The following is a 144,179-nucleotide window of genomic DNA, read 5'->3' on the forward strand; positions in this document are numbered from 1 at the left end:
GGGCCAGTAGCAGGATTCCTAAGGGAGCTCTAAGCACCCCTAAAGATGACAGAGCTGTAAACATTTTTTTTTAAATTTAAAGAGTCATAATTTTTGTAATTTAAACAATTAATTAGTATACTGACTTGGTGTCCCTGAGAAAAAGGTTCAAAATTTCTCTCTCAATCCTTAGAGCAAGCATATATCTTCTAAGAGGTCCTCTCCCCCCACCCCCCGGCCGCCCAATCAGATTAACCAAAACAAGTCGTTTTGCTACAGTTTAAGACAAATGCAATTTTGCTTTGTATTCTTTTGGGGATTACATTTTACTGTGTTATTTTTCATAGCTGCACCCCGATGCTGCAAACTCGTGAACGTGTGAGTAGCTTAATGCATAAGAGGAGCCCCACAGAGCTCACCAGGACAATTCACGAGCATCCGCATAAAATGTTTCCAAGAGTAGGGCCTAACACATTAAAGACAAGGGGGATAAGTAAACCAGAGACCATTTGTCTGTTCCTGCAGAACAGTCAGCACAGTACCTGTGGCTGCTGACTTTTGGCAGTTAAGGAGGTTTTTGCTTTTTTCCCTGTAAATCTATAAGAATTTTTCTCATTCTTTGTGGCCTATCATTCAGACCTTCCATCTTCAGGAGCTGAAAGCTTCTGGGCTGAGCAACGGGGAATTTGGTGGCTGGTGCAGATTTCTTCTTTTAGGTTGAGGTTCACATGCATGTAAAAGAACACAAAAACTCAAAACATAGCTTTTGGGTAAAAGCCCACTTAGTTTTGTATATTCTCTGCCATAATTCAAGCCCAGTTCACTCAGAACTCAATCCCAGGCTCACAAGAAAAAAAGTGTGTAAACCTGGTCCAAGTTTTGGCTGTGTAACAAATCCCAAATCAGGAGAGTGTCACGTGGCCTGGATTTTGCTGATGAAGGTTTTGCACAAACCTTCTTTATGAGCACATTTGTACAGCTAACATTGAAACTCAACATGAGCTTGTAGAATGCTTTCCCCACCCCCAGTTATATGAGCTGCTGTTGGAGACTTACTTGTTTACAAAAGCCACAGTGTCCCCTACTTAATTGTAGTTAAAAACAAAAACAAAACAAAAAAACCCTCAGAATAAACTATGAAAATTGAGCTGCCAAGTGTGACCTGGTCACATGACACTTGGTCACACCAAGTCTTATTATTCTATGTACTGGTTAGTAATGTAGTAGTACAGTGTGGTGTTGTCAGCTGGCATGGTAGGAACTCTTCACGTCAGATGCCACAGGAGACTTTCTGACATGACAGAGCCTTCACAGCCCTCTGGCTGGACAGGTAAGTCAAAAAGGACCTTCCTGAACTTTCACAGTAAGCACAACTGGATCAGATAAGCACTTCCATGCAGGAGACTGATTCCATGATATCTTGCTATCCAGCCAGTTAACACTGCTGCTAAACAGTTAGCACAAGTTATTTAGGTCAGCCCTTTAACAATTCTCATTTCCAGCTGTCTAGCTTAGGCATTTCTAACACGCCCATCACCGTAATATAGAGGCACCAACTAGTTTAGTTGGTTTAAACACCAAATTTGTCAAACTTTTATATGTCCAAATCCTTATGCTGTCTGAATTATTCTTTAAGAGCTGTGGTGTTTCCATTCCTTTCTAAGAGCTGAGTGAAGCTAGCAGTACAGAGACATTCTGCTCCTACGCATGGCTTCACTGATCAGGTATGCAGGGCTCAGCTCTGGCTCTTCTGTCATGATTGCAATGTTCTGCCATTCCCCTAGTTGGTTTGACTTTTTAATGGTGTCCACTACACACAAGGCATACAGGCAGTCATCGAAAGTCGCAGCCATGGTGAGGGGCCTCCCATCCCAGGTTCTCCTGTCATCCTGGTCCTCAAACGCTTGCCGGATGGCCTGCACCATCTTAATAGTGCCCTGAAGGTATGGGGATGGGATATCACTGAAGGCCTTCTCAGGCAGTAAGGAGTTGCTGACTGGCATAGAGTCCTTTAGAAGGAGCTCTCTTTGAGGAGAGCTGTTTCTCTGCCCATACAGATCAGTGCCTATTACAATCAGTCGTCCAGTTGAACCTACCATAATAATATCCTGTTTGAATTCCCCAGGAACATTGAAGTTGAGGGTGACAGTGCAGCACACCCCTCCTTCCAGAACCATTTGAAACGTGCAAAAGTCATCACTGGTGATCTGACGTATTCCCTTGATGTGGTCGGTCTGTTTCACAAAGGTCTTGAGCAGCCCATGCACTTTCACAGCCTTCTGGCTGGTGAGGAAGGTCAAGAGGTCGATAATATAGGTACCAACCGAGTGCAAACCCCCGCCCCCCATCAGGTCATCACAGCTCCAGTTGTACTTCTTGCCCAGCAGACTTCCACTGTGCACCTGCACCTCGCACACCAGCAGCTCCCCCACATAGCCCTCCTGAATCAGCTGCTTCATCTTCACAAAGGCAGGCAGGAAGCGGAGAACGTTCCCCATGATGCTCATGAGCTTGGGGTAATAATGGGCTGCAGACATCATCCTAAAGGCATCCAGAGGAGTTGCTGTTCGGTCACAGATAACATTTTTTCCAATGCCTGCAAAACAGAAAAAAGAGTGAGCAAATTCAGGACGTTTTAATGGGCAAATATTGATCAAGACCAACAAGAGACATCCTGGAAAGAAGACAATATTTTGTGAACCAGTGGTACCATATGCACAAAAGTCCCGCATGTGTCAGCTGACTGAATACTGCAATGAAAACAAACCCCTTCCTGTTTTCAAAATTCATTCACGCCGAAAAGGGGGTATGAAAGTGAGCAGTTAATCCTAGCCTTCCCTCATTCTTACTTGCAGAAGTGCATGGTAGAGGAGATCTTATGCCCATAGTAGCCCACACTAGGACACTGAAAATCCTGGGATTTTCTTCTGAGGGGACTCATTTCTCCATCCCCACCCTTTCTGTTTGATGGATTTTGTAGGGGAGGGAAGTGTATTGGATTGATTGATTATTTTGGGTCGGGGAGCGGGAAATAGTATTTTACCCACAGAACATCACGTATCATTCTGGCTGAGGTGCAAAATATTTGAGGGAGCCCCATGTCAAGATGTTAATAACATATCTAGGATGTCAAAGAAGACCTGTGATGTCTCAAAAGAAGTCAAACATGCAAACATATAGCTGGGACGATCTGTCCTCCCACATTTCTCATATGTGCACATTGTTATATTGAACCTTTTATGAGGGTTCTGTTTTAACAAGCTACCTGCGTGTACTGAATGCAATTCAGGGTTTGATATCTAATAGTTGTTTTATTATTGACTTCTTCTTGATGGCTTCTTTCTTCCTGTATATATACAAATGCAGTGCTGGCAAGGTAAAGTTACACAAATAGACCTGCAGTAACTGCTTGCATGCAGAAATCAATTCAAAATGACAGCAGGGTAAATCACTTTATACCATTCCAATTTGAGTTACAAGTGACACCTGTTCCCAGACAAAAAAAGACTCAAATTGTTTTATATATTATGCCTGTACCTGGGCTTTTCACATGTAAAGGGGGGTGAAAAGAACTGACAGTTCTTGAAGTCTTAATTCCATTTATAACAGCACAGATGGATTTTTATGTCCAATGAGCAATGGCAGAACTCCTATCACCTATCCGGCCCTGCATTATGTCCTGCCTTCCTCTAAACAAAAGCCTGAGAGGAGGAAGGAAGGTCTTGTGGAGAAGGACTCAGGAGATGCAGGTTCAGTTCTTGTCTCAGACTAAATGTGTGATCTCAGGAAAGCCATTTAATCTCTGTGTGACTCAGTCCCTTATCTCTAAAACTGAGTATAGTACTTCCCTCCTTCATAGGGGTGTTTTGAGGATACGATCATAAATGTTTATGAGGTGCTCAGATGGAGGCGGGGGGGTCATAAGGCCAGACAACCCCTTGGGGTCAGACTGGGACCACTCACATAAGTAACTAACTGCTCGCCCATGGGGAGGAAGCAGGGTCACAATCTGTCCTTGACAATCAATTCATATGCACTTCCTATTCAGTCTTTGTCTGCTACATATTGGACCAATCAGAATTGGAGCTAGGGCTGTCACCACCGAAGAGGTAGTCAAAACTGGTAAATCATTTCCACAGGACTAAATGAACTGGACTGAATGAACTGTGTCCCTTGTCCCCTTTTATATGGCCACTGACAAATAGGCCTCGTTTACACTGGTGACAGCATGTAAGTTATGTGTAGCCACATATCACAGTGAAAAGCAGACTGTGTCCTCACTGCAGTGTGTAGCTACACGCATCAGTTAGAGCAGGGGTCGGCAACCTTTCAGAAGTGCTGTGCCAAGTCTTCATTTATTCACTCTGATTTAAGGGTTCGCGTGCCGGTAATACATTTTAACGTTTTTAGAAGGTCTCTTTCTATAAGTCTATAATATATAATTAAACTATTGTTGTATGTAAAGTAAATAAGGTTTTAAAAATGTTTAAGAAGCTTAATTTAAAATTAAATTAAAATGCAGAGCCCCCTGGACTGGTGGTCAGGACCCGGGCATGTGAGTGTCACTGAAAATCAGCTTGCGTGCCGCCTTTGGCCCACGTGCCATAGGTTGCCTACCCCGAGTTAGAGGCTCTGGCAGTGGGGAGGCCAGAGCCTTTCCCCACTGCTCGAGTCTTTCTCCATGGCAGGGATAGGCTCTGGCAGCAGTACACTATGCTGCTCAAAATACCACTGTAAACGTGGGAGGTACTGCTTGGGTGAGTAGAGAGCCATGTAAGGTGCATACCCTAGGGTTCTGGTGTGTCTTCACTCTATTCGCCTAAGCAGTGCCTCGCCACCTGCACTGCTATTTATACCCATGCTAGGGGGAGTGTGAAATGTATGTACTAGACATGCCGCTGTAAGTGTAGACATAGCTATAGACACATATAACCTTTTTCTAATTGTATTATGTTCTACTGGATTCCCTTTCAAACAGTCATGGTTTTCTTTTCTACATTTCCTTTCTCATCTTTACAGATTGCCTACAGACTGGTGTCTGAGCTTTCTCCTTCATAGTCAGCCTTCTCCTGCTCCTGTGTAATCCCTTCAGTGATGCCACAGTGCAGGATTTGTTTGCATTCATCTTCCTGACCTATATTCCTTTAACAGGTAATGTTCTGCTGTACCATTTGCTTCAGACACAGCTCAGTGATTATTTCGCGAGCCATTTTCTGTTACATGGATGCTTTACAGTGGGCCCTAGTTTGGACAATTAGCCATGAACACAGAGAAAATGTCAGGTGCAATTATATCCTAGGGGGTCATCATGTGATGTGAGAACATGAGACTAATAAGAAATTCTAACGATTATTCCTAGACAGACAGTATTTCAGAAGGATTACTTCTGCTTGCCACAGTTTTCTTTAAGTCTTTGCTGGAGGATAATAGGGGTGGGTCAAATGGTCCCAGATACAGTCAAATCCCTCAGTGAGGAATCCCCAGGGGCTCAATCGTGAGCTGATCTACACAATGGAAGAGAATCCCCTGAGTTCAGTTCCTGTTCCAGTTTGATTCTCATCCTCCTCTCCCTTCCCTCACCACATGCTGCTGGGTTTTTTCCTGTCCTCCACACAGTCATTGATTACGTAAGCTATGCAGCAATGTACACATGTGTACATGAGGGCAAGACTGCATTGTGTTTGTAAACTCTTTGGAGCTCTGGGACAATCTTTACGTGTGTAGAGTGCCTAGAACAACTGAGCCCTGATTGGGACCTCTTGGAGCTACCAATATACATACAAACCAAGATTGAGCACCCTATGGGCCCTGAGACACAGGGGAATTGCCTTTAGAATCAGTGGGAGTTAGGCCCTCACATGGAGGGATGAGCAGAACGGAGAGAGAAAGGGAGGGGGAATCTTGCAGTTTCTTTTAGCAGCATTTTGATCTGTTTTTTAAACCGGATTCTTTATTAATTAAAAAAGCCTCAAATGCAAACCTTGAGAGCCATTGTTTATTTATACATATCCTAATCCACGTGCTATAGTCTACTCTGGTGGGGATTTGGACAACTTTCTGCTTTGTGCCCAGATAGCTCTTATATTATCACCAGCACTGATCTTTCAGGAGGACGCTGTTCAGCATTTGATTCTATGCGATTACTAAACTCTGTCCTCTCCACAGCTGTAAATTTACAAGCAGCTATAATGGTTTTCTTGAAACAGGGAGAACATTAAAGGTTTGCACAAAACAGCTGATTTAGAACACTGACATGTTTGTGCAGACCAAATAAGAAACAGGGAGATCAAAATCCCCCCACCTGTCCCCCCACCCCTCGGGGTTTCCTTCTCCAAAGAAGAAATTAGCACCTTAGCTTTGAGCTGTGGGAATGAATCAGCTGCATGCTGACCAAAAGGCAGGGTTGAAGGAGAAACTCTTCTTTAAATATTGACAGTCTCAAGAAAACATGTGTGTCTGGCTGCAAGTTCCAAAATTGGATTCTTTAGGAATGAACCTAGATACAATATTTACCTCCTGCTGCCCAGGCCTAGGGTCAAGGTCTAGTCATGTCCACAGTTGAACAAGATACTTTTGAGAAACAGATTTGGCAAGGGAAAGAACGGTCATTCTACTGGTCATTTCATCACTGCCTTAAACTGAGCTAAGCGCAGCTTTTCCTACAAACATCTTTCACAAGAGCAGCTCACTGTTGCAGATAAAAAGAGCCACATTAATGACACAAAAGCTAAGAAAAACATAGCAAGCTTATTTCAGCAAAAATAGTAAGATATTTACCCACAGCGAGAAGCACCAATATGTATGTTGTGAATCTCAAAAGGACTGGCTCTTTTGCAGGTTCCTATCCTTGTCCTGGAGTTCTTAATTAAAATAATAATTTTATACAAGTACTGACCATCCAGAGTGCTCAATCCCGCCCCATTTCTGAGTGCTCTACTCACCCCCTATTGTTGTATTATCTTCAAAGGGGGAAACGTTCACACTTTTAATAAAATAAACTTAGTTTCCAGCACTTCCGTCACCATTTCTACCATCCTACCTTCAAAAGGCCCCCTCAGCTCATAGAGGCTCTCTCTTTGGCTGACACTGCTCCTCAAGTCAGAAGATGAGGCATAGCTAAAAAGGGTCACTCCATATAATGGGCCAAATTCTGCTGTCAGTGACACAGGCATGTATCTCTGTCATCACTCCAATGGTTTCATTCTGGAGTCACACCCGTGTAACTAAGCTCAGAATCTGGCCCAATTGTGAACAAGGTACTGGTCTGAACAGTAGAAATGGGGACTTCAGTTTCAGGTTGTTTTATAAGTATTGTAGCTTCTGCAATGCTCCTGTGCCTTGGCAAATTGGAGAGAGACACACACACACACAAGCAATGGAACCACCCCAGGATAGCACATGCAGCAGTGCAGTCAAGTATTCTGCTTGCCTTAAAAATGAGGTGGAGGGACTAGTTGATTCAGGAGATTGGCAAAATGACACAAGAGGCTTTGGTTTCTAGGTCACCAGTTTACATTCAGATATGGGCACTTGTCACTGAAAGCTGTTGGCATTCGTCAGCTTTTGAAATGAGCTGGTGGTTTTAGTCTAAGTCCAAGAGTCTACTTCACAAAACCATCACTAATATTAGCCCTCCTTGGTGTCCTTGTTAGCAAGTTCAGTAGAGGCCAAAAACTGAATGAGCTATGGAGACTGTACAAATTTTGAGAGTAAAATACACCCCTGAGCAAAACCCTATGCACACACACCCCCCCCCCCAGGGCCTACACACCACTTAGGTCCTATTCAATCCTTATTTTGAGCATGTAAGGTTTGTGATGGCCCTCTGTACAAGGATGAATTTCACCCTAACTCCCTGGAAGTGTTTGCTCCAGGCAAAGTGGGGCATCTGCCTGTTTTGTAGACAGGATTATCTGATACTTTACACAAGCCCAGAGATTTATAACATTTTAAAATCATGTGAGTTGATAGTATTTATCATCTATGTCATATAGATATCATTTATAATAGTTGGTGCTTTTCTTACAGCAACAGCTTGTGGAATCATGTGATTATATGTGAATCTCAGCTTTCATTAAAAAAAAAAAAAAAAAGTATCTAGCCCTCATGGTTGCAGAGAAAAGCTTGAAAACATGAACATAAAGGCTCAAAAACCACCAGGCAGTTAGAACACAAACTTTATGTATATTTAAAACTCTCATGAATTTTAAGCCAATCTCATGATTTTCTGGGGGCCCAACTCATGATAGTTCAATGCTTGGGACTGGCATATACTACATTTTATATAAAAGTCGCATAGCATTTTGGTTATCTGCTGTCCAGCAAGTCACTTTACCCACACACAATCCCTGTACTTGCCAGATGTCCTAAATAATTAGCAGAGAATATCAAGTTCCATGACTTGACCAATGCATGACAGTCCTAACTCACTTAGAGATTTTCCAATCTAATCAATTCTAAAACTCTGCAATGCCAGCTTTATTTTTCCATCTGCTCTGACTCCTTCAAATACACTGACAGCCCCATTTTCATTGGAAACAAAATTATATGTCCAACATCCAGCTGGAACGAGGCTGGCCCTGGACTTGTTCAGTCCAGGATGTGAACCTACAATCAAATATTTTCTCCTCCTCCTATTCACAAGGAAATCAAAAAGGCTTTTATTTGGAGTCTGGGCATCTAATCAAAAACTGCATTTACATCACAAAGATTCATTAGTCCAAAGCCTGCACTTATCACTGTTGCTCAGGGGGGTTTCAAGATCCTGAGATTTGGTAGAATGAGTTAAATTAGTCAGCAGAAAAAAGTATATTTTTGAAGAGAAAGGGCAGATTTAAACATTTCAAGGATAGTCTGAATGTTTAAATAGGGAATGGGGTCCTCAGAGTGTAGGCTGAACTCCCCGACCTGCGTGCCATGGTGGATAAAAATAAAATATTTTTTTAAAGTTATTTAAATCAGATTTTTTAAATTAAATACATTTTTCTTTTAAAATTAAATGTGAAATGATGACAACCTGTAATAAGATTTAAATGTACTATAATTATTAAAATCATTTAAGTAATTAAAGAGATGCTGCTTCATGAGTCCTCATCAGTTTGAATGAGCTTATTTAACTATATTCAGAATCAGGGAAAACACACCCTAAACTTTTGAAATCACCTCAAGCTTTCTAAATATATCACAATGTTCTGTACTGAATTATGTATCTATATTATGTTCAATCTTTACACCAGAGCCACTGCCGGTACTGTCATTTTTGCAAATCTAAGGAGTTTCAGTTCCTGTTGTGCAGAAAAGCTTTTGCCTTAATTCCTTTTGGGTTCAGTTGAGCCAGCAGGTGCAGAGAGGATATTTTCCTTCATGTAGATTAGTTCATTCAAAGTTTAGATATTTATTAGGAGTTAACAAAGCAAGAAAGCTTGTTTTCCTCTTCCAGACTATGAATACAAACCAGGTGGGAAAGGATGAGATCTACTAATTCTAAAAACAGGGAGGAAAAGGAGGAGCCAGATTTTCAAAGGTATTTAGGTATTAAGATTCGGAGAGGCACCTAGTGGGATTTTTAAAAGCACCTAGGCATGTTAGGCACCTAATTCCCATTGACTTCAACAGGACTTAGGCACCAAACCTGCTCAGGTACTTTTGAAAATCCCACAAGACACCTCTCCACATTTCTAGGCACCTAAATAACTTTGTTTCTTGTCACCGTGAGTCAGATTTTCAATCTGTCAATTTACTAACCAGAGTTAATGCTTTCTTTGTTTAATCAAGGACAGCATATTCCCGTTTATCTAAAACTCTATTATCCAAACCTCCACATTATCTTAATCCCCTCCTTGTCCCCCAGCATGAGACACCTGACCTCTGCAGCATGTACTTCATGCTGAAGGATGGGATTCAGATAGTAGTTGGGATAATAGAGCAAAGAATTGCTCCTGTGGCAGCACAGGGAGCCCTCTACAGCCCTACTGTCAGGGAAATGACACCTGATCCCTGCATGCACAAGGTGCAGGGAAGGTGTTGTCTTGGCAGGGCAGATCTCCTGGCTGGGGATCTCTGCTTTGCCCCACCAGGACTACTACATATTCCCCCCACCCCGATCGTGCAGCGAGCAAGTGTCACCAGCCCTGCAGCAACCAGGGAGCCCTCTGTAGCCCTGCTGTTACAGGAGTGAGTGAGCAGGGCAGAGCAGAGAGATCTCTGGCCAGAACTGCAAGGACTAGCAGCAGCCCCAGACCGCAGGGAAGACCACCTTGCTGCTGATTGGCTCCTGCCCTCTTGATTAACCAGACTCCCAGTTATCCAAATTAAATCTGTTCCCCCTGTGCTGTTCAGATAATTAGGAACATACTGTAGTTTTAAATGCAAAGCATGTTTTGATCAAGCTTTTTTCCTTATGTGGCCAGAATATTTAAGGTAGTTTTATTTAATTAATAAAAAAAACTATTCAAAAATGATGTGTTTGTGCATTTTTAATTGAATTCCAATTTCCATCAAATACAGCTGGAAACAAATCATGAGTAAATAAAAGTCATCCTAATAAGGAAATGCATCATTCACCATTTTCTAATATATTAAAAAATGTAAAACTGAAGAATATGAATAAATGTATGTTAAACAATATAATTTCTTAAATAAATATGCATAGATATAGTATATCCTCCTGGTTAGCCCAGAGAATATTGTCTAAAAGTGTAGGCAACTGATTGACTATACTTGCAGTTGAACATTAAGAATGTTCAAGAGACCAAATAACCCAGCTCAGCCAAATTTTTTATCTAAAGGCAAAGTAATGTGGTATGGGAAAGAAAAAAAGAAAGTACACCTCTACTCCGATATAACGCGACCCGATATAACACGAATTCGGATAGAATGCGGTAAAGCAGCGCTCTGGGGGTGGGTGGGGCGGGCTGCGCACTCTGGTGGATCAAAGCAAGTTTGATATAACGCGGTTTCACCTATAACACAGTAAGATTTTTTGGCTCCTGAGGGCACCATTATATTGGGGTAGGGGTGTACATCACCAATTCTTCCCAGGAAGCAAATTCTCACACATTGTTCAGTTTAACTTACATAGAATGCCCCCTTTATAAGTTACACAGCACTGTTCATGTCACTTAAGTTTAAGTTTAACTAACCAGCTTTGTCATTGGTGCCTTCCTGTATTTTCCCATCTTTTGTTTTGAATAGTAAATTCAAAATATTAAGGGGCAAGAAGATACTCCCTAATACAAAACATTCATACACCTTACATTATTTCCTTGTACCACATTGTACCTTTGTTTCATAAAACACTCATCCACCTAGCTTTTGACAGCTTCTGTATTTACCTCAGCCAAGTGCTGAGCTATAGCTCTCCTAGGGCATTATGGGATATATGCTTTAGCATAAGTGAGCAAGAATAAGCATACAACAAATTAGCATGATTACCCAACACACATATATAGATATATATACACTCTAATACCAGATGCTTAATACGTGTGTGTGTGTGTGTGTGTGTGACCTGTATAAGTACCAAATTTAGTGTAAAGACTATATTTAGTTGCAAGTAAACACATTTGAATGGTTACCAACCATTGAGAATCAGCCTCTCTTTAGCAAAATAACTAAAAATTATAAATACAAAGAAAGATTAAACTCAATTATTTAAATCAATCCACTCTACTATATTCATGCATACCTTCTGGTACAAAAGGTGATTGGGTGGGTGAGTGAGGAATATAAAAACCTCTGAAGCCAATTAATCCAAGCCCTCCCATCTCTGAGTCTGCAGAAGATGATGTGTGTTTATATATTTATTTTGGTCGCTATTCCACCATTACCTCAAAAATCTTCTCAACTATCTAAATGTATTAATTACAGGAAAACAAAACTTGAGTTTGGTAAAGCAAAGTTCTGTGGGCATAAAGCTGGAAGGAAAGGAGAAATACTGTTTATATAATTCGTATTTGGACGGAACTTTAAACTGTATGTCAGATTTATAGAACTGAAAGTATGTGTGTATCATACTAACGCACAAAAACAGTTTTCATTTTAAACCCACAGTCACATTCTGATTTATGTGAAGCTTGACTAACCATTTCAGTTTTACTACATATAACTAGCATACCAATGTGAAACTGGCAGACCAGGTCCCAGCTCTTGCCAAAACGGCCTGCATTAGCTAAGGACTGACAGACTCATAGCTGGAGACCAGACTGGTTCACCTGTATGTTAATTTTGCTCAAAACAAGTATTATTCTTATAAGAATGTATTTAGTGTTTAGACTCTATGAAGTGCTTGCAAGTTGCTGCATGCATTAATCTCCCTTGTAATGTCTGTATTCTATGCTATAAGAAAATGTAAGTTTTGCTTTGTAACTTTGAAAATGTTTGCTTTGAACTTGTGAACCCAGGCATGGGAATCACCCCCCTACCCATCCAAGAGGACTATGAAAATGGGCCATTTTAAGAAAAAAAGCTTTGTTAATTGCCCCATCCACCCATGGAGATGTATGTGCAGAAGGCCTCGTCCCATTGCTTTGAATGCTGGAAGAGAGAAATAAAAATAGTGGATGTGAAGATTCTTCATCTCTTTGCTGTTTGAATTCTCACAGGGCCAGAGAAATCAAACTGAAACCAGAGATCCTAAGGGGTTCTCTCTCCTGAGTCCATCCTGAAAGACACTTTGAATGGACAGATCACTTCAACTCTGTCACTCTTAGGATTTAGATGGTAACTCATTTGTGTGTGCGTTTCCTTGCTTTAACCTGTAAATAATACTCTCATTTCTCTTTCCTAGTTAATAAAAAGTTAAATAATTTATTACAGGATTGGCTACAGGTGTTGTCTTTGTTGTACAGATACCCATTGATCTGGAGTAGGCATCTGGTCTCTTGGGACTGGAAACAACCTATGCTGTGATATTTGGAGTAATCATTTATCACTAAGTCCAGCTTGCTTAGATGGCAAGATAGGAGACTGTGACTCCATAGTAATACTGTTATAGTGATCCAGGAGTTCACATTTGTCGCTGGCTAATTATAGAACACACCACCAGTTTGGGTTGTCTACCCTGTTTTCTGACTGTCTGCCCTGAGGTAGGCACTCTCAGTCGTGAGCCACTCCAGAGTGACAACACGTACAAGGTTGAGAGACTGCAACAGGTAATTCAAGACTGACATCTCAGAAATCATATGCAATTACAGAACTTGAAGGCACTAGCTCATACTGTCATTCTAATTTAAAATTTTGATCACAAGGATAGCTTTGGAAAATAGATGTTCTCATTGGTCTCTCAGGAGCACCATAATCATACAGTCATATCTCAGCATACTTCAGGCATCACAAGGTATACATCTTTGGCACCATAAATCAAGATTTTTCATTGTCACGTCAAACCCAGGCAACATACAGCGGGCAAGATTCCCACCTGTGCAAACTCACTGACTTCAATGCCATTGCTCCAAGGGGCTGCACTAATGATTGAGAGGCTCTCTTAGCTCATTAGCCTTTAGCTACAGAAAATTTTGCCACACAGTGTCAGTGTTTCCAAAAAAAGCAGCAAAGAATCCTGTGGCACCAGATCAATCAGGAGGATGAGGCCTGTCTGTTCTAGCAGTTGAAGAAAAAAAGGAGGAGGAGACTGGTTCTCTGTAATTGGCAGCCATTCAGTCTCTTTTTTTAGTCCTGAGCTGATGGTGTCAAATTTGCAGATGAACTGGAGCTCAGCAGTTTCTCTTTGAAGTCTGGTCCTAAAGTTTTCATTGCTGGCATATGATGGCATATATTACATTGGTGGGAAAGTGCTTCTGTTTTTTAGCTAACTCATCACTACACTGCTGTAAGGATTAGAGACACACTGTATACTAATAGCATTGTTACACTATATGCTATCTACTTAGGCATCAGGAGAACTCCCCACCCCCACCCCCAGCACCTTATCCAGGATTGCTCAAAGAAGAGCCAAGGCCCTCAATTTTCTTTTCCATGTCTAGTCCACGGGGGCACGGAATTAAACCAGGCGGGGCTAAGTAGCTGGTGGCCAAGGCAGTCTGTTGTGTCCCCCAGAAGCTCAGCCCATGAGAGCAGAGACAAGCAGCAGCAACAGGTATTGCGGTACCACTGGGGAAAGGGAGGAGCTGTGACCCAGGTGGCATTGCCCATCCCCCAGCACCCCTGAATCCAGAACTGCCAAGGGAAACGCCTCACTCTGGAGGCATCAGGACCCATGCAACCCCACTCCCTCCCCAGCTGTACGAGCTCAAAGACGAAAAACTTCTGGGAGGACCCATCCAGAATCTCAGCTGGCAGGAGCAGACAAGCAGCTGCCGCAGGGACCTACGGATGCTGAGGATGTCACTGGTGCACAAGTTTGGTACAGCTCTGAGTGTGGGCTCACTGGCTGTTTGCTTCATCTCCCTCCCTCTCAGTCTCTTCTCTCCATCCTCACTGTGCCTGCCCTCCACACTGCCTTTCTTCCCTCCTTGCTCCTGTCCTCCTTGCTCTCACTCCTTTCAATGCCCCTCCCCCTTCCTTTCTCTCTCTGTTTAGCCAATCCCCTCCCAGCAAAACCCTACCCAAAGCATTACAAAGAAACCCAACAAAAAGTCATGGCACTAACATGCTGTTTGCGACCATCCCTCTGCTTGTATATTCCATCCCTTCCCCCCAGCTCTCACCTGGCTTGTCGGTTTAGATTGTAAGCTCTTTGGGGCAGGGACTGCCTATTAGTCTGTGTTTGTACAATACTCAGCCCGCTGGGGCCCTGATTTCAGGTGGAGTCTTTAGGCACTATTATAATACAAATAATAAATAACAACAGCTGGGGACAGAGCTGACAGGGTAAAGGAAGAGCCTGTGACAAGCACATTGCAGCACTTTTATGCAAGATCAGTTGTAAAAACAAAATAAAACTTGCAACTACTTCATGTTTTGTCATGTCAGGGGAGTTGGAATTGCCTGCCGTAAGCAAAGGGTTAATGAGCTATGGAAAGATGGTGGTGGTGAAATGAAGCTTTCAAGGGAGTGTTTTGCTACCAGGACTAAAACATTCCGCTGCTCTGTTACACTAAACCTTTTACCCAAGCAACCCCCTTTGCGTGTTATTGCCCTTCATAAGTATATTCTAGAATTATACAGTCTTGGGAGAACTACTAGTGCCTCTCATTGCCCCACCGACTTCAGAGGGACCAGAATTTGGCCCTTTGTGTAAAAGTGATTACTATCCGTGAGATCTGGCTGTTGTAAAATGACATGCAGATATCAACTAGTTTGGAGACCACAGGTATTTCAACACTCACATGGGGCAACTGATAATTTAAATATAAAAAACAAAAACACTTTGGTGGTGGTAAAAATAATGATGGAGGAGCAAGAGATGACTTGCATGGGAGAAAGAAGGATTTTTCCTATTCAAAGACTTGGCAAGCACAGACCAGGAGAGAGAATCAAAGCTCAAAATGGGATGAAAGAGCGAGAGTGAGTGAGTGAGTGTTTTTTTTCTTTCAGGCTTGAGAACTATAATACTGAGCTAGCTTATTCAGTGGGGCCAGCATTTTCAGATGATGCATGAATCAGTTATTGAATTCTAATGCAAAGCTTTTGAATTGCTCTGAAATTGATCTAAATCAATATTAATATGAACGTTTCCAGCACTAGCAATGGAATAGTTCCGTAGGAGACAGATCTGGACATGGAAATGAAGAGCACACTTTGAAATGTCTTGTGGAGGAGGGTGCCGTTGAAAAGCAAAACTTACAAGGATTTCTTCAGACCCTTGAGCAGTATGTATAACAAGAAGCCTTTACTAAAATATATACTATATCATACTCTAACCATAATTCTCATGTATTTATCACACCCTAAGTATGATATGCTGTCAATTACTTCATTGGCTCGAAGACTAAAATTAGTTCAATAAATACATCCGTAATGGGAAAATATATGGCAATACTATGCTTCTTTGAGAAAACTATGCTAAATAAAATTCCTGACAAGGGAATAAATTTGGCAGAGATATACATAGCAAGGGTAGCATTAATCATGGCTGTACCCCTGACTAATATAATTTTTATTAAGGCCAGCATAATTTACAAAAGTAAATTGAATCTTTTCCCCTTGTCTGAATATTACAAAATACAAATGAATATAAATACTTTTTATTTTAAAGCCACTTGAGAGAAGATATACTTCACAAATATTGAAAGAAACAATGGATTGAATAAAATTCCCGTGTGTCAGATCAGTTTATATAGTATCACCAAGACCAAAATTTCAATTCATGAATCCCTGCTTCGACCAGATTCACCGTGTGACTCCGGTTTTATGCTGGTTGAACTCCACTGATTTCACTGGAGTTACATCAGCATAAAGCTAGAGTAACGCAACGGTGAATTGGGCCCTGAGTCTCTGAGGATCAGCAGTCTAAAGTGGTTTCAGAGAAGTCTCAGGTCAGTCACTGCCCAACAATTAATTCGCTTGTAACAAAATTTTAGGTCTCAAGCAGCTTGTTTAGATATGTGTATAAAGCATTCTACCAGCAACCAGCTTGCCCCAGAGTTATGTTTTAAAAAAACAACCACCACCCAACAACCCAGAGTCTGTGACTCTGTGACCAAGGCTTGACTATTATGGAACCTCAAGGTATCCCATAGTTCAGTGGTTCTCAACCTTTCCAGACTACTGTTCCCCTTTTGAGAGTCTGAAGCCCAACCCCACCTCCTGGAGCTCAAGAGCAAGCCCGCTGTCCAGAGCTTCACAGGGCCCCCTGTAGCATGGGGTTCTAGGCTATTGCTCTGCTTGCCACTCCTAACACCGGCCCTGCACTTACAAACCCCGCTAAACCCGTCCCAGGACCCCCCTGGGGGTCGTGACCCCGAGGTTGAAAAACACTGATCGAGGTGACAGCTTTCAGAGTGGTAGCCGTGTTAGTCTGTATCAGCAAAAACAACAAGGAGTCACTCAACAACAGACTTAAAAGTGGCGATTCTTCAACAAAAAAACCCTTCAAAAACAGACTCCAACAAGAAACTGCAGAACTGGAATTAATTTGAAAACTGGACACCATCAAATTAAGGCCTGAATAAAGACTGGGAGTGGATGGGTCACTACAAAAACTAGTTTCCCCCTGCTGATACTCACACATTCTTGTCAACTGTTTGAAATGAGTCACCTTGATTACATTGGCCTCATTAGTATTCACCCCTTCTTGTCAACTGTTGAGAATAGCTCACTTTCACCTTAATTGAATTGGCTTGTTAGCACTGACCCCCCCATACACTTGGTCAGGCAACTCCCATCTTTTCAAATGCTGTGTAGTTATACCTGCCTCTGTATTTTCCACTCCATGCGTCTGATGAAGGTTAGATCAAGTGTGAGCAGTCTCTTGGTCTATCCAAGGCCGTGATCAAGTGTCTTGATGTTTTTGGTCTCGAGATGAAAACCTTGTCTGTGTCTTTGGAACCTTGAGGTAAAAATATTATCTAAATTATACCTGCCTCTGTATTTTCCACTCCATGCATCTGATGAAGGTTAGCCCATGACAGCTTATGCCCAAATAAATTTGTTAGTCTCCAAGGTGCCACAAAGACTCCTCATTGTTTTTGCTGATCTAGATGAGTTGACATACCACCTGGAAGACATCTGCATACACCCATTAACCTCAGCATGTGGGTATTTTTAAAAAATATAATTCAGTCCTTAACTTCAATGGGAATTTACTGGGTAAGGACCTCTGTATTTGGTCCTTTATTTGCTCCAATTACTTCCAATTGCTCTACATTCCCCTAACAGTAAAATGCAGTCCATCAATGCAGTCTACATTATAATAATAAAAATCACATGGCTGTGACAACCTATGGTCAATCTCAGGTATTAGCATCTGCCTTTAATCAGGGCGGGTGCAAGGATGTTTCGCGCCCTAGGCGAAACTTCCACCTCACGCCTTCCTTCTCCCCCTCCCCCCGAGCTCTGTGGCAGCTCCCCCCCTCCATCCTGAGGCACCCCCCTGCGACAGCTCCCCCCCTCCGCCCTGAGGTGCCCCCCCGCAGCACCTCCCCCCAGACCGGGGAGCCATGCAGCAGCTCCCTGCCCCAGCTCACCTCTGCTCCGCCTCCTCCCCGAGCACACTGTCACCACTCCACTTCTCCTGCCCCCCAGGCTTGCGGCACCAAACAGCTGTTTGGAGCTGCAAGTCTGGGAGGGAGAGAAGCAGAGTGGGGTGGCGTGCTCAGGGGAGGAGGCGGAGCAGAGGTGAGCTGAGGCAGAGAACGGTTCCCCGGCATGCCGCGCCCCCCCTACTTGCTGCAGGCAGCCCTCCCCACACTCCACTGCCCCAGATCCCTCCGCCTAAATGCTGATGATGACTGGGGCGGCCGAAGATCCAGCCGCTGCGGTCGCTGCCGAAGGACCCGAAATGCTGCCCCCTGCAAATGCTAGTGCCCTAATGAGTTGCACCGCCCCTGCCTTTAATATGTTTATTTTTGTTAGTTGAAAACAACTAGATGCCCAGCTGTTGTAAAGGATTTGGGAAGATTAGGCAATCAGGCAGATTAATTTTCTTTAGGCTTTCCTGTCCTACACAGAATTGTTTATACAGATACGAATGGGTTACATTTACAGCTGTTAATCTGAGTCAATTCTCTTTATGTTATTCTCTCCTAACCCATTCCCCACCCCGCCCTAAACAAGCTAATTGTAGTCTGGCACTGAACCTGACTCTTTACAAAAAGAAACGTCAGACTGATGCTTTGGAGTAATTAATGCAGCCATTACATTGACAGTTTTGTTTGTATTCAGGCAGCCTTAAGAACATGGAGGAAATTACATCTTGTCTGCAGAGTGACAGGGAAAGTGATAGGAAATCCAAGTCTTCATTTAGAAAGAACTACAGGCTGCAGAGTCAGGTCAGTAAGTGTATTGCACACAACATAACAACAAACACAGCAAATCCTGCATTCTCCACACATTTTATGGTTTGGTTTGTTGTTTTTTTTATATAAACATTCCATTCTACCATCTGTCTGAGTGAGGTACACTGTAGCTTTATCACTATCTTTATTGTATGATGATGATGATGATATAGGAAGCGTGAGCATATTTTGTTATGAATAAGAGTTACTATAGTTTGGGAACTTTAGTATTGCAAACCTTTGCTCTTGTAAACATTCGGTCTTGTTTAATTTGGGAACAGCTATCTTTCTAGGGTAAAATGGGATTGGTAAATCAGTCTCTCTTTCTTTCAAAATGAATTTGAAAACAAACTGGTGTTCAGAACCTGAGACCTGTTTCCTTCCCCTCTTTCTCATCTCCTCCCCCTGCTTTCCCCTTCCCCCCAACCCCGCAAAAAAAAAAAAAAGTTTACAAAGGACTTGGCTTAAGCGCTTGTCATTAAAGAGCCTCTGGCATTTTTGTAAGAGATGAGAGGGCATTACTTCCAGTGTCCAGATCTAATTCCAAACTGGGTAATTACGTTTTTCCTAACCTTAATTTCCCCTGTAGTTTCAACTGGATAAAATATAGTTCTTATACTGAGAATCTAAGGGTGTGCCTACACAAGGAAACTGACCGGTATAGCAGAATAATTATAATATAGCAGAATTACATTTTTCTGGAATAAAATCACTTTGATTCCAGAACAGAGTGTCCATACTCTGTTATAGTTATATCAGAATCACCAATTTTATTCCTCTCCCTAAAACAAGCCCTAACTTGCCATCAAGTGGCTAGTGGAGTGACTTTAATAAATCCCCTCCAATTCTCTCCCGGTTTGGATTGTACAAAAATACAATAGGCAGCAGGCCTCCTCTTTACCCAATATTAAAAATCAGATTATGGCCCCTGTTTGGTTTCATTGTTTATTCAGGCAAACTCTGTCCCTATTCTATGTGGATAAACAGAGTTCTACTGTATCTATTATTTGGTCTGGTTCCAACCCGCCATAGGGCCCAGTTCCATTCTCCCCTTGACATCAATGGGAGTTCTGCCATGGACTTAAGTGGAAGCACAATCAGGCCTTACCAAGCTTCAGGCCAAATTCATCATAGATATAATTCTACTGACTAGCCAGAGTTACACCAGAAATGAATACAACAGTAATAAACAGACTATAAGTAATCCATGGTTTAAACTAACTGTTACATACATACATAGATGATTACCATTTCAGCTGAAATTACTCCACAATTAAATTAACATTGTTCTTCTTTGGGAAATTTGTTGAGTCTTTTTTTATCTTAAGATAGTAGCCTAATGTTTTTAGTTCATATTTTATTCCTGGCAGAACTAGCTCAATGCTATTAAACGAGCCATAAACCCATTTTGAAAAGTAGCAAATATAGCTTATCTTGTGAGGATCAAAGTGAATCAGCAGTTCTAAATACTCCACCTCTGGATCCATCGGAAAGATTGATGCTTGTTTAATTACTCCCCAGGCTGCAGAGCTTACACCAGGGCCAAGGTTTCAGCCTATGCCCGAGCAGCTGACTGAGACAGAAAGAATTCATCAGGTTCCAGCTGCCTGGATTCCAGCCTCCCCTATCCACAATCATTCTGTAGCTAAATCTTTCTGAAAGGGATTCTTGAAAAAATGCCATTCGGGCTCAAACTGGTTTAGCGTGACTTAGGCTGCCCCGCTACAAGACACAATTAAATTACACTGTGGTGAGCAATGGTGGCTTAGGCCAGGTTCACTATATTTTTCCGTTTGTTTGTTTTAATGGAGAATAAGTACCCTTTGCTCCAACTTAAAAAGTTTAAGGAACTCAACAAATCTCAGCATTCCTGGGTGGTGCCATGCATACAGAGTATGCGACGTTTGACATGCCCTTGGGCAACTTCTCTCACTGGGGCTCAGGAGAGCACCCGGCAGAATTTAAAGCAATTTTTCCCAGGTAAACTCCTAAGAGGAGGGTGTCCCTGAATTTGAACCCCACTCCAGTACAAGTGTTCCCATGGATGTAGGGGGTGCACTTTGCATCTATCTGTGCCTGTGGTGGAATGAATCTGGTTTACTAACTAATGCAATATCCCTGTGAGTTGGTAAATTGTATTATCCCCATTTAAAACCTGTTGCAATTCTTAAGTTTGCTCTAGAACCAACTAACATTTGATTGTGGGGGAGGAAATGATAGCTAGAAAGATAGACAGACAGACATTTAATTCACTTTTAAGTGAATTAAGCTAAAGCAAATTAAAACTACTTTTAGTTCTGAATGAAAGCATCCCCACAGGGGCTTACCATGCTTTTAAACTAGTGCACTTTAAAGTCATTTCTACTTAATTCAACTTAGCTTCCATGTAGATAAGCCCTAGAAAGGTTTTTCAACCTAATAACAACCCATGATCTAAATAACCAGCATTCCCAAACACATACTACATTCTACCTGTAATCCCTAGGAGGTTGAATGATTATGAACAATTCAAAAAAAGACAGTTTTTACTGTGGGGCCCTATTGCCATGTGAACTCAGTTTGATTTTTTTCACTGAACACCAAGTAGCCAATGTTATAACCCCACTATCAGTCGGAAGCCCAGGGTCTGGATGTTGGAAAGAAAACTAACCTAATCAATTGTATTTACTTTTCTGACTGCAGTGTTTACCTTCACAGTTGAATTCTGAGGAAAAGCAGTAGTGTCTGTGATTAAAACCCCCTACTATGAACTAACAGTAAAAACTGCAGGTTTCAGAAAACTAGATATATACCACAACAGATTTAATATAGGCAAAAAAATATATAAATGGCAACGTTACAAAGGGAGTTTGAAAATCGCTTTCCATACTGACAGCATGTATGTGAAATGGAAGTGACTCCGGCACAAACAGCAACTTCAATTTTACAATGGTATAGCTCCAGTATCTCCAATTGCTGCATAACAACATGAGCATAACTTCACAACACTTAATATAGTCCCAATTTCTAATAACCAGAGTAGTACCTTAATAAAGCAAACTTCAGTCTGGCCAAGGGCTCATAATTTCTAAGGCCTTATCCATACGTGAAAGTTGTACCACTGACTATACTGGTGGAAGTTAAAGCGGTACAGCCCCACTAGAATGGACACAGGTATACTGGTTAAAAGGTGCATCATACCAGTACAGTTCAATAAAATGCACTGGCATAAGGCATCTTTATACTGGTATAACTGCACCCACACTAGGGGTAGTACCAGTATAATTGGTTAAAAAAAAAAAAAAAAGTCACACCCCAAGTGACACAATTATACTGATACAAAAATTTCTAGTAAACCAAGCCTAATACTGGTTTCAGAGTAGCAGCCGTGTTAGTCTGTATCCATAAAAAGAACAGGAGTACTTGTGGCACCTTAAAGACTAACAAATTTATTTTAGCATGAGCTTTCGTGAGCTACAGCCCACTTCTTCGGATGCATAGAATGGAACACAGAGACAGGAGATATTTATACTAATAAATATAAAGCCTAATACTGGGAGATTTGTGTACTCTATGGAATAATCAAATAACAGAATTTCAGTGTGGATGAGATAGGTTTCCAGTTATAAAACCAAATGTAACCATGCATAGGTGGATTCAGACAGGAGCTTTGCTCATGACTCCAACACCAGAGGAGTGCTAGCATATCAGCACTTGGGACTGCTGCGTGGATGGAGAGAGGAACATGTCCATTCAAACTGTTCCCCTGGCTGATTATATCATGGAGCCACAATATTGTTCCTCGAGGGGCTGACTCACCAACCTTCTAAGAGACACCTGCCACACTTGATAATGTCTAGCAGCGGAGGGAAAATATGTTAAAAACAACAATTTTAAAAACAATCTTGCTGTTCCCTTTCTATACTGTTTGCTAAAATGACTCTACACTAATTGGACCTGCATGGATATCTACAGAGACTTCACATCAGCTACCTTCTTGAGGAAGTTTCATAGGCAGAGGGATTTGACCTTCCAGTGCCATTCCCAACTTCCACCTTAACACAGAGGTTGGATCTGCACCGGTCATGGGAACTTTTAGAGTAAACCATCCCTAATTCTGCCCATGTCACAGCTTCCAGGAACAAGGCTAGCTGGCAAGCAACCTAAATAAGACTTTGAAAATAATCAGAATCAGTATTTCTAGAGAATTGTTAATCCACAGATTTCAAAACACTTTACAAAGTTGGGTATCATAAACCCCATTTTAGAGACAGTGAAATTGAGGCACCATGAGGGAAAGGGATTTGCCCAAGGTCACATAGTGAGTTAGTGGCAGAGGCAGCAATCTATCCTAGTCTATTCCCAGTCTGGTGACCTTTCCACACCAGAGGGTATTAGAGGGTTTCACAGTTTTATTGTGAGCATTTCAGTATTTAGTCTTCTTGTTCAAGTCCCACCTGCTGAAGTCAAGAGATTGCAAGAAAATCTCAACTTTCATTAAAAAAAAAAAAAAGGATAAATTTATAGCTCTTATAGTTGCATAAAAAAAGATGGAAAACGTGAAGCAAGTTCACCTGCTAAGACTCAAAAATCAGAAGGCAAACAAACTCCCACCCCAACATTTTTTAATCTCATGATTTTGGGCCTGTCTCATGATTTTTTTAACATTTGAGGCTGGCAGTACTGCAGATGAGGCTCACAATTAAAATATTATCTTTTATATCTATGCTGCGTTAATGGAAAACACATTTTGCTAGCACAACATATTTTTAACAATGAAGTATTACCACTCACAGATGAGTACTGTAGACTGTTCCTTATTTAATCCATTATGCTCGTCCCCAATAAAAAAGTGTATTTTACATTACTCCATTCTGTGGTGTACTAGTCTCCTGCCACTGTGGACACTATCCACAGGCAAAAATGTAATGCAGACCAGGGTAACATACTTTAGAAAGAACAGAGAGCTGGTCACATGAACTAAAGCAGTAGTAGCAAACCTCCAAGGCACTGACCTTCAATTTCCCAACTGCTTCACATTTTAAAGGATTCCCTCCGATATGTTTTTTAAGATAAGGGAGCTCACGTTTTTATACCTTCCTGTACACAATTGCAGAAGATACATGCCGGTGGAAGGAAATGGTACTTTGGGTAGGACTGGGGTGATTCACCCCTGGTTATTGTGCCCTCTACCAATGTCAGCCAGGGCACCAGACTTGCAAAGCAAAGAGTCTAGTAGAGGGAAGGCTGGAGTTGTGGAATTGTGGAAAGCTGATGCAAATTCCCCTTCTGCTGGGAGTGGGGTGAGCGCTGGCTTGGAAACAGGTGTGACCAGGGCAGCTAAGATCTGAGCTGATGATTCAGTGCATCCTCTTTGTAGTCACCTTTCACCTGCAGAGCTGCTATAAAACTTCTGAGGAAACTAGTTAGTTGTCCTCCCTATTGTAAAACCTATCCTAAAGCTGGGTGGCAAACCCCCTCAAAACAGTGGAAACAACTGCCTGGACTCCCAGATGTGCAGCAGGCCTTGCTGGTACAAGTAGGTGTAATTTGTACCTCCCTGTGCTAGTCAGGTGAATCCAGACCCTTATCTTCAGTGTTTAAAAGGTGCTATAGGATAGTAAAGAATCCCATGTCTGTTTTCACTGTTGCTCCTTTTAGGTTCTGAAATAGCTGGAAAAGAAAGCCAAAGGCGAATTGACAGAGCAAAGCCTACCCACAGTGAAAAGCACATATGAGGCTTTAAAGAAACCTAACATGATGAGCTTAACTTCAGTGTGAAGTAACTCTTTTCAGCTTCCCAACATATTCACTGTGTTATCCCTGTGTTGGGCTCTTCGGATAAGCATGACCCAGGCAGTCTTCATATGCAAAGCTTTCAAAAGCCAGAACAATGGGCACAAAAAATTATTTGTAACACATCTTCAGTTTCCAGCTGAGCAGTTAATATTTGCCTTGATTAACTGAGAAGCTGGAAACAAACAGTAACAAAGGCAAAAGAGACTAGTTTCTGCATGGGGCTCTTGTAGCGGGCAGAACTTTGTCCCTAGGATTCAGTGCATCAAGAAGTAGCTGTCAAAAATGACTTTGCTCTTTCTAATTTGGTAAGTTTAGCCCAGAAAGAGGTCTTGTGGGGAACTGAGGAGCTCAGAGGAATTACGGTGGAGATATGGGACTTTTTACCTCTGTGGCTCAGGCCTCGATTCAGCTAGATCAGTACCAACTCAATGAACGTCATTAGATTTGATGAGCGTTTGGCAGCCTATGTGGAAATAGGCCTCAGGCCCAGTTCCCGGGGGACAGTTGTCCATACCACAAAAACTACCTTCACTGTTGGCACTAATTAGCCCTCACAGGGCAGTCCCAACAGAGAGGCAAGCAAAGAGATTCATGAGCCAGGGAGAGTGACCCATCCTCAGACAGTCATCCTCACACAGACTGAGAGCAGTGAATTGGAGGCTTTCACTACTACACCCCGGGTCAGACAGGTTCTTTTGATAAAGAGGAGTTCAGTGTCCCAGGGCTGGCAGCCCTTTTTGCTGTAGTGACGCAGACATTTTGATTATATCTTAACAGCAGCCATAACTGCCTCCCACTAACTTACTAATGTTGCTGTGCCTTTGCGACACACATGTTTCTGCTTTCCCCCCAGGGAACTGCCAGCTGAGATTCTACACACTAGAACAAGAAGTCAGGAGCATCCATGGCACAAACGGTTCCTCCTATTGGGCATGTGCTATGTTCTTTTTCTGAGAGCATCCCTGGCTTGCATATGGATGGCGACACCCTGGCCACAAATTAATTCCACTCAGACAAAGGGATATTGAAGCTGGTGTGATTGGTAAAGAAGTTGGGAGAGGTGGGTTTCAGAATCAAGAGATGTAGACAGGGCCTGAGCAATGGAGGGCCTTGGATAAATTTGAATCTGATTCACAGCTCAGTAAGGAGCCAGTGAAGCGACTCAAACACAGAGATAATATGGATGAAGAAATAAGTGTCTTCTACCTATTTTATTTTATTATTTTTTTTAAACTGGCATAATAACCTGTATGTAGGTCTGGGTTCCCATGCAAGATAATTTTAGAATATACCAGCAAAGACAGATGCTATAGAGCAATGATCATCTGCCACAGGAAACATTTTGTACAGTGTGGCCAATACAGTCAGAGTATTTGCACCAGTCTCTGCCAAGGCACTCGTGCCTTGAATGTTGTTTGCAGATACAAGATATGTATTTGTGCCCTGGAAGAAGCCTGCCCTGGCAATCTGAACAGAGCAGCTACCAAGCTGCAATGGTACTTCGGTGAGGAGAGAAAGTTCAGCAAACTGCTCATGTCTCAGAAGCTCAAAGTACAGGGAGCTGTCAGACTGCTGGATCCCCCAGGGATTTAATATGTGCACTGCTACTCACTATGTACTCTATGCAAACCTGTACACTGAATAGACTTATACATTCATTAAATCAGTTTTCCATAACACTGCATAAATAAAATGTGTCTCATATGCATGCCTTCTCTTCTTACTCCAACCTTGAGCTCCTGGCCATACTGGGGTGATTTGCACCAGTGCAACCACGCCAGTGCAAACCTTCAGTGTGGATGTACTGCACCAGTGCAAGATGGAGCTTACCCTGTAAGGGGTCTTGGAACTTACCCTGCAATGTTAGGCGATTTAGTGGGTGGTACATATTGCTATGGTCAAATATATTTGAAATACTGTACCTCTTTTTAGTGCATATTACTACTTGGGAAAGTGGAAGGCTGCCGTACCTGGGAAACTGAACTAGGGTTTATCAGAAGAATCAGTGTGACATGGGGAGTGGCAGTGAAAGCTTCCAAAACACTGCCTATGACCAGAGCAAAAATCTTTTCTGGTGCAAGCCTTATTTTGCACTGAGACAGTATGTGTTTACTGGGGCTTTACACTGCTATTGCTACGCTGATGGAATTAGACAAGTATACACCTCCTTAACACTGTTTAAGGCTGTGTCTACTCTATGGAGTCTATATTGGCAACATACCCATGTAAACCTAACTTTTGAGTGGAGGCCAAGCACGATGTTACTCCTGGTTTTGCTACTGATGTGAAAAAAAATTTCTTTAAATAATGATAAACCAGTTTAAAAAAAAAAACCTAGCAAACATTAAAAAGAAAGTGACCAAATCCTCCCTGGCGTAACTGCACTGACTAGTTTGTCCCTGCTTAAGTTAAAATTAAGCTGGTTCTATAAGAATCTGGACAGTTACCTTTGATACAAATCCAGTTGGACTACCCTTAAAAAAAAACGACAACTATGTGTTGTTTGTTCTCAGTAAAACCAGCCTCTAAACTAAAGTCTTTGGAGATTATTTTGTTATCTGTTATGGTTTGGGGCTTTTAAAAAATAAAAAAAAATAAAAAAAAATCAACCAAATGTCCCTTCCAACGCGAGAACCAGTTAAACACAGACATCTGGTCATGATATTCTGTTGATTCTAGGAGAGCCAACTCAAGCTAATTATCTGCTTCCACTTCAGAAAAGAATAAAATACCTCCCCCCCTCACTAATGGAAAATAAACAAACATTCTCCAGTGTGTATTCATTACATTATTGAAAAGTTTTGCTTGCCATGCAAATAACTTTTTAAAAGGTACAAGCACTGAACATAGACAGTACTAGATACAACAACCACCTGTGTTCATCCATTCACATCTGCTTCCCTGGTTAATTGGATCAGCTGTTCTGTAAAATTTTAGGTAAGGAAAGGAACATCTATTTCTGGGAAGGAAGAAAGCAAGGGAAGAAAGAGTCTGGCTGACTGGCTTTGGACTAGCTGGCTTCTGGACTACTGCACCAGTCCTATAAAGAGATTAAGCTACCCCTTGAAGACAATGGAAGAGGATCTGCTGGAGGAATGGAATATTCAGTAAGCAGCAGGCTTACAATGATAGATATGTCATAAAGGTTGATAAAATCTGTAACTAGCTCATGATTTTTCCACAAAGTGCATGATAAATTCACTGCAAGTGATCGTCACAGATGACCGCTAAAAACAGAAATCATAAACATAAGTGAGACATACTATGCAAGATGTGACAAATCTATCACGGACAGCCTTCCAACATGTCCTCACCCAACACTGAACACAGAGCGGCACTCATCTAAAATTCATATAAATGCAACTAGCAGTGTGACTCCAGTTCAGCCCAGAAGGATACACGTGGGTCTTGTGCAGACTCTGATGACTGTTCTCATGTATTAGATGTAAACAAGCTTTTTTTGGGGGAGGGGGGACCGCCTTGGCAATATTTTAAGTTCTCTGATCTTTATTCTCTTAGTCTATGCTGTTCTGACAGATAGCAAATAATGGAAGGGATTTGGCCTCTTTTTTGGCAGGCTATGTGTACTTACCCTAATAAAGTGTGCAGGACATGAGTGACTCATGTGCATTGCTTTCCAGCTGCTACCTCCAGGCTCTCAGACGGTCATACCAAAGTGCAGTAACTTTTTGGTCTCTTAGTTTCTTTTCTACTTGTTGGAGTTTAATATACTCTTTTTCTTTCCAATGCAATCTAGAGCTCAAAGAATGATGCTGCCCTTTGTCCACTGGATGTTAGTGATTTGTTCACATAAGGACAAGGAAAGGTTTTTTGGGGGGTTGGGTTAAAGCAAAAGGATTCTTGGTGCCTGAAGGCAATTTTTTCACTCCAAAAACCAAAACATATTTTACAGTTTTCTCTCACAGATGATGGCTACAGGGGGCATTGGAAGATTTGTGTCTGCGTGGCTGTGCATCTTGCTGGCTGACTTTACACAGAGCTGCTCCAGCGGCACTCAGCATGGACTGCCAGCCAGTGAAGCCACAGAGTAGAATCCCTTATCTGGGATCTCCTTGCTCTTCTGAAACTTGGTAGGCAAAGCTTTCCCCTTCTGGCCTAGTAGGGAGTGAAGATGTGGAAATTGAGGGTGTTCCGCAACTCTCAGGAGGTGTTCAACACTTCACAGGACCCAATCCTCGTAGGTGCTGAATGGGAGTTGAGAATGCTCGACATCTCTAAGAATCAGGCCCCACATATATTGAAACCCACTTAGGAAAAAGAACAGGAGTACTTGTGGCACCTTATAGACTAACAAATTTATCTGAGCATAAGCTTTTGTGGGCTAAAACCCACTTCATCGGATGCATGAGGAAAAGGCAGCCACCACTGTGGAGAGCCAGCCACCTCTGCAAAACTGTTTAGGAAAGGAAGTGAAGAGGAGTACCATATCCTGTCAGAACTGCCAGGCTGGTCAGAATCCTGCTTCTTTGACTTTGCCCCCCAAACGACCACAGATTATTTTACTGATGTAGTTTAAGGCTTCTCAACCATAAATCCGTAGCCTCCTGGAGATCTGTAAGACATACGCTGGGTGCACTTTATGCTGTAAGCAAAGAAATCTCAACACTGAGGCCAGTCTATGGAGAAATGCTTTTTCTCCTTTAGACATTTTAATAGGAGCAGGAAGCTTTTATGGGGAGAAGCGGGGAAGTCCTTACCTAGTCCACTGCTATTCATTTGTCACAGACAGCCACTGTGTCTTAGCTGACATTCACTAATGCTTGGAAACAAGCCACCTCAGTGTACCACACTCAGAATGACCTCAGGGACAACAGAGTTCCAGAAAGGTTAACTTCAGCTCCGTTCTAGGGCAAGACCCTGTTCCATTTGTTCATTTAGGCTTAATTTAATTTTCCACACTATCACCCACTGCTGATTCCCTTCGCTTTCCTGGGGAGGTGGAGCTTGTTCCTCTTATCCTACTGTCACTCTCAAACGGGATCCAAAAATTGTGACAATGAGTAAAAAAGTCTGCCTGGTAAAAATGTAAATTATGGTTGCACAAGATTTTGACCTAGCTGTGGAAAGGCTGGTTAATTCCTTCATTAATCATTTCCATTCTGTAAGAATGCACTGATATAGAAAGGTGCCTGGCTGGGGAATGCAGTGAAGTCTTTCCCAGATAGATAATACTAGATGGAGGCAGTAAAGCCTGCAGCCATATCTCCTGACACTGGAACCTACTCAGAGATGGAAGGGGCAGGATGTATCTTGGGCAGAAACTTCCAAGGGACACTTAGATCTGGCAGAAAATTGTTCTCATAATTCAGCAAATATCACTTTGGATAGATACTGAATTAAGGGACAATGTGTCAGTCTGGTATAAGGGAGTGTTTCACTGTTGGAGGTGCTGTTTATCAGATGAAATATAACACAAAGATCTTGATCATTTGTGGTCATTAAAGATCTTATGACACTTTTCATAAGATTAGAGGGGTGTTAGCCCTGGGTGCAGTAGGTAACTATATTCTGCTTACCTACATTTTCCCTACAGTTTCAACTTGACACTAGCCTCTTTGTTTTAACCTGTCCCTGTGTGCTTCTACAACTGCTGTGCTCCACCCCAGTGACGGCTGTATTTTGGGGTGAAATAATCTTTACGCTATCTGGAGGGCAGTTTGTGTATTAGTTTATTACGCTTACTAAGTGTCTTGGGATCCTCTGGGATGAAAGACGCTACATATATCACCATTACTGAGCTCTATCCTGGGGTCTTTAGTCCGTTTCAATTCAGTCCTTACTCCTTAAGGACTTTGGGATTTTGCCCATTAAGCACAGACAGGGCATTGGAGAGCAGATGCTGATAGAATAACATTTGGGTGGAGGTAGAAGGCTCCCCTTTCTTCACAACCTGCAAATAACTTTCCAGAAGTACAGTAGATTGGTTTTAAGCCCATATCTTGCAAATCTGCTTAACCACCAGCAAATTTTAGAGGTTCCACCCTTTATATTTTTAGGACCCAGGGAATAGCACAGGATTGCTCACAGAACATTTTTTCCAGCTCAGGGATACATCAAAACAGCCTATAGTTACACACCTGGGATTACTGTTCAGTACAGAATGCTTTTACCTCTAGAAGTACAATTCCTTTCAAAGCAAAGGGCACTTGCATAGTGCCATGGATGCACAGTGTACATCCTAGCAAGAAAAGGCCCGACTCCCCACTGCCTTGCATCTTGTGTAGTCACTGACACCTATGCAGAGCAAGTGTAAAATGCAGCCACTCTCATGTGACAGCATTCTACACTTGCCTTCCATGGGTATAAATGTGAGAGGCAGTGGAGAACCCGCCTACATAGTGTATGCAGGAAACAGGAAACTGCCTAACAAGTGGCCCTACATGATCTAACTAGTATGATATAAGAACTTAAAACTCCCAAGACCATTTAAGGATGGCGTTTGAGAGGAAATTAGCAAACAGTTTCTAATTCCAGGAAGCTCCACCACAGATCTGTACAGGATATCCAAACACAGCCCAGTCAACTTGTGGGGCTGCATTTGGTAAAATGAATAGAAATGATTGACATATTTCCTACCTTGACACTGAGAATGTACATAGTCAGCCAATACAAGATACTGCTCTAAATTCCAGGAGGACAAAGTGCCACTAAATATTTAAACATGGATTTATTTTTATTTTTTTTTAAAGTCCAAAATACATACATCAAAAGCAATGACATTTAATAGTAATTCATTGCAGCTTTCCCTAAATCCCCTTCCAAAAATGCTTCTTTCCTTATATACTGCTGTGTAATTATTAAAATAAATAATAAAACCATAGTAATAATAAGCTGAATTCTAGGCCAAGTTTATGAAGCCATAAAGGGCTTATTGGCCCCCAAAAGCCTCAAACAGGCCTCAGAACAATTGATCCTGTGGGTTGTCAACCCAGTGCACAGAAGGGAACGGAAGGTAACCATGGGACTGAGAACTCAGGTCAATATAAGCCCTCTGCCCCAGTCAATGAAGTTAGGGTGTTGCACAATATTTCAACAGTAAAATATTCCACTACAAACCACTTATTTATCATTTATGCAACTGAAAGTCTCAAGAGGTTAAACATAGAAGAAAAAGGGACAGTGGGGTCAGTTGGGGACTGGGGTCATAATCTACAACTCATATGAATAAAGGGGCCTGGGGTGTTTCTTGACAGTGGGAAGAGATGGATACAAGGGTGAATGCATTCCCAAACACAAGGCCTATTTAAACAAAAGCCTGATTGCCTGCCGATCTACAACACAATGGTAGGATTCTTAAGAGGTGGGTGGTGTCTGAGCACAGGCATCCATCCGAATGAGGCTCCAGGAGAAGGTGTCAAATGTGCCATTAACGGCATCAAAAAAACCAACAGTGCTGATATAAAAATCAATCCACCTTTTGACAGGCAGCCAATGTAAAAATGCTGGACAAGAACAATATGAACCTGTGAATGACCATGCTCCTCCATTCTGACCAAGCTGCAAGTGGTGGAGATGCATTGCCAAGCAGCTCTGATGAGAGTGAATGGTAACAGTCAAGACTTACAGTCACAAGGAAGTAGGTGCTGCTGTTACAAGTTTCTCGTGGATAAATAATAGATAGTCTGTGCAAACTGTCCATTTGGACGTCAAATTTTTGTATCACATCTGATAGGCGGCACCCCCTGGCTTAAAGTAGTAATAGCAGCCAAATATACAGTAAAAATTGTTCCAGCACCTGTGTGTATGGCTCTCCATGGAAGAACATGGCTAAATGTAGCAGCAAGATTCTTAACTTTACTCACTAAAGGAGTCTTCTCAATAAACAGAGACACAAAGGAAGTGAGAACACCCTCACAATGACTATTATTCTCTGTATTACAGTAGTGCCCAGAGACCCACAATCATGAAACGCTGATTCATCTAAACTGAAACTTTTCAGGGTTGGTTTCTACAAACTTCTTGACTCAAAATGTTTTTGAAAGAAAGTGTTTTGAAATTTTTGAAAAGTTTCATTTTGACATTTTCAAAACTCTGGCTCGCTGGTTCAAAATTACTGTTTCAAAATTTAAACTAATTGCAGTAAAAAAAAAAAAAAGAAAAAAAGACCCATTTTTGGGAGGAGGGAGGGAATTGAGTTTGATGACATTTTTGAGATTCTGACTTTTTGTCCTGGTTCAGGACAGGAATAAATTTCAAAATCTCAAAAAACCAATTCCTGCCCAGCTCTAGCACTGATCATGAGGCACTTAAATTCCCAGCTAGGCTTAAAATGAAAATGGCCCCATTTTTGGAGGTGTTTAGTGAAAACAAAAAACTGCCACTGAAATCAATAGGAGCTGAGTACTCAACATCTCAGAAAATTAGGCCATTTAGTTGGATGCTTACGGGGTAAGCATCCAACTGACTTGCCAAGGTGACATAAGTCAGCAGCACAGGCAGGACTAAAACCCAGCAATCTTGACTCCCAGTGCCCTTCTCTAAACCCTAGGCTGCATTTCCTCCAACAATTACCCAACAGTTCTCTGCGAACCAGTTATATGATAAAGAACTTTCATATTAACAGACTGGTCTGGTCTAGTGCCTGTTCCTGGTGGGCCAAGAAGAGGCTGATCTATAAGAACAATTCATCCTGATTGGCCAACCAGGGCTTATCTGCACCATGCACTGCAACTTCTCCGTCTTTTCTAGGAGAATCCCTACAGCCATCTCTGTACTGCCTGAACATTCCTACCAGTTCTGCCTATAGCGCAGCGTATCTTCACCTTTACAACTTCAAGCCTGAGCAGCCTTAGGGATCTAACAGCATGAAGGACCATAAAGTATACAATGGTGCTTCTTGGTCTATCCATGCAATCTATTCTTCCATCTAGCCAAGGATGTGTCCAGCGCTGTGGTATCTGGGTACAGTGATACTTGATCACTCTTTCCATGAGAAAAAGATTTTCTGTGTCCTTTCCATGCCTTGTTTCCATGAACACCCATGGTTACAGCCTCACAGGAAGGACTGTTTTTAAGACCCTAACAGAGTGGCAGCAATCGGATTGTCTACATCATAAACTTCTGCATTCCAAGGACTACTACTCTCCATGGTCAGTAGTGGCCATGCTTTTAGGACTACTTGAGAACCCAAGAAAATAGTCACACTTCTGGTTAGTCCTCATCTGACCAAAGAGAGTAAAGGTGGCAGTGTTTTATGATGCCATATCGGCCTCTAACTCCACGCAAGCTGTGAGTGTTTTGTTTATATCACCCAAGTGCTTCCTCCAAAACCAAAGGCATAATATAGTATATCCCAGAAGTTCAATTGTTCTTTGTATTGCTGTGTGCAGGTGTCTGTAAAGCTCTTGTCTCACATTTCCTATAGGCAGTAGGGATGAGGACATGATTGAAGTTGCGGTGAAAATAAGCAAATGTTGCTGCAAAAGCTGCTTATTTCATAAGCCTGCATCTTAGGGGGAAGAAAAGGACAAAAGTCTCTTTTTTCCCAAAGTGGCACAAGATGCTCACAGACAGAGTCATTTCACTTGGGCCATCTCTGCTTGCACAATCCTTTCTATGTAAGGTACTTTTAAGGCCACACAACGATAGCATCTATGCCTGATTTCACAATATCTTGAAAGGTGGTGGGGGGGCATGTGCCATTATCCACATGGGGAACTAACGCACAAACAAAGACTAAGTGATTTGTCCATGGTCACCCAGGCAGGGGCGGCTCTAGCCATTTTGCTGCCCCAAGCACGGCGGCACGCTGCAGGGGGCGCTCTGCCGGTCCCACGGCTCCGGTGGACCTCCCGCAGACGTGCCTGCGGAGGGTCCACTGGTCCCGCGGCTCTGGTGGAGCATCCGCAGGCACGCCTGTGGGAGGTCCACCGGAGCCGCCTGCTGCCCTCCCAGCGACCAGCAGAGCGCCCCCCGCAGCATGCCGCCCCAAGCACGCGCTTGGCGTGCTGGGGCCTGGAGCCGCCCCTGCACCCAGGGAGTCTCTGACAGAGCAGGGAAATGAACCCAGGCCTTCTAAGTCCCAGGCTAGTGCTTTTACTCCTGGACCATCTTTCCTTGCCTTTCCATACTGTGCTGTCCTATGCTGCACTTCTGGCACATCTGTGCCTGACAAACGGGGATACGGGAGCAAAGAGCAGCTCAACTATAGGCGAAAGTCATACAGATTGCCAAAGGGGGAAGGCTCAGGCAGGGGTGTTTCTAATAGTTAGAGGCCATGGGAGGTTGTAAACAGAGCCCAACCACTTGGCACAAATTACAGTGTGACTTGCCTTTTCTGCTTGATAGCATCCATGCAGGAAACCAAAGGTTTGCGAAGGGTGGAGGAAGGAAGTGGGGATTTCAGGGCTCATGCAAACAAAGGACAGGCAGAGCTAGCTGAAACCAGTGACAGTGCTGCAGACAGGTTCTGTTTCCATGCCTCCAGCACTGATTTCCGACACCCTGACTCTTCACTTACAATCCTAGTGCAGCATCCTCAGCTGATGTAAACTGAAGCTATGACGACCGACACGAGTGGAGGAGCTTCTCCCTAGCACAGCAGCTAAATGGGGCAGTTGGTTCCATGGACAAATGTTTCACTAAGGAATCAGACCAGCTTGCAGATGATCTCACCAAATTAGTTTCATTTGTGACTCAAATTAGATGTGAGCCCAGGTCCCAGGGGTGAAACCCTAGAGCATTAATTCACTGTGTCGCCTGCAGGCCAGGCGTATTCCCTCATATCACTTGAGTTTTAAAAAAATAAATAATGCGTGTTGAAACCTAAGTGTCAATAACGTTAGAACATTTGATAGCAGCTTTTAGGATGGCCATGAATGAAAAAAGTGTCATTTCTGGAAGGCAGCCATGTCACACCCACCCACACCCAGAGTGTAGCTGCACATTAAAACCATTGCAGTATTTTGGCTGAATTACAGTTCATAATGAAATGAGGAATAAACAGAAAAATCAAATGGAAAAGTGTGCATGAGTGGGAAGTATTTTCCCCAGAAAATGTGTCAATATCATTATTTAATCTTTTAAACGAATGGGAATTGTATACACAAAACAAAGCTTTACTGATAAAACAAGATCTCATGTTACCTAGCTGCAAAATTTGAAATTTAAACTAAATATTGATTTATACATTCAAATTTCTCCCTGCAGAGAAAAGATCAGGAATGCCAAGCCTTTCACACTTTGTGCCTTCCCAGTTTTTGGTTATACCAGCAAATAGATCAGACTCAGAATACTCAATTATTTATAATCTAAAATAAAAAGGTGACAATTCTTGAGGAGAAGTCAAGAGGGTAAAACTTTACATCTGATCTCTGCAGGAGCTCTGGTCTAAAATGCTTTCAAGACCTTATCATACCAAATCCAATGCTCCAGGGTAATCCAAATTGGTGCTGTGTGTGCAAACAACACACAGAGGCCAAACAGAATCAAAATGCAAACACAGATGGGAAGACCCTCTAAGCAAGGAATACTCCTTTATCGTTCCAAATTGGAAATTCCAGACAAAACAAAACAAAAACACTAAAACAACAAAACAAAACCTCAAGGGTGCCTGATGCTATACAGCTGGCCCCCTACCACGCAACCACCATTATCAAGTGTTTCATGGCACAAATACTTGAAATATTGAAATACTGGAGATTTAGTAAAGATAGGCAAATTTAAGACCCAAATTTAAAAACATTTACCCACACAACCAAATTTGGGGGAATCTGATCCAGGTGTTTGACTCAGACCCATTCTAGTCTTTAGCTGTGTAAACCGAAGGGCAGTATTACCCCAATCTAACCATCAGCATTGTACAGGAAGGGGCAAATCCTGCAGTCCTTTGCATAAGGGGAGTGCAGTCTAGTCAATCTTTTCTGAGCCCACTAGTGGTGCTCACCACGTTGTGTGTTTTAGAAGGTGCTGGAACTGTATCTGTAGCAAAGCCTTGTGTATATTTAGTAGACATGGTTAATTGGACCCTACCATACTCGTGTGTTTCCATCTGCTTTTTACACAACAAACAGAATAGAAGACAACAGGCTGGGAAGGAGGCCTAGACAAAATAAGGGTCTGAGATTATTCTTTTGTGCTGTTTTGCTAATAGAAATAGAATTGGCTTAGTGGGGTAGCATGGAACTGACTTCAGTCAGAGTTTTATATGCACAAGTGTAACCCATACACCACCTGGGTGTGGTGTTCTGTCCCATCTAGTGGCACTGAGACCACTTAGATAGAGAGCTAAAATGAGTCTGGTCTACAGCGTTAGCTAAGAGCCAGTTGGCTTTTAGCTCATGTGGTAGAGACTCATGCACTAAGCTCCAGAGCTCCCCAGTTCAATCCCACCCGCTGACGACCGGGGTCTGTCAACGTTACAGGTGCAAATCGGTCAAAGGGGGTCTAACTGAGTGTAAGAGAGTCCGAGTGTAATACGGTCTTACCTAAACCTCCATCAAGACATATTGTCGCTGAATTTTACCCTTTGCATTTTACCTATATATTTAATGGACTAAAACCCAACAAACTTACTGTGCCGGCTCCATGGGTAATCTGGTTCATATGAATGGCATTTAAAGCCAATTGTTCATGTTGAGGAACATTACTGTCAAAATACACTAACTTCAAAAATGAAGGGACTGCTCTCCTATTTGTCTGTGGACTGTGTGACCTACCTAACGTGAAAGCACTGATTCATCCTAGGTTGGTCTGGACCTCTTAAATCTCAGTTGATTTCCTGTCTTGCTTTTGCCTTCACGTGTGCTGGTTGGAAGACTGAATACAAGGAGCCCTATTGGGGTGTTTTATAGACAGAGAAGAGTTTTAAAACTGGAGTTAGCAGCTTCCTTGTAACACCGGCACATGTAAAGAAAAAGCTTTCCCAACTGGGTCAGACATTTTGCAATTAGAACAGTGCGGTCAATGACATCATCATCAGAGAATCAATATACTTGGAAATCCTATACACTTTGTAAAGTGGGTCCAGTTCTGCAAGGGGCTTAGCAGTCTCAGCACCCAATATGCCCATGTCTCCTCACTCACTGACTCTTTTACACTAGTGTAACTCCATTGACATTGCACTGGTGAGAGAGAAGAATCTGGCCCATTGACTTTATTAGGAGTTGCAGATGCACAGTACCTTTCTGCATTAGTCCCCCCAGGCCCTACATTGGTCTTATCCCAGTGGAATTTCGTTGACTTCTGTGGGATTACTCTTGATTTACACAGGTGTCAGAGGATGTCTTCCTTTAGAGGAAAGTGCATCCTGCTCCCAACCCACTATTTTAATAGAATGACCCGAAATGAAAGGGAGGCCCTGATTTGCATTTATAATAAGATCGCTTTATTCTCTCTGGCCAGAGCAGAGTAAATGGGCCTTAATGTAAAAGAGAATCAAGACCAGAGTGAACAGTGGGAAAGGGGATTTTTAGATAACTGATTAGTGTCATCCCAGCACCTTAGATATCTAATAGTGCAAAGTGATGCAAGTCCATGTTATTGCCAGGAGTTATGTGCTTCTCCTATACCTAAAAAGTACAAATTTAAACAAAGACAAAAAAAAGCAAGAGAGGAGCATGCTATAAAAACAAAAGAGGGTTAAAGGCTTTTCAAGAAGAATCATTGGGCAAAGTAATAAAATAAAACAGCTCTTTGGGGTAGGGACTATCTTTTTGTTCTGTGTCCATACAGCACCTAGCACAACTGGGTCCAGATCCATGAATGGGGCTCCTCGCTACTACTGCAATACAAATACTGAACAACCATTACAATGCCACTCAAAGCACAGATCCATTGACATTTTGTACCCCCAGCGTGCAGGCTGCCCCATTCCTCCTCTATTTCAGAGCTTCCTCCACAGATCCCCTCTCTTCTTCCCTATCCCAGAGACACTCTCCTGCAAAGCCTTATAGCCACCCTGCCCAGAACAGACATCCACCTGCCCACTTTGCTTCACTCGCTGTTAAAGGTTTGGTTCTGTTGGTGGTGCTCGCTGCCAGTGGCAAAGGTGCTGCCTGCTCTCCTTGAATGCATAGCAGGCTCAGCTGTCTGAGTGCTGCCCACTTGGCCTTGTGCCAGCTGCCTCCTGCTTGAATTCCAGGCTCTAATGTGACATTAGGGGAGCACCCAGATTGTACTCCACCATCCACAGCTCAGTGGGACACTACATTCAAATAGAAGAAGGCTGGCAGACCAGAGTGGTAGAAGGGGCCAGAAATCAGTTGTACCACATGCATCCAGACTCCCTGCCTCCTTGACCCATTTTTATTACTCCTACCATAGATCAGCAGCAGATTCAAGGTTTGTTGATCTCTGTGTCCCCCTCTCAGCCCAAGGCCTGACTTCACAGATCCATCAAACCAGCCTCTATCACATCCAGGGCCGGCTCCAGGCACCAGCTGACCAAGCACATGCTTGGGGCAGCACCTTGGGGCAGGGCGGCGCTCGGGGTTTTTTTGTTGTTGGGTTTGTTTTGTTTTTTATTCTTCAGGGCAGTGCTGGAGGGTTTTTTTTTGTTTCTGCAGCCCGGCGCTCGGGGGCCGGGCAGGGCGGTGCTTGGGCGGCGCGGGGTGCTCGGGGGGGCAGGGGCTTGGCGCGTCGCTCGGAGGGGGGGCGGGGCTTGGTGCGGCAACCAGGGGGGCAGGGGCTTGGCGATCACTCAGAGGGGAGGCGGGGGCTTGGCATGGCGCTTGGGGGCGGGGGCTTAGAGCAGCGCGGAGCTCCGAGGGGGCGGGGCTTGGTACAGCACCTGGGGCAGGGGCTTGGCGTGGCGCTCAGAGGGGGGGGCGGGGGCTTAGAGCAGCGCAGTGCTCGGGGGGGGCTTGGCGCGGCGCAGCGCTCTGAGGGGGCGGGGCGACACTCAGGGGCGGGGCTTCGGGCGGGACGACGCTCTTCTTTTTTGCTTGGGGCAGCAAAAAAGTTAGAGCCGGCCCTGATCACATCTGTCTCTGGGGAGGGCTTTGAGTTACTACAGCGAATTCTTTCCCAGGTGTCTGGCCAGTGGGTTTTGCCTGTATGCTCAGGGTCTAACTGATCACTGTATTTGGGGTCAGGAAGGAATTTTTGCCCAGGTCAGATTGGCAGAGACCATGGGGGGGTTTCGCCTTCCTCCTCAGCATGGGGCATGGGTCACTTGCAGGTTTAAACTAGTGTAAATGCTGGATTAAACCATAATTTGAGGACTTCAGTAACTCAGCGAGAGGTTAGGGGGTCTATTACAGGAGTCAGTGGGTGACGTTCTGTGGCTTGCAATGTACAGAAGGTCAGACTAGGTGATCACCATGGTCCCATCAGACCTTAAAATCTATGAGCCTATGAACGTTCTTTGTGATCCAAGTTATTAAATGCTTATTTGTGATCCATGCCACTAAACAAAATACCACACTCCCTCCACATCACATGAACATCAGTTTAGCCCAGTTCAGTCCCAGGGTTCTGGTGGCATTAGCTATCTGTGAGAGCTCCCATAGTTTAGGATCTCATCAGGACTTCTCTGTGTATATCCCAGCCTTATGTCCTGACCCTATGCTGCACCGTGTGCAGGCCAAATAACTGCAATCACACAAAGCCTCACCGATCTCAATGGGCTCCCAGTGCACGAGTGACATTGCAGAATCAAGGCTTCAGTCCATACAGTTGGAGGGACTTTTCCGTACAAACACAAGGGTGACCAGAGAAGCACAATTACCAGTGGTTCTTAACTTTTCCCATACTGTGACTCCATGGTGCATCAGAAAGAAAAAAGTCTCTGGGCCCTCCCACTGCCTTCTAGCTGTAAACAAAGGGAGGGTGATCACATTCTAGAACCCACATTCTGGGGGGGGGGGGGGGAAGGATTGGGGACACCTACAAGTTCCACACAACATTCCATAAGCCTGCTGCCCTCGGGGGGGCATATCCAGCCCTACAGATAGCTAGCACACATACGGACGGGTCTCAACAAGCACTAGCCACAAGTATATCCCATCTTCTCAGAGAAGCAGCAAAACATGCTTGCAAGTATTCCCTAACCCTGTACATTAAATCCTGCCCTATCTGGTAGGCTTTCTATACTAGAAGATCTAGGACAGAATTGGCCCTAAAATGTATTTTTTTTTTTAAATATCAATTTAAAAAAGGACAGTGGCAACTTAAAAAAATCACACTACTATTATTAAAAGTGAAAACAGAAATATTCCACAACTGTTACTATGGTAATACAAATAAAATAAATAAATGATCATTGTAATTGTAAAACTACAAAAACTGGTGGGGGTGGGGTCCTCAGGAAAAGGTAAACAAAACTGCTTTAAAACTTCTTTAGCAAACTAAATTTCAAGTCGATTTTATCTCTTTAATAATAGCATGTGAGAACTTCCTCATTCACTTCTAGTGTCATAGTGCAAGGGAGAGCTGCTGTCCCCTCACAGCTAGGGTGACCAGATGTCCCGATTTTATAGGGGCAGTCCCGATTTTTGGGTCTTTTTCTTATATAGGCTCCTATTACCCCCCACCCCCATCCCGGTTTTTCACATTTGCTGTTTGGTCACCCTACTCACAGCATATGAGAATTGTGTCACCACCACAATACCCAGTTTTACTTCTCAAGTCACCAGTGACTGTTCCCAGAATACGTCTCCCAGACAGAATTAAAAGTGATTTATGTCTCAACAGGAAGCATGTAACCTTCCAGACAGTACTGGCTTGGCTCCTTTTGTTTAGGCAAAAGATTTCCCCTGAAAGCATGGAGAAAGGGGCTTTTAAGCTGTTCTATTCTGGCCTTTGCTTATAAAATTCTCTCCTAGTGGAAGTGTGTGGTGCTCAGACTGCAGTTGTTTTGAAATCCGGTTTGAATCGCTCTTGATGATTTAGCACATATTGTTTGAAGGGATTTTTGATGACATTACTCTTTCCTCCCGTAATGAGTCACTGCTCTACCTTGTTTTATAGGCTATTTCTAATGCATTGCCTGAAAGGCACCCTAATGATAAGATACAGCGTTGGAATAATTGGAACACTTGCGGAGATTCATTCTCTGGTTCTTTCCCAGAATGATTCCCTGGTGTTTCTCTCACCCAAAATGGAATGAGTAGGTCCAGGGCCATCCCTAGCTATTCTGGGGCCCTACACAGCCCCCCCCCACAGGGAGGGGGGAGGCCTCCGTGGGGGTGGGGGGCAAGGGGGAACCACCCCCCAGCATTCACCAGTGGCGTGGCTGGGGCCGGGTCCCTGCACATCCCACCGGCGGTGAGTGCAGGCCCGGCCCTGGTGCACTCCTCAGGAGAGTTGGGGCAGGTCTGGAGCAGGGGTGGGAAGAGGTGGGGCTGAGGCAGGGGCTTTGGGGAAGGGAGTCGGGGCAGGGCTGGGGCGAAGGCCATGGAGAAGAGCCAGAGCAGGGTTGGAGCAGCACGCAGGCCACCAGGAAATTTGGTGTCCTACGCAGCTGCATACTTTGAATATGGGTAAGGACAGCCCTGAGTAGGTCTGCAGGAAGACCTAACTGACTTTACTTCACTTGATTTTTAACACCTGCCCCATGCCCTGCATTCTCCTGGTCCTTCTTTACACCCAACTAGGCCATAAGCTCTTGGGTCACGAGTGGTGTTTCCTTATGTATTTGTGCAGTGCCTAATACAGTGCAACCGTGATCTCGAATGGAACTTGTTTATATTTCTGTAGCGCCTACAACAAACAACAAATACATTTAGCTCACTGACCTCTTGAATCTGGTCTGTTTTGTAGTAAACAGAGCCAATGCTCCTGCTTCTTAAAAGCCAAGAAAGCAAATGAATGCATCCTACACAAGCATAAAGTGTTTATAAAAGCTACTTTAGTCCAGGGCTATCTGCATTGTATGCTTCTCCCTCCCACCAGTCGCTGTATTACATAAAAGTATCTGTTCTCTGCAAAAACATAAAAAGGAATAGGGAGAAAATGTGAGTCAAGATATTCACGTTCTTTGATTTTACACCCGAAACGGCCTCCTTTTCTTTGAGCGATGTCTTGGAAACAGAGCAACTATGTACCGAAGAGAAATGCTGTACATCAGAATGAGAAAGCCATAAGCACAGCCTGATTTAGTTTAACAAGATAGAAGAAGTGAGTGCCAGGAAACCACAGAAACAGTTTTGGACACAGATCAGAACTGCAGACATCAATGTAAGCCTCAAGTTTTTCCCAGCCTGTCATTTATTGTGTTATCTGGGTCAGAGGGCAGGTCACGAGAAACTAAATGAAAAGTTCCTAATAGTGAGAGACAGCAGGAATCATTTTTGACACTGTACCATTTGGTACACTGAGCCTTACTGGAGCAGAGAAGAGATAACATTGGGGAGGGGGGAGAGAGGGAGGGAGAACATTTATTTTTCATCAGCGAGGGATGACTAGATAACACAAATATCAGTAACGCTCCAGGAAGTGAAAACAGAATGACAAAAGAAAACACTGCTGCATGCATTTCCAATTTGTTTCCTCATTGCCATCTTTGAGAGAAGATGTGAAACTGTCCTTACCACTGTGGTCTTTAAAAATACTATGGCCCTTCATGCAAGAGGAAAGTCATGTTAACCTCACTGTGCTGGCCATACTCCATTCTGGGTAATTATATTAGGCTTGCCTACAATCCCCCCTGTAGTTGCAGTTGGACATGGTATTCTTCTTCACTTCCTTTATTCAACTGTTGCATAGTGTTGCTTTGTGCTATTCAACAGCTGCCCCATTCCAGTTCAGAGGAGGTAGCATTTCATGACTGAGTGACATGATACTGGTATATACAGAGTGAGAGAGCATCAAATTCTACCAAGCATCTCAAGAAAATGCAATTGTCACTTCTGAACTCACAGATCAGAATCACCCACACAACTTCAAATAAGTCTCAATGGATATGTGTTCACAAAGTGCAGACAAATTAGAAGAACATTCAAACTGAATGCAATTTACACTGATCTGAGCTTTGAGTGCAGAATGTAGTTACACCTCTACCCCGATATAACGCTGTCCTCGGGAACCAAAGAGATCTTACTGCATTATAGGTGAAACCACGTTATATCGAACTTGCTTTGATCCACCGGAGCGTGCAGCCCCCCGGAGCGCCGCTTTACTGCGTTATATCCAAATTCGTGTTATATCAGGTCGCGTTATATTGGGGTAGAGGTGTATTTAACTTCAGTCTGATGGTTGCTGTTCCTACAAAGGTTTGGCCTTTGTGAAGTAAATTTCTACAGTTGCAAAATAAGGTGCAAAATTTCAAAAGCGGTTTCTCATTCTGGAGGACTCAGTTTTGGGGTGCAACTAGAGAGAACCCTTTAACTTGATTTTCAGAAGCCCATGGAAACTATTGAAGGGAAGCACCATCAGCTACTGAAGTCAGTGGAAGCTGCAGCTGTTGTTCAGCTCTTTCTGAAAATCAGGACAAGGCATTTCAGGCTGGGCATGGGTACCCAAAAATGGAGATACCTAAATTCAATGGCCGCTTTTGAAATGGCCTAACCCTGCGAGGTGCTGAACGCTCTCCATTCCCACTGAATTCAAGAGCTTTGCATGATCAGGCCCTAGCACTGTACTTCCATATTTCCGTCCTCTGAATGTCACTGTGTCTGCAACCAGCAGAGACAAAGCACGAGGCTTACTTGTGATTGTTTACCAATACAGTACGCAATTTTAGCGGTATAAAGGTAAAGCTATTCTTGTACGGGAAGGGGAAAAAGCTATATGGTATAAAGCACCTTTTTACTGATATAACTGCATCCGCACTAGGGATATTACACTGCTTTAGCTATATCAGTATCAGGGATGGCTCTAGACACCAGCGCTCCAAGCATGTACTTGGGGTGGCACTTTCCAAGGGGCAGCACTCCGGCTCCTTTTTTTTTTTTTTGCTTGGGGCACAAAAAGCCGGGAGCCGGCCCTGAGAGGAGGTGAACTGCGGCGGTGGGGGGCACGGGGAGGGCCACAAGAAGTAACCGGGGGGGGGGGACAGAGGAACTGCTCCCCCCCCCCGCTCACCTCCGCCTCCTCCCCCGAGCGCCGCTTCTCCCCACCAAGCTTGCTGCAAAACAGCTGATTCCTGATTCGCTGAGGGGGGTAGGAGGGGCAATGCCGCGTGCCTAGGGGAGGAGGCAGGGCCGGGGATTTGGGGAAGGGGTGGAGTTGGGGCGGGGCCGGGGGGTGCAGGAAAATTTTTTGCTTGGGGTGACAAAAAACTTGGAGCCAGCCCTGATCAGTAAATAGTCTTCTAACGCCCACTGAAGAAACTGGATTGTGTGTGAAAGCAGCTGAGCCACATGCAGTGCACACAGCCCTTCAGCTCCATGAAATTAACATAAAGCTGCTTGAGGGACTACCTTAAAGCCACTGTTAGGGATGCTGCTGCTTTCAATAATTAACCTTTTACAGACTACAAATTGCTTGTACATTTCCCTCCTCCCCACACAGCAGCAGACATAAATTGCTTCTTGTAGTCACTTCATCTCTAAAACATGATGTGCTGAAACCGAGTAAGGAAATGTTATGCTGCCGGGGCTATCCAGTGCTCAGGAAATTGGACATATTGGGCTCCTCTCTCACACACCAGTTTTATATTAGTTGCTTAACTCTGATGGCTTTATTGGAGTTACTCCGGATTTAAAACTGGCACAATTTAGAGGGGAATCAAGACTCTAATGTGTGCATAAATCGCTGTCAGATTCCCATCTACTCCCTTTTGGTAAAAGGTAATCAGATCACTGTATGAGCCTTTTGCAATAATAGTATCCCCAAATACACAGAGTAGCTTGTTGTGTCTTGCCCACATTTTCAACTGCTGCCTCTAAAATTGTATCTGCAGTTTTACGCATGCACTTTTTCATGCCAGAGTTGCTGCGTGCCTAAGATCTTGCCCTTGCACAGTCACAGGCACAATTTTAGAGAATGAGACCCCTGCGAAAAGTTGACCCATTGTCATGTAAATGTTACTGAACTTCGGTGTTTTTAGCAATCAGCGCAGTCCATATGGGAATCCTGCCACAATATGGCCTTCAATAACAGCAGGCCCTTCTGGGCAGAAACTCTGTGCCAGCTGTTTAGATTCTGCTACCCATGCTCACACTGAATAGTACTTCTCTCCGCAAATAGCCCCACTGACTTCCCACAGCTAGACTGAGGAGCCATTACTCATTCTGACAAGCACTAACTTGTCCAAATGGTCCCCCTGACTTCAGTAGCTAGATTGTGAACCCTGACCCATGTGAAGGCAAGCAAAGGGTTCTCACTCTGGCCCCCTGGGACCATCCAAGGAGTGCGAGTAAGGATAGTAGAATCTGGCCCTGTGATGTGAGCTCTCTTGGATTCTCCCAATTTCACTCACTTTACTTCTCAAGTCGTCCTATTAAAGAAAATGGGACTACATACAGAGTAATGTCCATGCAGTACTTGCAGGAGTAAGGGCAGCAGAACTACCCCTTAAATGGCTACTTTAAGCAAGATGAGTCATTACATGTAAGAGAATCCAAAAGATCTAGGGGACCAAATCCTCATCTGACATAAATCAGTGTAGCACCATTGGCTGCTGGCATACAGGTGAACGACCGTTTGTGATGACTCGTACCACAGCTAAGAAAACACCACAGTTCTAGTCGATGACATTGAAATCACATTAACTTTCCCCATTTGGAGCATTATAAGAAACTGTGATTCTTCTAGATGATTCAAAGGAAGAGCTGAGATTTTACAAGGGATATGGACGCTTGCTATTACAAGGCTACTCTCCTCGCCTTTCCTTGTCCCCTGGGCAGCAGCAAATGAAAGGGTTAAACGTCCACCATCAGGCAGAAAGGACAGATGGACAGCAAGATGAGACAGACAGGTAGGTAGTTGCAGGGGAGTAAAGACTGAGCTTTTTTCCAGGGAGGCTTGTTCACTTAAATGACAATCAGATCACATGTAGCTAATTACCAGGAAGGCCTCCACCATTTGTACTAGCAAAGCACAGGACAAAAGAAAAGAAATCAGCCCATTCCCCACCAACTCACCCAACCCGCCCTTTTTTTGCCATAGCTCAAAGGCCAGCATTCCTGTGAAACAGTAATAGGATGGAAGAGCCTCCTGGGTATTGACATGCAAATGAGCACACTAATTAGCATAGCCTAATTTTGTGTCAGGAGGAGAGGCTCACTATTACAATCTCATTCTCCTATTATCGCTGAAAAACGTGTTCCTCCGGCCTTCTGCGTAGCTTGGTGGAAAGGGCAGGCAGGGATTAGGAGAAAACGCCCTATGATGCTAACTTCCATGTGGTGTCATGGCGCCAGCTGGGCTGTGAGGTTCCTCTGCTCTCTCTAGGATAGCAGCTCACCCAGAAGTTTGGCAGATTACAGCCATGATAGTGTTTCTGCTGGAATCCAGTACAGCGAAGCTCCTCTTCCTTATATATTTGGGGGTTGGAACAGTAGGTACCACTGCCACAAAGAACCAGCTTTTTCTTTTAAAGAGATCTCCATGGCTAGTTCAATGGTAGCTGAGTGTCTTCTAAGATGGGCCTTAGCTCTGAAACAAGACGACTGGGGCGGGGGGGTGGGGGGCTGAGGAGAAGCTGCACCCGAGTTAGCAACAGTGGGAATTTTTAAAGTAAAAACAGTCTAGTTTGTGCAACTCAAACAGATGGATAGTAGTTCAGACATATCATTTGCAATCTTTTGTCATGTGACCACTCATCTAAGGGCTAGTCTACACTGGCAATGCTAAACTGCTGCTGTGGCAGCACTTTGACGTGGCTTGTGTGGTCGCAGTGCAGTGCTGGGAGAGAGCTCTCTCAGCGCTCTAAAACCCCCACCTCCACGAGGGACATAGCTCCCAGTGCTGGTGCACTGCCTACACTGGCACTTTACAGCGCTGAAACTTGCTGTGCTCAGGGGGGTGTTTTTCCACACCCCGTGGGCAAGAAAGTTGCAGTGCTGTAAAGTGCCAGTGTAGACAAGCCCTAATGAATGCTATTGGCTCCATTTTTTTAAAAACACCTGCAGCACTGGATGTGTGTTTTGTAATACCCATAAAACATGATGCACTTCTACAGTGCCTTCTGTCTGAGGCTTTGGCTACACTTGCACTTCAAAGCGCTGCCGCGGCAGCGCTTTGAAGCGCTAAGTGTAGTCAAAGCGCCAGCGCTAGGAGAGAGCTCTCCCAGCGCTGTCCGTACTCCACCTCCCTGTGGGGAATAACGTACAGCGCAGCTCCCAGCGCTGGGGCTTTGACCACACTGGCGCTTTGCAGCGCCGCAATTTGCAGCACTGGAGAGGGTGTGTTTTCACACCCTGCTGCAGCGCTGCAAATTTGCAAGTGTAGCCAAGGCCTGAGACTCTCAGGTGCTTTACAGCCATTAATGGATTGAGCCGCCCAATACTCTGTGAGATAGGGAAGTATTGTTTGGTTTGGTTTTTAAACAAATGGGGATCATGAGATGTCCGGGTCAAAATTGTCAAGATTGGTCCCAAATCAATGGCATTTTAGATTTTGGGAGCTCATGGTTTTTCAGGAGTGCTGAATGAGCCGATAGCTCCAGCAGAAACCCGTGGGATTTGCACCTGCTCAGTACTTCTTAAAAATCAAACCAAAGGTGTCTCAAGAGGAGTGCCTAAAAATTGAGGCTCCTGAAATTACTGGCCACTTTTGAAAATGTGTCAGTATGTGAGTTGCACACTGAATCTGAACACCCCTTTTATTCCCAATTACCAACACCCCTCCAAACACACCCTCAGCCCCTACCCCAAGTAGACTTGTGGCCTGTAAAGGGAGGAGCACCAGAGACTCCATTAGGGACTTTGCTATTGCTATTACATGGAAGGCGCTCATATACTATGGGGATGGGGAGCAGTATAAAATGCTGAGAGAGACAGACAGTTGGAAGCAAAGCTACGAACACCACCAGAACTACTGATTTCCATCCCCATGCTTTAACCACAAGCCAACCACTCCCTTCTTGTAGGTCAGGGGTTCTCAAACTGGGGGTCGTGACCCCTCAGAGACTATGAGGTTATTACATGGGAGGTTGTTGAGCTGGCAGCCTCTACCCCCAAACCTGCTTTGCTGCCAGCATTTATAATAGTGTTAAACAAAAAAAGTGTTTTTAATATGGGGGGGGGGTCACACTCATAAGCTTGCTATGTGAAAGGGATCACCAATACAAAAGTTTGAGAACCAGTGTTGTAGAGTAATTATTACAAAAACCTAAGTCATTATTATCAGATGTAAAATGACTGTCGGTTCTTTATTAAACACATTCTCAGCTGTTCTAGAAGGTCTGAAATGAACTTGTCTTGTTCTATTATTTCACATACACTGTTATATTTTCTTTGCCTATATTTGGAGAGGGGTCTGGAAAAGTGATATCACAATTGGAATGTGGAAGTATTTATTCCCTGGCTGCAAACACATGACAGTGAAGTAAGAACTATTTATATTGACATTTCCTGAACCAAACATGACTGAGAGAAACTCGGGACAAAATGTTGTGTCATTGCTACATTCTGCAGGAACCACTGCCAGGGTTTCACAGAAGTTTGAATGTCAGCAAAGTTACAACTGCATTGTGCAGCAGGCAGGCTAAAGGAGATACGTGGAGGGTTATAGGAATAGATCATTGCATCAGACAGACTACTGTTCTTGGGGCAAAGATTAGCATTTGTTGTGACATGCCTGAGTGGGCTTGTTTGCCCATGACTAACTCTTGTTACATAAACCTAAAATGTTCGCTATTGAAAAAATGGACAAACAAATAAAGCCTGAAGGATTAAGCCATTGCAACATCCATTGTCGTAATCAATGCTCCTGACAAGTTTGACTTAGGGTATGGCTACATTTACAGTTTGCAGCGCTGGTCATCCAGCTGTGTAGGAGCAGCGCTGGTGTGTGGCCACACTCACAGCTACCAGCGCTGGTGTGTGGCCACATTTGCAGCATTAGCAGTGCTGCTGGGAGTGATGCATTATGGGCAGCTATCCCAGCATTCAAGTGGCCACAACGTGCTTTTCAAAAGAGGGGGGTGGAGTGGGGTCTAGTGTGACAGGGTGCGGGGGGGAGAGAGAGAGAGGGGATTTTTGGAGCCAACACTGTGTGTTTAGCTTCCTGACTTGAAAAATCAGAACATGTTTCCAACCCCTTAGTCTTAACTCTTAATTGCAGACAGCCTGCAGCCAACATGACTCCCCGCTGTTTCATTCACTCCCTGCCTGCAATCTCATGTGATTGTTTACAGCCAGGTACAGATGATCACAGCAAACAGGAGTTCTGTTTGTTTTTTAGATAAGCGGCAACTGCAAGGGCAACGGAGCACCGCAGGAGCTCGGTTCACAACAAAACAAAGAGAGGCTGCATAACAAAACAAAGAGAGTAATTTATAAAAGCATTCTGGGATACACCTTATACCCTGGAGGCCAATCACAGCGCTGGTGTGTGGCCACACTTGATGACCAGCGCTGCAGCACCAGCGCTGGAATCCTTATTCCCCATGCTGAGTGAGGTGTACGGCCAGCGCTGCAGCCAGGGAGTTGCAGCGCTGGAAGTGCCCTGCAGGTGTGGCCACTTACTAATTGCAGCGCTGGTGGAGGCTTTCCAGCGCTGCAAATCGCCAGTGTAGCCATACCCTTATATACATGTGAAGCACATCTACGTTGAAACAAATCTTTGAAAACCCTCTCGCTCATAATTTGCTGGTGATATAAATGCATGTGAAATGGACAGTGGTTATAGCACAATCAGTGTGCAATGACATTCACAGACCTAAAAGTCGCAATATTACACCAAAAAACTTCAAAAACAGACTCCAATGAGAGAGTGCTGAATTGGAATTAATTTGCAAAATGAACAGCATTAAATTAGGCTTGAATAAAGACTGGGAGTGGATGGGTCATTACACAAAGTAAAACTATTTCCCCCCACTACTGTGCCTCACAACTTCTTGTCAACTGCTGCAAATGGACCATTTTGATTACCACTACAAATAAATTCTCTCTCTCCTGCTGGTAATAGCTCACCTTAACTGATCACTCTCCTCAGAACGTGTATGGTAACACCCATTGTTTCATGTTCTCTGTGTGTGTACATAATCTTCCTACTGTATTTTCCACTGACTGCATGCATCCTATGAAGTGGGCTGTAGCCCATGAAAGCTTATGCTGAAATAAATTTGTTAATCTCTAAGGTGCCACAAGTACTCCTGTTTTGTTTTGTTTTTTTAAGAGTGGAATTTGATTTTAGTGAATACTGCTTGTAGTGTCACTCTGTTCTATAGATCAAAAATTACTCTCCCAAAAGCCATTCCCTGTTGCTAATGGATCAGTCAGGATTTGATTGCAAGAATCAGTTGTTTAGAAGTAATCATTTCTTTTTAAAAAATTAAGGATTACAAAAGGGAAAGGAGATCTAGCTGAGACCCAATTTCCAGGCAGAGATCATATGAATTTATAGTCTGAACACCTTTAAGAAACACTGCATAACGTTCCTCTGCTGAAGCTTTTCCACCATAATGTCATTCACAGCATCAACCATTTCCTTTCCCCACTGCCTTTTAAAAAAAATAAAAACACCTGAAGTGGAGCTTTCTATGCTCGCAAAACAGAGAAGAGCCAGAGATTCTATGAAGTCCCCTAGGGACCTCATTATAGGGACCTCACTATTACCAATATAATTTGTGTGGAAGTTCCTCAGATACTACAGTGAATGACGGCAGTATAAAAAGTCATTAGACAAAGATTTCACACCTCTGAGTGCCAATTATCTGCAACTGAAGAATGTTACAAGTTCATAAGTGTACCAGTTAGAGCAAATAATAAGCTACATTGGCATTAAAATACTTAATATTACATTAATATACACAAGAGATCTTAGTCTGTCCCAATTTTGCAAGGATAGAGTCACAGGTAAGTCCAGGAGCGTCTAAGTTGGTGTATCATACATGTTGAAAAGCCTGGAAGTAGTAAATAAACACCAGTTAGGTAGCCTCTTAGGCTCCCTTCTGAATGTGGTCCTTTGTTTCTATGCATGTGGCTTCTGTCTGGAATTCATCCATATCCATCTTTAGTAATTCCACCGTGTGTCCAGTGTGCAGGGTGTACACAGTATATGGGACAAACAGGGTATAAAACGTTACCAAATCAGAATGGTGGCATTTTACACCCTCTTTGCACAGATGTAAATGACTACACATGGAGCAACAGAGACTCAGGCACCTATATCTGTTCAAATTTGACAGACGATCATTTATAAATACATCTAGCATATGCTATACAATCCAAAATAAAATCCTGAGGTTCTTATACCTGGCTAAATTGTGTAGTTGACAATTAAGCAAGTTTCCATCGAGTACATGTGATTTTGCCAGAGTAAAAACTGATGGAAAACCTTTGGACAGAACAGGGGGAGGGTGAAAAAAAGATGTTGCAGAAATCTCTGCAACAACAGTTTCCTCACTAACAATGTTTCCCAGCCATTCTGTCTAGGATGGAAAAGGACAAGGGCCAGTCCAGAAACACCATAGACCCCTGACCAGGGTGAACCCATGGCTGTTTGTGAGGAAGTCCTACACATCCATACCAGCTTGAAATGTTACTGCATGTGTGTCTGGGCTGTGCCCAGAGATCTTCACACAGAGGGCCTCATCCTCATCTGGTCTTAGCAACAAGAGAAGGCCCTCAACACGCATTCAATGGTCGACTTTCCCACTCCTAACTGGTTAGCAACCAATCGGCGGCAGTCTGGAGTAGCCAGCTTCCAAAGTGCAATCACCACACGTTTCTCCAGGGACAGGGCAGCTCTCATTCTCGTGTCCTTGTGCCACAGGGCTGGGGTGAGCTCATCACACAGTCCCACGAATGTGGCTTTCCTCATCCAAAAGTTCTGCAGCCACTGCTCATCATCCCAGATGTGCATGACGATGCGATCCCACCACTCAGTGCTTGTTTCCCAAGCCCAAAAGTGGCGTTCCACTTTGGTCAGCACCTCTGTGAATGCCACAAGCAATCTCATGTCGTAGCTACTACGCATGGCGAGATCAACATCAAACTCCTATTGCCTTTGTAGTTTAAGGAATAACTCCACTGCTACTCGTGACGTGTTAGTGAGAGTGAGCAGCATATTGGTCAACAGTGTGGGATCCATTCCTGCAGCCCAAAGAGGCAGAGTGTGCAGTACACAAACTGTTGAAAGATGGCACCAAATGTGCACAGAAACACAGGGATTGCTGGGATGCGAAGCAATGCATCATGGGGCATTGGGACGAGGACCCAGGATGCCCCATGACCCCCCTCCACCTTCCCACAACTCTTAGCGGCAGAAGAGAGGAAGAGATGGTTTGTGAGATAGCTGCCCAGAGTACACCACTCCGAATACCGTTGCAAGTGCCGCAAGTGTGAACATGTTATTGCACAGGAAGCTGACAGTGTGAACACACAACAGCAGTTTCCCTTCAGCACCCTCTAAGCGGCGCTGTAACTGCCGGTGCTTTAACTCTGCCAGTGTAGACATACTTTTATACCAGTATAGCTTAGGGTGACTTATACCAGAATAGCTGTGTCCAGGCTAGGGCTTTTGCCAGTGTAACTATTTGGGGTTTTTTAAAATGACACCCCTAACCAAAATAGTTTATATCAGTAAAACTTTTAAGTGTAGACCAGGCCTAATTATAGGATAATAATAATGCCACATAAATGAATATTATATGGAACAATCCTTCCCAGGCAGGAGAATAATCTGGAAAGCCTACAAGGAATTTTCCATATTTAATTTAGATTATTCTTAAGGCCTGTGAATGCTATAAATGTAAACCAGTTACAGCACGGTTTTCTCTGGCCCTGGTGCCTTTTGTAATGTAGATGGACTATAACTGTGTTCTCCAGCTTGGCTTAAACCTGTTTTGCCAGTGGACAACAGGATCCCATTTTGCTTGAATTTATGGTGCAGGCAGGCCCTAAGAAGAAGACAATATGCCAAAGGCCTAGCCACCAAGGAAATCCTCCTTCTTTTCCAGACATAAAACTATAAACCAGGCACAGATTAACCAGGTCTGACTGTGTGAAATGTTTTTAATCCAAGCCCCTAAGTGACTCAGTGGGTTTGGCAGAAGCCTGAATGACAGAAAGGGTCAGAAGGGAATTTTTTACTGCAGTGTCTGCTCAAAACCACAGCCTGCCCATAAACTCTCAGTAATACCGTTTCCGGAGTGCGCCAGTTAAGAGCTTTACCACGGATCAGTGGCCAGAATGTAAAACAAAACTACAGCATAGAAAGCTTGCTTGAGGTTGACAGGGCTGTCTGACCCATCAAGGTTCATATGCCAATAACACAAAGCACTTTCATTTAAATCCTTCCTTTAATTCCAGGCCATTTTTCCAATGCAATACATCCAAAAATACATTAAAAAGGGAAGAGGTTGGAGAAGGGAATGTGTATGTCTGTCTGTTTTCGATAGAGAAATCACAAAATTACTGCTTCCAAGAAATAGGTTTTTGCAGCCAAATCAACTGTTTCTTCTTTTAAAAAAAAAAAAAAAAAAAAAGCACTTTTTTGTTTCAGTGTCAATCCCTCTTATGAGTGTACACGTGAAAAGAAACTGTCAATATACCTGCTTTCATGACCATAATAAAACACATGGTGGCAACAGAAAAGAAAGTTAAACATTAGCCTCATTCTTGTCCCCTGTGATGTGTAATTCTAAATTCCCTCTCAGCAACAATGCCATAGTACAAACACCCTATTAAATCTTTACCACAAGACATCTTGCAGGTGTCTATATATGCTATACCCTACCTACGTTTACATTGATCATCTCTGTGTTTAATCATGAAATGAGAAGCACTTATTTGCTACAATTTGTTACCAGGTGGAAGAGGTCACAGCTAAGAATTCACATATTGTGGTAGCACTAGCTTAACCATGCATTTCATTTGAGCTGGGGGAGGAGGGAGAGGAAATGGCAATAAAAGCTGAACAGACGTAAAAATGAACTCAAAATTTTCACCCAAACCATTTCATTTTCACACATACAAATTCCAGATCTATAGAGTTTAACCTGCAGCTCTAGTTAAACACTAAATGCTTAATGATCTCTCAGACGTAAAAACATATTGTCAGATCTAAATGGACTTGCCCTTCAGAGATAATAACTCCCCCATGTAGATAAGTATTTATTTTGGAAGAAACTATTCCAGACTGTGTCACTCCCTCAGGAATAGCTATTCCACTTTAAATTCATACCCTATCTTAATATGAATTAACTTTACTGTGTAGACAAGCCCTAAAGGCTTGATTCTTATGTACACAAAGGCCACTTTACATCCCTCTGGCAGAATAAAGAGTCCTTAAAGTAACTGTAAATTAAACATGCCCCCAGGTTTCAAGACACCTTTACTGTAGCAGAACAGCATAGTGTAAATGAGAATCATACCCATGATAGCTGTCATCATCGTATCTCTATTTCATGCACAGAACTTTCATTATAATCAGGGGGAGTTTTGTGCAGAAGCTGATGACAAGCTGTGATGCTGCATGGAATATGTGGAACACTCCAATATTGTTGATACCCATATTATTATAAAATTGCAAGGAATCTGACCAGGAATGCCATGTAAGGGATGTGTGAAAGTGTTATGATTTGCCAAGTATGATGTTCTTGTTTATGTTTGTATCCCCTTTATACCTGTGAGTTATAGATATGTATGGTATATCTTTATTTCCAAACTTGTGCTGTGTTTCTGGCTGACACCCCCAGACAGATTGGCATCAGCACTGCCTAGCTTATTCGATGGCCCATCAAGGGTCATCAAATGTACAAAGAACCCATTGAAAGAAGCCAGCGGCTACACCTTATGAGAGCAGGACTTGTAGGGGCATGCCTATGGACAGGGAACGCCAAGGTTTTTCCATTCCATGTACTGTGAAGCTTGTGTTTGGGACACAGGAAGTACAAGCCACATGGCAAATGGAATATAAAGGGCAACTGCATCTTCTCCATTTTGTCTTCATTCCTGCTTCTTACCTCTGCAGCCACTTCTCTAAAAACTGAAGCACTGAACAAAGGACTGAATGGCCCATCCAAGCCATGGATGTATGTACAGTAACTCCTCACTTAAAGTCATCCCGCTTAACGTTGTTTCGTTGTTATGTTGCTGATCAATTAGGGAACATACTCATTTAAAGTTGTGCAATGCTCCACTCTTACATTGTTTGGCTGCCTGCTTTCTCCACAGCTGGCAGCCTCCCCACAGCACTGCCCGCCTGCCGGCAGATTCTGCAGATCAGCGCCTTCCCTCTCCTTCTGCCCATGGCAATCAGCTGGCTTGCAGCATTTTGGAAGCAGAAGGGAGGGGGGAGGAGCGAGGACTCAGCACGCAGGCTCCCCCTCCCTCCTGCCGGTAGCAAACATCTGGCTTGCGGTGTTTGGGAGGCAGGCAAACCGAGTCCTCGCGCCTCCCCCCTCCCTCCCCTACGCAGCAATCAGCTGGCTTGGCATTTACAAGGGAGGGGAGGGAGAGGTGAGGAGCTAGGATGCAGGGAGCGAAGTAAAGGGGGAGGAGGTGGGGGGCAGAAGAGGCGGGTCAAGGGTGGGAGCTTGGGGGAAGGAGTGGAGTGGGCAGGCTAAAGGTTGAACACACACACACACACACACACACACACACACTCTGGTGCTTGCAGAGTAGGGTAAGGTGCCCTGGAACTTAACAACCCCCACCCCATTTACATTAATTCTTATGGGGAAATTGGATTTGCTTAATATCGTTTCACTTAAAGTCGCATTTTTCAGGAACATAAACTACAACGTTAAGTGAGGAGTTACTGTATTCCAGAGGGACTTTTATGAGAGCAAACTCACCAACACTGCTAAGAACCTGATATATGGACTTTGTAGTCTTATGTATCTGATTGCTTGACCATTTAACAACTCTCTTCTTGTTCTCCTTCTTTTATAATAAACCTTTAGTTTTAGATGCTAAAGGATTGGCTGGCTGTGTGGTATTTTAGGTAAGATCCAAATGGATATTGACCTGGCAGTGTGGCTGGCCTTTTGGGAACAGAAGAACATTTTGTACAGTGAGCAGAGTTTTTAAACAACTTCTCACTCTACTGGGCCTGTGTACTGACTGGGAGCCAGAGAACTGGAATGCAATAAAGGGGCCTGTGTGATTTCCTTCTTCAGCTTCTTAATAACCAATGTGGGGAATCAGAAGCAGAGTGTGTGACTGGTGGGTAAGTTTAACTTCAGTGTTAACCACCAGTTTGGGGAGTACCTGCTCTCCCTTTTCCAGCCTGCCCTGACCTTGGCATTTCAGTGAGGGCTGCCCCAGGCACACAAGCTATGACCATATACACTAGCCTAGTCCACCCACCTGAGCTCCCTAGTGGCATCAGAGACTTCAACATAAATAGGAACTGAGAATTACACTGCCTCACACTTTCAAAACAGTAAGTCGAAATACAATGTGGTTATTGGAGTGTACTGTAATACAGACCCTGTTCGGGAAGACACTATAACATGGCTGGCTGTCCCTGGAGGAAATAAGTGTGGAGCTTGTCTGCAGCAGAGAGTACACATGTGAGTGTGTACAACAAATACGAGCATCAACAGGGCTTGGGTTTGGGGTTTTGTAAAGCATAGTTGATTGGATTTGCAAAGCTGAGATCCAAAGTCCAAAGCTAAGGTAGTTCAGCTCCAAGTCCCATTTATCCAAACTCACAAAACATGGGTGAATTTATTCTGTTTTGGATCTCAGTTATTCTGTTTTGGATCTACTTCTACATATTTTTCATGTACCTGTGTAGTGTACACAGTGTGCAATAATATGTTGACAAGGCTCTTGGTTACACATTAGAATTGTTGCTATTTTGTCCATTTCGGATTTGTATATGTGGCTTGTTGTTTGACACTATGCATGTGTTACTTATCATGTGTATTTCATCAGATTCACACTAAACTTTTTTTTTTAATTTCATGGGAGCCCTGGTAAACAGCAGGACCATGTCATCCACTGCATTTGGCATGCAGCTTTGGACACCTCACCCATACTGTGCCCATTAATCCATCTCTGCCGGGACTACTTCTGACATTCCAAACACTACTGATAATTCTAAGAAAGTTCGTTTCTAATTCTTCTCTGGAGGTGAGGAAAAAAGTGTCTGTCTAGGCCTTACAAAGCTACAAATGGATGCAAGAGGGCTAGGACTACATGGAGCCAATTGCCTTAAATCCCTGAGCATGAAAGGGAAATGGCTGCTGTTCAAACCCATTGGATCCCACATGATCCCCAGCACCACCACCCTTCCTGGCTCCAGATACCACAGATACCTGTTGTTGGAGCACAGTAAGAAGGAAATGAGGTAGGATTGATGTCAGTGCCCCACTTGTACCCCTCTCCTTTCTAGCCCCAGGCTCCTCGCAGAGAGGGTTGAATTTCACTCTGAAGAAAATGCATCATGTTAGAAAGCATGTTAACTAAGGCCTTGTCTCAGCTGGGATTTAAAGGTGTGACCTTAGCACATACTAACCGAAATGTGCTAACCAATCTAGTGTTGACAAGGTCATGTGCCTTTAACATGTGCTAAACTGATTGGGGGAGGGGGGAGCCTAGGCTTTAAGTCAACCAGTTAGCATGTGTTAGAGGATACACTGCCTTTTCTACACTAAACTTTTAGAACATGTTAATTAGTGTATGTTAGCTACCACATCACTCATTCTAATCTAGACAAGGCCTAATACACTTGAACTAACGTGTTAAACCCTTCTTTCCTAGTGTAGATGTGGCCAAAAGTTAATATCTAGTTTAACGTTTCATTAAACACAATGTTAAAATCCTTGCATAGACAAGGCAGTTGTAGTTTTAACACATGCTAGCTCATCAAGGTAAACTCTAGTAGGGAGTATATAATTAACCATGACCAAATACCAAGTTTTAAAAACACATTTTGCCCTCTCTACAATAGGTTCTAAGTCATGTTCGTTAGTTAATTAAAATGTTAAACAGGTTTGCTAACATGATACATTTTCCCCAACAGACACATGCCCTATGTGCAGAGCAGAGATTTACATCAGAAGAAATGGTCAACTCAGGCAAATAATGCACTTTTCTCCATCCCAAACCAAGACAGTTTTGCTCTGAGGTCAACGCATTGCTGAAAATTAGGTCACGTTTTGCGGTCCATCAAGTCTATTGTTTCCAAAAGTAAATATCCATTGTCCTCAACTTACAATGACTCTCTTTCCTTAAATCAATGGCTTTGAAGACATGAGGGGAAAAGGTTTGTTTGTCCCGGATAGCCCAAGCAGGAAAGGACAGCCAGCTTTTGTGCTCCTGTATTTCCAGGAAGACTTGTTCGCTAACAATTTTTTTTTTTTTTTTACTGAAAGCTTTTCCCACCACCATCCCCACTCCAATTAAATGATAAAACTTACAAGAGCTTAGAAAATTATGGAATTGCCATAACCTTCTGGAAGGGGGTTGACTTTCTTTGGTCTGTGCTCTCTTTTGGTCTGGTTAGTATGCGCAGAAGGGTCAGAGCTGACGTGGTAAAAAATAGCTGGCAAGTAATAGACCCCTTGTCTACACGAGAGCTCCCATTCTTGTTGCCTTATGTGAAGCTACCTGCAAAGAGACATTATCACATTCCTTAGTAGTAGTACTATAGGGCTAGTAGCAATTTAGATCTTTGCGGCTGGGTTCTGGTCTAGATCTCATTCCCTGGCATCAAGTTAAGGCTTATTCTGATAGAGTATAATTATGTTTCCCCCAGGAGACTGCCAGCACCAACTGAAAAAGCTTTGGCCAGTGACCTGTAGATGGACTTGCTTTAGCATTCTCAAGATCTCCCATTGGTTTCAAGCATCTCCATCGTTTTGGTCACATAGAGAGGAAGTGAATTGTAACATTGATTCAGGTACTCAGGCCAATATGTAGAGAGAGAGACAAAATTGCATCTCCTGGGGGGACAATACCGGCTCTACATCCTGTAAATATTTACCTGACTTGGAGGTATTGATTCCTCCCCACCCCTGCTCCATTATAGTTAAATAACGGAGGGCGTTAAATCCCAGGGATTGTCAAGAAAGCTCAGCACTGATCTACTTCTGCTCCCACTGAAGTCAATGTCAATGGGGGCAGATGTAAGACCAGTGCTGAATGCTTTTGAAAAATCTCATCCATAGCTAACAACAGGTCTAATCCAAAGCCCACTGAAATCAATTGAAAGATTCCCATTAACTTCAGAAGGCTGTCGATCCATCTCCAGCTGCACTAGTGTCCTGTGGGCCACCGTGCTTCTGTAATTTACTGTCCAGCCACTCTTAAAATTTTTCACCCTGTCTCAACCGCAGCCTGGTGTGACTGTTTATTATCATCTGGGTAGCATTCACAGTATATTTGGGGATTATGTTTTTTCTCCCTGCATAGTAGAAGTGACTGAATCAGACTACTGTTGTTGCTGAGGTACTTAAAAGTTAACAGTGCAACAAATTAGGGAGAAGGGGGTTCATTACAAACTCTGGGCATAATATTACACTAGTTCCATAATAGGCCCTGTCTCTGCTGAAACCGTGAACATCCCAGGTGATAAAAGCTAAACTGGGAGGACTAGCATTGTTAACCTACCTGATTTATGATAACAAGACAAATCAGGTAGCCATTAAGAAATACTAAGTAAGAAAATGCCCAGTTTTGTTTTGTTTGTAAAGTGGATTTGAGATGTGTAAAACAGGGCAAAAGAGGGGATTTAACTGGAGTAAAGAGGTTTTGCTCCAGTTACATGTTCCAGCATCAGCCCTGCTAAACTCAAATTAATGTGTAAAGGGGAAAAAACAGGAATTTGGGGATGATGTGGGAGTACAAAAGTTATTAGAAAAAACATCCAACAAGGACGGATAGAAAGCTGGAGAGCAAAGAATTTGGAAGCTGAATTTCCACTGACTGAAGTGAACCTTTTTTTCAAAGTCTTTGGATTTCAACAAATGTATTAGGAATCTGTTCTTCCGATGTCGAGTTGCTTTGGTTTGGTTTGTTTGCATTTCTCGAATACTGGATAGATGCCAGCTTCCCCCCTTAGCAAGAGAAGAGAGACCAATTTAAGTAATCTACTAAATTTAGACCATTTGCTGATACAACTAGAGCTACTGTGATGGCCAACCTCATGGCGGACACACTGGAAATTAAACCAGGCACCTCCAGAGCCAATAAGCACAAGCTGTGACAGCTTGTGTTAAAGAGCCAAAGATCTCTTTGTAAGGGTTGTACAGAGTCATATATTCTGTGTCTCATGCACAGAGAGGAACCTGAAACATATTCTCGCTGGTATGAATTAGACAATCTTTTCGCAACTCCATTTTAACCTCATCATACTGAATACACAATTAACTGGGACTTTGCTTACATACATTCTGCACCTGTTTGCACTATTTGATGCAAAACTTATGCATCTGTGAGCTGGAAATAACAACAAAAGAAAATTAATAAATAGCAACTTACAAATTATACCACTTTTCATTTAGACGAGATTCTCCAAATCTTTACAGACCTATGAATAATGGGCTAGATACCGACCTCAATGTCATCATTTTTACACCACTATAACACCATTGACTTCAGTGACTTTATGCTCACTTAACAACACGAGAGCAAAATTAAGCTCAGTGAGTACAGGAATCACGCTGCTTAACGCTGAAATGCAGCAACGTTATGCAACAGTTGGTCACATAAAGTGAAAGATTTCTATTGTATGGTTACCTCCTCTAAACATATCAAGCTCAGACTCTCTGGAGTGCTGTCCCAATGGCACAAAGCTGATTTATACCTGGCTTAATTAGCCAACAGAGCTCTCCCTTTTATAGGGAAATCTGCCTATGCCACCCCCCTCCCTAACTCCTGGCCTAGAGGTCATGGCTAGGATGCCCCTATGCCCAGCTGATCCAAGGCTGCTCGAATGGTTCTTTGGTGCTGTTGGCAGCCAGTATAAAATAGAGCTGCCCCCACCAGGCCCAGGATTGAGATGCCATAAAGCCAAGCTAGCTAAATGCCATCTTTGCCCAGCCCCTCTGGAGCTGCACCAAGTACAGCTCAGCTGGTCCAGAGGAGCTGGGCCATAGGTTTGTTCATGGTAAGGAGACATAACATATTTATACTACTTTCTGAGAGCTTTGTGTTGTACACTGCACTGCAAAGCTCCATGTCTCACATAATGAAACAGCCTAGAAATATATCCTCATATGCTTAGAAGCATATGTGTATGGTACAGTCTAAAGAAAGTTATCTTGTGTGTACTAATTAAGCCACAATTATATATAAAGCCTGAAGCTAATATCAAGGCTCTAACAACTTCACCCCATAAAAGCAAAAGAAATACCATAGAATGAAAATGCTCTAGTGGGGAGAGAAGGGCACTGGTTCCAGTTGCAGGGGACCAAAGCTTGAAGCTGGAGTTGGGAGCTAGACACAGTTCTGTTCTACTAAAAAAAAGTTAACGGCTTCTGCATAATAAGCAGGCTATAGACTAGGGTAGTCAATAGGTAAAGCTACATTTTAATCACGGATATTTTTAGTAAAAGTCATGGACAGGACACGGGCAGTAAACAAAAATTCACAGCCCATGACCTGTCCATGACTTGTACTATATACCTGTGAACAAATCTTGGGTGCTCTGGTGCAGGGAACTGCCATGGGGCACCGTGGGTGCTCTGGGGAGGGGACAGGCAGTGGTGTGCAGCCCAGAACCCCCATGCTGCTGGGGGGAGGCAGGTGGCAGCGTGTGGCCCCCATGCTGCTGGGGGGAAGAGGGGGTGACTTCCAGCCCCCCTGCTGCTGCAGAGGGGGCAGGAAGGCACGGCAGCCTGAGACTGCCCCAACAGTGGCTGGTGCGGCTGGCCCAGGGGCTGCCCGAACTGCTCAAGCGGCCCCCGGGCCAGCCGCAACAGACACTGCAGAAGTCACGGAGGTCCTGGAATCTGCAACCTCCATGTCAGACTTGCAGCCTTATCAATAGGTGAACTGCAGGCCAAGTCCAGACCGCCAGTCGCTTTTGAACGGACCCCAAAACCTTTTTATTTACTTATCATTATCATCTCCTCTTTTCATTATTATTTTGTCTGGAGTCTGGACCTTGACCAAGAAATTCAGACCTTGACAAAAATAATAGACCGATATAGACTTTAAGTTATGCTAAGGGGAAAATTGCAAAACTTCAAGATGCTGCTGTCTGAAACAGTTGTGATTACAAGGAGTATTCTTCTGAAATGAAAACCAAATTTATTCGGTTAAATTCAGCCATCTGCCACATGACTCAAGGTCTGATCTCAGAAGCTGTCAGACCTGAATAACCCAGGGGAAGTAGAACATGGGTAGTGGGTGTATGAGCGTGATTAGAGTGACATATTTATGAAGGCTGTGAATTATAGATGAGTTTCTGTATAAACCAGATGGGTTTAACTGTATCATACATCCTTCAAGCAGCACATATGGATCTCATAATATGGCAATTGCACTTTATTATTCAGTGAATTTAAGGCTGACAAAAGTGCAAGATTGACAGCCCTGGAGACTTAAGTCCTCTATTTATCAACGGGATACATGTAACACTCAGTACAAGCTGATCCTCCATGGACCAGATGGGCATAGTGGCATCCCAGCCACACCCTCTAAGCCAGGAGCTAAGGAGGGGGTGGCACAGGAGCATTTCCCTACATAAGGGAGATCTCTGTTGGCCAATTAACCCAGGTTTTATGTCAACATGTCCTAATCTGGAGGGACCAACCAGTCTGGAGGAGTAAGCGAGTTTCAGTCTCCACAAGACCAGGTAGTAACAGTGGACTTTAACTACCCAAACATTTGTTGGAAAAGGAATACGGCTAATCACAAAATGTCCGGTGAGTTCTTGCAATGTATTGGGGACAACTTTTTGTTTCAGAAGATGGAGAAAATAACCAGGGGGACAGCCAATTTAGACTGGATTCTGACTAACAGGGAGGTATTGGTTGCACATGTGAAGGCAGAAGGCAATTTGGGTGAAAGGGGTCATGATATGATAGATTCAGGACCAGGTAAACTGAATCATGCAGTCAGCATAGGGATTGAACTCAATGCGTTCTTGAGGTCCTTCAAGTCCTACATAAAAAGGAAAGCTGGAAGTTTCTCAAGGAGACAGTATTAAAGGAGCAACAGCAACCTATCCCAATGCAAAGGAAAGATAGGAAGAATAGTAAGAGGCAGAAATGATTCCATCGGGAGCTCTCTAATGACCTGAAAAATCAAAAAAGGAATCCTCCAAAAAGTGGAAACATGGACAAATTGCTAGGCATGAGAACAAAAGAATACCAAAAGCACATAGGGACAAAAATCAAAAAGGCTAACACACAAAATGAGTTATACTTATCAAGAAACATGAAAGACAATAAGAAGAGGTTCCATAAGTACATTAGGAGCAAGAGGAAGACAAAGGACAGCAAGCCAAAATAGGGAAAGAACAGGCTGAATAATATTTAGCTAAATTAGATGTATTCAAATCAACAGGGCCTGATGAAATTCACCGTAAGGTATTTAAGGAACTAGCTGAAGCTATCTTTGAACTGTTAATAATTATCTTCGAAAACTCATGGAGGACAGATGCGGTCCCAGAGGACCGGGGAAGGGCAAATATAGTACCTGTCTTTAAAAAGGGGAACAAAGAGGACCTGGGGAATTATAGACAATTCAGTTTAACATCAATACCTGGAAAGATACTGGAACAAATTATTAAACAATCAAGTACCTGGAGGATAGAAGGATTACAGTAATAGCCAATCTGGATTTGTCAACATCAAATCCTGCCAAACCAAGTGAGGTCTGTGCTGAGTCCGGTACTATTCAATACTTTCATTAATGACTTGGATGATGGAGTAGATGATATGCTTATAAAATCTGTGGATGACACCAAGCTGGGAAGGATTTCAGGTACTTTGGAGGACAGGACTAGAATTCAAAAACAACTTTGACAAATTGGAGAACTGGTCTGAAATCAACAAGATGGAATTAAATAAAGACAAGTGCAAAGTACTACACTTAAGAAAGGGGGCGGGAAATATACACACACACACACACACAAAATGGGGAATAACTGGCAGTAGTACTCCTTAAAAGGATCTAGGGGTTATAATGAATACGAGTCTGCAACGTAATGCATTTGCAAAAAAAGATTAATATTCTGGGATTTATTAACAGGAGTGTTGTATGCAAGACACAGAAGGTAACTGTCCTGTTCTACTCAGCACTGGTGTGGTCTCAGCTGAAGTACTGTGTCCAGAACTGGACACTACGCTTTATATGATGTGGATACCTCCCCCACAGGTAATATATTGAGACCACCAACACATTTAACACAGGCCACTAGATTTTGTGATGCTCTGAAACTCATCAGATAAGAAGTTCAGTTGACAGGAGCACCATAAACAGTCCAATATATGACATGTAATGCTAGCACTGTTGAGTATATATTTTATGATGATGTGTTACATCTTTCAGTGTACAACCGTACATATGCAGTCTCAGTTTGTAATTATGCGATGACAATGTTTTACCATGTACTTATTATATTTCAGTATAGCCCAGCTACATTTCCATACGTGTTCACTAATAAGATGTATATATATGCAAACATCATGTCTGTCCCTAATGGCCCCTGATATGACTGAATATACAGACTCTCTCAAAACAGAGCCTACAGCACTATGTATGTGCCTAATATCTGAATCAGTTTTACAAAAAGCCCAACATCCCCCTCACAAGACTCTTCTGTCTTCACACTGCAGCATTTCAGCTTCAGTGCTGGAGATAGAACAAACGTTTCTTTAAAGGGTACAGTATGCTAATTTTTAACTGGCTGCGTCTGATCAGATGCGGATAGAAATATCACCCACTTGAGTGACAAGACTTACTGCCAGACTTGCAAGCAACAGAACGTGCCATTCATTAAAGAGTTTAAAATCATGGTTATTGTCTGTCTACCAAACATGGCTAAGATCAATGGACATAATAGACTCCACTCACATCCTGCCAACTTGCTAGATGCAATACAATGCAAAAACACAACCTAATCATTCCAAAGACTGTGTACATTTTGAGGTAGTATATTTTGATTTTCTTATGCAGTCATTTCCCCATGATCCAATTGGCATCTCATCAATAACCCTCTCCATTTGCACCACAACATTTGCAGGAATTTAACTGTACAAATCCCATGGCAGGGCTAAGCCCCTGACCATTACCATGGATATGCACAGGAAAGCGCAGATGGATTGTGACCACAATCTCTAGGAAGCACAACTGTGAAGATATATAGGCTGTTTTCTACTTATTGCTATGCCACTTAGATGTGAATCTGATGTGACTTCAGTTGGAGGAAGGTGTAACTTAATAATGATTCTCTGTCCCAATCGCCAGTGTTACTGTCATCTGAACACTGTTTGGACAGGCTCTGAGAAGTAAGGTGACTGATGGGACTCCAGAAATGACACTGAAATGTGGGTGCAGTGGTGAAAGTGGGCTTGTACGGGCCAGTACGGCATACCAGTAAGAAGTGGCCACCGGTACCGGCCCATACGCAGCAGACGTTAAAGCACTGCCGCGGAAGCACTTTAATGTCACTGCCCCTGCCCCACCCCCCTCAGCAGCCCTGCCGGTAGGGACCCTACCAGCAGGGCCACCACCGAGGAGGTGCGGTAAAAGGGGCAGCTGCGGGTCCCAGTGATTTTAAAAGGCCCGGGGCTCCCAGCCTCTGCCACTGCGGCAGCAGCTGGAGCCCCAGGCCCTTTTAAATCGCCGCAGGGCAGGAGGTGCTGATGGGCTGGCTGGGGGAGGCTGACCTCAGCCCCGCCCCCTTCCACCAAGGCCCCACCCCCTTCTGGGGGCCCACAGCCAGGTCCCCGTACCGATAGGTCTTCTGTGTTACTTTCACTCTTGTGTGGGTGTGATGTGTTGGTGCAGAAATATCTAAAAGCAGACAAAGAGGAACAATAACTAAGGCTGCAAGTCTGTCACAGAGGTCACGGATTCTGTGACTTTCCAGGACTTCCGGGACTTCTGCAGCAGCCAGTGCGGCTGGCCCTGGGGCCGTGTGAGCAGGTCGGGCAGCCCCTGGACCAGCCGCACCGGCTGCTGCTGGGGCAGTCTTGGGCCACTGCATTCACCCACCCTCCAGCAGGAGTTTGGGTGTGGGAGGGGGCTCAGGCCTGGGGCAGGCAGTAGGGGTGAAGGAGGGGTGAGGGCTCTGGGCGGCGCTACTTCAGGGAGCTCCCTGGAAGCAGCGACATGTGCCTCAGCTCCTAGGAGTAGAGGCAGCCAATGGAAGCTGCGGAGCCAGCACTTGGGGTCGGAATAGTGTGCGGAGCCTCCCTGGCTGTGTCTCTGCCAAGCAGCCGAGGGACATGTTGCTGCTTCTGGGGAGCCATGCGGAGCCAGCTAAGGAGTCTGCCAGCCCTGCCAGCCCGCTACCCCCAGCAGGGGTCCCAGATTATGCATCACTATCTGCCCCCTACCCCAGAGGGCCCACAGCACCCCTGGGCCACCCCCTGCCCCAGAGCACCAAGATTTAATCAGGGGTATATATAGGGTGACCAGACAGCAAGTGTGAAAAATCAGGACAGGGGTGGGGGGTGTTAGGCACCTATAGAAGAAAAAGCCCCAAATATCAGGACTGTCCCTATAAAATAGGGACATCTGGTCATCCTAGGTATATAGTACAAGTCATGGACAGGTCACAGGCCATTAATTTTTGTTTACTGCTTGTGACCTGTCCATGACTTTTACTAAAAATACCCATAACTAAAACGTAGCCTTAACAATAACTACCTATATATATATATATATATATATGAGAAGGGTATAAACATCGGGGATGGAAATGAAGTAAAGAACAAGAACAAAGAAGTAAAGAGCATTCACAAAAGTGAAATGCCTGCAAGCTGCATGGAAACTTTTTAAAAAGAGGCACAAACTATATGTTAACACGAAATTTAAGAAAAAAAATTTAAAAAAAAAGTAAAAGGACAAAAAAATATGTCACCATGGCTAACCAAGAGAGTCAGAAAGGCAGTTAGAGACAAAAAGACATTTTAAAAACTGGAACTCAAATCCTACAGAGGAAAAGTAGAAAGGAGATAGACAAATCAAATGTAAAAGTATAATTTGTCAGGCCAAAAAAGAATTTGAAGAGCAACTAGCAAAAGACACAAGAACTAAAAGCACAATATTTTAAAGTACATCAGAAGCCGGCCAAACAATCAGTGGAGCCACTGGATGACTGAGGTCCTAAAGAAGCACTCCGGGAAGATAAGGCTAGTGCTGAGATGCTAAATTAATTCTTTGCATTGATCTTCACTGCAGACAGTGTGAGGCAGATTCCCACACCTGAGCCATTCTTTTTAGGTGACAAATCTGAGGAACTGTCCCAGATTGAGGGGTCAGTACAGAAGGTTTTGGAACAAATTGCTAAATTAAACAGTAATAAGTCACAAGGATCAGATGGTATTCATCCAAGAGTTCTGAAGGAATTCAAATATTACTCCGAGGGAATTCTGCGCCAAAAAATTATGTGCACAATATTTTAAAATTCTGCAAATTCTAGTTGTCAATAAATAAATGTGGCTCCAGCATAGCAGTGGGAAGCACAGGCCACTGGCTGAATTGATGTGGGAGATCACCCTGAAGCCCCCAGCTCCCCAGTACAGGGACTCAGCAGTGAGGCTGCACCTGACTCTGACATAGCACAAGGGATGGGCCTGCCCCAGAAACACGCCAGGGCCCTGACCCTCTGTGCCTGGCACACCAGGTGTGGGTGGATAGGCTCAGCTCTGCAGGAGCCAAGTGTGGAGGAGCTTAGTGTGGGGAGCCCCAGCTGCTGCCGAGGGGACACCGCATGCTGGGTTCCTGCTTCCCTCTGTAATTCCCCATCCCCCTCCCCTCACACCCACATTCCTCTCCCCCTGCCCTATTCCATCCCCTTCCTTCCCCACTGCGTCTTCCCCCCACCCCCTCACAAAACAAAAGAACCAGGGGTCACTCAATGAATTTAATAGGCAGCAGGTTTCAAAACAAACAAAAGAAAGTACTTCTTCACAAAATGCACAGTCAATAAGTGGAACTCCTTGCCAGGGAATGTTGTGAAGGCCAAAAGTATAACTGTGTTCAAAATATTAGATAAGTTCACAGAGGATAGGTCCATCAATAGCTATTAAAAGATGGTCAGGGACACAACCCCCATGGTCTGGATGTCCCTAAGCCTCTGACCACCAGAAGCTGGGACTGAATGACAGGGAACGGATCACTCAATAAATTGTCTTGTCTGGCACCAGCCACTGTCAGAAGACAGGAGACTGGGCAGGGGTGGCTCTAGACATTTCGCCGCCCCAAGCACAGTGGCATGCCACAGGGGGTGCTATGCCGGCCGCCGGCGGCTCCGGTAGACCTCCCGCAGGCGTGCCTGTGGCGGGTCCGCTGGACCCGCGGCTTTGGTGGACCTTCCGCAGGCACGCCTGCGGGAGGTCCACCAGAGCCGCCTGCTGCCCTCCCTGCAGCCTGCATAGCGCCCCCCACGGCATGCCGCCCCAAGCACTCGCTTGGCGTGCTGGGGCCTGGAGCCGCCCCTGAGACTGGGCTAGATGGAGGATGGTCGTTCTTGTGAATTTTTTAGGGTATTACATGGGTAATAAGGAGTAGTGGGATGAAATTAAGACATGGAAAATGTAGACTGAATATCAGGATAAGTTTCCCAGCTGAGAGATCCACCAGTCTGAGTTATTATTTCCCAAGAAAAAAGGTGAACACCCCATTGTTTAGGATATTTAAAACTAGACTGCACCAGAAAATGCATTGCAGGGAAAAACCCATCTAATAGGCTTTTTCCATATCAAATTTCTATGAGTGTCTGAAGCAATAAAAAGCAGTACTGTCATCATAATGAAAACACAAAGGTACTTCCAGTCCATCAACCCTCTAAATGCTCTGATTTCTTTGCAATGATCTATGACTCCTTCAAGAGCACAGCCACCCTGGGACTAGAGATACCACAGCACATCTGTGCTTGCAAAATATCTGCATTTAAATAAATAATACTAACATGCAGGGGTAGAATACATTCTAATGGCAAGACTAATATGATCTACTATGTAAGAGTACATTTTTACTGTATTATGATGTAAGAAGATATTAACATGTACACCTGCTTGTATCTTCTTAGCCTATTACAAATAATGTTTAGATGGTAAGGAAATGAATAGGGATAGCAAGAAGCAGAGAGAGATCGTTTATTGCTTTATCATCTAAACATTGTTCAAGGATTAAAGTCACCCAGAGAGGTGGCAGCTGATACAGTCAGCCCAGCATAGGAGTTTGTGGGTTGAGAGACAGAGTGCTATAGGTGTGGGAAGAGAGCACGGTTCTTCCTCCTTTCAGTCACCTAAAAAATCCCTGTGACGGGTATGGTCACAGAAACTCCTTCAAGATTATCACCAGATGTGCTAGGATACCACTGAGAACAAACCCACCTGCCAGAGAAGGCTTCCCTCCACTCCCGTCTTGCTGAGCTAGACACACCAGCTGGCTACAGCACAGACCAAGAGGTTGGGCCACACACCCCTGCAGTTCACAGAAACTAAGATTCAGTTAGCCCAGGGGCTTCTCAGTTAACAGGGACTTTCCCAGCACCCACTATTCAGTCTTTCTGGGAAGCCTAAACCCAAAATGAATCCATTTTACTCTGTAAAAGCTTATACAGAGTAAACTCATAAATTATCCGCCCTCTATAACACTGATAGAGAGATATGCACAGCTGTTTGCTCCCCCAGGTATTAATCACTTAATAAAATCACACTAATAAAATCAGAGTAAGTAAAAAAGTAGGATTTAAGTGATTCCAAGTAAGTTACCAAGCAAAATAAAACAAAACAGGCAAGTCTAAGCCTAACACATTTAAGAAACTGAATACAGATAAAATCTCACCCTCAGAGATGTTCCAATAAAACTTCTTTCACAGACTTGACTCCTTCTTAGTCTGGGCCCAATCATGTCCCCTGGTACAGTCCTTGTTCCAGCTCAGGTAGTAACTCAGGGATTTCTCATGACTGGCAGCCCCCTTTGTTCTGTTCCACCCCCTTTTATAACTTTGGCACAAGGCGGGAATCTTTTGTCTCCCTGGATCCCCATCCGTCCTTCTAAATGGAAAAGAACCAGGTTTAAGATGGATTCCAGTTCAGGTGACATGATACATGTCACTGTAAAACCTCCTTCTTCATAGCCCAGTAGCTGGAAGACACATACACAGTAATGGCTTGCAGGTAAACAAACCCATTCACAGTTCATGGATTCTGAAGCACCCTTTATGGCTTCCACTTAACATGTTTACATTAGTAATAGAAGTTTACATCTTATTCTCCTAACTCCAGACATAGAAATAATACCTGCAAACAAATAGGATGAATATACTCAGTAGATCATAAGCTTCATAATGATAACTTACAAGAGATCTTTTGCATCAAGCATATTCCAGTTACATTATATTTACACTCATAAGCATATTTCCATAAACATATGGAGCACAACATCACAAACCCTTCAGTAGATTCATGTTGCTATAGCTGCTCAGTTTCCTTGTACTAAGATGCCTCAAGAAGAGGCCAAGCTCACCACAGACACTTTTCCATATTAATGACATCACTGTCAGGATGAGCTGCAATGGTCCCTCACCCACGCACTCTAGTAACCAGGCTGGGTTGCAGCCAGCTAAGCTGTAACATCTCATACTCTAACCCCTTAAACCTGTTAATTGGATTCCGTAGACTCCTGCCAGGTGCGGCAATGCTTTCTACAATATTATGATTCAGAAACACATAGCAGGTGGCCAAAACTGACAGCTTCTAATGAATATTAATATTCTTTAGTCCTCCATATGGCAAGAAACAGAGGGTGCAAGGATGGTGTGGAGGGAGGGGTGTCCAGATCTCCTGGGATTCTCTCCCATTCACTTTGCTTTTATTCACAGCAAAGCTTCAGTACCTACTGATTATGTTGTTATAAAAATACTAACTAATCATTACGGAAATTGAATGAGCTTCTGTATCAACTCCTGATCCACAGTACAAACAAGGATAAATCAGTTTGACTATACCAGCTCCCCTCTTTACTCCCCACTTCCTTCTGTCACACAGGCAAGTAAACAAGAAAATAAAATTAAAGCCATGCTAGAAAAAAAGAACAATTCCTCTACATCTAGAGAAACAGCCACATTATACTCCCCGGGGTGTGGGGGGGTATGGGTGTGCAGGCAGGGGCCTAGTTCACATCCAGCTTCTGGTTTCTGAAGATAAATGATTTTCAGAATATTAGGCTTGTCTCTTTGATAGAGAGCATCCCATATCCCAAAACTGCCTGGGTAACTGCTAATCTTTAACTCTTCCCTTGTAGGGATATTAAAGAAGGTTTATATTGAGCATGGTTTATATGAAAAATGAACATGGTTTATATGAAAAATGATTATTAGAAATAATTTATTGTTAATTGATCCTTTATAACTTAAGATTTATGTTAGAAGTAAATTTGTGATTCCCAGCATTTAGCCTCTAACCTGCAAGCCACCAGCTGTGTCTGTGTAAAGCCTGCTCAAAGAGATACTTGGTATAAAACTTGTTAAGCTCAAAGAAATACTTTGTATAAAACTTGTTAAACATTAATTATCTCTAAGTAAGCCAAAACAGTAGCTGTTATAGTGTATAGATAGAGACCCCCACCCTCTGTAAGTTTTCATCTCACTTTATCTTTGCTTGTTAAAAGACAGGGAGTCTCACATAAATTGGTAACACCCCAAAAAGTAAAGAGACAGTGAAATAGATGTGATTAAGATAGAGAATGTATGTGACTGAATGGTTAGGGAGTCACCAGCCTGAAGAATTCAGTGTCGGCTGAAGAAGGTGTCAAGTGGGATCAACCAGATGACCCCCGGAGGGCAAACTGGAATCCACCCACCACACCTCAAAGGAAGGAAAAACAAAACACCTATTAATATGGAGCCAGCCACCTGCTGATTGATTTAGCAACAGCAAAATGAAGCAACTCTCATGAACTGACATAGGAATAAATTCCTATAAAACTGGACTCTAAAGACTGAGGACTTTGAGTCTATGGTTCTGATACCAACCTCCAGGAGCATCAGATGCATCTGACACAGACTCGGCTCCATCCTCATGACCAAGATATCTGGCCAGTAACTTGGCATGAGCAACATCTAGGCTGGTAACTATAACATCTATACAGAACCTGAATGAATGAGTGTGTGAATGAATATATGTGAGTGTGTATAAGAAATAAGTAGTAAAACAACGTTGTTTACTGTTGTCTTTTGTTTTGTTATGGTATTTACAATAAATGTGGCATCTTTGCCTTATCCCTCTTAATAAGATCCTGCTGGTTTTTATTATATTGGTACAACACCCTCACTCTCTCTTTCGCATAGTCAAGAAGATTTAGAGAAGAGAGGAGGCATGACTTGCCACTCACACCAGTTTCAACTGGTATAACCCCACTGACTTCAACAGAATCACTCCTGATTTACATTGCTGTAAGTGACAGCAGAATCAGGCTCAAGGGTAGTTAGTCTACGGGAAAGCACCTGCAACTCAGGAATGAAACAGGGAGAGCTCAAGTACTATGTAGTATCCTCCATCACCATATGAGCCAGCAGATAAATATACAACATTAGGTTCTACAGCTGCTGTCCTCTGAACATTCAGGATGACAAAAAATGAAATAATAAAAGAAACAGCATCAGAGGGAAGCACTAAGACAGAATCATGGGAGGTGAGGTGATGAAATATTACCGCCACCCTCGCCCCCCAAAAAAACAAAACCAAAAAAAACCCCTATGATCTCATGTTGGCAGTATGCCCAGCATGTCTGACCACAGGGGATATGTAAGGCAATGCAGCAAGAGTAGCAGACCTTGAAATTTAATATCTGCTCCTCCTTGTAAATCAGTGTTTCTCAAACTTCGGTTGCCGCTTGTGCAGGGAAAGCCCCTAGTGGGCTGGGCCGGTTTGTTTACCTGCCCCGTCCACAGGTCCGGCCGATCGCGGCTCCCACTGGCCGCAGTCCGCTGCTGCAGGCCAATGGGAGCTGCTGGAAGCAGCACGGGCCAAGGGATGTACTGGCCGCCGCTTCCAGCAGCTCCCATTGGCCTGCAGCAGCGAACTGCAGCCACTGGGAGCCTGCGGATCGGGGAGGTAAACAACCCAGCCTGGCCCGCCAGGGGCTTTCCCTGCACAAGCGGCGACCCCAGTTTGAGAAACACTGTTGTAAATCTTATCTAATCCAAAATATTTTATGTTAGGGAAAATAAATAAAAATAAGCCAAGATAAGCACAGTTCAGTTATATGAAGTCATGATAACTATAGAAACAGTCATGTTAGGAACAGGTTAGCTGTTCATTTGGTCAAGTTAAGCAAGTCACAATTAGGACTATCTGTGGTTCATAAGCCTGTACATGGGAGCTCTGAACTGGTGCAATGGCAACCAATTAGCCTTAACTATGTTTAGACCATTTCAGTGACTACCCCATTTTTGAATGTGCTGTTTCTCTAGATATAGATGAACAGTCCTTTTTCTAGCATTGCTTTATTTATTTGTTTGTTTATTTTACAGGTAGTGCTGGGGATCATTCAGATCATAATGGCTGTATTCTTTTACCAAGCTAGCTACAGTCATGACCAGAACGTTCAATGCACAAAGGTTGCTCTGCTCCCAAAAAAAACAAAGAAGATCTCTCAGTGGACAAGATCGATCCTTCACGCACGTCTGCTCGCAAGGTAACAGTGAATGAGTGCTTATACTGTACAGAGGCTCATTAGAATCACATCATATTGCTGCTGTCCAATCATCAGCCCCCTTTGTGCTGTCATGCAGAGCACCTAGCCAGAGGGGATAACATATACATGGGCCATATCTGCAGTAGGTAATTCCTTACCTGTTTCTTAGCAATAGTTCATGCTGCACTGGTGCTACCAACAGCATTTTTACCAGCATGTCATCTGACCCATTTCTAGATGTGGTAGTAAAGATCCCTATGGCCATCCCACATAACAATTTACAGCTTTAGTAGCACCATTGCTACTTGAGGACCTCAAAATGATGGTGATTCTGGGCCCCTTTTAACCTTAATCAACCCCTAAACACATCTTGCATTCTGACTAGATGACACCTCATAAACTTGTCTCCTTTGGACACCAGCAACCAATTCAGGAGGGAGAAAGATAGCACATACATTTATAAATACACACAGAGAGGCTTAATTGAAACAGCACTTCCAAGCTAACAGCAACTGTGCAGAACATGTGCTTGACAAAAACACCTTCAGTTATACCAACTCACCAAATGCCTCACAGTTTAGTGCTCCTGCAACAGATATGTACTGCCTCATTTAAATTGACTGAATCTGCTTAACTTTAAATGTTTGTTACCATGTTTTCTGCTGGTGGAGACTTTCTCCCCCGCCCTTTCTTCCAGGATAGCCTCAGCCCTCACCTTTAACCATTACACTGTTACTCAATGGATGGCTGCAATTTTGGAACCAAAAGCATTTTCTTTTTGAGCAACACCACTGATTGTTATGTCCTGTAGCCAGTAATTCAGCATGGAGTCAGTGGCACCAGATAGGTTACTCTATTTGTACCCCCAAAAGTTATTCTGTATGCATCTCAAACTGTGAGGCTCATCTCCCTGGTGAGAGGCTTCAATCCCTTTCGACAGGAGGTTTGAGCAAGCTCAAGGAAAACAGAATAAGGGGAATCTTTTAATTCATCTGCTTAACCCTTTCCACCATCAGCCTCACAAGAGCCCATGGGCAGCATTTTCACTTTCAGAGGTGTTCACTAATCCTGCGCACCCCAATGTTTGGTTGCCCAATCTGAGATACCACAGAGGTTCTAAGGATTCTCTAGCTCCCACTGAAGTCAACCACACCCTTCCCAGTCTCCAAGGAGGACAAATGCTTCCTCTTCTGCTTTCTGGAAAAGAGACTTTTGCAAGTGGTTCTTTCTCCTGGGAATCAAGCTTCCCTTTATATTTTACCTTGGCAAATTTTATTCCTGTGCCTTCACCCTGGCCTCCATGCTCAAAGGAGAGGGTCTTCACAGAGGCACTTTGGGGAGGACCGAGAACTCTCTTGACCTTACTATTGTAGCTAGCTTGCAAGCAGGTGCCCTTTGATCTTGCTAGTGGGGCTCCCTTAGGACTGCCTGCTCCTGCAGCCACTAGATTAGCTTCCTTCTGCTTTGCTGCACAATGGATTGGGGAGGTCAGCAGGTTGGTTTTAGAACCTGTGCTACTGGCCTATTTTTTATTTAATAAAAGATTCTCATTACCCTCAAAAACATATTTCCATCATGCAGCAGCTTATATTTTTTACTCACTCCCTTACAAAACCAGAGAAATCAGTATTAGAAAAAGAAACTATGCTCTGTAGCAAGTCCTACCACGGTATTCTCCACCAACTATGGCATGGAGTGAGAGCAGGAAAGGAGACAAATCCACTGCGGGGCTGTTTGCCAGACACAGAAATGGGGCCCCATCAGTGGCACTCTTGATGGATACCTCCCTGAGAAGTTTTGATTTCCATAATAATCCAGGGAATTTCCAAAGGGAGTAAAACTAAATCCCTACTCTGATTGCATCTGAGATCTTTATTATTACTGAGCCGTGAAGGAACAAGTAGCTATCCCCAGCAGCCTGTGCCACACTCAGACTCCCACCAGCCCTCATTCCCCAGAGCCATTTGGTGATTGTGTCGGAATGGAAGGACTGTACAAATATCTCCTAATATTCCATGCTATTTATTGCTTATCCCAGTGGGGAGGGGATGGGAAGAGGGAGGAAGCTGAATGGAGCCTTGACTCCAATCCTCCTCCACAACATACCAGCCAGCAGAGCTGAGCCACAGTCATTACAATAGATCAAAACAAGAGGGGGAGCGCTCTCCATACCAGCTAAAGAAGATGGGAGTTCTCCGTCTGCTTTTAGCAGAGGAGGGGGAACTGAGCTCCACCCTGCTCCCCATTGCATCCTACCCACCCCACCCCCGAGTCAGCAGAAGGCAGACAATGCGCTACACCTGACATGGGACTGTAGCAAATTAATCCCCTCTTGCAGAAAGGCAGGAAAACAGGAGGAATTGTGACTCCAGGTACAGTCTAGCCATGGACTTAGAGAAGCAGCAGCAACTCTCCAACTGGTCTCTTTCCCCCTTCATTTGTAATCAGTTTGGTTACAGTAATATATCACGTTGCTTAAAATGCTCTTTCACCCATGCTCTCCCTCCCTCCCTTCCCTACTGAGCTGTATTCAGTTGGTTTCCTGTCAACCAGATTTGACAGTCAGTGTTTCCATTTCAACTTTCTTTGTTAATTTATTTTTTCATAAGGTGGCTGAGGTGTGTCTCTGAGAAAAGTCCCCCACTGCTTATCTTTTCACCCAAATCCATCCTCCTTTCCAAATAAAAAAGCATCCGAGGTTTTTTAGCTTCATATAAATTTGTGTTTTCAAAGATAAGAAACGTCCAAGAACGTTAAGGCTTTATAACAACACTTTGCAAATGTAGGTACAGTATGATCATCTCTAGTCTACAGATGAGGAACTTAGTGGCTTGCTCAGGATCACATATGAGACTGAGTTAGGCCCAGAACCCAGATTTTATGACTTCTAATTCTGTCCCCTAGCCTGGATCACTCTTAATCCCCTTTATTCTCTTTAATCACCTAGATTTGGCTCACTATCTGTACTTTTGCCTCTGAAATTCTTCCCAATACATTTAGAAATACCTTTGGTATTAAATCCCATTTTATCCCTACTCACACCACTTCCATGCCCCTCTCCCGGGATTAGAATGTCCAGCAACCCAAGAAAATAAGAAAAAACAGACACTTACGCACAAAGAAATTAAACTCTGTGTTTTGTCTAAAGGTTGCTGGTCTGCAAAGACACTTTACAGTACTCTATTGGCACCATTTGCACAACTATGTTCTGCCATACATTTCCATTACAAATTTTACTCCATTATCCTATTCTCAGGATTTATAACTCAAACATAAAAATTGGCAAGGAAGCCTCAGCCCAAGAGCAAACCCTACTTTTTTTAAAAAAAAAGTTTGCTTAATAAATAACTAAATAAATAGATGCCGTATGGCCATTTGTAAGCTAGAGAAGTGCCCAGAAGATACAAGTGAATGGGATCAGTTTTCTGTTTTATGTTACGCTAATGAAGACCAATCTCTTTAGGTGTTTTGGACACCTCAGTAATTTGTCTAGAAATCAGCTACTTCAAACAGACAACTTTTTTCCAGCAAAAAAAGGTAAGGAACTTTAGTCCGTAGATTTAATGCACATATAAAGTTCATTCAGGATCAAATGGTGAGGTCTTTAAACACTTCTGACTTGGGTAAAACCCCAGATGGGCCAAATTCTGAAAAGTGGGAAGCATCCAAAAGTTTCAGTGAAGTCAATGGGAGTTGCAAGTGCTCAGCACCTTTCAGGATTTGGCCCTTAAAGCAGGTACCGGGGGAGTCATTTGCTGCAGGGTAGGAGGGCCCCGCCCTGAATTTTAGGAACTACCTAGGGTGGCAGATTTCTGGGCAGCCACGTAGGGCGGTAGATTTGGCCCAGCCACCCCTCTGTAATGACAGAGGGTCAGCCGTGCCAAGTTTGAGTGATGTTGAAACCCAGTGTTTCAGGTTGCAACACCACTCACTCAAATTTGGCATAGCTGCCGCTCTGTCATGATGGAGAGGTGGCAGGGCCAAATTTGAGTGGCATTGCGACCTTATGCACCAGAATGGAGGGGCAATGTGCTGCCCTAGGCCTATGAGGAAGGGGGTGGCAAACTGTCTTGAGCAGCCTAGGATGCCACCTCCCTCCCCCTGCTGTCCAGACAGGAAGAGGGGGCATGGCCCAGAGCTAAGCATGGAGCAAGACAGGCCCCAAGCACTGTCCCAGGCCAGCCATCAGTGAGAAACACACCTCCAGCCCTCTGACATCCTCTACCTCCTCTGGATGGGGCAGCCCGTTAACTACTCAGCTCTAGCCTCACTAGGGAGGCAGAAACAGGAATGCTGCTGACACAACTTGGCCCCTTAAAGAAATTTTCTGAAACGAAGCCCCTGAGGCACACTACATTCTTCCTGGACTACTTTCAATGGGTAAGATTCACCTTGGATTCAGAGGACCACTCCAAGGCCACTTACATTTCCTTTAAGATTGGCCTTATTCTGTTTTGAAACTTAACTATTGCATAGGCCTTAGACTGCCCCTATGCATAAGGGTGCATTACACCTATTGTGCCTAACAATTTACATGAATCCCAGATCAGGACATGATGCTGAACTCGGGTAGAATCTAGGCTACCAAGTGCAGCTGAAAAGAGACGTTAACTTTCCCTGGTCGCTACATGAGGGGACCCTGCTAGAAACTCATGCTATCTGAAGGGGAGAGTGTGCAAGGGAGGAAAATATCAACACAGAATGGTCTCCTGTCCACGTAAATCCTTTTTTCCTTCTTCAAAACATCCACAGGGATCAAAACATGGACTTGACCTGGGAGTAGAGGGGCAGGGCCACACTGTGTGGCATATTTCCCTCCAAAACTGTATCTGACCTACAGTTGAGGAAAATGAATGCTGCCTCAGACAGCATCCACTCCTGCTGCATGCTCTTTGACTCCCTTTTCATAGTTACAGGGCACAATGGAAGGCCAGCAGCTATTGGCAACATAACTTACTTTTCCTGCCATTGTGCTGTGTTATGATACCTGTGAAGGAGCATAGAAGGGAGGTCACTCCATAGAGCTGAGCAGGATCCATAGGATTGGGGAACTAGATCCCTTTAGATTCCTGGCCTCTGCTACCCCCACTTTTCACCCTTCCACATCTTTGCCGATCAATCCCATGTACTGGGGGAGAGGAGAACCTTGTCAGAGTCCAGAGTACCCTTGCAGCTGCAGAGTTTGGGCATTCAGTCATCCCCCTCTAGGATACTTTAGCACAGAGGGGAGCATATTAAACTCTTCTAGGAAAGCTACACCTACATCACTGATTGTTCCACAGTGGTCTCATTTCTGTTTTGTATGCCTCTGACACAACAGTCTAGATCTTCAGAGGAGGTAAACTGGCATAACTCTACTAGCTTTACATGCTTCACTATAAACTATGGCTCTGAGTTTCCACTGCTTGGCACCTTGTGAAGTCATTTGCACGTGTGCAAAGTGAGCACAAAGTGAGTGTAAAATACTTCATTTTTAAAAAGCAGAACCAAAATATATTAGATCTTAGATCAACCATTCAAAGCAATTGGAATGTATTTTTCCTCCAGGTTTCTCTAACAGCATCTCAAATATGTGAGGCATGTTACTCCTCATGCAATCCACAGTCTTTTCATTAACAACATAATCTATTGTGCACATTAATCCAGCCTCTCATAATCTTTAGTGATATGCTTACAGACTGAGGCAGGATATTTTTTGTTAAATCTCTAAGGCAAAGTTTAATATACTTAATTTTCCTATCTGAACCTCAAGACTTACCCTGCAGTTATTGGTCTGATTTCTCTCTTACTATGGCCATGCTCTTTCAAGAAACTACCACAATCATTTCGCACCTGTCTGTTGCTTTAAAAAAATTTATCAAGAAAGCAAAATTATCTGCATCTTTACATCACTGTAACAGATGATTCCAGGAAATCCAGACAGAGTATGAGGAAGAGAAAAGGGAAGAAGCTAGATAAAAGTAATCCATACCTTTGAATATTGTTAGGACTCAATTTGATTCTGTAGTTACACTGGGGCATATGTCCTGGGGTGACTGGCTTCTTTAAGAGAGAAAGGGTCCAATTCACCTGTGACTAGTTAGTTGCCTCCTAATGGGGCTTGATAGAAGGCACCTGGCCTCTATAAAGACCCAGGAATCAGGTAAGAAAGAGCTAGTGAGCACTACTTGAGATAGTAATAGATAGGAATGACTGGTGTAGTGAGAAGGCTGATGATAGAAGTAGTCTGAGCTAGGGAATTCTGCTCAGCAGAAGACAAGTACTGAGACCTCTAAGTAAAGGGGGAGAAACAGCTCAGTCAAAGGAGGCTGAGCCCAGGAAAATGAAGGTTGATTCTGGAGGGACATTCCTATGAGAAGCAGTTCAGCCTGGCTAGGACCTGCAGCTCAAAAGGGGGTTTGTGGAGTTGAATGCTGTAGAGGGTGGTCTTGTAGAAGCCCTGAGTTGAAGGTTGTGGGAGCAGACCTCCAAGAAGTATGGAGAATGGCCAGACATGTGGAGCCCTTGGAAGAGTGAGATAGGAATTAATGAAGAGTGAGTGTTTAACTCACAGGTAGATAGCCTGGTGAGTGGGCCCTGGAACAGAGGTAGAGGAACTGGAGAATGGAATGGGTGTGGATTCATAAGTGGGCATTCTGGGGGACTGTAGGAAAAATGAAGACAAAACTTACCTTTGCTGTTGTGAGTGGATTCGGGCGGGTGTGCTGGTGGGGTGAGATCTGTTATAACATGTAAGTACAAAACTGGATCTTGCACCCTTCTAGGCATGATGGCAACACCACAGATAAGTTTTCTAGAACCATCTTGTTCTGTCTGTACATTGCCTAGCATAAGCGGGTACTAGCCCATCATGGGCTATTAGGCATTAGTATAACAAATTTGATCAGAGCAGAATAATTTTTGTCAAGTTAAGTAGCCTCAAATCTTCTTTAAACCTCAGCTAGATCCTGGTAAGACTGCTGGGATGTAGAACACTGAGAAGGTAGAGCGGTGGGAGGGCCAGGCAATTTTGCTGGGATGGAAGGGGGGGCATGAGCACCCACTGGCACTGGGAAAAGTTGGTGCCTATGTCACTAGCTCCATAAGTTTGTTGTCAATGTCTGCTACTTCTGATCAGGACATCTAATTGCCTATGTAGATTAGGAACATTCTTGAATGCATGTGAAAGCAGTGTGCTTTCAAAGTTCTTATAAGGTACACTCCATTTTAAAACAATTTCAGTATCTTTATGCAATTGGATTCTCTGTATGACATTAAGAATTCTTGCTCTCATGCATTCAGACAGATTGTTGAGATTTAGGAAATATTCTATCAAAACAGCACTTCCTATCTGGTTAATTAGGGTCAGATTGAATCCCCTATGCACAATGGTCTTACACACAGTTATGTTGAACTCCTCATCAAAAGCTGGCCCTCTTCTCTTTCAGTATGGTGGAATAGATGCAAGACCATAATTAAGGTTGCAGCAGATCACATGTAAGATACATCAAAAGAACCTTTAATGATTTATCCTTTGTAATCCGATTCAGTAACTAGCAGAGTATCATTAATATTACACTGCAGTCTTCCCTTAAATCTACGTGAGCTGAATGTCTTTAATCTCGGTGACCCTCTAGCTGTTTATCAAACTGGCAAAATGCATAGAACATCCACAAAGGGAAGCTGAGTGTGGCTGTTTGTAAGAGGGTTTTTATCCACAGTTTTATTTTGTGCTAGGTCATTAACAAGTACAATCATGGTATGGTGTGACTCAATTGTAAATTACCTCAAGTTCAGCAGCTGAAAGTGCCATACCTGCCTCTTCCCAGTGCCTTGTGACTACTCTGACCCCTCTGTTGCATGTTCTTTTTTTTATGCCCAACACTTGTGTGTGTGTCATAGAATCTCAGGGTTGGAAGGGACCTCAGGAGGTCATCTAGTCCAACCCCCTGCTCAAAGCAGGACCAAACCCAACTAAATCATCCCAGCCAGGGCTTTGTCAAGCCTGACCTTAAAAACCTCTAAGGAAGGAGATTCCACCACCTCCCTAGGTAACCCATTCCAGTTCTTCACCACCCTACTAGTGAAAAAGTTTTTCCTAATGTCCAACCTAAACCTCCCCCTCTGCAACTTGAGACCATTACTCCTTGTTCTGTCATCTTCTACCACTGAGAACAGTCTAGATCCATCCTCTTTGGAACCCCCTTTCAGGTAGTTGAAAGCAGCTATCAAATCCCCCCTCATTCTTCTCTTCTGCAGGCTAAACAATCCCAGTTCCCTCAGCCTCTCCTCATAAGTCATGTGCTCCAGCCCCCTAATCATTTTTGTTGCCCTCCGCTGGACTCTCTCCAATTTATCCACATCCTTCTTGTAGTGTGGGGCCCAAAACTGGACACAGTACTCCAAATGAGGCCTCACCAGTGCTGAATAGAGGGGAATGATCACATCCCTCGATCTGCTGGAAATGCCCCTACTTATACAACCCAAAATGCCATTAGCCTTCTTGGCAACAAGGGCACACTGTTGACTCATATTCAGCTTTTAGTCCACAGTAACCCCTAGGTCCTTTTCTGCAGAACTGCTGCCCAGCCATTCAGTCCCTAGTCTGCAGCAGTGCATGGGATTCTTCCGTCCTAAGTGCAGGACTCTGCACTTGTCCTTGTTGAATCTCATCATATTTCTTTTGGCCCAATCCTCTAATTTGTCTAGGTCCCTCTGTATCCTATCCCTACCCTCCAGCGTATCAACCACTCCTCCCAGTTTAGTGTAATCTGTAAACTTGCTAAGGGTGCAGTCCACACCATCCTCCAGATCGTTAATGAAGATATTGAACAAAACCAGCCCCAGCACCGACCCTTGGGGCACTCCACTTGATACCGGCTGCCAACTAGACATGGAACCATTGATCACTACCCGTTGAGCCCGACCATCTAGCCAGTTTTCTATCCACCTTACTGTCCATTCATCCAGCCCATACTTCTTTAACTTGCTGGCAAGAATACTGTGGGAGACTGTATCAAAAGCTTTGCTAAAGTCCAGAAATAGCACATCCACTGCTTTCCCCTCATCCACAGAGCCGGTTATCTCATCATAGAAGGCAATTAGGTTAGTCAGGCATGATTTGCCTTTGGTGAATCCATGCTGACTGTTCCTGATCACTTTCCCCTCCTTTAAGTGTGTGTGTGTGTGCGTGCGCCCCTGCCCCCACCCCTCAAAAAAGTGAACACCACACATGAGATTATAAGGTCTGTAACACTTAAAAATGCCCTGAGCTGATTCTTAGCATCTTTTAACATTTGAGCATCTCTAACTGCAGCAGTAGATCTGAACTTGCATGTGTTGGCAGAGCTTTTTGCTCAAGGTTGTATTCGCAACTGACAATATATGCTTATTTGCTATTAAGTTGTTTGTTTTCCCACATACCAGCTACTCAGATCTGCCCAGAAATGTACCGACTCCTTTGCAAATGAAGAGGAACAAGCTTTCCGAGCACAGAAAGGACCAAGTCATATACTGAACAGCATAGAATCCTCATTAAAAATAAACACACATCTGCTAGCTGTAGAGCCATCGTTGCTGGTATCGAGCTGATTTAATACCATCTCTGCAGCAGTCACTAAATAAGAGCCGAATACCAGACTGACTATATGCAATAATCATCAAAGTCATCTTCAATGGCTAATATAATCCTACAGTGCAGGTTTGTATAATTTTTTGGTGGCGCCCAGAATGGGTCCAAGTCCTACCCCCCTCCCCACACCTGCCCTGTAAGCCTCTCTCTCTATATGTATGTATGTAAAAATGTGAGGGCTCTGGCAGGGGCTGGAGATAAGGGGTTTGGGGTGTAGGAGGGGCTCAGGCAGAGGGTTGGGCTGTGGGGGTGAGGCTGGGGATAAGGGGTTCACATTGCAGGAGGGGGCTCAGGGCTGGGGCAGAGGGTTGGGATGCAGGGGGGTGAGGGCTCTGGCTGGGGGTGTGGGCTCTCGGGTGGGGCCAGGGATGAGGAGTTTGGGGTGCAGACAGGCTGCCCTGGGGCTGGGGCCAGAGAGGAGCCCTCCCCCTGCCCTCTCCCCGCTGGCAGCAGCAAGCTGTGGGGGAGGGGCCCCCTCTCTTTCTCCCCCCCACCCCCGGCAGCACACTCGCCTCACACCGCTGTCACTGCATGTGCTCCTAGGCCCCCTCTCAGGTCCAGGAAGCCCCCTTGCCTCCCCGTGGTGGGTGCTGGGGGGCGGGGGGACTGCCATGATGTGCGCACCTCCTCCCCTGCTGCTGCCCCTCACTGGGGGTGGGGGATGGGGCTGTCCGTTGCCCACCATGGGGCAGGAGCGGTGATGGTGGGCAAGGGGTGGGGCTGTGCTGGTGGAGGGTCCTGCCGGAAAAGGGAAGGGTCCATCTCTCCGAGGCAGAAGGGCAAGGTCAGAGTCAGCCTGCCCTGGCACTAGTGGTTGAGGGGCGCTAGGACCCTGCAGTGGCAGCTGATGCTGGGAGCCGGCAGAGCGGAGTGCAGCGCGGAGCTGCAAGGGGCAGCTGCCCAGGGCACAGGCAGGAATGCTCGTGGGAGGTGCGGGGGGGTAGCAGACGGGGCAGGGGGAGAGACCCAGCCCCAAACATTGGTGGAGCCAGGCCCCCGAGCCCTGAATATTGCTGGAGCACGGGCACCGTGGGCCCAAATAACTCGCCACCCCTGAGCACAGCCACAGCTCATGGTCACATCTTCACATTGCTCTAAATATTACTCTTCCTCCCCACACTGGGCACTATATGCTTGTGGAGTCCTGTAAGGCTCTCCCTCAACTTTTCCTTCATTTTTTAACCTGACACCACAACCGTGATCCTTCCTCCCTAGAAGATTTGCACTGCAATCAGTTTGAAGGCTGTCCCATAACCAACAGAAATGGGTGCCACTGAGTGAAGTACCTGGCTTGCTTTCAACATTCAAGAGCCTGTGCCTTTTTGAGCTTTTATTGCAGCTATAAAGCCTCCAAGGAAAACCAGCAAGCTAGAGCAGTGGTTCTCAAAGCCGGTCCGCCGCTTGTTCAGGAAAAGCCCCTGGCGGGCTGGGCCGGTTTGTTTGCCTGCCACGTCCGCAGGTTCGGCCGATTGTGGCTCCCACTGGCCACAGTTCACTACTCCAGGCCAATGGGGGCTGTGGGAAGCGGCGCAGGCTGAGGAATGTGCTGGCCGCCCTTCCCGCAGCCCCCATTGGCCTGGAGCAGTGAACTGCAGCCAGTGGGAGCCGTGATCGGCCAAACCTGCGGACGCGACAGGTAAACAAACTGGCCCAGCCCACCCAGGGCTTTCCCTGAACAAGCGGCGGACTGGCTTTGAGAGCCACTGGGCTAGAGGAGTAACATACAGGTCTGTCCTTCAGACATTGGAATGACTTTGTGTTCATGGCCTAATTCAGCTAATTCTATTGATGCTTTGTTCATTAGGGATAAAGGAGGGTGTCATAAACCTATGACAGAGGGTCTTATGGTTAAGGCACAGGGTTGAAATCAAGAGACCTAGTTTATATTCCTGTCTGTCACCACTTTCCTGTGCGACCTTGGGTGAGTCAATTAACATCTCCATATTTCTGTTACTCAATCCGAACTTCTGAGGGTCTTGAGAGGCAAAATTCATTGTTGTAAAATGCTTTCAGATCCTCAGTCACAAGATGCTGTAGAAGTATTGCTACTTATTTTTATTGCTTATTTTGTCTATAGAAATAAGGTCACAAATCTTTTGTTCATAAGAGTGGGATGCTTATAATGTAAGTTACTCTTCTCATGTAGCCTCATCTTGGAGTTAGAAAAAGGTCTGGTATAGAGACAGTTTTATCTTAATCACATTTTTTATTTATGTGGCATCTTTCATCCCAGAAGATCAGAGTTCTTCACAAACTCTGGATCAGTTCATCAACTAGTATAAACTGATGTACCTCTATTGACTTCTCCATGGGGTTGCATCCCTGATCATCTTGGGTTCAAAAAAGAATTAGATAAGTTCATGGAGGATAGGTCCATCAATGGCTATTAGACAAGAGTGTCAGGGATGCAAGCCCATGCTCCGAGTATACCTAAACCGCTGATTGCTAGAAACTGGAACTGGATGACAGGGGATGCATCGCTCAAAATTGCCTGTTTTGTTCACGCTCTCTGAAGCATCTGGCACTGGCCACTGTCAGAAGACAAGATATTGGACTAGATCGGGGTCGGCAACCTTTCAGAAGTGGTGTGCCAAGTCTTCATTTATTCACTCTAATTTAAGGTTTCAGGTGCCAGTAATACATTTTAACGTTTTTAAAAGGTCTCTTTCTGTAAGTCTATAATATATATAACTAAACTATTGTTGTATGTAAAGTAAACAAGTTTTTTAAAATGTTTAAGAAGCTTCATTTAAAATTAAATTAAAATGCAGAGCCCCCCGGACCGGTGGCCATGACCCGGGCAGTGTGAGTGCCACTGAAAATCAGCTTGCGTGCTGCCTTCGTGCCATAGGTTGCCCACCCCTGGACTAGATATACCATTGGTCTGATCCAGTATGGCCATTCTTATTCCTTAATTCTCATATCCATGGACTGCACATCCTATCGTGGCATTTTGAAGCATCACATTGCAAAATACCTTTCACAATACTAAATAACACAGCAACTTCACACAAAGCAATTAGTCACAAAAGACTTCCAGGTTCTATCATGTGAACCCGCTGAACAACTTTCATATCTATTGCATCAAAAGTACTGAAGTGAGCAAGGATTTGCAGAGTCAGTCTGGGATGCAAATAACTTTCTAAATTGACACACAATTTCCCCACTCAGCTGATATTGCCCTGCTGTCTGCACAGGGCCGGCTCCAGGCACCAGCCCTGAAAGCAGGTGCTTGGGGCAGCCAACAGAGAGGGGCAGCACGTCCGACTCTTTGGCGGCAATTCGGCGGAGGGTCCCTCACTCCCTGTCAGAGGGAAGGACCAGCTGCCGAATTGACACCAAAGACTGAAGCAGCGGCGGTAGAGCTGATCGCGATTGTGGCTTTTTTTTTTTTTTGCTGCTTGGGGGCGGCAAAAACCCTGGAGCCGGCCCTGTGTCTGCATTGTGCTACTAGCCATTTTCTTTAGGCCATAGTCTGATCTCAGTCATACCAATGTAAATCAGAAGTATCTCTGCTGATTCACTAGAGCTACCTTAGATTTATACAAGGTAGCAGAGATCAGAATCTGGCCCTCTGTTTTTATATCTATTAATGTGCATTAACTCAGCCATGATTGTTGATATCAGCTGAGCACTTTCTAGCTGTTCCCTAAGGGGACAGCTTTAACTTGGCTGTGTAGTCATGGCACCAGCCCCCCTCGACAAAGTTGCAGCGCTGTAAAGTGCCAGTGTAGACAAGGCCTAAGTTATTTTCTTTCTCACTACATAAGCAACATAATTCTACAGTTTTATAGACTGAAGAAGTGAAGGGAATTTCCAGGCACTTTTAGAATAGATGTTTTTCACCTTAGTTTTGGGATAGATATGTGTGTGTCCTCGGTTTTTAATTCACTTTATAGCTTTAAGCAACGTCATTTGATAACTATTTTGTGCATTGTCTGCTCTTGTTTGACTCCACTGTAAGTGTGCAGTTTTGAAAGTTGGTCTGAATAAAGCTTTTTTTTTTTTTAATGCATGTGAAGGCTAACACTCATTAATACAGTAATGACCTCTCTTTTTGGCACTTCCTGGCAACTAATGATCAGCTGGAGGCACTGAAGGCTGCCAACAATTCACTGTAAGGAAGTGCCAGATTCAGAGGTCCTTACTGCTGTTATAAGCCATGGAAAACATAAAAAATAAAAACAATTACCTTTTTTCTGTCTGCTGGACTCAAAGTGTGTGTGTTGCTAATGTGGGTTTCAAGGCATCAAGTTTTATCCAGCACTTAAAAAGTGGCACAGTAACAGATGAGAAGAGAATTTTACTCCCAGTGTCAAATAATGGTTTCCTCTTATTAGCAGCATTCATTAGTCACATTAATTCACCTGGCTTGTAAAATCCTCAGTGCCGGGAGCATGTTTTGATTTTTCTCTGGTTAGCACCCTGCTCATACCTATGTGCTACATATGTTCAGTAATAACCCTTCTCACTATTATTTGCAGAGTGTCATCTGTGTGTGCTCGGTGCTGTACAAACATAAAGGAAGTCACAGTCCCTTCTCCAAGGAGTTTATAATCTTAAGCCCCAATTTTCCAACTGAATCCGTGGGGGTGAGCATGAGTTCAATGTGGTTCCTTCCACCAAGGTGGATCCAGTTGTAGAACTGTGTCCAAAATCTGGCACACATGATAAACCAGAGGCAAATTCAATCACCTAGAAGTACAGCTATAAAAAGCACCAATGGGGGCCAAGCAGAAATAAGGCCCCTTATTTCCAAGCTCATAATTAGCAGGTGCAGGTTGTCAGTTTCTTGGCTTTTTTTTCTTTTTCTTTTCAGTGTCTGCTTTCCCAGCGTCTAGTCCTAGGTGCTCCCAGATCCCTCACACCCGCCCGCACCCCAACCCGCTGCTCCAGCCCAGAGCCACCTCCCGCACCCTGAACTCCTCATTTCTGGCCCGGACCCAACCCAGAGCCTGCACCCCCAGCCAGAGCTCTCACTCCCTTTTGCATCCCAACCCCCTGAGCCTGCCCAGTGAAAATGAGCGAGTGAGTGAGGGTGGGGAGAGCGAGCGACAGAGGGAGGTGGGATGGAAGGAGTGCGGGGGAGGGGGGGGCAGGGCCTTGGAGGTGGGGCAGGGCAAGGGTGTTTTGTGCAAGTGGAAAGTTAGCAACCCTACTGCCCAAGAATAGGGTCAGACATGGGAATGTGCCTGAGAGACCCAGAGATAGGAACAGTGACCGGTTACTACCCAGATGGCTTAGAAGTACATGGGATTTTGTGGTTGGGTCCACTCACCAGAGAGGCTACAGGGACAGGTGGCAACATACAGGTTGTTGAATGTATAACAAGGACATCCTTTCTCCAAAATGTTCATTAGACACTAGGTGTGGGGGGTAGTTTGACATCTGACAATGGCGGGGAGGGATTGGGGAAAGACAAGGTTTAGACAATGTAAAGTCAGTGCATTATTTGCATAATGTAAACAGATTTTTTTTATCTTCTTATTCAAATACAATTTGCACAAAAAAGGGAGTCACTGCAGCCAATGGAATTACATCAGGAATTAATTTGGTCATCAATCTTGTTTTAAACTTTGAACTTAGAAATCCAGTGGGTAGGGCGCTAGCCTAGCACTTGGGAGTTGTTTAATCCCCTGCTCTGCCTTGAACAAATCAATTAATCTCTCTGCCTCGGTTTCCTATCTGTGAAAAGGGGATAATAGCAATTTCCTACCACACAGGGTGTTGTGAGGACACATGCATTAAAGACTGTGGGGTACTCAGATGCTATGGTAATGGGGGGATATGGGTTGAAGACTCACTACAACTAGTTAATAGACTGTGTAGATGCAGGTGGAAAGAACAAGTCAGCTGTACCTGGATGATGCTTCAGTTAGAAGGAAGATCTGATCTGGAGTAAAAGATGAAGAAACAGAGTAACCTCACTTATTTAAATGGCTCTATAAATCATAGTAAAGTAACAGAACTGTGTTTTTTAAGATGATTTTATTTAGCTTAGCTAAGCAAGGTCAGGGCTAGTGAAATGCCAAATTAACCACCCCGGAGCTGAGTTTCATTTTCTAATTTAATACATTAAAAATCTCAATCAATATACAGCTGAGTCCACTTAATATCAACTTCCTGATTTATCTAAATCAATACAATGCACTGTTAGGCGTTGTCTACACATACAATTTGCACTGCTCTGTAACTATACTAGTATACTTAAGCAATACAACCCCATTTTCCCCACTTCATAAACATGTTTATACTGGTATAGCATATTCCCATATGGGAAGGGGAATAACCTATACCAGTATAAGGCATTATACCAAGATAACTGCACCCACGCCAAAGGTTGTACCATTATAACTATTATGCTAAAAAAAAAACAACCACACCCCTAACCAATGTAATTATATGGGCACAAATCTGTGCAGACCAGGCCTTAAACCACTTTAAGAGTGTCAACACAAGGGAGTTGCACCAATTTGGTTAAATCAGTAAAACGTTGTAGACTTTAAGTGTGCACAGTATCTACTACAGTGGGACTATGATCTTTGATTGCTGACTCCTAGGAGCTACTGAAACATGAATAATAAAGTAGGAAACATGCTTCTGCTGTGGTGATTTCACCCTCAGCTTGAAGAAACCCAGATCACTTGTCTTCAAATCCTGGTTAATATAGTGGCAAACTGATGACACTGAATGGTCTTGGCTATACAAATGAGCTGGAATCTAAAGCATTTAATGGAAAATACCAGCCTTATCTACACCAAGGATTTGTCCTGATTTTTAGGCAGTGGTACTCAGGTCCCACTAATTGCAGGGGGGAAATCCCTAAGACATATGGGATAATAAACTGCATTTGCACCAGTGCAATTTACCTGAGTTCCAAGCAGTAGTAAACAGCACCCATGCAAATTACAGGTCATAGAGGTTTATCTGGGCTGCACTGGGCCAGCTACATCAGTGGATGTCCACCAAGTCAAAGCAACATCTCATACTCTAAAGCAGGGGTAGGCAACCTATGGCACGGGTGCCGAAGGCGGCACGCGAGCTGATTTTCAGTGGCATTCACACTGCCCGGGTCCTGGCCAACAGTCCGGGGGGCTCTGCATTTTAATTAATTTTAAATGAAGCTTCTTAAACATTTTGAAACCTTATTTACTTTACATACAACAATAGCTTAGTTATATATTATAGACTTACAGAAAGAGACTTCTAAAAACATTAAAATGTATTACTGGCATGCGAAACCTTAAATTAGAGTGAATAAATGAAGACTCGGCACACCACTTCTGAAAGGTTGCCGACCCCTGCTCTAAAGAGTCAAAGTGCTTTCAAAAGGAAGAAAGCTAGAAGTGACAATAGCAGGGAGCTTGTAAATCTTGAAAGTTTACTTTTCAAAAGGATTGTCATTGGTTTAATTTATCTATACATTCCTCCTTAATTACGCTGCTGCTTAGAATTCTTCGAAAACCTAAAATCAGAGGCACGGCACTAGTACTTTATCTACAGAGCTCTTACATAAATACAATGTATTGTCCTTTATCTGTACCACTCGGCCACCAGCGCCAAAACATGAAGAAAAAATCCTTTGAGGTAAACTTCTGAAGTAGAGTCAGTGAATTTAGCATTACAATGGGTGTGAGGACTAGCCACAAATTCAGAATGAAGGCAGAAGGCAAGCAAGATAAATATCTGGGTAAACTAAGGCCTGGTCTATCTATACATAGTTTTTATACCAGTATAACTATGTTATTGGGGGAGGAGGTGATTTGTATTTTTAATCAAAACAGTTAAATCAGTACAACTCCAGTTATACCAGAATAAGGTGCCTTTTTACCAATAGGACTTATTCCCCTTCCCATATAAGAATAAGTTATTGTAAGAACTTTTAGACAAGTATAACTGTGCCCACATGATTGGGATCGTGCCGCTTTAACTATGCCAATGTAGTTTGTGTGTAAACAGAGCTGGGGATTTGTTGAATAACAGAACTGAGAACAACCTCTGTTATAATTTTAATAGTACTAACTAATAAAACACTTTGAGATACAGCTTGTATGAAAAAGGATTTACAAAATAAAGGTGCATTATACTGTACTGTTGCTATTTATTTTGCTTAGCGCTGACCATGTGCTCAATCTTGTAGAAGACGTGCAGATAAAGGAGATCCCTGCCTAAAGAGCTTACAGTGGAAGGCCTTGTCTATGCACAATATTACCTGATTCAGGAACTGGTGCAGATCACCATCAGTGGCCCTACGAGTAGATAAGGGCAAGTCATGGTTTGCCCCAACTTAGCTAATCACTGTTTCCTGTGATTCCTAAAGCCTTGTCCACACTAAGGTAGAAATGTTTTGTAAGATACCAGAGTTAGCATCAGTTCAGTTGAATCTGTATTAGCCGGCCCATCTACACTGGGGCTCTCAATGGTGCTATCCGGCTCTAGTATCCATTTTCAGCACCATGTCAAATAAACCCATTCAGAAGAAGTCAGAGAGCCAGCTAAACTATGGCTTGTCTACACTGGCAATTTACAGCACTGCAACTTTCTCGCTCAGGGATGTGAAAAAACACTCCCCTGAGCGCAGCAAGTTTCAGCGCTGTAAAGCAACAATGTAGACAATGCCCAAGCACTGGGAGCTATGCTTCTCGTGGAGGTGGGCTTTTTAGAGCACTGGGAGAGCGCTCTGCCGCGACCACACAAGCCACGTTAAAGCGCTGCCAGTGTAGACTAGCCCTATGGCTCCCAATGCTGCTAATTCAGTGTTAGCAATGGTGGGTGTGACAGATGTGGGAATATCCTGGAAAAATCTTGTTGAATTAAGTTTAAGTATCTTTGGAGTCCATTGTATTCAATGCAAAGGTTATGTATTATTGTGGGCCTGGATGATAAAAGGACTCTATTGAACAATGTGTCACCTCCTCTAGGGGGAGGTGAGTGCAAATTCCACCCTTCCCTGGTTACAGGAAAACCCAGGCTTTAGCCATTACAGCTTAAGGAAGGGACCACTGTCTTTTGATTATCTGTTCCTAGAATCTGAAGATCAAAGGCCCAGGTATAAAGGAAAGACTAACCTATGCATGAGTGTGCTTGTTCTGAACTGAGGCTGTTATGAACTTGTAACCACAGGAAAAACTCCTTGGTGTGATTTGAAGTACTGACTTCTAACAGAGCCCCTGCTGGAGTTGGGGAGGTGATTTCTGGTAAGCTTATTAGCACGTGTGTTGGTTCTTTTATTGTTATATGTTTTCTGTCTAATGCTTTCACTTTAAGGATAAATGTGCTTGCTTAGAAAGGCCTGTACGGTCATTTATAACTGTGGGCAATTACACTGTTCATAGACACTAAAGAGAAAGCAAAGCGCAGACACTGGCCTGCTTAGGGCTTGACTACCCTTGTGAGTTACAGTGTATTAAAGGAGCCCTGGGCACACCAGCTTACTCCCTGTCCACACTGGCAAGGCATGTAGAGTGCTCTGACTCCACGGCTAGAGCGCTCCTGGTACTCCACCTCAGCGAGAGGAATAACGTTTGCTGTGCCCCCGCTGGAGCGCCGCAGCGCCAGTGTGAACAGGGTGTTCCATTACTGCACTCTGATCGGCCTCCGGAAATGTCCCATAATCCCCTTAAATCAAGTGGCCACTCTAGTCATTGTTTTGGATATGCCATCTGAAAGCTCCATTTGACAGCCGGCTGCTTATCTGCTCCGAGACAAGGCAACCATTAGTGTGGAATGCTGTGTGAGAGAGAGAGGTGGGGGGGGGGCGGTCTGCTGCTGTCTGAACTTACAAGACAGCATGCTGACATGCTCAGCCCCTCAAAACCTCACTCTTTCTCCCCTCACATACATACAACACATTCCCTGTCACACTCCACCCCACCCCCATTTGAAAAGCACGTTGCAGCCACTTGCTTGCTGGGATAGCTACCACAATGCACTGCTCTCTGTGGCCGTTGCAAGAGCTGCTAATGTGGCCACGCCAGTGCATTGGCAGCTGCCAGTGTGGACAGACTACAGCACTTTCCCTACTGCGCTCTACAAAGGCTGGTTTAACTCAAAGCGCTCTACATCTGCAAGTGTAGCCATGCCCTTAGTCAGGAGTGAGGAGAGAGACACAGGTCTCCACCCAAGAGAAGTGATGGCAGGGGAGCTGGGAGCCTAGAATTGGTGCCTTTCGTGGACTGTGAGGGGGAAATACAGGTGCAGTTGCCCTGAACTGTGACAGTGGGAATGTGTTGAAAGGATTCCCTTGTGTAGTCAAGGCTCCCAGATGCATCTGCATTAAGACTTTTCACGCCACTGATCTACAACCAATGAATCTCTGGCTTTGGCTACACTTACACTTCAAAGCGCTGCTGCCGTGGCAGCACTTTGAAGCGCTAAGTGTAGTCAAAGCGCCAGCGCTGGGAGAAAGCTCTCCCAGCGCTGTCCGTACTCCACCTCCCTGTGGGGAGTAACGGACAGCGCTGGGAGCCGCGCTCCCAGCGCTGGGGCTTTGACCACAATGGCGCTTCGCAGCGCCGCAATTTGCAGCGCTGGAGAGGGTGTGTTTTCACACCCTGCTGCAGCGCTGCAAATTTGTAAGTGTAGCCAAGCCCTCTGCCAATGGTAATGATGATGGGGAAAAATGTCTGTCCCTGTCTACATTAGTACTGCCACTGTTGCTAACACCAGTGGAGCTGGACTAATACTAGACCAATGATGCAAAAAGTGCTAGTGTACGGAGAAGGCCTTCACTACAAGCACAGGTGGTAGTAACTTTGCTCAGCTACCCCAAAGGTTGTGATGATGGGAAGGAGGGGACGATGCTATATGTTATCTACATGAGAGAAATGTATTGTTCTAAGAATTCATCTGACATCCTAGTATGCTTGTAAAACACTTCGGGCCTGATCTTCTGTTACATTTGTTGACTAATCTATGCTGGCTAGCATATAAATATATATCATATTAATAATATATATATATTATCAGCACTATACATATATTAGTATGGATTAAGCACCAATAACATAAAGCACAAATATTGTAACAGTGATATAGCCTAAACTGGCCTATACCGTAATCCTCTTCTCTTATGCTAAGTAACCTATAACGCCTTGGATTTGCTGAAGTAAGCATTTGACATAAGTAGATAGGAAACTTGTCAAAATCAAGATACATTCATACTATGTCTTAGTACAAACTAGGGAAGTACCAGTAACTGGAACGCTAGTATCGAAAACAAAGATAAGGAAGGAACAGAACAAGAAGTTACGGAACTGGGACAAAACTCATGGGTTGGATTTTAGTGACCTGTAAAGGGGTGTAGCTTGTAACATCATCATATAAATAATCCCAGCTGAAATGTGTAACTTTGGGAGCACACCTTATGTGTAAGGTGAATGTAACTTCTTTGCACAGGATCGCTCTTTGGAGACTGGTATCATATAGAACCTTTTTCCTGTGCCATGCTAATAAACCTGACTGACACTGCTTATTTGGTCTCTTGGGTATATTTTATAACGAACCAAAGTATGGTGAAGCAATCGACTATACAATTTATTAACACTTTGTGCCTTCATTTACAGTGGTGCAAAATGCTACTATTCTGACTTGGTATGGTTTTACACGGACTTAGCACTGATGTAAATGACTTCACAATGAAGTTCACATACACGCAAGTACACCAACCAGTTTCTAAGCATTCTATAAAGCCTTGTCTACACACAAGTTATACCACTTTCGCTGCACTGGTGTAGTTAGGCAGTACAACCCTAGTGCTAGCATGGATACAGTTATTTCCATATGAAAAGGGAATATGCCATATGGGTATATGGCACCTTTATATCGGTATAACTAAGTTCACATAAGGGGTTCTACCAGTATAACTATTTGAGTAAAAAAAAAAATCGTATCCATAACCAAAATAGTTATACTGGTACAAAACAGGACTTTGACTTTGTTGGAACAGACTACACTCTGCAGTTCTAAGAACTGCTTCAGTCAAAATTACTTCCATCTAAACTGGTTTAGTGCCAGTGTGGGTGGGAGCTAGCTGAAACAGTGCAACTATTTTTCCTGCTACTGCCCTGGTAGCCTTCGGAAGCCCTTGGAATTCTGGGAGCTAAGCCCAGAATTGCGGGATCGGTACCCAGAGGACACTGCAAATTAAATGGTTTGGAGCAGTACTAGTTTGGACAAAACTACATCAACTCAAACCAATTCAGCGTGGCTAGAGTGGATTCAGCTAACTGTACTTAAATTGGTTTAATACAACTGCTTCCATTAAAACTGGTGTAATTCTCTAATGTAGAGAAGTCTCCAACTTCCAATGTTTTTACCAACAAGTGAGTCAGACGGTGGAGGATGCCAAAGCCTTGTCTACTCTAGAATTCCCACCAGTGCTGTTCCTCCTAGAGCAACTGAACTGGAGCAGCACCAATGGGAGTTTTCCCCCCTAAAATTTTGTAATGTAGACAATGTCAAAGACAAATACAGAGAAAACAGGACAATGTGGGAAATCCAGAGAAGTATCCATGATTTGAGGGACAGAAAGGAGAGGACACAGAGGAGAGTGGGTTATTGTTGTTGGTGTTCAAGCACAAGCCAGGGCTACCATTGTTGTTATGAACTCATGACTGTAGCTACTGATTTACATTGTATGTGGATCATATACAGTAGTATTTTCCCTGAGTAAATCAGCATCTTGACAAGACCACAGGTACAATCCTGCTGTATTCCAGCAGGAGGTTTGCTTGAATAATGATGAGTTGGAAGGACTGCATGATTGGACCACGTATCACTAAAAGAGTTGGTTACCTTTTCCTGTAATACACATTGTTTGTTCAACTGGTATTGAGTATGTAAGCTGATGGCCAATGTATTGTTTGCTTTGATTTCCTAGTAGGTAGCTTGTGCAAAATGGGTACCGCTCACAACTACCCCTGGCTGTGCTGTTTAAAGGTGGATTGCTTTTTGTCTAACTTTTTCATTTGTCATATGATTGACATAACTCAAGTTTAATATTCTGCAAAGTCATCTGTTTACCAAGCACAAGATATTCTACTCAGTGTCCTTGCTGCTGGGCCACATTTATACTGACTATAGCAGGACAGATACTACATTGCTATTAATAAATAATTATGCTGTTTGCCTTAATAGAGCCTCTCATCCCAAAGGACTCCAAACTTTTTTACAGACAATGGATCAAGTTCTACCACAGTTACAACTATGCAATTGCTTAACAGGGTTAAATGGGTATCAAGGAAGGTGCAAATTAATTATAGATTAGATTCATGAATCACTTCACTACCACTGAAGTTACCTCTACTTCTGGGGTAGACGTGCTGCCAATATTTTGGTACCAGACTGAGGTCCTGACCTGGCTGGCCTCTAGGTGCTACTGCAATATAAATGTTTAATAATGTTTAGACTATATTCCTGAAAAATATACTGTAAATATTTAGAGCACAGCAGAGTGTTTAATCTGCATAATGTGAAATGAGAGAGGAGGCAACGACCTTATCAGAGGAGCTGGGGACAACCCCCAGTGATATATTTCAAAAATATCTAACACTAGATACATTCCAAAGGCAAAATATTTTCTCCTTAAAATATTTACATGAACCCTGGGAATAAGTCATCTCTGGCAGGAATGGTTTAGCAGCACCCACACAGTGGGGGAATTCCAGCAGAGACAGAGAAATGACCCCAACTCTCCTTTAAATGTACAGGTGACATTTTAACAAGGATTTCCCAGGAGCCACCTCAGGTACATCAGTGGCTGTCATGCAGCAGCTGTTTAGCAGTACACAGTAATACTACACAACAGTTTCAGGCAAGGACTGAGGAATATCATATTTAATACATTGTCAGAATTCATGTATTGACAATTTTTAACTGGGTGGAAAGTTAGAACTCTTTCCAGAGGGATAAAATCATGTTGCTAGTACCGGTAACTCTTCTAGTGCTGAATGCTAACGAGTTTTGAAAGCACATTGTCTTTCTGTCTAGACTTGCTCTGCCCCACCTCTCCTAACCCTGCATTAGCACCAGTGTTATACCCAGGGTGCGTTCATATTGCAGTTGTAGGTAAGTAGTAGAAGAGCAAATTGCTTCCAGCTCATGGGAAAAGAACATGAAAACATGTTGGCACATGTTGCCTGATTTGGGGAGGGTTAGTAGGGACAGTGGAATTTATCCACTTAATTTAGTTTTATTTAATACTTAATTTTCTAATTAATTAAGAATGTTAGTAATAATTAATAGATATTAATAATATGGGTATGGCTCGCCAATATGTGTGATCAGAAGATAAAAGTTCGTCTTGAATCAGGCTTCACAGAATTTAATACCAAGGAGATTGGGGTATAACAGGAATTACACTGAGACAAAGTTTAGTCAAACAAGACCTTTTATTTAAAATCAATGAAACAAGAAGTAAATGTAAAATGTTAAAAGCAGTATGAGATTACAAAGTATCACAATTCTTTAAGAGATATGATATATTATACAGTTCTAAATGCACTCTGCAGCAAAGAGTACTAAAGTGAATTTCACACCTCTGCTAGAGGAAGTATAGTTATAAAGAAACTGGTTGTAAATTAAACCCTTCTTAGCATAGATGCTTAGAGGTGAAGTAGAAATTAAGAATTATTTCATACTCACAAAGAATTAATACTACGACTAGCATTGACAGCTTTCGTAGGAGAAGGAGGCTTCGAAGCAGGTTGAGACGACCAGGAAACAGAGAGATGTATCGCCTGCCCTAGTGGTGGATTATCACACCTTTTATAGGTAAAAATCCTTCCCTTTATGCCCAAATTTGTCTTTCCCCCATGGAAAGGTGAGGGTACCTGTTTTCATAGGCTGACCTTTGTGTACGTACTAATGACAACTATCTACGTATTTTGTGGTAGACTTGTTATATTTTGTGGGCAGAAATACCCTACTTTTGCACCTAACTAGGTGAAAGGTTAGCAGATATTCAGAAAGTCCCTAGACAATTTGCGTAGGTTTGTTTCCTAGTATCACTTTTCTGAGTAAGGGTCTTAAAGGTTGCTTTCAGCATCACAGAGGAAATAGGCCAGGATGTCTGGTTTAGAAGCTTCTAGGTATCTTGCATTTATAGCTATTGCAAATTCTATTAATCTATGCAGCCTACACACTTTTATCAAAAAGACATTTTATACAGACCAACAGATTAATCCTCAGGGCTACACGCCCCCCTTTGACGGGGTGGTTTACATAAAGAAACCCCGTCACCTAGGACTTAATATCTGTGGGGCCCTTTTTAGTTTCATACCTGGGCAAATTTTGGTATGTATCAGGAATGGGCACCATGTATATATATTCATCTTTATCCCCAGATGGTGCTCGTCTGTGCATTTGTTTAGGGGATTGTCTGGGTGTCTGTCTAGGTCTCTGCCTAGTTTTTGGCTTGGGTTTGTTGCGTTTATACAGCATATAACCTAACATAAGGAAATTAATCACAATCCCAATTCCTTGGATAATTATCCATACTTCTAATCCAAAATTTTCTCTGGAAGTTGTTACAGACTCATTCCCTTCATTCATTAATTGGGTAATAACTTGTTGGGCTTCATCCATATTGTTAGTAATTTGAATGAGGTGAGTCTCTTTACGAGTCATTAAGGATTTCAGTTGCAACCCTAATGGTGGAATATAAGCCAGAAAAGTAGGTGTACTTTGAATAGTTAAATTCTGGTAATCAGGGTTAGACTGAATAATGGTAATGTTCTCAAAAATAGGAATAGGGGAAATAACTTGATTTCCTATTACCGTGGGTTGCTCTGGGGTAAAACAGAAATTTGGCTCTGTGACAGGACACTCCAAGGGACCATACTGGTACCTCTTTTGGTTGGTAACCACGCAAAATTGGTTCCTTCCAGCATAGGTCACCCTCTCCATCGGAGTCTTCCATGTGGTCAGCCTCACCAGGCATGACGATGATGAATTCTGTGCTTTCTCTCCCTGTAGTCCACACAAAACAGTGTCTGTTTCAAACACATTACACCTACAGATATACTGGGGTCCACAGGCCATCTGTGGTACCTTCCAAGTCTGAGTTGGAGTGTGATAGACTACCAGGGGAGGTGCATTAACGCGTTCCCTGTAGATGTCATCTTCGAGGTGACCTATAGAATGGATAGCAGCCAATTGCCTGTACACATCTCTGTCTGGGTCAAACACGAGACCGTGAATGAGACATACAAAGACCGTGCCATCATACAATCTTTTGTAAGAGAACAACTGTCTCGGTTGGGGTGAGGTGTCACAGATCCTATCTCTCTCATAGCACCCACTGACAAATGCTGGCATGTATCCAAACAAGTGGATCTTTCCTTTTCCAGCTTTTGAAAACATTTAGGACAATACCAACTCATTAGTTGTTCATCCTTAATTAAGTCAGGGACTTCTCCCAATTTTAAGGATCGCAATGCATCAGTAATTGTGCTTACAACATATTCCCCATATGCAGAACATATAATTTCTTTCCCCAAATGCTGATCTCTTTTCTGATCATTGTTTAAAGCAATTAACTTTAAAAGCAATTACCACATCTTTTTCCAACCACTAGAGGGTAGTTACTTCTACTAATTGATATTCAAAAGTAACATCCTCCCCCCGAATCCCCTTAACCTGTTGAATCGGGTTGTTGATCAGTTCTGGATTAAGTATAATAGTCCGTTCCTTCTTTGTTGGTATGTTCTGTTGCTTGGGCTCAGACAACTGAGTACGATCCGGTCGTCTGGTTTCTTGGGGTTGCAATAGTTCAGTTCCAGACTTAATATTTTGGCATAGTCCTACCCTTAGAGCAACAATAAGGGTGTAATAAGTCAAAAATGTCAATGTCAATTTCATGGTTGCAAACTGCTGGGCTCCAGTTGTTGCGATTTCGTCTGATCACTTAAGTCCTGAGGAAGAAGTTGCTCCTGCGACCTGGACGATCGATACAGCTTTAACTGGTTAGCATGATAAATCTTGTCTCTATTATGCTTTCCTCCTGTTACTCTGATCTTATATACTGCTGAACTGAGTTTATCAATGATTTGGAAAGGTCCAATCCATCGATTACACAACCCATGTTCTGGTGACTTATATGACAATAACATTACTTGATCTCCTACTTCCCAAGTATTCTCTCTCTGGTTTTTGTCAAAGTAAGCCTTTGCCTTATGTCTGGATTTTCCCAATTTAGCAGCTACCTGCAAGTGAATGTGATTTAAATGTTTTTGCAGATTTTGCAGGTAGGTATCCATTTTTATTCCCTCTAATTGAGTGCCACTAGCTTGCCAAATTAAATGTTCTGGTAATCTCATTGTTCGGCCTGTCATCACTTCAAAAGGTGTTTTATCAGTAGATGCAGCCGGTGTCGCCCTCAATGTCATTAAAATTAAAGGCATGAGGGTGTCCCAGTTACGTCCATTGGCATCAACCAGTTTCCTCAACATCACTTTTATAGTCCGATTGGTTCGTTCCACCATCCCAGATGACTGTGGTCTGTATGGGATGTGTAGTCTCTGCGGGACTCCCATCAATTTAAGACAATCCCTAAAGAACTGTCCTGTAAAATGTGATCCCTGGTCTGATTCTACCTTTGCAGGGATCCCCCAGCGAGAGAAGACTTGTTCTACCAAAACCTTGGCAGTGGCTTTTGCAGTATTGGCTTTAAGAGGAAATGCCTCTATCCACTTTGAGAAAGGATCGATAATCACCAACAAATATTGGTTACCTCTTTGGGTCCTTGGCAAAGGACCTACAAAGTCAATCTGCAAAGCCATCCATGGACCTTCATACACCTGGGATCTTAGTGGCGCATTTCTTTTGGATGGAGTAGGATTAGCTTGGGCACATGCCAGACAATTTTCACAATATTGTTGCACATCCATCCTAAGAAGTGGCCACCACCCTACAGATGCAAGACGTTGGACAGTTTTGTCCACTCCCTGATGTCCTCCTGTAGGAGTGTCATGGACCATGTACATCATTTCCCTTCGTAGGTGAGCTGGAACTACCCACACAGGGAAAGGACCTCCTGTATACATGAGAACTCCATCTACGACTTGTAACTGCTGTTCATGTCGTTTGTACAAAGGGTCTATTGTTAGTGATCCTCTTTGTCTATTTTGGAAAGCTCTAAAATTACTTTTATTATGTCCTTATCCAATTTTTGCATGTCTTTTAGATCTGGTATATTGGGTTGTACCAATTTAGTTGCAGCTATAGGACATTTAGGATTAGGGTAATAACAGAATACTCCTGATCCTTACTTTCCCAAAATTCTCCTGATCGGGCTCCTTCACGGGCCAATTTATCAGCTTTCTCATTTTCCATAGCATAAGGTCTAATTTCCAGTGAGCTTTTACTTTTTATTTTGATTGGCGCTCTGAAACAGTAACTATTACTGTTAACCAATGGATGTATCTCATCAGTGATGCATACCTAATAGGTGTGCCATCAGAAGATGTAAAACCATTTGTTTCCCAATATGGTAGGAACTCTGTGAGAGAATTGCATACCCATGCAGAGTCTGAAAACAGACAGATATCTTGGTATGTGGTGGTGATGGAGAACTGCACACAGTACTCCAACACACAAGCCACTGCAGCTAATTCTGCATATTGAGCCGAATGTGGAGTGCATGAATATGCCTTTTCCCAAGGCTCTCCTTTCTCAGGGGAACTGCATAGATTCCGAACCCAGTATAGGGTTTGCCTTGATGGTAATAACTAGAACCATCAACAAAGAATTTATACCTATTAACGGGATCTGTCTCCTGGATTAAAGGTTGAAAGAGCTTTTGTTTTTCCTCCCCCCTTAGATCCAATTGATCAAAGTTGGGACACTTGTGTGGCTCTCCCTGATACAATAGAGCTGTTGGTAACAAGGATGGTGTCCTAATAGGTTTGACTGCAATATCTTTTCCTTGCAGTAATAATGCCCAATGAGCAAGGCGAGCATTTGAAACTTGCCCATCTTTTACCCTATTGGACAGTAAAAACTTAATAGTCTTTTCTATGTATGGATTTGCTTGTTCTGGGTAAGGATACTGTTTTTGGGCTGAAATTTCTCCTCCTTCTACAACAATAGTGACAGCCATGCATCCACAGTCATGTTTGTGTTTAGCAAAGGCATCTGCATGTTTGTACAGTAATGCCTGTAACTCAGGTTGGTCTGCATGTTTAGCCACTATTTTGTCCAAATCATACCCTTCAGGTTCAGAGTCCTCCACTGGAGATACCATGCCACACTCAGGTATGACTACTGGAGAGTCATCCTTTTCCTGTTCTACTGAAAGACACAATAATTGGTTACACAAATCAAGAACACATCCCTGTTTGTATAAGAAATCAGTTCCCAATAAGGAATTCTTTGGGTCTGCTAACTTCATTAATGCAAAAGTATGATTCTTTCTTAGGTGACCTATCTGTACTTCAAGGGGTGTAGAAAGTGTGGTAGTAACCTGATTACTTGCAAAGGTTGCAAGTGTCTTGGTACATCCTGATGATAGAGGAGAGGATCTAGGATCCTCGACATGGAGAACACTGATTGCTGCTCCAGTATCTATAATGAGATTCCTGTCTAGTCCCTCTATCACTGCAGATATTGTGGGTCTTCCACTTGTATCTCTGCCTAACGGGGTTATGACTACACTCGGGGTTGTTTGTAGTCATGCAGCATATGCTGTCAGATAATCTAGGGGTTCCTCCTCTATCTCCTCAGAGGCAGCCAATTCTGGAGGAGTGGCTGTCCACTGGGGAAAAGGGGATGGATCGACGGAGGCCACTGGACGGTTCAAGGTTGTTGAGCCTTGGCCTTCCATCATCATCAGCTCATTCACACGGGCATGAAGTTCTCGGATAGCCCGTCGTTGAGCCTCAAGCGTCTGTTGCACTGTTTTAAACATTTTCACAACTGAGTCCTCAGTTTTGTGCAAAGGCGGTGATTTAGGTCTCTGCAGACGTGAACTGTTCTGAGCAGCATCTGAAAAGAAAGGAACACGATCCCGGGCTCCTGCATAGGATCCAAACGCATAACCCTGTCGAGGGGCCTGGCCACCGAAGGTCCAGGGTTATTACGTGGGTTAGGGTCATTTTGCCAACGTTGATACTTAGGAATTTAGGAACTCCTCGTCCTAATCCTGGCTGAGGTTGAGGTCCTCAATCCTCACCGTAGGATTAGTTTGTGGTTCCTGAAGTACTGCAACCGGGCTCCACGCCGACCTAATTTAGAGCCTCCTGTGCATGTGCTTTAGCCAGTAAGGCTAATGTTCTTTTTAAAGAAATATCATCAGTGATATGCATATTAACCATTTCTCTTAACTGAGGAAGAGAATTATTAACTAGCAAACTGATGTATGGCAGTTCATCTGTTTCCTCCTTGATATGACTCCGCCAAGCTGCACTTAACCGCAAATGAAACTGATGTGGAGTTTCATTAGGTTTCTGCTTTAAGTTAGACAGAATTGCTACTCCAGCTTGCCCTGGGTGCTGGTTATGTTCCAATAGGGCTACTGTCTCTTGAAAACTTTTCTCTCCTACCCTAAACTTAAGTGGCAAAGTACTCCACAATGCTCGATTCACTGTGAGTTGTAAGATTTTAACCCAATCTTCCCTTGGTAAGCCAAACACTTTTGCTGTCTCCTGCACACGTTGTGCATGCATAGCAACTGAAGAATCCTCCATCATTCCTACTTGCTTAGCTACCAGGTCTAAGGTTTTAATATCTGTGACAACTGCTACAGGACAATCAGAATTGGAACCTGCAGTTCCTTCTTCTGGATTTGAATCTGAGCTTTCATCTGAGCTTTCATCTGAGCTTAAATCTACAATTTCTATTCCTTGCCTCCTTCTACCTGGATTCACATTTTCCTCATCTGAACCATCAAAACTTTCCACTGGAGATAATCCTGGGTATCTAGGATAATTTTCCATGAAATGTCTATGGGTTACATTCAAAGTGTCTCCACACTGACGCAGGACATCCCTTAGTCCACTAAAGTCTGGCGTGGTAGGGCGTTCTACTGATACACTAGGTGATACCAGCATATACCACGGGGGTGTAGAGAACCCACGAAATTCCTGGGGTCTAGGCAATGTTGATTGCCCGAATGCCAATAAATGTCCACCCAAAGGAACTGGATTTTCTACTCTATATGGTGCTAATGTAACATTGGGTGGAGGAGCAGGAATTCTATTCCCTGCTTGTTGTTGTAGCTCTCTTTGTAACTTAGAGATCACTACATCACATGCATTAGCTACCTGTGTTACCTGTGATACAGCCTCTTCCAACCCTTGAACAATGACCGATTCTAAAGGTACACTCACAGAAGCTGTCTCTACAGAAGTAGAGATCTTTTCCTCTTTCTCTGCTTCTCTGTTTGTGTCACTAACTGCTTCACTGACTGTGACACTTGTCTCCGCCTCCTGAACTGTCACTTCAGAACTTCCGTCTCTTATCGGCAGACTGTCAGTTTTCTCTGCACTGCCAATTTCCTCTTCTGACTCTACAGATTCAACTTGCAAATTCGCTTCTGAAGGTACTGTGTTTGCTAATTCTCTTGTTTTACTTCTAGTCACTGGTCCAATAAGATTTTCTACCTCTGTCGGGTCCACCATACCAATAGGAATGGGAATCAATTCTTCAACTTCCTCTGCTCTATTTTCTCCCTTTTCTAGTTCTTTAATCTTTTCCAACAGCCGACCACGGTCCACTCTATAGGCTACCAGCATCTGCTGAACTTCCCTGAGTAACTCCATCTTTTTATCCAATTTCTTTCCCAATGAACTACAAGCTACAAGCAAGCATTCAACAGCTATTCCCTTCACCACCTTAGCTCTTTTCTTTTTCTGCTCTGTTTCATCCTCAAATACATTACTCACAAAACCCCATGGGTTTCTCTGCTCAGAAATCATTCTACTATTTCTCAGCTGCTCCAAACCTCCACCATGTTCCTGAATATATTTCCTAGCAAAGTTTTCCAAAGCTAAACTACTAGAAATTCCAACACACTCCACTCCTGTTATATCTTCATTTTTCATACTCTTAATATGAAATAGAGAATTCATCTCTTTCTTCTTCTAGTATATTCACTAGAATCTAGTATTGTCTAGTATATTCACTAGAATCAATCTTCTGTTGATTTACTCTGATATAGAAGGCGTCCCTTCACAGAAACAACAGGATAATACCCCTTGTACACCGGTTTAAACACTGTATCATAAAAGTCCCAAGTAAATAGAGGAAGTGGGGATACTCTCTTCTCTCTTCTCTCGATGGCTTATAGCAGATCGAGAGGTCTTTCCCCTCTGTCGGGACCTGCCAAATATCGGGGAATACTGAGGCAGACGGATCAGAGGTGCAGTCCGGAAGAGTTAATGGGACTAAGATAAGGTATCTTTGAACTATTCAAGTTCTGACTGATTGCGGCCTTTCTGGCGGCTATGAATACCTTGCTTTATTAACTCCCCGCCACCACTAGTGTGGGTCACCGGATCCAGGTGCTACTGCGAATTATTTTATTTGGTACCATTCATTAACTTCTTCAACATATAAAAACCCCTTTCTGTGCGCGCTTATCACTTTAAAACAATATTACTTTAATATTATCAGTTATCAATACAGTTAAAAACCTTTAGGCAAAAGTGAAAGTAAAGACCTTAAGATTGCTTAACCACAATACAAAACGGAAATACTGGGCGTGCTGCCAGCAGCAATAACCACAGGAAGTTGTCTCTGGTTTAAGAATAAGATTTTAGAATTTTACTGAAATTAACTATTTACTTACGGTTCAAAGAAAAAGTCTCTAAAGGGTCCAGAAATTCCTGTCACACACTCCTTAAATCTCCTCCTGGCGGCTCGCCAGTCTGTTGCCTGATTTGGGGAGGGTTAGTAGGGACAGTGGAATTTATCCACTTAATTTAGTTTTATTTAATACTTAATTTTCTAATTAATTAAGAATGTTAGTAATAATTAATAGATATTAATAATATGGGTATGGCTCGCCAATATGTGTGATCAGAAGATAAAAGTTCGTCTTGAATCAGGCTTCACAGAATTTAATACCAAGGAGATTGGGGTATAACAGGAATTACACTGAGACAAAGTTTAGTCAAACAAGACCTTTTATTTAAAATCAATGAAACAAGAAGTAAATGTAAAATGTTAAAAGCAGTATGAGATTACAAAGTATCACAATTCTTTAAGAGATATGATATATTATACAGTTCTAAATGCACTCTGCAGCAAAGAGTACTAAAGTGAATTTCACACCTCTGCTAGAGGAAGTATAGTTATAAAGAAACTGGTTGTAAATTAAACCCTTCTTAGCATAGATGCTTAGAGGTGAAGTAGAAATTAAGAATTATTTCATACTCACAAAGAATTAATACTACGACTAGCATTGACAGCTTTGGAGAAGGAGGCTTCGAAGCAGGTTGAGACGACCAGGAAACAGAGAGATGTATCGCCTGCCCTAGTGGTGGATTATCACACCTTTTATAGGTAAAAATCCTTCCCTTTATGCCCAAATTTGTCTTTCCCCCATGGAAAGGTGAGGGTACCTGTTTTCATAGGCTGACCTTTGTGTACGTACTAATGACAACTATCTACGTATTTTGTGGTAGACTTGTTATATTTTGTGGGCAGAAATACCCTACTTTTGCACCTAACTAGGTGAAAGGTTAGCAGATATTCAGAAAGTCCCTAGACAATTTATGAGGTTTGTTTCCTAGTATCACTTTTCTGAGTAAGGGTCTTAAAGGTTGCTTTCAGCATCACAGAGGAAATAGGCCAGGATGTCTGGTTTAGAAGCTTCTAGGTATCTTGCATTTATAGCTATTGCAAATTCTATTAATCTATGCAGCCTACACACTTTTATCAAAAAGACATTTTATACAGACCAACAGATTAATCCTCAGGGCTACACACAAGTACCCCACGCTTGCCAAGACCAGTGAGAAACAACAGAGTTCATATTAAATACTAGAACGGGCCTCCATGGTCATTCAAGCTTTGATCTATCTTTCTTCAAAAGGGAAGTCAATTGTGAGATTATTTCTTTATTTGGTATTTGTATTATCCTAATGTCCAGAGGCCCCAGCTAACACTAGGTTTCCATTGTGCAAGATGTGTACAAGCAAAGAGCAAGGGACAGTCCCTGCCCACAAGATCCTATGATTTAAACAGACAAGGCAGACAAAAATGGTTTTACTATCCCCATTTTACATATAGGAACCAAGACCCATGGAGTTTGATTTTTTTTTTCCCACACAGAAACTGGACTCAGACCACCAACTCATTTCACAAAGGAACAGCCCTGGATTTGAAACAACTTGTTGTCTGTTCCTAAAGCAGGCTAGCTCTGAACCATCTCAGGCCTGGGCCACACTACCTCAAGGAGCAGTTCCACCTGCAGGTCAAAATGGTGGAAGCATGGTAAAGATAGGGCACAAGAATGTTTATCTTTGTGTTGTATAAACCAGGGTTAAGCAGCACAGCTGTAAGGACACCCACATCAATCTACACCAGAGCTATCTTCAAGGACCTGTATCAGAAAGAGACCAGCAGTGGGGAAAGTGCTGTAAATTCCCAGTGTAAAAAGGCCCTAGAGGTGATAGTGAAATACTGTGTAACCAGTGCTTTCTGCCATCCAGTTCCCCAAGTTTTCATACTGAAAACAAAACAACCCATTATTGCAGGTGAAAGGTCCATGTTTCATGACAAACTATTGCTACACAGAAATACACTATGGGTAGAAGAAAGGTGTACTCCCCTACAGGCACATTACAGAGCTCCAGCAGCAACAGGATAAACCAGAATGGATTTCTGTATAGAATAATACTGGAGAAACTCCTATGTCCCTCCGGCTTTACTGCCATAATCCAGGACAGCACTGTTTATTTTCAGTCCTTGTTACAGACTAATTCACCAAGTTAAACTCTGAGGTATCACTAAATCCTATCAGTGACTACCTTACAATACAAATGTTTCTTGCAGCCAAAGGTGAAGCATGAAGATGGAAACAAACAAAGGGAAAAATAAAGAAGAGATAAAAACCCATTTACTTTCTTTGTGTCAGTGGCTGACAATTTCCACCAGGCTACACTGGCACCCTGAGCAGAGGTGGAAGTTTGAGCCCATTTCACCAGCTCAGGGAACATTTATGGACCTTCTTATTTCAGAAATAGTACACTCCACCTTCCAAAAATTGAGATTCCAATGACTCAGAGAAAGTCATCACTCTCTAAGCCATTTTACAGTATTTGAATCCACAAGGATTTTCATTTTTGCAGAACTAATGCCTGAGTTTAAAATCAAACCGCTCTCGAAGAGCGAGGGCAGGAAGTGCTAACAGATAAAAAATATATTTCTGTAAATAATGTTTTTAATATTTACATCTTATATTGCATGCCATTGTAACCCACACACTTCTTGGGTGTGGTGTTCTGTCTCCTCTAGTGGCACCGAGACCACATAGCATTTAATGGGTCTGCTACAGCTTTAACTCATGCAGCAGAGGTTCATGCATGTAGCTTCAGAGGTTCCAGGTTTGACCCCAACCACCAGAGTTTGTCGGTGTTACACCGGTACCTTATATCATGCTCAGATCTCCTATGTAGGCATTCTTCCTTTAAAGACTGAAAATGCCCATTGATACTAACATCACTAATGTAACTTAGTATTGCTATGCTTTCTAGTAGCAATGTAATACTGTAATACTATGATGCAATACATAGTCATGGCAATCAGCCCACAGAACTGCAGAAAGAAACTAAATAGCCACTATTTGATTTGTTTACCTCAACATACCTTTGTCAGTTACAAAGATGACTCAACACATTTTCCCTAATTTACATTCTCTCATTTACATTTAGAGAGCCAAAGTCTGATTTCAGTGACACTGGTGTAAATCTGAGAGTAACTCCACTAAAGTCAACCTTGATAGAAAAACAAATACTTTACATAGGAGGCTATGAAGTTAGGGTGATCAGCTGTCCTGATTTTATAGGGAAAATCCCAATATTTGGGGCTTTGTTTTATATAGGCATCTATTACCCCCCATCCCTGTCCCAATTTTTCACACTTGCTATCTGGTTACCCTACACAAAGTCAATGGGGTAAATCCAGTTTACACTAGAATAAATAAAAGCAGAATTTAGGCCACAGTTTTTATGTGTGTTAAAGTATAATTAAATCCAAAGATTATTTTTATAAGTGTTTGCCTATTTTTCAGTCCTTTCTTTGTATATGATGTTGATTAAGGCTCCTGTGTAAAAATATTTCCTTTAGTGTCAGTTTCCTGCTTGCTTCGCTGCTTTGCATCTGTGTCAAGTATCAGAGGGGTAGCCGTCTTAGTCTGGATCTGTAAAAGCAGCAAAGAGTCAAAACGTCCGTTAGGCTATGGCTACACTTGCACTTCAAAGCGCTGCTGCGGCAGCGCTTTGAAGCACTAAGTGTAGTCAAAGCGCCAGCGCTGGGAGAGAGCTCTCCCAGCACTGTCTGTACTCCACCTCCCTGTGGGGAATAACATACAGCGCTGGGAGCCACGCTCCCAGCGCTGGGGGCTTTGACCACACTGGCGCTTTGCAGCGCCACAATTTGAAGCGCTGGAGAGGGTGTGTTTTCACACCCTGCTGCAGCGCTGCAAATTTGCAAGTGTAGCCATGGCCTTAGTCTATAAGGTGCCACAGGATTCTTTGCTGCTTTGCATCTGTTGATCTTTGTGCCCTGCTCAGGTTATTTTTTAGGATTATTGTATAAGACACAACCTTCCAAATGTGCAAGGTGCTAAGCTGTCATTTAACACAAAGAGTAAATGGTGAACGGTTTCTCTGGTGCCGCCCTATGCACATATGAAAACTCCTGATTATTTTCTCCCTCTTATCATGAAACAGATGTTTTTCCCCATTTTGAACCTAACCTTTGAGACACTATTAGGGCCTGATCTTGACAGGTGCTGAGCATCCAGGCCTTGTGGGGATGAGGATGAGGCCCCCATGGATGAAATCCTGGTCTATTGAAGTCAATGGCAAAACTCCTACTGAAGTCAACTGGGCCAGAATTTTACCCCATAATTAGGACCCTACCAAATTAATTGCCATGAAAAACACGTCACAGGCCATGAAATCTGATCTTCCCCCCTGAAATTTGGTCTTTTGTGTGCTTTTACCCTATGCTATACAGATTTCAGAATCACAGGGGAGACCAGCATTTCTCAAACTGGAGGTCCTGACCCAAAAGGGAGTTGCAGGAGGTCACAAGGTGGGCGGGTCACAAGATTGCCACCCTTACTTCTGTGCTGCCTTCAGAGCTGGGGGGCTGGAGAGCAGTGGCTGTTGGCTGGGTGCTCAGCTCTGAAGGCAGCATCGCTGCCAGCAGCAGCGCAGAAGTAAGGGTAGCAGTACCGCACCCCCCCATACACACACACACAAATAACCTTGTGACCCGCCCACAACTCCTTTTTCGGTCAGTATCCCTACTGTAAAATTTCAGATTTAAAAAGCTGAAATCATGAAATATACAATTTTTCAAATCCAATGGCCATGAAATTGACCCAAATGGACCATGAATTTGGTAGGCCCCTACCCCTAATGTTGCCTAGTAACTAGTTTCAACATCAAGCATTTAAAAGTGAACTCTTTCAACACTCTGAAAAACGAGAGATGGGAAACATTGCTTCCTAAAAACTTCCAGTATGTTGCCTTAGCGAGGTGTCTGATACAAACGACTGATGACATCTCAAAACCCATGCATCCAAATCTCAAAGACAGTGACAGCTTTAATAATCCCACATTTTAGCACTAAATCATCTCTGTTTCAGTAATCCTAAAATACCAAAAATAGTGCTTCAATAACTCCACCTCCCCAGCAGGGCTTCCTACAGGACACTAACACAATCCAGCTCTCTCTCTCTCTCTCTCTCACACACACACACCCCTCTCCTTGAATTGACTGATTTATTTACGCACAGGGAAAAGCTCCGAGGGGAGACCTCCACAAGCGCAATGGGTGGCCACAGATGCTCCTCCCATCCCCAGCCATGGGGATCCCGCACATGCTCCCCGACCCCCGGAGATGCTTCCCGAGCAGCCCTAGTCGGAGGGGGAAGGAGACGCTTCCCAGGGTGCGCAGGGAGGAAAGGGCGTCCGGGTGGGACTCACTCACCCAGGGTTTTGACCGCGATCTGCCTGGTGAGCGGCGGCGGCAGGTTGATGCAGACCAGGTCCACGTCCTGGTGCAGCAAGACCTCGTCTATCCGGCTGGTGTAGAAGGGGACGCTCATCTCCTTGGCCAGCTCCTCCGCCTCCTCCTGGGTCCGGCCCCAAATCGCTTTGACCGAGAAGCCCTCGTCCTTCAGCAGCGGGATGATGACCCGGGCGGTGAGGCTGGTGCCGAACACCCCCACCCCGGGCAGCATGGCTGCTGCTCTCTGCCCCTGGCCGGCTCGGCGCCCCCCTTCCCGCCGTGGGCGCCCTCCGCCCCTGCCGGAGCTGATAAGCGCCGCGGCAGCGAGCGGCACTGCAAGGAGCGATCAGACCCAGCCCAGCGCCGCCGCCGCCCCGGGAAGGGGGACCCGCCGCCCCCGAGCCCAGCAGCAGTGGCTGGCACGTCGCCTGGCAGCTGGCCCCTGCTGCGCCCCGCGGCTCCCGGAGCGGCTCAGCAGCAAAGCAGCGGCCCCAGATGCTCCCCCCTGCTTGCCCTCCATACCCGGATCATCACACAGCCCAGGGCGCCTCTCTTCCCCACCCCACGCACCCGGCTGCTCTTCCCCGGCCAGCTACCTCTCCAGCCAGCGCCACGGGAAATTGCAGGGCAGCCAACAAGTTGTATAGTGAGGAGGAAGAGGCAGCGGCGGCGGCAGCCTGAACCTTAATCTGCATCTGCCATGTTCACCACAGAGCACTCCTGCTCACTGCGAGAAAAGGAGGAGTTTTGCTGTCACCTACAGCTTTCCTGCAACGCCCTCTTTAGAGCTCACATGTCATTGGCCACCACTCTGCTTTCTTTCCCAGTGCAATCGAAAAATAGCACCAATTGGCTGGCATGCCCTTACCAGGGGGCAGCAGAGTGCTGGTGGCACTAGATGGGGCAGCAGGATATAGAAGCAGGCAGAAGGATGGGCTTCTAGTGTACCTAGTATCAGAGGGGTAGCCGTGTTAGTCTGGATCTGTAAAAGCAGCAAAGAATCCTGTGGCACCTTATAGACTAACAGATGTTTTGGAGCATGAGCGTAGTGGAAATTTCCAGGGGAAGGTATATATATGCAAGCAAGAAGCAGGCTAGCGATAACGAGGTTAGTTCAATCAGGGAGGATGAGGCCCTCTTCTAGCAGCTGAGGTGTGAAAACCAAGGGAGGAGAAAGTAAAGTTGTACCTAGATCCTGAAAGGCTGGTTTTCCTCAGTTCCTCTCCCCTCCCTCACTCTTTCACCACCCCCTATCCAGCTGCTGCGACCCTCTCCCCTGGGGCTCAGGGCTTGTTAGGAGCTTACTCAGCCTTCCCTCCACTTTAACTCTTATTTTTGTTCTTATTGTTCGGCTTGAGCTAGGAGACCGAATATACAGAGCTGCCAGGTCTGGAGGGAGACTCTCTTCTTTTGCATCTGTTAGAAGGCAGGGGGTTTTAAGCCTCTCCCTTTAATAAAGAAGGATTTGGCTGCACATCTTTCAATTACATCTAAAATCTTAATCATATCTTTTGAAACGTCTCTTATTCAAGTTTTCTCTGGCGTACCATCATAAAACAAAGATTGCTAACGCTAACTGCTCCCATTTTAAAGCTTGTAAAGGGGTCCCAGATACCAGGGTACTGGGAGCCCTAGAAATGCAGGGAATGATATAAATAAATTAGTAGTAAAATAATACTAATAATACTAATAATAATAATGTTTGTAAGACAAATAAAATACACTAATTAAATTTCTTCACTACCTTTCATTTGGTATTTCCCCCTAGCTGGCTTTTTCATCTCCTTCTTTCTCCTTCATCTCCCACCATGATGCAGCTCCCTCCTGACAAGAGGTTCTGGCCATAGCAGCTGGCAGTGGATTCCCTGGCAGCATGTTTCTTAAATGTTCCTCGTTTTGAGGGACATCACTTATTTTAGTCCCAAAGTTACCTGCATCCCACACAAATATCGATGTCCCCTCACTTCTATCATTCAAAATTATTTACATTAAAAATAAGGAATCATGAAAATTGAGGTTACAGAATGTTATATGCACAAAAGGAAGGAATCATTCAGCATTTTAAGGTTTCTGAATTAATAATTTTTGACCCTCATTCTGAGTGTTTATCACACATTGTGTTCCACATCAGGCCTTGGCAGGCTGAGAGATATACAACTCAGGAATTCTGTTGCCAAAGGGCCAGAGGTAGTCTGGGAGGGCCAGCCAGGAACCACTGCAGATGCACAAATTGGCTTGACCTCTGTTGATTCACCAGGATCTGTATAGATCTCTGGAGATCCACTGCTTTTGCAGGACAAACCCCCTTCTACTTCCACGGGGAGAATGGATGAGCAAAAAATTTCTCACCCAGTTCTGTGCTGCTCACTTACACTGGTGTAAATCCAGAGTAACTCCATTGAGGTCAATGTCATTTCAATGGTGTCATACCTGAAAGAAAAATCAGGGTCAGGAAGTTCCTTGAGCCCATGTAGGGGGATTTCAGTCAATGTAACCTTGGTTTTCTATTTATTCTCTATCCTGCTAACCCCTATACAATGACACCCATCTACATAAACTATTTTATTATTCTAATTTCCTTTTGCTTTTACGTATTGCATTGCAATGCAATTGAAAACATTTTTTTCTACATTAGATTCCTGGAGTTGTGCCAGGGACATTTTTGCAACCATAACTCACCAATATATGAAAATTAAATTCAGAGTAAGAAGCAAGCATTCCCTTTATCAACTGCTGCATGGAGATTCTGTTTTTTCTGCCCTCATCTGAGGGCAAAGACTTCTTTACTGCAAAAAAGAACAGAAGCCTGGAGGATCACTAACAAGTTAAACAGTCTTGCATGATATGCACTCTGCTCCTTTGAACTAAGCACCATCAAACTAAACTGAGATTGATACACTTGGGCTTAAAACAATTGAAACATGATCCAGGTCCATTTGTCAAATAACCACAGCAGCATTACCTTACCTTAGAATGTCAAGGTTGTATTGGGTCCTCAGTCAGATGCTCAAAACTATTTATAGATTATGTTCTGAGATGAATAATTTGGAAATTTTTCTTACTGTCCTTGTCCGTGTATAAAAATAAACCCAAGAATGTAGCTAAATCACAGGAATAGACTGGGCATGGAAGAGTGAACTATAATTTATTAATTATATATTTTATATTACTTCGGCCCCCAACATAGGGTGACCAGACAGCAAGTGTGAAAAATCTGGACAAGGGGTAGGGGGTAATAGGTGCCTATATAAGAAAAAGCCCCCAAAATCGGGACTGTCCCTATAAAATCGGGACATCTGGTCACCCTACCCCAACATGGACTAGGAACTCTACAAAAATGCAGATACGGTCCCTATTCTGAAGATTTTACAATCTAAACAGATAACGTAGATCAGGGGTGAAGGATAGGATGAAAGCGACTGAGTGGTGAAGTTAGTACAACATCCTGCTCATTCCATGTTTTTTATAGAGAAGTTTCTTGTTTGCTAGTTGTTTTATTTCATTACTTCCTATTTTGTTAACATGTCTTTATCAACAAGCTCACCCTTACTGTATGTCTCCCCTGCAGTTAGCCTAGTCCAGATGAGCTGCCATACCACAAAGCCTTATCTGAGTTACGGTGTCCTCATTGGTGCGGCTGTGCTGGCTCCCCCCATGTGTGTTGCTAGGCCTCTTGGGAATGTATCCATGGGGTTCTTTGTGCGGCAGTAAGTCAACCCACTCTATGATTCTTTCCCAGTGAATCGTGGGAGAACGTGTCAGTCCTTCTGGGCACAGGGAAGGAATTGTAGGAAAGTGTTGGAGGATTATCCAAGTGATATAGCCTGTGACCTCACTGCAAAGTGGGCAGGTTACTAGCCTAAGTGAAAGGGGAACTTTCCATAAGGGAATGTACAACCAGAAATCCTTCCTACATTCTAATACCTATATTCAAAGAGGTCTCTTTGTATTAGATTTATTCAGCATTCTGTAGCCCTAAAGCGTGCAGTCCTTGCAGATAGGAACTGTTATGGGCACCTGAATAATCAGCTGCTGCAAGAGAAGTGCAGGAACCTGGCACTCTTTTGAACTCAGTCACCTCTTGGTAGGTAAAAGCTTTCAACTGACCTTTAAGATGTAAGGTTGCTACACGTATTCTGTTAGGCATCTATCCAAAGTCCACTGAAGTCAAATGAAAGATTTGGGTCAGGTCCTTAATGGTCTGAAGCAATTTCTTTTGTATCACTCCACACTTAAAAATTCTGTTCATTTTAAGTCTACTTTCACAACAATTGTGCTACCATTATATTCTATAACTATGGTTCTACAACTTTTTAATACACCTGTTGGAACAACAGTGAGCAAAGCTGAATAATACATAACTTCTGTGATATCAGGAAACAGAGCTTGCTGTCTGCCAGAATAGTTTTCAAATCCCAGAATTTAAAACATGAATTAACTCATTTCCTTTTACATAAATCTGGGTCCTCGAATATCAAATGGTTGTGAACTTTCTTTAAACTAGTTGGTTCCTTCTGGATTTTACAATTTGTGATCATCATGACTGGGCTTCTGTAGCTCTGAGAGCTGCAGTTGTTTTACTCGAAGATAACAGTGATTCAGAGATAAAGAAACTTGGTGATTCAGACCTGTCTGGTTCTCCCACTCAAACCTTATTGAGTCACACATATGTGCTGCACTAGAAACGGTACATGAGCTGAGCTGCTCAAGTTTATACATATATATATGAGATTCCAACACATTTTTAAGTTTCTCAGACTATTGAGAATTTGTTCTTTGCAGGAGCCATACATTTTATTTCAAGGTCTCTTTAACTGCATTTCCACTGAGACAGCTCACAAAGTTCTCATACTTTTATTTAAAGGGAAGAGCTGTGTTAACATTTATTGTATTAAATGGCCCAGTGTGCAAAAGGGAGCTCTGCAGCAAAGTAGGCTGTATAAGCTAGTAGAGGACTCAGATAAGGCTTGACCCTGCCCCACTTAAGTCCATGGGAATTTTCCCCAGAAAACAGAGCCCATTGGCCCGTGTTCCCTGAGCCTATTCAATGTGCATTTGAAGCATACCAATTCCATTAGTCTGAAGCCATTCTTTAGCAGATACGCATCTTAAGTGCGTAGCGCTATAGGGAAGCAGTGGTGACTCTGAAATCCCCAGTCATTGACATAATCCTTGTACAGGCATTTGTATGCTGTGCAGCTAGGAGTCCTTCACTAAAGGACTGCGGGTCCACAAAAAGGGGTTGAATAATAACACCATTTAGCACATAGGATGATGTTTTATGCATAGATCTCACAATATTTTACCATGGTGGGTAAGTATTATTACCCCCATTTTACAGATGGAGAAACTGAAGGAGAGGGAAAGTAAGTGCAAAATTTTCAAAGGTGTCTCTTCATTTTGGGACCCTGAGTTCTTAAGTGTTTGTCTCCAGCTAGCCACCAAAAATGAAGTAATCAGAATTAGTGGCACTTGAAAATGTCAGCCTAGATGACTTGCATGACAGCATGTGGGACCCAACTCAGCAAGGTATTTAAGCATCTGCCTACTTTTAAGCATGCGAGTAGTCCCATTTAGTTGTTCCAAATGCTCCATGCTGAATCAGGGCCCTAGTAAATCAGTAGCATAGAAGCCCTGAATTCTGAAATCTAATTTTGGGCCTAAACACTAGACTATGTCATGACTCATACTATATGTTTGTAAAGTGGTGTAAAAATGAAATATGCTATATAGCTAATAATTATGTTTTTAATTGATCACATTGCATTATTTGCACGGTGGATAAGAAGTTAACATAATACCAGCCATACTGGGTCAGACCAAAAGTCCACTGGCCCAGTATCCTGTCTTCCAACCGTAGCCAATGCCAGGTGCCCCAAAGGGAATGACCAGACCAGGTAATCATCAAGTGATCCATCCCCTGTCGCCCATTCCCAGCTTCTGGCAAAGAGAGGCTAGGAATGCCATCCCTGCCCATCCTGGCTAATAGCCATTGATGGGGGACCTATCCTCCATGAACTTATCTAGTTCTTTTTTGAACCCTGTTACAGTCAAGTTACTTTAGGAAGAAGTTAGTATGGCATTGTGAGATTTTTAGACACTTTGAAATATGTAAAATAAAATTAACTTGCTTTTAAGAGTTATGAGGCATCCCATATAAAATATGTTTAAAAGAGTCAAATTAGGTGGTAATCCATTTGTATATAGGAGCATAGCAATTGCTAGACTGGATCAGACCAGAGGTCCATCTAATCAAGTATCCTGTTTCAAAAAGTGGCCAGGACCAGATGCTTCTGCGAGAAACTTTGGAGTACACAAAAAATATAGCAACTCCAAAAAATAATGCAGGCATGCAACATATGTTAAATACTGCAGCCAGGAGAGATCCAAAATTCACTCCAAATAAATAAATCTTGTTCCATAAAAGAGCGGACAGTGTCGTCAGCCTGCTAAGCCAGGCTTCCAAAATACTGAGAACCAGTTACATTTCACAACAGGAAGCGCTACCTCAGTGATTCAAAAAGCCGAGGCGCAAATTTCATTTTTCCCTTTTGTAAATACACATGAGGAGTGAGCTAAATGGACACTCAACCCCAGGAGCAGAAGAACTGATAACATTCTTTTGTTTCATCTATTTGCTTCTTTAAAGAGGACTGGCCATGTTCCAGTGCAGGGTTTTGTTCTGCTGGGTTGTTGTTGTTTTAGTTATTTATATCGCTTAGTTTAGGAACTTGCTGCCCTCGTTTGGCCCACCAGAGCCCAGATTTATTAACCTTCCAGGCACATTGAAAAGCCCATTTTCCCCCTCCTCTCTAAGGCTGTTGAAGAGGGTATAGGCTGAGGTGGATGTATTTCTGGCGAGTCCTCTGTATATGTTGTGATGGGGGGAGGGATAGCTCAGTGGTTTGAGCATTGGCCTGCTAAACCCAGCATTATGAGTTCAATCCTTGAGGGGGCCACTTAGGGATCTGGGGCAAAAATTGGTTCTGCCTAGTGAAGGCAGGGGGCTGGACTCAATGACCTTTCAAGGTCCCTTCCAGTTCTAGGAGATTGGTATATCTCCAATTATTACCTAATATATGGGATCAGCACCCAGAGCATTGGATGGGCAGCTAGAGATTTGAAGAAATAAAAATAAAGAATTGTTCTTGCTTATGTGCCATGCAAAAAAGAGGGAAATGGGAAAACAATTCTGCTTAGACTGGCCAGGTTAGGCAGCTATATACCAGTAATTAACATATTCATATTCCAGAGCAATTTTTGTAATGTGCTTTCAAAGAATTCATCTCTGCACAGCTGTGATCCCTTCAGGTTTTCCAACAGTGCTATAGCATTTAATACTATGCCAGGCCATTTAGCTCTGCAACTGTATTATCTAACTCTATCAAGCTTTTGGGGATAATAGTTTGCATGAAAGATAGTACTCAAAATAAAGTTACAAGGACAGATCCAGATCCTGCATGAGTACAATTCCAAGGAAATCATCATGTCTGAAATGACTTGTACTGTTTGGCCTGAGTTGTTTATTTGTTAAATTTACTATTCTAAATAATTTATTTGTTAAATTCATTCCTGGAATAAACCCACTGAAGCAAATGTATTTTCATCAAGGATAAATTTAGCCCATTATATCAGTCCTATGACAGCTCATGGAGATTCGCCTTTATCTCAAGTGATAGAACTACTGCTTTTGGGACTGAGGGTGCTTTGTTAGAGTCCAGGCAGAACTGATTCCTTATAACTCAAAAATTAAGTCATGCAAATAATGGCCTCTTTTTCAGGAAGGGAGTGTTTCCTAGTAGTTAGAGCAGGAGACTGGGTTCTATTCCTAATTCTGCCTATGACTTTCAAGAATCAAGGTGGAGAGCATCTTCTGAGAAGTGCTGAAAGGCTCAGCACCTTGCAGCATCAGTGTCCCAATAGTCCAGTGTCTTAGGGCTTGTTGTTGCACACTATTTGGTATGTGTAGACCAGTGATACTCTTCTGACTGAGGCTCGAGAGCTGCTAGTGGCTCTTTAATGTATCTCCTGCGGCTCTTTGCTGCACATGATATTAAAACACTGTGTTATTAACCAATCAGGATGCTTTAACTATGCTATTAACCAATTGTAGTTTATAAAATAATAATACTTAGTCAGTCACATTTTTATATATATATAAAACTAAATATTTTCCTGTCATACTGTTTAAATATGAATATATAGTACTATAGTAATGAAACAATGAATTCACACTACTGTGGCTCTTTTTTGTAATGTTGATCACTAATTTGGCTCCTGAATCACTGAGGTCTGAGTATCTGTGGTGTAGGCTCTGCTGGTGTACACTAAAAATTCTCTAGTGCACTTTAACTTAGGACCAAACAATACTACATTAAAACATACTAGGGAACTTCTAATGCTCAGCACCATAGACTACAGAGGCCAGTTAACATGCAGCAATTAGTGTGCTTTAGAAATCACACCCTGTAGTGCACTTTCCACACTGTGTAGACAAGCCCTTATTTTACACATCTTTAAAATCACTGTTATACTAATTACTTAGGTTGAGGTGAGGATTAATGTTGTAAAGCACTTTCAGATCCTTGATAAAAGTGCTATAGATACATATTAGTCATTACTGTTATTATGTAAACATTGTCAAGCCTGTTTGGTTTGTTCTCACATGCTTCTCCATTAAACATATATATATTTAGAATATCTTACATAATTTCTTCATGAACAGTCAATCAAGACACATAACAATCTCTTATTGTATTAAAAGTGCCACATAAGCCATTTTAAAAACATTTAAACGCACTGGATTATTAGACGATCACAGCATCATTTAGGAATTAAAGTTAGACTTCGTTAAAAAAAAAGGGAGGGGAGGGGGACTTTACCAACTCTAGTATGAACAAAAAAAGATTTTAAGTGTTCACATTCTCCTGCAGTGCTGTGAACCTCCGCCCCTCTAAATACACAATAACATTATGCTAGAGCACACAAACCAGAAAGTAAAACAGACTATAAACAAAGTCTAGTTCCCTTGTCCAAATAAAGGGAAATGTAAAAAACAAATAAGCAGCTGATAAAGTGAAAGCACATGAGGGTTTTTTAATTATTTCAGTTCTAGCGGCCAAAAGCAAAGTTTCCCAAACCTTTCAAAGCTGAGCCCCCATTCAGGAAAATTAAACGAATCACAACCCCCTTCTGTCCCTCCATGTAGTGTTACAGGCATATCCAAAATGAGCTATCACTCAGAATCGATTGTATAGATTTCATAACATACTTCCTCTTCTTTCTTATCTCCTTTGATGAACAGTAAAATAGTTAACAACGATGACATTTAAAGTGGCATTGGAATCTGAGTTTGCACCCATTTAAATGAACTGGGCAGCGTTATTGCTTTAGGCTCTCCACAAACTCAGCAGGCAGACACTGATGCATCACTTACACTGAGGTCACATTTTAAAGCGTTTCTTTGCAACCATAACAGCCAGAGACTGACTCCCATCACAATATTGAGGATAATTTTCTCATCAGTAACTCCAGTTAATATTATGCAAGTTATGCACTTAAATGTCCCTGTCAACATGAGAAAATACTTTTTAATAGGTACTTTATATAGGTGGGAAATGTTCCAGGGAAACTGGTTCAGTAGGCCAGAAAACTATATATGGTCTACCTTTAGATCTTTAATTAATAGAGATCCATTGATATTTACTTCTATAATAACTGACTAAGCAACCTTGACTCACAAAGTAATTCTCATGGAAGTATCTCATTGACTTCAGTTGGACAACTCACCTAACAAAGGGATGCAGGACTGGGCCTTTAATCACCACAAATCTAATTAAGCATTATAATGTTCCAGTTACATACATTGATGCTTTATGGGAGGCAAAAGACACACAGACTTTTAATATAGCAGAAGCATCCAAAATCAAATGAACAAGGAGGACCCAATAATGTGGGAATGTTTTTCTGAAAGGTAACAAGGCTTCTGTTTCAGTGCTAAGCACTGCTAATATTAGTAAATCATACCCACAAAGAAAGTAGGGTAGCGTTATTAGGGACAGTGTGGAATCACGAATCTAATACTGTACACAAGAGCTGTGTCTCATGTATTGGATCTGGGACACTGAAAAACATATGACTGGGCTCCTATTGTTCTAATAATGAAGCAGGAGGAAAGAGGAAACTGTGATACAGTAATGCAAGAAATGAGAACATGCAACTAACTATTTACCTCTAATGCCCCACTTCTGCACTCTAAATCCCCACTCACATCAGTGGAAAGCTATTGCTTTTAATCACATTCATCAAACCGCATTCAAAAATCAGATTAATGCATCCACATTCACCCAATAGATTTGACATGATTTGTTTCCATTAAAACATAGTTTACTGTGTTAGTCAGAGGCTGAGCCATGGTTGAGTCTGGACAGGGCTGGGTGAAATAATCACAGTGCAATGACATAAACCTTGAAAATCGAGGCTTCCACTTTTGTTATTATTTGGTCTAATTTCACACAGAAAAAAAATCTGAAATTTCAAAACAGACTAATTTCTGAGCAAAAAATCTCAATGTTCTGAAATTTGGAACATGATATTTTATTTTGACAAAGAACCATTTTTACCCTGAAAGTTTTGATCGTTTCACATAGTTTCAATGCGAAAAACACCTCATCATGAATTCAGGGCCTGAAATGGCCTGCAATGAAATTGTGAATATTGGTCAAGACAAGTAGTGAAAAAATATTAGCTGTCGTTCTAGTACCAGTTTAAATCACAGTTTCAAAATAGTATCATGATGATATAAATCCTGCTGTACAGCTGTGTTTAATGCTTTGAATTAGTGTGGACACAGGACTTAAATTCTGAAATTATTCTTTTAATTTAAGACAAACGAACTTCCTTAGGCGTGGTTCCTCCACCTGTCAGATTTACACTACATTTAACTGGTGTTTAATGGGCTTTAGCTGTCACTGATTGCCATCTTCTGTTTCCCTTTGTATCCCAGGCAGTGCATCATGTAGTGGAATTTGATCTGAATGCTGAGGGCTGCCAGCATGCCTTACTTTTTTTTACAAAGGTACAAAGGCAATTATAAACGGTCTCAGAATAATTCAGAAGCAAGGGCTGAGATTACAGAGTTCAATAACCTTCACACACTCAGCAGCATCACAGTGGAAAATGCTGGACTGTACCTTGGAAACATAGAAGTCTGATTCCTTCCTATTCCTGAAGGAAGATCTAACCGTAAAAACACTGCAGCAGATTCTGAAGTCAATTATATAGCATAAAATCTGGAATCACTCCACTCCACTGACTTCAGGCCCAGTAATGTTATAACGATTTCAAAATCAAGAGAGTAAGCATTGAGCAAACTAGCTCAGAGAAACAAGGACCAAAGATGAACACCAGCTCTTTTCCTGAATGGAAACCAAATGGAATTTTTTATGGATATTCCCATCTCAATCCCTATCCTTCCAGCCCTTAACTGTCCACTTTTCTCCCTATAAACTCCAGTAGACCCCAGCTCCCTTCTTGCAACTTCTAAAAGGCATTCTGCAGTATGTGGCAAATCTGATAATATGTCTGCTAGCAGGGGCGGCTCCAGACCCCAGCACGCCAAGCACGTGCTTGGTGCGGCAAGCCGCAGGGGGTGCTCTGCCGGCGCCGCGAGGGCGGCAGGCAGGCTGCCTCCGGCGGGTCCACTGGTCCCACGGCTTCGGTGGACCTCTCGCAGGTGTGCCTGCGGAGGGTCCGCTGGTCCCACGGCTTCGGAGGACCAGCGGACCCTCCGCAGGCAAACCACCAGGGGCAGCTTGCCTGCCGTGCTTGGGGCGGCAAAATCCCTAGAGCCGCCCCTGTCTGCTAGGCCTTGAGCTGCTGCTGCATTGAAACCTAAGGCTCTCTTGGGCTCCTCTGGTACACAATGCCTTTGGAGATGTCTCTTACTGAGGATGTCCTCGAATGTGAGATCTGTTGGAGGTCACAAAAGGGTAACAGCAGGGATAATGAAACAGGGAGGGCATGGAGGGTGAGGGGAAGGTGCAGCGAAGGAAAGGGTGTGGTATCTATCTTGGTGGGAGAGAGATGGAAGAAGGGAGGAAAAAGCTAGGGAAAGAGTACATTCTGGATAAGCATCCAAGTTTTGGGGGGGCTAATCTGAACTGAAACCACTCAAGGAAACAACACAGCTGATAGGCTTTCATGAAAGAAAACACAGTCCTGAATGAGTGCGTTTCCTACCTTATGTCATGACACACACGCCACCTAGCCATGTACACAAGCAGTAGCACTACATGCAGGACATGCAAAATTCAAATTTCAGATTAGCCTCTTGCCCCCTCACCCCACCCCATTGGGTTTGTGAGAACAACTAGGTCCTGGAAGGATAGGGGACGTACCATTTTAATAGCAGTCCATCAAGGATTTCTTTTCCTCCAGGCACAGCACAAAGGGGAATACTATCTGATCACTCAATTGGGCCTTCTGTCAATTCACCTACATTTTTAAGGGCAGGGGAAGAGCCTTGTTTAGATTTCTTTTTTTGACACCAAGACAGAAGGGAAAACATTCACAGACAAGCACAACAGTGCTTATGAGAGGGAGAGCTAGCTAGTGAAAGGAGAACTACTCAGAATAAGCTAAGATACTTGTCTACTTCTATTGCTATCCCTTCTTGTAAAAGATCACTTATTCTGATAGTCTTCTCATTATTGTTGCCAAGTTGCTTGCTAAGCAGTTTGCGGCCAAAACTGATTATTCCACACGCTGAATCATTACTTCAGCACTAATAGTTGGAGTGTGTCTGCAATGGGAAATTTTGGACCCCTCATTCTACACCAGCACAGCTCCACCAGTGGTAGCAACACTGGAAGTTGCACTGTACCGGAAACAGGATTTAGGCATTTTTCCCACTTTGTGACTTAACTTCAGAAGAGCTTATTTAGTCCTTCTTCCCTGGAAATCAGTGGCAAAACTTTCATTGACTTCAAGGGATGTAGAATAAGGCCCTTGATGGACAAACAGCCCTGTGGAAGAAGGAAGCAGAAGACTTTATGAAATAAAAAAGAAGTGAAGTTAGGAGAATTGGGGAATAAGAGGATGCAGGATTTTTTTTACTAGATTGCTAACATGTAGTAGTTTATTGCAGTGGAAATTCATTTATCTCAGTGCCGGTTCTCTAAAACCCTGTTTATCTAACGCCATTGTGTTGTCTCTCTTCTACTCTCTGTGAATCGCGATTTCTGTGGCAATGGAGCCCGATCTGCTGAGGAGCTCCAAGTGACAGTGAGGAGTCCGACGATGATATCAATAAACAAGCAGAGTGGTGGGATCACATCCGTCATGAGTCTGGGATGACGAAGCAGTGGCTGCAGAACTTTCGTATGAGAAAAGCCACTTGATGCAGTTTTTTGCAGCAAAAAATCGATCCTGCTAAAGAAAGACGTGACTCTGGGGGCGTGCAGGACATTGTGGATGGCTTTGCACAAATGGGTTTCAACAGTGGCCTGTTCAGGAAGATGCAGGCAGGACTTTTTCCCAGACAGGAAGATCACAGTAGGGTGAAACATTCAGTGAGGCATGGACCACCGAGGTTCAAGTCCTGGAGGCTGAATATGCACAGCCAGAGAGGGCAGGCTAGAGAGAGGCCCAGCACAGCTTCAAGGATTAGGGATGCCTTGAGGGAAGAATTTGAGGCTGAAAGCCAACAGTAATGTTTGCTGCCTTGCATGGGAGAATTTGCACTGCACACACTTATTATATTATATATAAATAATATAAATTGATTTGCAGTGCTCTCTTTCTACTGGGCTAGGTGTCTTTCACTATCTGCTATAATAAAGACTGTTTTCAAAGCCAAGAATTGTTTTATTGAAAGACAGACAGACAGACACACTTCAATTCTTTCTCTCTGTAGCAGAGTGCTGAAGAACAGTTTTCAGCATGTCCTCTTTGCTCTTATTTTTCTCATTTTGAAGCCTCTGTGATGTTGAACATCTGGGCAGTCCAGTCAAGGTCACTGTACACACAGAAATGACAACATTTAACACGGGCAGCATTGTATCCACTATCTCCAGACATGAATTGTTACACTGAGAGTGCTAGAGGTTGAGTGAAGATGCAGATGCAGGGGTGATATCTATCTCTATCTCTCTTCTAAAAGAGTCTCCAACATTTTTTCACAGGACTTAATCTGGAAGATGTTTCACTGGGACAAGGGACACAGTGGCTCTGCCTATAAACCCTCTGCTTGTCCTTCTGCAACTGCTGGCTGCTGTGGCTTGAGAAGAGCTCTGGCTGCATGCCTCCAGGAATCTGGTTTTTTTCCCCCCCCCCAGGAGCTTCACTCGCGTTTCCTCTCCCCCGCAGCCTCCTCCTCCTCCTGTCCCCAGCCTGGATGGCCCTATCCAGCATGTCCCTTGATATCTGCTCAAAGATAGTTACCTGTAACCTGTAACTGATTAACTGATTGCACTCCACACCTGGCTGCAGCAAACAGGAAGGAGATTTTCACCTGAGGCAAGAGCAGTAGAGTGCAAACTGATGTGCAGAGTGGCTGAACAGGATTTCTGGGGATAGCCTATTCCCTGGAGGACAGGTAAAGCGCTGGTGAGTGTCCGCTGAAAGCTCCCCCCAGCGCTGCAACTTGTAAGTGTAGCCAAGCCCTAAAATGAGATCATGTCCTCTTAGTGTGCATTAAGGCCAATGCTGTGAAACTTGGATGACTAAATATAAACATCTAAGTCCATAGACAGGCATCTACCATAACTAAGTGGCCTGATTTTAACTCTCATTAACTTCAGTACTCAGCACCACTGAAAATCTGGCCGCTTAATTATTTAGATGTATAATATATAAAAGCCACCTGTCTCAGTCTCTGAGTAGCTTTAGTTATTTAGGTGTATAATATATAAAAGACACCTGTCTCAGGCTCTAAGTGGCCATCCACAAATTAAAAATACAGTTGCATAAAAAGATTGAATTTACAGCTGCTCCGCACCCCAAAACCAGAAAATAATTAGCAACGATTAAATCAAAACCCAATCAATATCCCCTCCCCTTTATCGCAATAACTTTAGGCACCCAAATGTGAAAGTCTGGCCTGTATACATGGAAAAGTCCCCTGCTTATCCAAACCATCATTCATTGTTATCATGTTATCATTTGTATTGCCCTGAGGGCCCAGCGAAGATTGGGGCCCCTCTGTGCTAGGCGCTTAATCAGAGATGGTCTCTGGCCTAAGACACAGGCTGGGATGGGAAACAGAGGGACAAACACTTTTCTAAGGTCACACACAGCACGCCAGTGTCAAACCCAAGAATAGAACCCAGGTCTCCTGAGTCTCAGCCCGGTGCTCTACGCTTCCCGTCATCTAAATTAGTTTTACAGCCCTGTTCCATTTGGAAAAATGAAGTTTCATTGGCTATATAATTAAGAAACACAGCAAAATCTGTATTCAACCCTTTCTTGTTTTACATAGCATGGCCAAAGTATCCTCATCGCTACCGAGTGCAAGTTTACTCCTTTATTAGACCACCTTTGGTAAGCAGCCAGTTTTTGTCAGTCCCTTGCATGGATGCTCATGAGACATTTCCTTTATATAATTTATTCATTATAATTGTTCTGATTACACCAGGATAAGTAAATGATAATGATTCATAATATGTAACTTTCTTTTCAATCATACCTCAAGTATATATACCACTGCACTCTAATGGAGGGAATCAAGTATTAATTCTGTCCTGTCTTACCCATGGGAAGCAAATCAGGGCAGTATTTAGCCCTTCGCGTTATCCATTGCTATCAGGCTAACTACAGCAAAATATAAAGTGAGTTGTGTAACTTAGGGTATGTCTGCACTACGAAATTAGGTCACTTTTATAGAAGTTGATTTTTTACAAATCGATTTTATACAGTCGATTAAGCGCATTAAGTCGGCGGAGTGCATCCACAGTGCTGAGGCTAGCGTTGACCTTTGGAGCGTTGCACTGTGGTAGCTATCCCACAGTTCCTGCAGTCTCCGCCGCCCATTGAAATTCTGGGTTGAGCTCCCAATGCCTGATGAGGCAAAAACATTGTCACAGGTGGTTTTGGGTACATGTTGTCAGGCCCCACTCCCTCCCTCCGTGAAAGCAACAGCAAGCAATCGCTTCTTGCCTTTTTTCCTGGGTTACCCGTGCAGACGACATACCATGGCAAGCATGGAGCCTGCTCAGCTCACCGTTACTGTATGTCTCCTGGGTGCTGTTGGCAGACATGGTACTGCATTGCTACACAGCACCAGCTCCTTGCCTTTGTGACAGCAGATGGTGCAGTACGACTGCTAGCCATCATCGTTGTCTCCTGGGTGCACCTGGCTGACCTCAGTGAGGTCGGTCAAGGGTGCCTGGGCAGACATGGGTGCTCCTGGCAGACCTCAGTGAGGTCGGTCGGGGGCACCTGGACATAAATGGGAGTGACTCCAGGTCATTCTCTTCTTTAAGTTTCATCTCATGGAGATTCAGTCCTGCCTGGAATATCATGGGAGCTGGAGGCTTCTGCCTCAGGCTGCTCTCCCAGCCAGCAGCACTGCACGATTGCACCTACCCCAGATTACCCCTTGCTCCCATGGCTCATGAAGCCTGTACAGTGGTAAGGAACAGTTCAACTATAGGCTGAGCAAGTGCAGAATGGTGGTAGAATGTGCATGTGGACGTTTAAAAGCGCACTGGCGCAGTTTACTGACTCAGTTAGACCTCAGCGAAACCAATATTCCCATTGTTATTACTGCTTGCTGTGTGCTCCACAATAACTGTGAAAGTAAGGGGGAGATGTTTATGGTGGGGTGGGAGGCAAATCGCCTGGCCACTGATTAAGCGCTGCCAGACACCAGGGTGGTTAGAAGAGCACAGCAGAGCGCGCTGTGCATCAGAGAAGCTTTGAAAACCAGTTTCATGACTGGCCAGGCTATGGTGTGAAAGTTCTGTTTGTTTCTCCTTGATGAAAACCCATCCTCTTGGTTCACTCTACTTCCCTGTAAGCCAACCGCCCTCCCCTCCCCACTTTGATTACCGCTTGCAGAGGCAATAAAGTCATTGTTGTTTCAAATTCATGCATTCTTTATTAATTCATCACACAAATGGGGGGATAACTGCCAAGGTAGCCCAGGAGGGGTGGGGGAAGAGGGAAGCACCAGGTGGGGTAGTGGAGGAGGGGAGGAGGGAAGGACAAGGCCACACTGCACTTCAAAACTTATTGAATGCCAACCTTCTGTTGCTTTGGCAGTCCTCTGGGGTGGAGTGGAGTTCTGATAGCACAGATTCCTCTCCCCATACAGTGATCAGATCCAGTACCTCCCGTTCAGTCCATGCTGGAGCTCTTTTGCGATTCTGGGACTCCATGGTCACCTCTGCTGATGAAATCTGCATGGTCACCTCTGAGCTCGCTATGCTGGCCAAACAGGAAATTAAATTCAAAAGTTTGCAGGGCTTTTTCTGTCTACCTGGCCAGTGCATCTGAGTTGAGAGTGCTGTCCAGAGCGATCACAATGGAGCACTCTGGGACAGCTCCCGGAGGCCAATACTGTCGAATTGCGTCCACACTACCCCAAATTCGACCCAGCAAAGTCGATTTCAGCGCTAATCTTCTCATCAGGGAGGAGTACAGAAATCGATTTTAAGAGCCCTTTATGTCGACAAAAATGGCTTTGTCATGTGGACGGGTGCAGGGTTAAATCGATCTAATGCTGCTAAATTCAATCTAAACTCGTAGTGTAGACCAGGGCTGAGAAATTGCATGTGGAATATGTATGTCGAAATACTTAAATTCCTGTGTCCGTATCTGTAAAATGAGACACTGACCTCCTTTGTAAAGTGCTTCGAGATGAAACTGTAAGCTATATATGAGGTTGATCATATTATTATTATTATGGCCTGCTGTCATACGGCAAGTGAACCCTGCTGTTTCAGGTGAATTTTTTCAGCCTCAATGCTGTGCCTATTGACTTGACTAAATACAGAAACAGAATGAATGTCTATAAAACCTTTGAGAGATGAGTACACCTCAGATTTAGAACAAGTTGAATGAAATTTACAAACCCCAAGATTGCCTAACTTCATGTCAGGTCCTCACATCACAGGACTGTGCCTGGGCCCATATCTTTTTTCCCAGTCCTGCACAGCAGTGTCAGTTCTTAAAGTCACATTTTTCTGCTACGTGGGATCTCTCCAGGAGTCTCCATATAACCACAGGACTAAACAAAAATGTAATCTGTGAAGCAGGTTATTACCAAACGGTTCAATTTTAATATTTTCAGCCTCTGTACCAATAGATGTTTGAGGCTGGAGATATCTGGATTGTGGTTTAAACTGAGACATTTCAAACTCAGTACCTCTAGGAGACTGGGAAAGCTCTGCCATGCACAGAGGTTAGCCATATAGTAATGCAAACATACCTTTTGATGCAGGGCCTCCCAGAAGATTCAGGGGGCCTGGGACAAAGCAGGGGAGCTGCGGCACTTGTACTCACCCGGTGGTGGTCCAGGTCTTGGGCGGCATTTCGGTGGCAAGGGGCCCTTCAGTCACTCCACGTCTTGGGCAACACTGAAGGCCCCCCCACCGAAATGCCGCCCAAGACCTGGACCGCCGCCAGGCTAGGGCTCACGGGGGCCCTGCGGGGCCCGGGGCCTGGGCCGATTGCTCCACTTGCCCCCTCTCTGGGCGGCCCTGTTTTGATGAGAGGGGGAGATCTTAAGAAGCTACACAGTATGCATAGTCATTAAGTTTTAATCACCAAATACTGCTGGATTTTACAAAAGGAAACAGGCATTAGCCAGTCAGGATGGATTCTACTGATCGATCAGTAAGTCTAGGAAAGTATTCTTCTCCTTATCCACAGACAGTGGGTAAGCCCATGGGGGCACTCCTATTGCAGGAGTGAGGATGTGTGTAGTGTTTCTTTAAAACTGGAGCAGGAGCAGAAGGGATGATCCATCCCCTGTGAGCCACATGATTAAGGGAGGCCTCATCCTCCTAGTTCTCTGTTTCCCCATTCCAGCATCTTCCTGCCTTAAACTAAAAGGATTTCTAGGTGGTTACTTCTCCCTCAGCAGAACAAATATTACCAGCTATGAGCGTGCCCCAAAGCCCACTGAAGACAATGCATCTTGGATCAGATCCCATTTGCACCTGTGTTTTGTGTACAACAAACACAATGTCAGGGGAAAAAATTCCTTCCCATTGGTTTTCTGTTTGGATTCTCAGCTGCCCATTTCCTGAAACTTCCATTGAAACCTGCAGGATGTTGGGATCACTGGTTCTGCACAGCCTTTCTATTTAGCACCACTCAGATTATAATTACCTCACCTTTCTAATAAATGCTTAAGGAACAATATTTATGAGCTGTTTCCTCTCTCTCCTCCATAGACACTAAGAAGCTAGTGTTCAGTGACAACAAACAGTGAATCAATTTTCTCTACTGCTGTGATCCAACGGCCCTTTGGGGTGGAATAGCAACATTGGCAATGACTGGCTGAGGTAACAGTGACTCAGAAGCAGACCTGAGACAAAAGATACAACTAGCATGAGGAATTCGGTTCACAAAAGCACTCCTTTGAATTGCTTCAGTCTGAGGAAGATGCTGAAACAGGAAAAGGGAGCGGGGGAAATAACAAAACTGTGTTTGTTACCAGGGAAAAGGCAGATGAAGACCTTTAGGAGAAATGTCAAGAACGAAATGAATAAATGGGTAACTTAGAAAACAAACAAACCCCCCATTACTTAATCAGAGGAGCTCCCTATAGAGAGTGTCAGCATGACAAAGGAAAAGTGAAGCACCAAACCCCAGAGTTCTTTGAGTGAACAGTCTGGCATCTGTTTGCTTTTGGGGGCAAAACTCAAAAACGTTTTTGTGCAATTTGTCACACGTGGAAACATTCTGGACATCTTGCCTTGGCTTCAGAAGTCACATGTAGCATAAGAATTTCACAAGATCTTCCATTTCTTCAGTCAAAAGCAGCTCTCACAGCTACCAATAACGGGGCCCAGAAAACCAAAATGCAAAAAGATTTACACTCTTTTAAAATGAAGGAACAAATTGCCCTCAAATCCCCTCTACAAACACACCCCACTCCTTGCAATGCCTCACAAAGACAGGGGGCTTCCATTTTGTATTTAGTCGGTTATTTCATGGAATATCTCAGGGTCTGGAGGCCTTACCTTCCCCAAAGCATTTTTCTCCTTTTGTCTCTGAAGCACCCAGTCCTATAGAACCGTGGTTCTGAACTGGGTTTCAGGAAGGGCCTGCCAAAATAAACCAGAGAGCATGCAAAAAACAAAAGCTGTTTCACCTCATGCTATTTGGACACATTGCTTTTTCTTTTCTTTTCTTTATTACCAGAACACGTGTTCATTATCCTGCATGATATGCTGAAACCTACTGGCTTCAGCAGGTCCAGCATTAGGGGCAGGGCCATGGGGGGGGGGGGAAATGGGGCAATTTGCCCCAGGCCCCCACAAGAGTTTCTCAGGGCCCCTGGAGCGGGGTCCTTCACTCGCTCCGGGGGCCCCGGAAAACTCTCGCGGGCCCGGGCCCCTGGAGCTTCTTCCACTCCGGGTCTTTGGCGCCAATTCGGGGGGTCCTTCCACTCCAGGGCGGAAGGACCCCCCGCCGCCAAATGACCACCAAAGCGGGGGCCTCCCTCTGCCACCGAAGACCCCAGGCCCCCTGAATCCTCTGGGCAGCCCTGACTAGGGGGTTGCAAGCACGGCAACTGCCTGGGGTCCCATGCCACAGGGGTCCTGTGCAGTGAGGCTCAGGCTTCAGCTTCAGCCCCAGGTGGCAGGGCTTGGCCATATTAAAAATATTTTTTTATTTTAGTACGTATCTTATCCTTTTTTCATATTTTATATGTGTATTTAACTGTAGAACTATCTATTTAATACAGGTTTTAATCTGCTGGATATGCAGAAAAACAGTTGTTGGGGCACAGGTGGGCTATGGACTTTTTATAGCATATTGGTGGGGGGGGAGCTCAGAAAGAAAAAGACTGCAAGGCCCTGCTATAGAACTTCCTCTGAACACCTAAACAAGGGGAACAGGAAAATGAACTGGAGTTAACCCCACGTTCACCAGATAGCAAAGAAGGCCTCTGTAACTGTTTATTTTTTCATCTTAAATTAAAATAAGTTGCTCCCTCTCCCTTTGCAACAGTTGAAGCTCCTGTTAGGCTAAGAGACCCCCTAGGAAACATTGGGTTTCATAGAGTTAGGCCAGCTCTTAGCAAGCCATGCTGGTTTCTGCCACATGATTAGGGCTCTACCAAATTCATGGTCCATTATGGTCAATTTCACGATAATAGGATTTTTAAAATTGTAAATTTCATGATTTCAGCTATTTAAATCTGAAATTTCACGGTGTTGTAATTGTAGGGGTCCTGACCCAAAGGAGTTCTGGGAGGGGGTCACAAGGTTATTATCGGGGGAGGTTGCGGTATTGCCCCCTTACTTCTGCACTGCTGCTGATGGGGTGCTGCCTTCAGAGCTGGGCGCCTGGCCAACAGCTGCTGCTCTCCAGCCCCCCAGCTCTGAAGGCAGCGCAGAAGTAAAGGTGCAATATCGCGACCCCCCCTAAAATAACCTTGTGACCTCCTGCAACTCCCTTTTGGGTCAGGACCCCTAGTTTGAGAAACGCTGGTCTCCCCTGTGAAATCTGTATAGTATAGGGTAAAAGGACACAAAAGACCAAATTTCACAGTGGGAGACCAGATTTCACAGTCCGTGACTTGTTTTTCATGGCCACGAATTTGGTAGGGCCCTACACATGGTATATGAACAACTAGGACACTATAATCCTTCTGATGACTGGAATTGGGTAGTTTCTCTTCAAATAATTGGCAGGCCCTCGAGTGGGGCTCCTGATCTTCTACTGCAGAAGCCACCAGAACCCATGTAGCAGTATGCATATGTAGCTAGGCCTTGTATGGTTGTACATACAGGCAAGTCGCATCTTAGGCGCATTTAACATGTGTGAATTCAGCTTTGCGCGGTCGGCAAAAAAAAGAAAAATAACAGCATAAAAACTGCATCTGTAGTGCGGGCGATTCCGCCCGCCATTCAACTCAATGAGTGTTTCACTATACGCGGTTTTCGCTTTACGCGCTAACCGCGGAACGGAACCCCCGCGTAAGATGAGACTTGCCTGTAGTTAGTAAACGCAGTTATTAGTAACTGTGTTCCTGTAGTTTCCTCATATTCATTATGTTGTGTAAAGAGCAAAGACAACATTACCAGTAAAGGTTTTACTAAGAGCTAGGCTAATAAATTCCCAGACATCACATAAACGTGGGTGTGACACTTCCTTGGGATGCCCAGGACTGAGAGTTATTCCCCTGCCTCCAGTGTGTGGGAGTCTTTCTTGTGGGAGCTGGGTGCCAGCGCCTGTGCAGCACCAGTCTTTCAAGCAGTCTCCTCGGGACTCTGCCTGTCCCACTTTGCTTTGCAGGTTAGCAACAGGTGCATCCTGAGCCCTCTTGAAGAGTGTTCCTCTGAAGCGTCCAGCCCCTGTCACAGGGCACTCACAGTAATTACCAGGTTCACTTCTCCCAAGGAAATATACTATACACACACCAGCTTGTTTGAGTCAACTGTCAGCTCCAGTGTAACAACCCAGCACTGTAATCTATTTATAGTGAAAACAAATACAGTGCATGTTTATTAACAAAGGTTAAGATTTAAGAGACAGTGAGCAATTGTAAAAAGAACAGCAGGTTACAAATAAAACAAAATATAACACCCTTCCTAGAGCTGAAAACCTAACTGGCTACAATCCATATCTAAAGCAGTCTTATCTCACCTAAACCTTTTCTGTAGAGCTTGCTGGTTTTCAGTCCAGCATCCAGAACATTCACAAATAACACCCCCCACACATACCCCGCCACAGGTGTTCCTCAGTGACACCAAAATGTCCTTTTGCTTCTCCTTTTACTTCCCCAAATCCATTGTCTTTGTTCCCCAGTCAGGCTGACTCCTGGGGTACAGACTCCGCTGTGCTATCCCCTGTTGAGTTCCCATCCCCCTATTGGTTCCCTATATAAATGGGTTTGCAGAATATTGGCTTGCAATGTTAATTTACAATGAACATAGATAAATCAGCATTCCTTTGTCTAGGAAAACCTCGTTGGTCAACCCAGCCAGGGACACTGGCCCTACAGTATACCGTATTTTCAGTACATACCTACAACTTCTTAAATATCACCCGAACGTACATCACACAATAATTATGAGGATCAGTATGACATCAGCTTTCATCTGACACCCCACATGACCCTTTATGGTTAAATACTGTAAATGCCGTGTATTATGTGTAGTGAGTTTGTCAGACCTGATAGGAGTGGGTGTAACAGAACAGGGGACCCTTTGCCAGTTGGCACTGAAGGGCTCTTAGGGTCACAGTGAACACTTCCCATTAGCACACAGCAAAACCTTATCCGACATCCCCCAGTGCCACAGAGTCAAAGACAGCACAATTCCCAGTATAAGCACCAGTGTTTGTAATTCTAGAAGAGTGAGCTGAAAAATAATTTTTCACGTGGATATAAACGAATCCAAGAATGAGTCAAAGGTGCAATAACTGTATGAGGAGGCCATCAGCTGGGGCTGTGAGATAGGTCCACTGCCTGGTAAATCAACACTTGAGCAGATCTGTTCAGTTAGAAACCACTCCCCCGTTGAATGGCTGTGTGTGCTCATCCTGCACATCACCCTAGCTGAAACTCTTGTGGTTTCTAGGCAGCAGCTCCGCCAGCTGCCCAAAATGAAGAGACTCTCCAGCCAAGTTAGAAGGAGCTGTACTAAGCCTGATTGAAGTGTCTCTTTATATTTACCAGTGCTTTTTGCCAGGGGCAGAAATATGTTTACAATGAATACATAAGGCTCATTGTTTTAAGATCCACCTAATAACAAGGAAGAAACTAAATTTCAGATAATAATACCTAGCTTTTACCATCAGTAGATCTTGTAGCACTTTACAAATTGTTCCCATTTTACAGCTGGGGAAACTGAAGTACAGAGCAATGAAGTGACTTGCCCAAGGTCACCCTGCAGGCCAGTGGTGGAGCCAGGAATAGAACCCATGTCTCCTGAGTTAGAGTCCACTGCTTGCTCCAGTAGGAGCCCCTAAGAATTCCTTATACAACACTGCTAATCCTCCATTTGACCCACTTTCATCTCTTCCCTAAGCCCCACAAGCCCCATGTTGTAGGCTCTATCCTTCTCTCCATGGCAATGCAAAGTACATAATTACTAAGCTATCTGGGTTAGCCAACAATGATCAATTTTCTCTTTCTAAAACATATGTGATTTCTACACTGATCAAAAGCCGACAGTGCTGTTAGTCATTGCTCTAAGAAGGGAAGATAATGAAAAATATCACTCCCATGAATAAGGGGCAATTTGAAGCTGTAACGTTATTAGCTCTTTTTTGCTGTGAAATATGAAAGTGCAAGAAGATTAAACAGCATTTTGTGAGCAACCTGCTCTTTTAGGAAAAACCAAACAAACTTTAGGAGATTGCCTAAATATAGGAATTGCTGCATTTTTGAGTCCAGGCTATGGAGCAAGGGAAGCTCTGATAAAAGAAAATGTTCAAGGGAGACCAGAGTGGGAAGAGACATTTCAAAAGGCAGCCATCTAAAGCACAAAGGGCCTGATCCTGCAGTGCTAATGCAGACAAATCATTACAATGGCAATTTGCCTATGTTAGGACTGCAGGATCTGTGTCAAAAGGAGGAGGAGGAAGACAGCACATTTTCAAGAACATCCTTCATTTGTCCTCTAATTCTCTTTGTCTCTGTCCATGGTTTAGCATTGCCACTCACAAAGCACTGGGATTTCTGATATCGCTTACACTGGGGGAGGGGATTACAATGATAAGAAAGAGCCTAATGATGTATGTAATAATTGTGTGTTAATGTCCAATATTCAGCTGGGAGACCAGAATAGCTACTTTTAGACTGGGGGAAATGCCTTCTGTTCTTTTTGTGTGTTTAAATCAGAGAATTACCTGAGAAACAAGCTGAAGAGGTGACATAAACCAAGGGCCCAGATCTGCGCCTTCCTCTGTAAATCAGGCAGTTGGCCTCTAATTTCTCAGTTTGTCCCCCTGCCGCTATGCCCCTGGCAAAAGTTAACAAGACAAAATCTCAGACTGGAATTAGAATTTCCTGGTTTTGTCAGGCTGTGTGTGTCACACCTTTTGTGTTGGTTACACACTCATCTGTTCTCAGGGTGTTTCTCCACTGCAGAATTAGCCTGGTATCAGCACCCAGATCTAAGCACCCAGGTTAGCCTGGATTGGCTATGAGCAGCCACACTTGAAAGCCCTATCCAAATTACTGTATCCTCTTCACTGGTGCTGTGCTCCCCTGTGTCCTGAGGAGCTCTGGAGCATATTGCACACCTCTTTGTGCTGTCGCAAGCTGAGCCACTCTATGATTTTTCCCAGTGAATTGTGGGAGAACTTGCCTGTCCTTCTGGACACATAAGAGAATTGTGGGAAGGCGCTGGAGGGCTGTCAGCAGCACTCGAGAGATTCAGCCTGTATCCTCATTGCATAGTGGGCAGGTTACCAGCCTAAGTAAAAGCAGCACCCGAGCTCTGAACCAGGCCCCCACTCTGTGCCAGGTAGCTTGCAAAGCCTTCCACTGCAGCAACATCAAAAAAAAAAACATAAATACACAAAAAATCAAACACATAAATGGTGTAAATACCTGTCCTCATTCAATCACGGGGGTCACCATTGTTGCATTTGTGAGCGTATATGAACAAACTTTTTTTCAGTCAGTTTTGATTAGCAAAAAGTCATTTATTTCTCTCAGCATACATCTTTATACTCTTGCAGCAGGCAACTTCAAACAAAAAGCAAAAGCCTAATTAACCCATCTTAAAAACCTAAACATTCTAGCTTCCCACAATACCAGCTGCCAGCTAGCAAAATATTTCCCAACAGTAGCTTGGGTATAAAGCAGCACAAACTTGGGTGAGAGGGTTTGGTGCGTGGATGGGAGGGGAATAACACCCAAGTAAGAGCCTAGGCTGACTGCAGTGAAGACATGCCCTCAGCGTCATATAAATAAAGACAATAAGTGCCTGTCCCAGTGGTCCCTGCCTTTGGATTTTATCCCATGTTCCTTTCCTCTCTCATCTTTACCCACCCTCCTGCTTCCTCTTTTAAACTTCTTAGACAGGCCCCTTGCACAAACATCTGAGAAACACTTCAAAGCAAGAGCGCTTTTAAAGGGTTTTGTTTACCCTAGTGAAAATGAGAGTGACATGCCTTCAGGCTGCACAGGAAATGTAACCACCCTGGGCAGGAGCTGTACACTTGTGGTTGTTGAGGTCCATTTGCCATTTCGTCACTGCATGAGTCAAGCTTAAAAACCAAGCAGAGCCAGCCTAGAGGACATGACACACAAAGAGCATGTATTGGGCAAGTCGTTAGCCACTCTCTGTCTCTGCAAAATACCTCCCCACTTCACAGGGCTGCTGTGAGGCTTAATTCACTACTATTTGTAAAGCACGTTGAGAGACCACAGCTGGACCGCAACTAGAGCAGAGCCAAGTATGAATATTTTAAACAGTGCGGGTATTAAGAAATGACAGTAACAATAGCTAACAATAATTAGCTTCCTGTTCATTTCCAGATGCAATTCAATGTGTCCATGTTCTTCTCGAAAACATTTTGTGGTTGATGTCCCAGGTGTCTAGATGTGGCCACATTTCTCTCTGGGGCAATTCCAGCCACCTCCTCCATGGCTGTGTAAGGTCCCCTGCCAGCATAGCTTGGTGGCACCAGGAGGAAAAGAATTTGAGGGATCAGATATGGGGTGCACACCATGTTTGCTGCACAGTCCCCTGCATGTAATCTGTGTTCTGTATCATGCAGAGGCAGACTGGGGGATGTTTGGCATCAGGGCCAGGGAATCCCCCACAGTGCAGATCCTCTTGTGCTTACTCTTGTGAAGAATGTGGGCGAAAGGGGAGCTAAAGCAGGCTTCATGGCATGGAAGGAAAGATTTCCCCACCCCCACGCATCAGTCCATTATCCAGCCCAGCTCCTTGGGTTAGGCACTGGGCTGAGGATTTGGCCTTTAGTGTCGTAAGTACCTAACAGTTGGGATCTATGGGGCTGCTCGAGCTTAGAGCTCCAAGAGGTTTCCATGAGGGCTGTGAGCTGGAGATCTCAGTGGAGGGCGCTTGACTCAGTAATTAGCTCTTCCACTTTGCCTGACAGAACCAGGCTGTTGTGCTCTGTGGCAAGCTGCAAGGTTGATCCAAGCAAGGGGGTTTAGAAAGGAGGGGTTTAGTTTGGATGGGCTTGTTTAGCTGGGGTAGGCGATCTTTTCAGTGTCTCTTTAGCATGATGAGGATTTGAATAGTGTATGCATGTGGGGTTTTAAGTATGTGTATGTGCCCAGAGACTTGCTGACTGGTGCAGCAAGCCAATGGAAAGAATAAATAAAACAGCTTAATGAATAAAATGTGACAGGAATTGGTGCTACAGAAAGTCACATGTTGACTTTGAAACAGGGCTTCATGTGACCGTTGGCTGTGTTACATAGTGCTAGTCTGGAGACCACAGAGCAATCTGGCTTATGGAAAGTTCACTTTTGCTCATGCTTCATAGGAGCATGTGCCTCAGCTTCCTGAACGAAAGCAGCTAGTTACTCACCAGGATTCCAGTCATTCACTACATATGTGATTAACTTTATACAAGGGCACAAGTGGTTGAAGATCAGAGCCCATGTTTTCTGCAAGCGGCCACTTTCCTGCTCCTTTAGGGTGGAGTGGCGTGGGTCGGGGGTAGGAGTGTGGCAGGCAAATAAAAAGGGGAGACAGAGAATTGCAATGTCCTTTTATGAATTTAGTCTGAACAGTGCTTGGGCCAAATTCTGTCCTCTGTTACACCTGGGCAACTTCAATGGGTAGATTAGGGATACAGTTAGAGCAATTCATGTAAAAATCACAGTGCTGAGACGTTAATTTCATTGTTATAGATCCCTGTGTACGTGCTGCAGCCACAAGGCTAAAAATACTTCTTGTTGTTACTGTAGCGACTGGAGTGGGGTGTCATTGTGCGAGGCACTGTACAAACATATACAAGAGACAGTCACTGTGCTGAAGAGTTTAGCGTCTAAACAAAGGGTGGGAGAAAAGAAACGCTGTTAGCCCCTTTCTACAGAGGGGACATGGCAGCACAAAGAGACTGATTTGCCTGAGATCATACAGGAAGTTAGTCAGTGACCTGGAACTGAACCCAGATCTTCAGTCCAGTGTTTTTACATGTCTGGACAGTACTGGGCAAATTGCCTCAGTGACATTCTGTGATGGATTGAATAAATCTTCATTACACCATTTTTATTGGGAAAGATGTTAGTTTGCCAGCGACCTTATGTACTGACTTGTAAGACTTATAAAATAGTTTAGTTGACTCTGGATCAAAGAGCTACCATCCCAAGCCTGTTTGACTTAGAGAAAATCTAGCAAAACCAAGCTTATTGGCATGCATTTTTCATTCACTATGTGACCTGGCCATAACTTTTCTTTCCTCTGTCATTTTGTCCTAAATCTATAGCATGTTATGACTATTCCACATTACTGCACCGGTGTCATTTTCTGACCATTTCATTTTCTGATTCTAAGGAAAGAAATTAGATTTGGTTTTGTTGCCAAAAGCTCAATCATTGGAGGAGATGGCACGTTGGCATTCCCACACTTTGTTTTAGGCTTACAGTATACTCCCGATTATCTGAATAGCACAGGGGACATGGATTTTATTTGGGTAATTGGGAGTTTGGATCATTGAGAGGGCAGTGGGGTGGCTTCCTCTGCAGATGAGGGTCTCCTCCTCGCAGTCTTGGCCAAGGGTCTCTGCTCTACCCTGCCAGGACCACATCCCTACTACCACCACCACCGCACCTTGCAGGGATCTGGTATCACTGGCCCCTGTGGCAGCACAGGGAGCCCTCTGCAACCCTGATGTCACAGCCCTGCTCACTCACTCCTGTGACAGTGGGGCTACACAAGGCTCCCTGAGCTGCTGCAGGAGCCATTCAGCAGCAGGGTGGCCTCCCCCATAGCCAGGGGTGAGGGGTCATCCTCCTTCTCCTCCTAACAGTCCTGGCCAGGAGGTCTCTGCTCTATTATCCACACCTCTTCATTATCTGAACCTCTTCCCTTGTCCCCCAGCATGAGATACCTGCCCTCTGAAGTATGTATCTCATGCTGGGGGACAAGGGTAAAGGTTCAGATAATGCAGGGGTTCAGATAACAGGGTTTTGGATAAATGGGAGTATACTGCATATGAAATTGGTTTTTGAGAGGAGTAACAATGTGGGCTCTGCATTTTCATTATAAACCTTCCTTTTCAGAGCTTTACCTCTTGGTTGTAATAAATCAGTCTAGCACAAGAGTAGATGATTTTTATTTATTGACACAATTTTTGAATTAGGAATGTGTAAAGAAAATAACTCACCGTGGGCTTCACGTTATGCACATGAATAGCACAGAAATGGAGGAGGAGCCAGATTTCCAAAGGCATTTCAGCACCTAAAAATGCAGCTAGGTACTCTTTATGATTTACAAAAGCACCTAAGCAGGCTAGACACCTAACTCCCATTGACTTTCCTGAGGGCTTTCAAAATTAATTTAGCAGGTAATTTGTTCATTTGGAGCCATTATCAGACACTCATTTTGTGACATCAAATACAGTGACTCCACTATATAAGATGTCACTGACTGGCCAAAGGGATGACACCACAGAGCTTGGGTATATTGCTATCTACCTACTTACTGCTGCCCTCTGTTTTATTCCCTCCCATATAGTATTTTCATTTAAAAAGAAATTAAGTCAAGAATCCTGTAGAAATTAAAAGCAAGGGACAATGAACAAAAGTGACTGAGAGGTTGTAAGATATCACACGACTTTGTTACGTTATGTGCCCACAGCACACTTCAGAATTTTAAGCATTTAGCATAAAAAGCTACATGGAGAAGTTACACACAAAAAATGTGTGACCTCAGTTTCTGTGGCATCATTTCATTGAAGGGCAGAGTGACAGTCTTGGAGGTGGAGCCTGTGGGCACGACCACAAAAAATTACAGTGTGGAGAGCAGCAGCTAAACCTGTCTGTCAGTTTACACGTATCCCTCCCTTTCTCTCTCTGCAAAATGAGGATGATGATAATACTTAGCACTTGTAGGGTGCTTCTCGTCCATAGATTTCAAAGCCTTTTACAAGGGATGGCAAATAGCATTTGCCCGTTTTATAGAGATGAAAACTGGGACATGTACAGAGAGGTTGGAAGGCCAGATCAGCACAGAAGAAGGAATTAGGCAGGACACCATGGGAATGGGCAGGCTCAGACTGAGTGGAGGCAGAGCCAACAGAGAAGAATTGTCGTCCTTCCTTTGGGCTCAGCAAACATTTCTGGCAAAAGGTAATAGCTCCAGACTGTATTGCCTTTCCTGCTCCTGCTCCCCCTCCCTGTCCCAGGGAACCTCTTGGGGAATCAGCTACAGCCAGGCATATCATTGATAGTTTTGTTGAATTTGAGCCATATTTACAGGAAGTGGGATGGGCTTGCTGGAAGCATAGAGCTGTCACTGTGGTGTAGAGCCTCCATGTGGACAGCCCCAGCGTCCTGCATATTCCTTGGGATCCAGGGATTTGTGGGTGAGCCTTACAGACTATGCCAGGGGGCCACCCCACCAATGGAACAATGAGCGAAGTCATCCTCATGGAGATTTCACCCTTGGAGCTGCCTCCCTAGGCTAGAAGGGGGGTGATACAACCTGTAGTGATTGAGTCTAATTCTCATGCTTATAGAATTTGTGATGAGCCAGGAAATGCACTTTAGGGCCCCTTTGTACCATTTTTCCTTATCAGATTTCAATCTGGTTCTTTGCCATCAGTGAGACCAAAAGAGCTCCCTCTAGTGTCTAATTCAGCACCTGGGATATTCTGCCTACTTCTATTATCTCACCAAGGAGCCTGCACTCATCACAGTGCTGAGCACTTACATCAGACAGACACCTGGAATGCTATAAAATATACCTTAACGTCCCATTCCCCCCCACCCATACAAATGCTGTGTATGCAACTTAAGACTTATACCAAAAAGGTCCCCTCTACCAACGTATGGCATGTGCACCAAGGATTCCCTCTGGAAGAGCCCACTGCCTCCATGCGCTGCCCCCGCCCCGAGCGCCGGCTCCACAGATCCCATTGGCTGGGATCCACAGCCAATAGGGGCTGCAGGGGCAGTGCCTGTGGGCACAGGTAGTGTGCAAAGCACCTGGCTGCACCTACGCCTAGAAGCTTGAGGAACATACCAGCCACTTCCTGGGAGCCGCCTGAGGTAACCACTTCCTGGAGCCTGCACCCCAAACCCTCTTCTGCACCCCAACCCTCTGCCCCAGCCCTGAATCCCCTCCCAGACCCCTCATCCCCAGCCCCACCCCAGAGCCTGCACCTCCAGCTGGAACTCTCACACACCCCTGCACCCCAGCCCCCTGCCCCAGCCCAGATCCTGCACCCTGATCCCCTCATTTCTGGCCCAACCTCAGAGCCCACATCCCCAGCTGGAGCCCTCATCCCCTGCCCCAACTCCAGCCCCAGCCCAGTGAAAATGAGTCAGTGAGTGAGGGTGGGCAACAGAGGGAGGGGGGATGGAGTGACTGGGGGTGGGGCCTCAGAGAAGAGTCAGGGCAGTGGTGGGGCAAGGGTGTTCAGTTTTGTGCAATTAGAAAGTTGGCAGCCTTACCTAGTACCAATTTAAAGATCTACTAGTAAACATTAAAAACAAATCTCCCTTTCTCCCACTCCTTCTCCCATCTGTCTTTGGCACAAGGACTTACTGTGTTTGTACAGTGCCTAGAAAAATGGAGCCTCCATTTCTGTTAG

General features: G+C 43.8%; 1 protein-coding gene across 7 annotated transcripts; it reads right to left on the reverse strand.

Moving 5' to 3' along the window:
* Positions 1 to 554: 554 nt before the first annotated feature.
* On the reverse strand, positions 555 to 112,616 carry GFOD1 (glucose-fructose oxidoreductase domain containing 1). 7 transcript variants are annotated; one of them, XM_039527305.1, is made up of 3 exons: positions 40,228 to 40,410; positions 17,290 to 17,428; positions 555 to 2,575 (listed from the first exon to the last, which is right to left on the reverse strand). In XM_039527305.1, exon 3 carries the CDS (start codon positions 2,517 to 2,519, stop codon positions 1,656 to 1,658), a length of 864 nt encoding a protein of 287 aa, XP_039383239.1. In that variant the 5' UTR covers positions 2,520 to 2,575; positions 17,290 to 17,428; positions 40,228 to 40,410; the 3' UTR covers positions 555 to 1,655. The 7 variants fall into 7 exon arrangements, with proteins under 7 accessions (XP_039383239.1, XP_039383237.1, XP_039383243.1 ...); XM_039527303.1 differs by lacking the exons at positions 17,290 to 17,428; positions 40,228 to 40,410 and adding an exon at positions 112,224 to 112,616; XM_039527309.1 differs by lacking the exons at positions 17,290 to 17,428; positions 40,228 to 40,410 and adding an exon at positions 80,421 to 80,456.
* Between the last annotated feature and the right edge of the window lie 31,563 nt (positions 112,617 to 144,179).

This window comes from Mauremys reevesii, linkage group 2, assembly GCF_016161935.1.
Source record: "Mauremys reevesii isolate NIE-2019 linkage group 2, ASM1616193v1, whole genome shotgun sequence".
Classification (NCBI taxonomy): domain Eukaryota; kingdom Metazoa; phylum Chordata; order Testudines; family Geoemydidae; genus Mauremys; species Mauremys reevesii.

Coding starts and splice junctions, on each gene's coding strand:
- GFOD1 (XM_039527303.1), bottom strand. CDS start 112,476: ATGCTGCCCGGGGTGGGGGTGTTCGGCACCAGCCTCACCGCCCGGGTC. Junction 2,576..112,223: donor GATCGCGGTCAAAACCCTGG/GTGAGTGAGTCC, acceptor TCTGTTTTGCAG/GCATTGGAAAAAATGTTATC.